The 144,179-nt window shown below is 49.6% G+C and overlaps 4 protein-coding genes across 10 annotated transcripts; 3 read left to right on the forward strand and 1 right to left on the reverse strand.

Annotated features, from left to right (window-relative positions):
* Positions 1–22,843: 22,843 nt before the first annotated feature.
* On the forward strand, positions 22,844–39,655 carry LOC144936743 (uncharacterized). The gene is made up of 12 exons (XM_078863903.1): positions 22,844–22,910; positions 24,506–24,641; positions 25,325–25,933; positions 26,248–26,292; positions 26,868–26,934; positions 27,377–27,447; positions 28,424–28,469; positions 28,899–28,944; positions 32,477–32,689; positions 33,908–34,061; positions 34,695–34,816; positions 37,562–39,655. Exons 2-12 carry the CDS (start codon positions 24,531–24,533, stop codon positions 39,021–39,023), a joined length of 2,946 nt encoding a protein of 981 aa, XP_078720029.1. The 5' UTR covers positions 22,844–22,910; positions 24,506–24,530; the 3' UTR covers positions 39,024–39,655.
* Positions 39,656–44,557: 4,902 nt separating this feature from the next.
* FASTKD2 (FAST kinase domains 2) lies at positions 44,558–63,563 on the reverse strand. Of its 7 annotated transcripts, none has more exons than XM_078858712.1 (11): positions 63,511–63,563; positions 53,748–54,759; positions 52,850–53,062; positions 52,603–52,732; positions 52,090–52,229; positions 50,661–50,869; positions 50,240–50,409; positions 49,035–49,265; positions 46,324–46,504; positions 45,858–45,972; positions 44,558–44,840 (listed from the first exon to the last, which is right to left on the reverse strand). In XM_078858712.1, exons 2-11 carry the CDS (start codon positions 54,639–54,641, stop codon positions 44,736–44,738), a joined length of 2,388 nt encoding a protein of 795 aa, XP_078714838.1. In that variant the 5' UTR covers positions 54,642–54,759; positions 63,511–63,563; the 3' UTR covers positions 44,558–44,735. The 7 variants fall into 7 exon arrangements, with proteins under 7 accessions (XP_078714838.1, XP_078714820.1, XP_078714856.1 ...); XM_078858694.1 differs by lacking the exon at positions 63,511–63,563 and adding an exon at positions 55,437–55,474; XM_078858730.1 differs by lacking the exon at positions 63,511–63,563 and adding an exon at positions 55,383–55,456 and having other exon boundaries at positions 52,850–52,993.
* MDH1B (malate dehydrogenase 1B) lies at positions 55,884–69,527 on the forward strand. Its single transcript, XM_078858749.1, has 10 exons — positions 55,884–55,917; positions 61,265–61,377; positions 61,894–62,028; positions 62,894–63,036; positions 63,563–64,056; positions 64,330–64,468; positions 65,946–66,121; positions 68,390–68,529; positions 68,728–68,796; positions 69,355–69,527. The coding sequence occupies exons 1-10, from the start codon at positions 55,896–55,898 to the stop codon at positions 69,439–69,441; spliced, it is 1,518 nt and encodes a 505-aa protein (XP_078714875.1). The 5' UTR covers positions 55,884–55,895; the 3' UTR covers positions 69,442–69,527.
* A 35,755-nt stretch (positions 69,528–105,282) lies between these two features.
* LOC144936568 (STEAP family member 1B-like) lies at positions 105,283–117,464 on the forward strand. The gene is made up of 5 exons (XM_078863778.1): positions 105,283–105,408; positions 106,155–106,654; positions 107,656–107,821; positions 108,073–108,237; positions 117,375–117,464. The coding sequence occupies exons 1-5, from the start codon at positions 105,283–105,285 to the stop codon at positions 117,462–117,464; spliced, it is 1,047 nt and encodes a 348-aa protein (XP_078719904.1).
* The last annotated feature ends 26,715 nt before the right edge of the window (positions 117,465–144,179 follow it).

Raw genomic sequence — 144,179 nt, forward strand, 5'->3', positions numbered from 1 at the left:
ACTTCGGGGAGGTCGGCGAGGAACAACGGGCCGGGGCCTTGCCATCGCCATCAGCCCTCTCGACTACGCGGCACGAAGACGCCATCTTGGGCGTGGCCGAGGAAGAACGGCGGGAAGCCGCCATCTTGCGCCCTCCGCCGCGGGAAGCCGCCATCTTGCACACGTTGCGGAGCGATACCATCTTGTCGCTGCCATGCGTGTCACCATCAGAGGAGGACGGAGGAGCAAGAACCCGCAGCCGTCATTTAACAACGGTCAAAGAATTCTCAATCGGCGGCGATTGGAGCGCATTCGCCTGCCGTTTTCAAGCAGCCGTACGCTCCGCCAAATGGACGGACGCGGAGGCCCTGGAAGTCTTACCAACACTTCTCGACGACGAGTCCGTCCGGTTCTTCCGCTCCATCAAGGCCGACAAGAAGAAGACGCTGCAGGGTGTCTTCGAGGAGATGGCGGATGCGTACGAGCCTCCGGACGACGCCCATCGGAGATTTGTTCAGCGCCAACGGGTGCCTGATGAATCGCCGGTGGCCTTCAGAGGCGCAGTTCTGGAACTGGCGATGGCGGCATACCCCAAGACGGAGCCCGATTTGTTGGAGCCCCTCGTGTTGGGCAAAATGCTCGAATTATCTAGAGACCTGGGGATCCCCATGCTGGTGTGCAGCCATTATAAATTGACGTCCCGTGCTGTGGCTAAGTGCTTGGATGCTCAATTTAATCTCCGACGCTGGAAGCAGGTGTCAGCTTGGACGGGGGGGCCCGTCGTTGAAGGCGGTGCTACGGGGTGGGATCCTACGAAGGCGATCTACGTTCCTGACGACAAGGGTCCGCAGGAGTTGACGGCCGCCTCCGCCCAGTGGCCTGCTCGGGGGGGGACGGGGCCGAGGTCCGGGCCGCCGGCACGGGAGCATCGGGACAGGGGGGGTGCCGCGCGTCGGAATGACGTGGAGTGTTTCCGCTGCGGCCGTAAGGGCCACTTCGCCAGGGACTGTGGGGCTCGCATCCCGGGGCCGCCCCAGCAGGAGGCCTCGACCACGGACGTCGCGCGAAAAGACCCACCAGGACAGACGAACCAGCCGTGACGCAGGCGGATGTGGCGAATCCTGCTCTGGGTGGGCCTACCACGGTGACGGAGCCACTTGGCCCCGCTGCCCTTCCAACCCCACCACAGACACGGTTGCCAGAGACCCCGGACTTGGGTCTCCCTGGGGAACGGGACCTTGGCATTGACAGGCCTCCAACAGCGGCGGGCGGTTCTACTCCCGTCGATCTTAAGACCCCGTCGCGTTCTCGGTCCGTGGGGGGACCGCCGCCCGTTCGGGACGGGCCGGCGACCCGCACGCGTTCCAAATTCCTTTCCTTTCGTTGATTGTTATTGTTCTTGTTGTTCTTGTTATCGTTCTTATATTCTCCGTTGTCCAGTGATGCCAGATGGTTCCAATATTGCTCGCATTATTTTCTTGTAATTATTGCAGCCGAGGACGGCTGGGTTTTCATTAGGGGGGGGGGGGGTCGTGTAATGCGAGCAAGGATTGAGGGGGGGCGGAGTCTGGGTCACGTGGGGAGTGGGTGGAGTTAGGGTCACGTGGGGGAGAGGATTTAGGGAGAGAACGGGAAGGGGAAGGGGGAGTTGAGACGGAGTGAAACACGAGGAGGCCACGCTGGGCAAGACGGAGAGAGTGGCGCGGTCGCCATGCGGTGGGAGACGTCGACACCGACAGCCATCGGTGTCAGACGAAGAGAGCTAACGGGGCAGTGAGAGGCTAGCTGTGTAAGGGGCAGCAGTGACGCTAGACAGCGGGGCAGCGGTGTGGCTGCAAGGATTGCCTGACGGAGCAGCAGGGAGACTGCATATTGGAGCAGCAGGGAGACTGCATAACGGAGCAGCCGAGGGCTGTGGAGAGGTCATCGAGCGGGACGCGGGCCTGAGCGAGACGCCGTGGTATCGAGATTCTACGAACCCAATAAAGGACAACGGAGATCGACATCTGAGAGAGAGTCCTTTATTACACAAGTGTTGTGTGCTAAATGACGACGTTGAGACAGGTCTTCATGTAAGGGCTTGAGCCGGTTTATTAACAAGGGTTGGTGACAACTGTCACCAGTTAGGTGCCCTACACTTGGTCCTTCACGTGGACCCTCGGCTTTGTCTGTCCCTAGCTCGGCTAGTTCTTGGGCTCTCTCTCTCTCGAGTCAGATCGGGGGTTCAGCCAACACCGACCGACCGAGGAGAGCAGCACCTTCCACAACTACCGCTGGCTTCTCTCCAGACTCCCTGAGCTCTACTCCTGACTGTCTCTTCAACTGCTGTCCATCCCGGGCTCCCACAACGACCCCGCTTTCGTCACGGGGCCCCCCTTAAGTACCCCGAGGTGACATGACGTCATCGCACCGCACAGCGCGTATGACGTCACGTCCCCAAACTACTCCTCTACACAAGCACTTACGCAGAGCAATCGTCACTCACACAGGGCACTCATTCGTCCAGGTCACTCACACAGGGTGTTGACGCTGTAGTTGTTGGGGTAGTTGGGAGACGAGAACGTCGTGTTGGGTTCCCAGAGCTCAACAGAGCCACAGGACTCTGCAAATCAAATACAAAAATTGTTACGTTCGGTGTTCTCCATGTTCGTGCTGTGGCACAAGGCTGTCACTCGGGCGTGATGCTTCACAGACGAGTACTGATTGTCTGCAGTACTTGCACAGTCGAGGAGGATATTGATATGTGGATGTACCCATTTAGGTGGTTCGTTAGTCATCAAATTTGGAAAATTTGGACCCTGACACTGGCAAGCCTGGCCGACTCTTTCGAAAATGTGACGGGATCTGTATCTATATTGAACTTCTTTCCCACCGTACGTAGCCAACAGTGCTCATCGGAGGTGCGGGGACAACAACACAAGCAGACAGTGCGTAATTTTGGTTAACTTGGGCGGCTGCTGAATTAGAACAGCGAACCTCGGCAAAAATCAGCAAACGTGTTACCACTTGGCCGTGTCAACATCGTGGAGTGTAAACAACAGCTCAGGGGTGAAGACGGGGCCTCTCAGTTTCAGACTATAAACCCATGGGATTCCTACACACCCCTGGCCTCATGGCTGTCGACCATCGCTGTTCGTTTGTCCACATTTGTCAGTAATTTTCGGTAAAATTCTGATTTTTATGGATGTTTAACTTATTTCGCACCGTAAGTAACCAACCGCGCTAATTGGAAGTGCGGAGGAAGGAGAACAAGACGATTGGTAGCAATGAAATGTGGTTTGGTGTGGATACTCTTATACTGCTACTGTTCAGTGCCGGATTCTCCTAGTAGCACAAGTAGTTACATATGCTACGGGCCCCGCACTTTCAAGGGCCCCGCGCTAAATGCTTTCAAACTATAAATTCCGGTTCAGTGATTCTGCACTTGCTCTATTACTATAGTACTATACTGCCGTCAACTTTTATGAATGACTGGGTGTTTAAGGTTAGCGATTTGTCGTATTATCTGGCTGTAATAGCAAATCAAAAAATACAATTTACTATGCAAGTAAAACATTTGTGTTTAATATTTACGTGTGTTTTTTTGTTATTTAGGGCCCCTTTATACAGTGAGGGAAAAAAGTATTTGATCCCCTGCTGATTTTGTACGTTTGCCCACTGACAAAGAAATGATCAGTCTATAATTTTAATGGTAGGTTTATTTGAACAGTGAGAGACAGAATAACAACAACAAAATGCAGAAAAACGCATGTCAAAAATGTTATAAATTGATTTGCATTTTAATTAAGGAAATAAGTATTTGACCCCCTCTCAATCAGAAAGATTTCTGGCTCCCAGGTGTCTTTTATACAGGTAACGAGCTGAGATTAGGAGCACACTCTTAAAGGGAGTGCTCCTAATCTCAGCTTGTTACATGTGTAGTAAGTTGCAGGAAGCTTGGACGACGGGGTCGGAGGCACACTTATTTATTAATACCAACTTGTGTACAGTAACGGGTACACACAGCACTTGAAGGGGTATCGTCCCCTTCACTCGTCTAACAGGGAGACACAACGTCTAACCCCGCTAACCTACGCCCGAGTCCTCCACTACGGAGCTAGGGGAGGCTACCTATCCCAGCCCTGGTCAAGCTGGGATCCCGGCACCCTGAGTCTCCAGACCGGCTCTTATAAGAACGTCAGTCTGGGCTCTCGGGGCCACGCCACCGGCTTGCCCTGGTCGGCCCTGACAAGGACAGCGAGCCAGGGGAGCTCTGGGGCCTATTCTAGCTGGTCTTCACTCTTCGCTGGTTAAAGCTAACACTCGACCTCGAGCCCTCCGGCTAACCACCTTTTATAGCACTCGGCCCCCGGGAGGGGCCCGTGGGGGATGCAGGTGCGGACGTCGGTGTGAGCACCTCCTCTGTGTACGGCCCTAACCACGCCCCTTGTGTTTGTTACCCATCCGTGCCCATACATCTACACAATTACACCTCTACACATGTATAAAAGACACCTGTTCACAGAAGTAATCAATCAATCAATCAGATTCCAAACTCTCCACCATGGCCAAGACCAAAGAGCTCTCCAAGGATGTCAGGGACAAGATTGTAGACCTACGCAAGGCTGGAATGGGCTACAAGACCATCGCCAAGCAGCTTTGTGAGAAGGTGACAACAGTTGGTGCGATTATTCGCAAATGGAAGAAACACAAAAAAACTGTCAATCTCCCTCGGCTTGGGGCTCCATGCAAGATCTCACCTCGTGGAGTTGCAATGATCATGAGAACGGTGAGGAATCAGCCCAGAACTACACGGGAGGATCTTGTCAATGATCTCAAGGCAGCTGGTACCATAGTCACCAAGAAAACAGTTGGTAACACACTACGCCGTGAAGGACTGAAGTCCTGCAGCGCCCACAAGGTCCCCCTGCTCAAGAAAGCACATATACATGCCCGTCTGAAGTTTGACAATGAACATATGAATGATTCAGAGGACAACTGGGTGAAAGTGTTGTGGTTAGATAAGACCAAAATGGAGCTCTTTGGCATCAACTCAACTCGCCGTGTTTGGAGGAGGAGGAATGCTGCCTATGACCCCAAGAACACCATCCCCACCGTCAAACATGGAGGTGGAAACATTATGCTTTGGGCGTGTTTTTCTGCTAAGGGGACAGGACAACTTCACCGCATCAAAGGGACGATGGACGGGGCCATGTACCGTCAAATCTTGGGTGAGAACCTCCTTCCCTCAGCCAGGGCATTGAAAATGGGTCGTGGATGGGTATTCCAGCATGACAATGCCCCAAAACACACGGCCAAGGCAACAAAGGAGTGGCTCAAAAAGAAGCACATTAAGGTCCTGGAGTGGCCTAGCCAGTCTCCAAGACCTTAATCCCATAGAAAATATGTGGAGGGAGCTGAAGGTTCGAGTTGCCAAACGTCAGCCTCGAAACCTTAATGACTTGGAGAAGATCTGCAAAGAGGAGTAGGACAAAATCCCTCCTGAGATGTGTGCAAACCTGGTGGCCAACTACAAGAAACGTCTGACCTCTGTGATTACCAACAAGGGTTCTGCCACCAAGTACTAAGTCATGTTTTGCAGAGGGATCAAATACTTATTTCCCTCATTAAAATGCAAATCAATTTATAACATTTTTGACATGCGTTTTTCTGGATTTTTGTTGTTGTTATTCTGTTTCTCACTGTTCAAATAAACCTACCATTAAAATTATAGACTGATTATTTCTTTGTCAGTGGGCAAACGTACAAAATTAGCAGGGGATCAAATACTTTTTTCCCTCACTGTAACGTATGATATAGGCCCCGCATTAGCTTAATCTGGCACTGTTACTGTTTAAATCCAAGATGACGTAGTTGAAAATGGCAGTGCCTACAACTACCTAAAATGGCAGTCGATAACCGAACAACAAGATGGTGCAGTGCATACAATATAATGCGGTCGTACCTTTTGACGTGACGGGGACCAAAGTAGACTTTAAGGTCGCTGTGCTGGCATTGTTTGAAGCTGGAGTGGGTTTGAAGGTCGGTGTGCTGGTCTTGTTTGGAGCTGGAGTGGTTTTGCAGGTCGGTGCGCTGGTATTGTTTGGAGCTGGAGTGGGTTTGAAGGTCGGTGCGCTGGTATTGTTTGAAGCTGGAGTGGGTTTGAAGGTCGGTGTGCCTGTCTTGTTTGGAGCTGGAGTGGGTTTGAAGGTCGGTACGCTGGTATTGTTTGGAGCTGGAGTGGGTTTGAAGGTCGGTGTGCTGGTATTGTTTGGAGCTGGAGTGGGTATGAAGGTCGGTGTGCTGGTGTTGTTTGGAGCTGGAGTGGGTTTGGAGGTCGGTGCGCTGGTCTTGTTTGGAGCTGGAGTGGGTTTGAAGGTTGGTGTGCTGGTGTTGTTTGGAGCTGGAGTGGGTATGAAGGTCGGTGTGCTGGTCTTGTTTGGAGCTGGAGTGGGTTTGAAGGTCGGTGCGCTGGTATTGTTTGGACCTGGAGTGGGTTTGAAGGTCGGTGCGCTGGTATTGTTTGGAGCTGGAGTGGGTTTGAAGGTCGGTGTGCTGGTATTGTTTGGAGCTGGAGTGGGTTTGAAGGTCGATGTGCTGGTGTTGTTTGGAGCTGGAGTGGGTTTGAAGGTCGGTGTGCTGGTGTTGTTTGGAGCTGGAGTGGGTTTGAAGATCGGTGTGCTGGTATTGTTTGGAGCTGGAGTGGGTTTGGAGGTTGGTGTGCTCGGCTTGTCACCTGTGTGTTTACGAAGGTTACTGTCAGATTTCTTCCTTAAGTTATCAACCAATACTTTTGTGATGGATATTACTGGGGTTCAAAAAAACAAGGTATGAATTGCGTCCAATATGTACAGTTTAAAGCTCAAATGTAATTATATCAGATATTTGATATAATTATTACAGGGGTATAGTAACTTGGCTTACTGAGTGAAAGTCTATATCAGGGAAGAAAACATGTTCAAAATAAATTGCAATTTTTATTTAAAATGAGTGCACCATTATTTTGTATCCAGGAGAGCCACACTGAGTCATATGATTTTCATTCAGGATGATTCTACATTGTTATTTTTACATTAAATTGAGATGTTTTCAGCCAATTATTGAGTCTTCATACACGTGGGAGGAAACCGGAGCACCCGGAGAAAACCCACACACACGAAGGGGCAACACTCTCCTCCCGTAAGATGGACACAGATGACGATTAGTCCTCACTCCATACTTTGCTGTACTGCCTTCTCCTGGCGAGCCAGGGTGTGAAACACCTCGACACCCATGGCAAGGGAGTTTTCACAACATTTGTGTGATCCACCAACCCCGCGACTACATGGTGCTGGGTTACAGGCGTGTACCACCACTGTCCCGATACATATGCCATCTGAAGGTGCCATAAAATTCAAAAGGAAAGACTCGAGCTTTATTAGATCATGGGGAAAGATTAGGTTTTTGTTATTGTTTGTTTTGGTAAAGGGGATGAAATTTTAGCAAGAGCAGGACACGTTAACATCTGCACAGATGGAAACTCCTCAACTACTAAGTTCACTGTATTGTTTAGTACACAAAAATACACATCCTAAATTGCTAGCCACTCTAAGCAGTGGCGTAGCTCTTGAGTGTACAGGCGGTGCAACTGCACCGGGGCTCACAGGCCTGAGGGGCCTAGGCAATAAGCCACAAAGATGGGGGAAATTGGACAGGGGCCACTTTTCGTTCATTGCACCAGGGCCAATGCCAACTCCAACTACAAGAGGTCATTGAACGGTACGACATTTACACCACAGACAGTGTGAAACCACCAAAGATATCTGCTGTAGCTCAAAATCAGAGGACCCCATCGAAGGTGACATCACAGTGGCCCAAATGGCATCTGATTTAGAAGCTGCTGCCTCTCAGCAAATGTAATTCAGCTGTCGGTAGGGCATACTGCTGAATATAAATCTGCCCGGTGATTTACATCACAGTGCGGTGGTTTTAGTGGATGGTGGCGTTTGCCTCTCAGGTGTAGTTCATCTCCTGGTAAAAATATACTGCCTCTTGCAGTGGCTGTGCTTCTGCTTTGATTACCCAGGGTCCAACGACTGTTAGTTGTGGTATCACTGTCACTTTCACAGTTTTGCTCAATGGAAGGGGGGGGGTTCCGCAATCCTAAGAGCATTCCTTGAAGACCCGGTGTTGAATTTATGACGCATATAAAGAGCCGGGTGGGCAGGTGCGGTGACATGAACCCCCTCGGTCACGATGTCAGCTCGACTTTACATTGCTCTCGCAAGCGTGGTTAGAGGTAACACATCGGAGCTTGAGGAGCTGTTTGCCGTGCGTGACATCATGCACGCGGACCCACGGCGAGCCGTCGAACACACCGTACACTTGCACGCTGGCGATGTCCACTTCGAAGGGCGGCAGGAAGCCCACGTTGGACACCGGCGTGCTGGGGCTGATGGCTGCCAGCAGGGTCCCTTGGGCGGTCCCCACGAGCCCCTCGGACGTGGCCAGCGTGAACTTGAGCCCCAGCAGTACCCACACGCTGCCCTGCCTGAACGCACGCATTCTTGCTCAATCGGCGTTGCCACCTCCGAGGTGCAATACAAAAAAAACCGGGACGCATCACGAAAATAAGAATATCTCACTGCAGTATACCACAAGAGGGGAGAACTAGGTGGAAGTACATTGTCTTGAGTGGTGTATAAGTTATGAAAATTTACAAAACAATAATCAAGATTTTTTTTTTTCCCGGAAAGGCTCAAATATTTTCCAGGAAAGCTATCTCAAATGTACGTATGTGTGTGTGTTGAACTTCTATCGCATCTTACGTAACCACCCGCGCTAATCGGAGGTGCGGAAGGGTAATCACGGGAAAAGGAGGACGGATGGCAATCACTCACTCAAACGCCACCACGTGACAGCCGGCGTAGTCGTCCTTCATGGAGCTTTCTGAATAAACTTTGTTAATCTGCAAGACACGTAGACATCGAACCTCACATGACAAAGTAACTGCACAAATAACTTATTCCTTACTGTAATCCAGTGTTCTTCACTAATTTTCAGAGGGGGGGGGGGGGGGTGGGCACTTTCGCCGATAAGACATCACAGGTGTGAGGTCTCGCCAGCTAGCACCTCAGATGTGATTGTCTTGAATGCGTCTGTGATGTGCTGTTGAATATCACTCGAACATTTAATTAAAATAATAACTTCATTATGTAAGGAATATATTTCCAATATTACAAGCACACAGTTTAACTGATGCCTATTGTAATCCTTAAGCATGTGTAATGACATGATGACACCTGCTGGCTTGGAAAGGGAAGCACGGGTACGGGCACCGCTAAGACAGCATCCAATCTGAAAGGGAGAGGTATCTGGGGCAAAGGTAATAGGCGGGGTTGGCCGAGATGGTCCGGGAACCTCCTCGATTGTTCCACGGTAGGGTGTGGCCGGAGGCGGAGCCTAGCTGCGCCTAGGGACCAGGGCTCGAGGTTCGTGTGTGGATTCTTGGACTGCGTTGCTGCTCGCCGTCATCTCTCTCCGTCGTCTGGCCACGTGGAAGATCTCCTGCGGGGCTTTCATAGCCGTCATCGTCACGCCGCCAGCCAGCGGCATAGCCGAGTGAGGGCGGTGGGACCACGCCGAGTGATCGGCCTTGTGTGTAGCCAGTAGAGACGGAAATATCTAAGTGTTGTACTCAAAGTGAGAAGGATACGTCTTCAATGATTGCAATGGTGTCAGGCACAGGTACCTTGGTGAACAGAGAGACTACATAGAAACTGACAAGCAAATCATCTGGAGATAGTGAGATGTCCTTGATTAGAGAAACCAGGTGAGCTGAGTTAAGTACAGCTGAGGTGGTCTTGCCCGTGAATGGGAGCAGAGTCTCAGACAGAAATCGGGCCAGTTTGTAGGTGAGTGAGTTAATGGTGGATACGATAGGACGGAGTGGAGTACCTTCTTTATGGATTTTTGGAAGGCCATAAAACCTGGGTGGTCTAGCAGCCGAAGGTTTTAGAGAGAGCTGCTTGGTCGAAGGACTTTATTAACCAGGTAAAGTCTTAACTGGCTGTGATGTTTCCTTCCGATCTGCCGAGTTTTAATAGTTATTTCCAACTCTCTGAGTTGCATTGCCAGGTTGGATGTCTTTACATTGGCGTGTTGGATGTCTCACCGGCAATGCCGCCGCTGCTCCTTTCCCTCGATGTGGCGGTGACGCTCGTGTTGTGACGGACTGTGACTTGCTGTGGTGTTTCTGTGTTTGTGTCTCTCACGATCACTTGTGTTGCGGTCGGTGCAATTCTCTCGCCTCCGCGCTTTTATGCGGGTCTCTGACCCCCACCCTCTTGCCTGGTGCGGCGGCCCTCCCCCTCCCCCCTCCCGGGTCTATATAACAGCGTGTCTCGCAGTCGGTTTTATCTCTCACCTGAAGTCGGTCGCTTGCGTTGCGATAGAAACGTCGTGATCTATTATTTTGTCTACCTACGTGATTTTACCGAAAGAACCAAAGAGTATGGTTATTATTTTATTGTAAATAGCATTTTGTTTCGTTGTATTGTTTTATATGTTTCGGTACGCTTTATGACATTGATAATTTGCTGTCATTCCGTAACGTGCGGCGAGGAGGGGGTTATATGTGTGGTACAGATATAATAACATAAAGTCTGTCCAGGTCAGCGATCTGGAAAATGTTTCTACAACGGGCATAACACATTTAGGCTACCCCTGGCTAATCGCTGTGGCTACGCATCACTTACCTATTCGCCAGTCTGTCACCGACCAGGAAAATATTCAGTGAGAATCTGAGCCCCAAGAAGACATTAATTATATTATTATAGCCAACAGCGTTGGCTGCACCTCGCGCTGATGTAACATTCCTCGCAACCCGACTGAAATCAAAGTACAACTTGAGCCCACAATGACGTTTGAGATAAACCAGTGTGAGATTTTCCACAGAACTTGCGTTAGTCAAACACAAATTGATTACAATATAAATGATGAAAAAAAATAGAGGTCAAAATGCAACTGTCGTTTCGTCTTATTAAATATACTCAAACTATATTATTACAAGATATTTTTCTTTTGTAGAATGTCTAAAAATGCATTTGTCTATATTTCTTAAACTGCACTCGGAGGATAAACTTTCAAGACGATTTCCATGATGGCGGAATCAGATATTTATTTATACTGGAGGAATCCGATGAGCTGTAAAGCTATTTGTCATAGATGTCCAGTAGGGGCGGGTAAGAATGTCCCAACAACAAACAGTGCAAAAACATGACAGGAGTGCAAAGTACAAGAAAGGTAAACAAATCACCCAAACGCATACAAATACAACTAAACCATCCACATCCTACCAGTCAAAGCCTACTGAGGTATTAACTTATTTTTCAAAAGCGACCTGGCCATAAATTATAGCTCAACAAAATGGCCCATCATTTGGACATTTATATCACCAAAATAATCTGAATAATTTCAATGCATGTTTCTACATGTGCATTAAGTGGGTCAGACCAGCAAAAGATAAAGGAATGATGGACTTGTTTATGCAGCATGTTATCAGTGAGTCAATTTGTCATTGTGTCAGTTGGTCCATTTGGCACACAATAACAATGGTGAACGGGGACTGGGAATATCTGGACCCTTCCTTACTGTCAATCCGTTGCTGCTTTAAACTTTGTGGGAAATAATTGGTAAAAGTTCATATGGTTGGATGGCTAAGAGGTCAGAGCACTAACCAACTCTGTTCAAATGAAGGTTTTGGCCACCGATGATTACGTATGCATGTATGTTGAACTTGTTTCGTACCGTACGAAGTCAACCGTGCTAATCAGAGGTGCGGGGGAAGGACAACAAACTAAACAAGAAAATTAAATGAGGTTCTTGAGTGTAATGAGTTCAAGGGTTTCAGTCTGGTCAACCATGACTGGAAAAAATGGCAAATCTGGTGTTTCACTTAATTTGGCAAATATTCTAGACCTGAGAATAATATAATTGACTTTCATTCGATTATTATGCTTTATCTCTGACGTTGTACACATGGAAAAGTGCGCTTCCCCCTGATGTCAATAAGAGTTCACTTGAAGTGATCTCAGATCTGTGATATCTGCTTCAGTGGACCATTCGCGAACATGTGGTGATGTACTGCTCTGTGAGAATTCCGAATGGACACTTTATCTCATGACATGATCGAACTAGAAAAATTTAACACATAGTAAAATATATTTGATAAAGATATTCCTACTGGTTAAGCTACACATCACGTAGGGACCATACATTCTGGTGTAGGAGACGTTGAACGTTGATCTTACCCTATGTTCAACATCAAAAGCCAGGATTTTGAATTCTGTCGAGGTCGGGTCATGCAACAGTGGGCTGTACGAGGCTCCTCCCACGATCTTCATCTTTCCGGAAATTTCATTTGTTTCTAAGTTGACCAAGACACAATTCTCATAAGCACCAAACTTGAGCAGTCGAGCATAATGTTACAAGTGCTGCCTGATCTTTATTTGGGTCACGTATAAATTATTACAATTTAGCCTGGATGAAAACACCTGGCGGGTGTGATACAACACTGCGAACAACATCACACCCCCAAACAGTGTCATGCCTTCAAGGAAATATTTACACAACGTTACTTTATTGCACTGCATGCGACTTGTTACCAAGAAGGCTGGCTATTATTAACATGGAATTAAATATAACCATAACACAATCAATGTACATACAAGCACAGCACAATGTTGAGAAACTGCTGATGGTTTATTGCATAATGATTGGAGACTGAGTGCTTTTTACATGTGTATGTGCGTAGTTTGATACCTATGATTTTCCTTCCTGCATTATTTTCCTGTTATGATGGGATTTTCTTGTCATTTACAGATTTGACAATGTATGTATGTATGTTGAATTCCTTTCGCACCATGCATAGCTAACCGTGCTAATCGGAGGTGCGCGCGGGAAGGACAACAAACTAAGCATAAAAAGCAGTTCTAAAGAAATTACATTTCAATCTAGATCTAAAAGTGCACAGCTCATATCGGAAGAGCGTTCCAGACGGCCGCAGAAGCGCATCCGATGTACAGCTTAGGTTAAGCTTAGGTCTGCCAAATAACATGAGGGCTCACTGGTCTCGGATGCCACACATACATTTACTTACTCGTACAACTCTGCGAACAGTATAATATTTACTTGATGGTATTTTATTTTCAAAGAAAATGGTTGCAGACCGACAACATTTACAACATTTACTCTACAACATTTACTTTAAAATGATGAGTGGCCGGCCTTCGTCAAAGTTAAGTGGCAAAATGTGATGGCAATGGTGGAGGCAAAGGAGAGAACGCGCCCGAGAGTAAAACTACCACCAGCGTGGTGGAGCGATGAGATTAGCTCACGTGCAGGAGACAGATCGACTGTGGTGTCGTGAGACCACGAGGGATTGCAACTAACGTGGGAAGAGAAGACCTTGATCCAAACAGTGGCTAGATCGTGGCTGGTGGCAGTGCATCACAGAGAACATGACTTCTGCAACGGGCTGTGGATTTTTAATGTTTACCTAAACACGTCGTTGGACTGAGGGGGAAATCACACACGTTTAAGTTGTGGTCAGGAACATATTTACGATAAAGTGTAAAATGTAAATGGATTATCGTTCGGAACCATACACTGGTTATTAAACTGCCGTGTAGGGAGTCTAGAAGATACAACTACAGTAACATCAGTATGTCTTTAAAATATTAGGACACTCAATACGTTTTACAGGCAAAACGTAATGTATATTCTTACATCAACTATTCACACTTTCCCCTATTTACAATTTGTTCCACTGTACAAACATATTAACAAAATGACAGATGTTAAAATGTAAACAAAAGTAGCGAGTTATGTATCCTATTGTATTTGCAAATGATATAGCATTGTTTGGTAGAACATGTGAAAGAAAAGGAACTATGGTTGTCTTGTGCTGGGCTTAATCAGTTACAGCCCCGATCTGCCAGACTACTTCCTTGTGTGTAAATGAGCTTTCCATCGTTGCACCATAAATCATTTAATAGTGTAATTTTCTTTGTTTCTTAACAGACATAATGATTCCTCTTTATGCAGTGTCATTGAGGAGCGAGTTGAGTATTTATTTGTGCACCACTGACCAACGCAGTGTCTAAATTGAACACGATATTCACAAAGAGGGGTAACTTTATTTACATCCACGAAGCACGTGTAGGGAAACAATCGAATATCTTGGCGAACGATCCGTACAGACCCGGAAAACACATCGTGAAAATAGCTTTTCCCCAAACCCTGTTTTCGTACCAAATCCTTTCAACTCACCGTCCTTGGCAGACAGCTGGGAGTTGTCATCGATGGCCAGCCAGGCCACTGCGATGAGACCGGCGCACACCACCGTGCCCAGGGCACAGAAGACTATCAGCGTGACCTCGAGGCTGGTCCACCTCGACGATCGCTTCCCCTTCACCTCCTCCATGCCCTCTCCGTTGCGCATTATGCTTTTAATGAGATAGCTACAGCTGAAGTGTGGCCCCAATGTGGCACAGCACCTCTAACTGTGCGTTGCACAGGCGTACTGGGGGTGGGGGGGGGGTTCACCGCTCTAAAATAGTTATACTTTGCATATTGCGCATTTGGAGACTTTGGCCGTGATTAATTTGTTTGTGGAACTACGCGTTATCTTTATTGCTTAGTCAATCTGAAATGGGCGATTTTGCAAGCGATCCAATACTTGCCCGGTGCAAGTTGAATTTTCACCGCACTTCACCACCCACGCCTCACATATCTGCTGACATCATCACCCATTATCTTCGTACTTAAAGCTGAAGGAGACGACTAACCTCGACAATAAAAGACGAACCACATGAGGATTATTTTAGTGTTCATGACGTTTCACATTTTAGTATTTTGCATTTGTTGTTGAGGTTTTATATTTGTTTTACTTTCATGAACTAAGTCTTCCTTGAATAATAGACTTTTACACTTGTTAGGCTCTTAACTGGTCATGACTATAGATGCAGTCTTTCTACAAAAATCCTGGATTATAGCCAAGTACAGTAGGTAGATCAGTAGGCTTCGAATTCGTCAATCTGAGGATTAACTCAGCCCCATTATCTTAATCTTTGGGGGAGTAAAATAGGTACCACTTAGCAGGAAGTCATCAATTGTTGGAGTATAAATAGACTGGTCCATGTCATAGACACATGGAATTTCCAATAATCTGTCAAGACCACCGAAGAAGACCAGCATCAATACGGGGACAATTTCACTTTTTACTGCAGGAAAATGGAGGGATTTTTTTGTGACAGTGTATTATATTGTTCGGGGGCTGCGTGGGAATAGGAAGACTCATAGTAAGAACTTGATACTTTAGAACTTGATACTTTAAGGGGAGGGTGGGGCTGGGTGGGGGGTGGGAGGGTTAGGCCTGGGTGGAGAGGGGCTGGTCACCCCGTGGTGCCCTTATAATACTCGACGGCTTGTGCCCGCTCTCACAGTCGGGCATATTTGCGGAATACACCACGCCGCCGTTGACCCTGGCCATTGACCGAGCAACCCAACGTTCCTACCAGCTCCCTCCGCAGGAATGTGTTTGTCTTTGTATGTTTAACTTGTTTCGCACCGTGCTAATCGGAGTCACCAGATTTCGCGACGCAACATTTGAAACAAGAGGGAGCTTTAATCTTAATTTTGGAGCTTTCGTGACTGCAGGAATTATTCTTTGGTTCTTTTGGTAAAGTCACGTATAAAAATAAAATAATAAATTAAATAATAGCATACGACGTTTCGATTGCAACACAAGCAATCATCATCAGGTATAAATGAAATAGCAACAAAAAATCTAACCAGAAAACTATAGACAGACATATAAGCAGACAGATATCACCAAGATACATAGAGAGAGTAACACAGGTACAGAGAGGGGGATCGTCTCTGTGGGGTGGCCTTAAATAGACAGAGGGGGGGCGGAGGCAGAGAGGGGGAGGGGTTAGAGGAAAAAATTACATGTCAATGAGTACGAAGAGACGCGTAGTAAAGTAAGAGAGAGGGAGAAAGAACACACTAAATTAAATAACCTAGAAAAATATCGAAATGTTATGTAATACAACACAGAGAGTCGGTCAACACACAATTAACGCATAACCTGGTCGATTATGTATTTCAAAGATTGCTAAGTTAGAATTTAAGTGTGAAAATTCTAAAGAAAGAAAACAACATAAAAACAAGAGGAACGGAGACACACAGACAGAGCAGAACATAAGAACGACAAAAAACGAGTGTAGACAGAAAAAGGTACACTAAATATACATGCAGAGAGAGAGAGAACAAAACCCAGAGAGAGAGAAAAAAAGGTAAACTTGGAACTTCCCCGTAGAAGTGGTTCAATCTTAATTTTGGAGCTTTCGTGACTGCAGGAATTATTCTTTGGTTTTTTCGGTAAAGTCACGTCTAAAGATAAAATAATAAATTAAATAATAGCATACGACGTTTCGATTGCAACACAAGCAATCATCATCAGGTATAAATGAAATAGCAACAAAAAATCAAACCAGAAAACTATAGACAGACATATAAGCAGACAGATATCACCAAGATACATAGAGAGAGTAACACAAGTACAGAGAGGGGGATCGTCTCTGTGGGGTGGCCTTAAATAGACAGAGGGGTTGGCGGAGGCAGAGAGGGGGAGGGGTTAGAGAAAAAATTTACATGTCAATGAGTACGAAGAGACGCGTAGTAAAGTAAGAAAGAGGGAGAAAGAACACACTAAATTAAATAACCTAGAAAAATATCGAAATGTTATGTAATACAACACAGAGAGTCGGTCAACACACAATTAACGCATAGCCTGGTCGATTACGTATTTCAAAGATTGCTAAGTTAGAATTTAAGTGTGAAAATTCTAAAGAAAGACAAAACATAAAAACAAGAGGAACGGAGACACACAGACAGAGCAGAACATAAGAACGACAAAGATCGAGTGTAGACAGAAAAAAGTACACTAAATATACATGCAGAGAGAGAGAGAACAAAACCCAGAGAGAGAGAAAAAAGTGGTAAACTTGGATCTTCCCCGTAGAAGTGGTTCAATCTTAATTTTGGAGCTTTCGTGACTGCAGGAATTATTCTTTGTTTTTTTCGGTAAAGGCAAGTCTAAAGATAAAATAATAAATTAAATAATAGCATACGACGTTTCGATTGCAACACAATCAATCATCATCAGGTATAAATGAAATAGCAACAAAAAATCTAACCAGAAAACTATAGACAGACATATAAGCAGACAGATATTACCAAGATACATAGAGAGAGTAACACAGGTACAGAGAGGGGGATCGTCTCTGTGGGATGGCCTTAAATAGACAGAGGGGCGGCGGAGGCAGAGAGGGGGAGGGGTTAGAGAAAAAAATTACATGTCAATGAGTACAAAGAGACGCAATCTTTGAAATACGTAATCGACCAGGCTATGCGTTAATTGTGTGTTGACCGACTCTCTGTGTTGTATTACGTAACATTTCGATATTTTGCTAGGTTATTTAATTTAGTGTGTTCTTTCTCCCTCTATCTTACTTTACTACGCATCTCTTCGTACTCATTGACATGTACATTTAATAATTAAGTCGTGCCATCTCCACAGTACAACGATACATTATTTTGTTTAAAGACACGTTCATCAATTCACCCTCCACCCCACCCTACTTGCCTTAGCTATGCAATTCATGTTTTTGACGTGCCGTGTGTGTGGAATGTGGCCCTTTTGCTCATAGCAATCACTACCAGCAGCGGTTATTCGAAATCGGAGTGAGTCAAAATCACGGAACTTGCCCAACATTGAACTCGCACTGGCGTAAATGTTGTGGATTTGCTCTCCAACACACCGGTGTGCTGTACTAGTGTAGTGAAACAGCGCTGACTAGTAAAGCAGCTGCAACTGTAGGTGGGCACTTAGCGCACACACTGCTGAGCATGTACGCGGGTGTGCCGGCAGGGCAGAGGAACTGGGGCAAGGGTCACGGTAGACCTCGTGGGGAAGCCCCTGGAACCGTCTGGTGGGTTCCAGAGGCGCGGCTAGGGCAGAGCCGACCGCGCCGAGGGGAATAAAAGCAGGGGAGAGCGAGAGCTCCAGGCTACCGGTTTTGGGATTGGACTCGTCTCGTCGTTACTGTCGTCTTCGTCCGATCATTGCACGGCCGGACAGTAGTTGGCTGTCCTGGTCGACACTGTCAGTGCAATGCGGACAGGGTTGTGTCTGGGACGGGTCATACAGTAGCGTGGTCGTAAGAGAGAGGGGGCCTGAGGGGTGGCGTGAACTCAACAACAATAAAAAGGGAGGATGGTGCCTCCTGCGACCAACTAGTCTCCGACTGAGTGTGTGTGCGACGAATGCCACCTGCATGCACACACAAGCCTGAAGCAAGAAAACGAAGAGACACATGACACTATATTTGGTGTCAGAAGTGGGGTATTAAAAACCCACCTGTAGTATCATCAGGACGAGGACGGCGAGACGGTCGTCCCTCCGACAGCCCCGGGACCCGGGAACCCAGTTCCGAAGCCCGTGGCTGCTGGGCAGCGGAGGAGCCGCCGCGGATTGGTGGGACAGCTGCTACGCATAATTTGCGGGGTGAGCAGCTACGCATCCGCCGAGGAGAGAGTGGCTGGGCGTCGACGGCGGGAGCGACTATGTGTCAACAAGGCGTCGATGGAGAGAGAAGCTACGTGTCGATGGAGAGAGAGTGGCTGGGTGTTGACGGCGGGAGCGGCTACGCGTCAACAGATAGAGAGAGAGCTGCCGGGCATCGATGGAGAGAAGCTGCACATCGATGAAGAAAGAGCGGCCGAGCTTCGACGGCAAGAGTAGCTACGCCAAGTGGCGGGAGTGGATGAGCGTCGATGGAGAGAGAGTCTGCATGTCGAGGGAGAGAGAGCGGTTGCATTTCGACGGAGAGACAGCGACTGCACGTCAACGGAGAGAGAGTGGGAGCTGCACGTCGACGGGGAGAGCAGCCAAGATTTTCCCGTGGTCAAGCGTCGACCAAGCAGCATCGCGGAAGACCTCCATGTAGAGAGGGGCGCGGGCCGGCACGAGGCGCGGACCCTAGGGGACGGTGCGGAGGAGAGCAGAAAAACAGAGAGGGAGCTTCCGTCTGAGCAGGAGCAGGGGGCTCCGGACGGGGGACCATGCACATGGTGGGCGCCATTTTGTCACCAGAGGACCTTCCGTGGCCAAGGGGCGCCATTTTGAGGCGAGGGTGGGAGTGCGCGGAGGAGGCTCGGCGAGTAACGGAGCTGCAGGAGGTCGCTCTTGATCTGGCATAGGAGGCTCGCACAAAATTCCTCCAGAGGGAGCCGATGGAGGACGAAAGGCCCTATGCCCTCCGGGCAGCACTGCTGGCACTGGGACGTGAGGCATACCCACTCATGGGTGAGGGGGCGCTTGACCTTCGAGTGGCGGATAGGCTGCGGGGGCTGGTGAGAAGATTGAGGGTTGGTCTGCCCTCTGCGGTCGGCACAGAGATTTCATCCTCAATGGTGGCCAGAACCATGCAGGTATTCGAGGAGCAACAGCAGCAGGCAAGGTGGGAAGCCGCACCATGGAGCCTACATCATATTGTGGCGGCGGTGGAAGGCAGGGGGGCTCAAGAATCAACAATCCCGTAGGAGTACTCGCGGCGGGGACAGCTCCCTCTGCCTTGGAGACCCGCGCCCAAGTGTTTCATGTGTGGTCGGTCGGGCCACACTGCTGCAGAATGTCGGGGTGACGAGTAGACATCGGTAGAGTCACCTGTGCTTGTTGGGCCACCGGCACAGTCAACTCAAGCTCCGTCGGACCGGGTTTCTGAGGCTTACTGAGACCGCCAAGTGCAAGGTCTTAGGGACCGGATCTGAGCGGGCGATGCCGAGTGGTGAGAGGCCATGCCCTTTTTTCTGGAAACAAAACAGGTGTTAAGATGTTAAAACACCAAACTGAAACCTTTTACAAGAAAACATGTCTGCATTAACCACAATACTTGTGGTCAGAATGCAAAACATATTCTGATAATATATGCATTGTCTATGAAACTGATTGGCCCACACCAGAGACAGCTTTCTTTTGAGCCTAGTCTCAAATGGTGTTAGACCAGACGCTCTTGGCCTTCTCAGTTCCGGAGGTGCAGGACCCTGCTGGGACGGGGGTGGCCAGCGCCATTGACCGGATCACGTGAGCTATGTCCCCGAATGGGGGGACTCTCCCTTGCACTGAGAGGGGATCCGGGGGTGAAGGGGGGTTGGGGTTAAGGGCCTGGGTTAAAGGGAGATGGAGGTGATGTGTCGATTCAAAGGCTCGGGGGCGCCGCATTGTGTGTGGGGGGGTCGACGATTCGCGGATGGGGGGCTGTGAGAGAGTTACCGATTCATGAGTTCGGGGACGTCGTAAAGGGAGTGTTGGTTTATTATTGGGGGGTACCGGGTAGCAGTGGAATGTGTTGTTGATTGCGGAGGATGTCGCGATTGTAGTGGGATTCTGAGGAATTTTTTTCTTTTCTCGTTTCTGTTCAAGTTAAGGAGTTTGCCCTGCCTGCCTGCCAGTTGCTGTTGCTGTATTAACAGCCGGGACGGCTGTTTCTTTTTTTACAGGGGAGGTAGTTACATATTGCTGTTGTACAGCAGCTGCAATTGCAGGTGGACACTTAGCGCACATGCCGCTGAGCATATACGCAGGGGCGGTTTCTTCATTAGGGCGATTGGGCGACGCACCACCAATGTCATTCAACCACAGAGTCACGCTAGCCGTCACTGTGCCTCTGGATATAGTCCAATCAGCGTCATGTCATGTTCTGTGGAGTACCGCCTCTTTTTGGGCGATTTCACTCCGGCTGAGAATAGCCCAGAGTGGTCCCATAGACTTACATTCAAAGATGTTTTTTTTCGAACGGGGGGCGCTGCAATGCATTCTCTATGGCTTCCGGGAGGGCTCGCACTAACGTGCTTACGTCATCATACGTAAGCACGTTTCATCCAACAATATTATTTGTCGCCACCTAGTGGAATCTTTAATAAAAGAAACTTGAGTGGATTGTATTAATAGTGAGTATAGAAACAAACAAGATGTATTGTAAAAGTCACTTTATTTTTCATTAATATTAAAGAAGTGAAGTTGCCTTTACATGCTTAAGCTGTTAATTTATCCTTTGCATGGGTGAAACTTATCCTTATAAATCATCCAGACATTTGCGCCCCCTGAGAGATTTTGCAGGAGCCGCCACTGCATATACGCGGGTTTGCCGGCAGGGCAGAGGAACTGGGGCAAGGGTCACGGTAGATCTCGTGGGGAAGCCCCTGGAACTCTGTGGTGGGTTCCAGAAGGGAGGCATGCCTAGGACGAAGCCGAGCCGCGCCGAGGAGAATAAAAGCAGCGGAGAGCGAGAGCTCCAGGCTGCCGGTTCTGGGAGTGGACTCGTCTCATCGTCGCTGTCGTCGTCACCGCCCTCATCACTGCCGCCTTCGCTCGATCATTGCGCGGCTGGACAGTAGTTGGCTGTCCCGGTCGACGCCATCGGTGCAACACGGACAGGGTCGTGTCTGGGACAGGTCGTGCGGCAGTGTGGTCGTGAGAGAGAGGGGGCCTGAGTGGTGGCGTGAACTCAACAACAATAAAAGGGGAGGACGGTGCCTCCTGTGACCATCTCGTGTCCTTCTGAGTGTGTGCGACGCATGCCACCCGCACGCACACACACAAGCCTCGAGCAAAATAACGAAGAGACGCACTACACTAGTAACGAATTGGCACGTTCTATTTACGTGACAAACCTTACTAATTGGGGTGTTGGCGGGTTTGACACTTTTATATTTAACCCTAAAACCCCCTGTATTATGTATATTGGGCGCGAAAACTGACGCTTCTCAGTCGATATATCTCGCAACTTTTTTTTAGTTTTTTATCCTACCAACAATAATGTTTTGTCAAAGCGACATTCCGGGAAATAGGCCAAAAGCATGTTTTTGTCTATTTGTTTGTGTTTCACCCTTGCGATGGGACCTTGTAGGATGAACGTTCAGATTTATAAGGGCACGGGGTGACAAATAAGGTCCTGAATTGGTCTGAAATAAGGTGGCGCAATTGATTAGGGGTTGACAGGTCTGTTGGTTTCCAAACCTTCCTGGACCTGCGGATCACTGGTCAACCATCAACAACGCAATAACACTGGTCAACTAAAAAAACCCATTTTTTTCTGGCCTGGACTTTTGCAGCTGTTTTAGACTAATTTCAGGGTGTTGATTCCAAATCTGATCTCAGAATTGCTCTATCACATCTCATTTTTATGCTATCGGCATACCCCATTTTCATTGATTTTACCCGAAATTAACTCTGTCACTTATGATTGCAAGTTGTTGCGAGTCAGTGACTGCTTTAGTGTTAAAATATGGTGCTGTATTTTTAGGATAGTGTGTTTATAATATCATTTTATGTAGATATCCACATTTATTTAATATTTTTCTTCTGCAGTTTTTTTTATTGAAAATGCAATATTGGATATCTCAAAAACCTGATGTGATAGACAAAGACTGATGCCAGATTTGGAATCAGCACCCCAAAATTACCTTAAACCCGTTGAAATACCTTATGCCAGAAAAAGTGTGTTGATCAGTGTAATCCTACCACCATGCTGTAACATACTGTACAAGAGGCCACTTGAGCTATACACTTTTAAATCTAAACTGAAAGCCCGTGACTTTAGAACTGTTTTGTGCGTGTGTTTAATTTGTTGTCCTTTCCCCGCACCTCCCATTACCGAGGTCGGCCACGTACGGTGCGAAAGAAGTTCACACCCGCGTGCAGCACGAATCGAATACAAAGCACAATAGCGAATCGCGTTTCGTCGTCTCGGCACCCGTAGCTGCGCGGTGTATGCTGGGACCACCTGAGCTTTGGCGGGAAAATGGAGGCGGGCGTCGAGCTGCGGTGAAGGCGGCGAGTCTCAGTGAGTCTGAGTCAGTCCCTTGAGTCTCTGTGAGTCTGAGTGAGTGAGTCAGTCCCTTGAGTCTCAGTGAGTCTGAGTGAGTGAGTCAGTCCCTTGAGTCTCAGTGAGTGAGTGAGTCCCTTGAGTCTCTGTGAGTCTGAGTGAGTCTCTGTGAGTGAGTCTGAGTGAGTGAGTCTGAGTCAGTCCCTTGAGTCTCCAAGTGAGTCTCGGTGAGTCTCAGTGAGTCTCAGTGAGTGAGTCTGTCTGAGTCTCAGTGAGTGAGTCTCTGAGTGAGTGAGTCTCTGAGTGAGTGAGTCTCTGAGTGAGTGAGTCTCTGAGTGAGTGAGTCTCTGAGTGAGTGAGTCTCTGAGTGAGTGAGTCTCAGTGAGTGAGTCTCAGTGAGTGAGTCTCTGTGAGTGAGTCTCAGTGAGTGAGTCTCAGTGAGTGAGTCTTAGTGAGTGAGTCTCAGTGAGTGAGTCTGAGTGAGTGAGTCTCAGTGAGTGAGTCTCAGTGAGTGAGTCTCTGTGAGTGAGTCTGAGTGAGTGAGTCTGAGTGAGTCTCTGTGGAGTGAGTCTCAGTGAGTGAGTCTCAGTGAGTGAGTCTCAGTGAGTGAGTCTGAGTGAGTGAGTCTCAGTGAGTGAGTCTCAGTGAGTGAGTCTCTGTGAGTGAGTCTGAGTGAGTGAGTCTCAGTGAGTGAGTCTCAGTGAGTGAGTCTCAGTGAGTGAGTCTTAGTGAGTGAGTCTCAGTGAGTGAGTCTCAGTGAGTGAGTCCCGGTGAGTCTCGGTGAGTCTCAGTGAGTGAGTCTGAGTGAGTTCCACCGAGTCCCCCGAGTGTCCCCTACGAGTCTCTCTGAGATCGCGAGCCTCCCCCTCCTCACGAATCCCAGTGTCCCCGAGTCCCCAAGCGCCCTCACGAATAGCGTGAAGTGTCCCTTTGAATAACATGCCAGAGTCCATGAGTCCATCGATGTCTCTCCGAGCACCGCGAGTTTGTCCGTGAATCTCTTCCCCCGAATTCAATGCCAGTTCACTTGTGTCTCCCCTGAGTAGCACGGGCGTCCTTAAGTCACCGTGAGTTTCCCGATTCTCTTTCTTCCTGGGTAACGCAAAGTCCCCATGCGAATCGCCCCGACTCTACCTCACCCTTTGTACCCAAAGACTTCAGAACCCGTGTCTCTTCCCCGAGCACTTAACACGCCGGTCAGTTAGAGCGGGGAACATTGACGTGGGAATTTTGAAGGACAGTACAACACGCGGCAAATTGCTGGACTGTTCATTATTGCCCACAACGTAGAAGCACAGCTCTGTAAGATGCCTGTGACAACCTTGCGTGCATGGCGGTCACCCATCCAAAAACACCAGCCAGGTTAAAACCGTACTTATATTCTGAGATCTGATAAGAGCGAGCTGATAATCTTCATTCACCACAATGTGAAAACAAAAGAAAACCATTTATTTTCGAATCACGATCTGCAATCGCATCTTGGTCAGAGGGGGGAGCACATTGTTGCACGTCTAGTGATTGAGCATCCAGGACGCTGGTTGATAACCGTGTTGTGTTTGTTGCTTTACTTGTAATGGGTGTGATCGCATCGCCGGCGTGTCCGTGCGCTGTAGATGCTTGTGCACCGGAAGAAGCGGCATGGCGAAGCCGAAGAGGTACGCTCCCCTGCAGGGCAAGCGGTTTTACCTGGACGTGCAGAACCAGCGGCAGGCGACTCAGTTGGAAAGAGAACTGCAGCAGCTCGGAGGGGTAAGGATACACGCTCAGTATGTATGTGTGTTGAACGTCTTTCGCACCGTGCGTAGCCAAGCGTGCTAATCGGAGGTGCGGGGGAAAGACAACATACTAAACGCAAAAAGCAGTTCTAAAGTATGTAGGCGAAGCGAAGGCTTTGTTCGGTATCACCCAGTTGAATGTATGGATGTTTATTATCCGTCCCCGCACCTCCGATCACCACGGTTAGCTACGTACAGTGCGAAAGAAGTTCAACATACACATGTTCATCCAGGTAATGTCCCATGGAAACTCGAAGCATCTTTTGCAAGGTGAACGTGGCTAAACTGTGCAGTTTATTGAGTTATATTTAATAATTTGGTTTTGCATTAAATCTTGATAGGTGTTCATGTAGCCAAGGTGAGAACAGATGATAGTTTGCTCTGTAGAGATGTTTCACTTTATTTGTCCCCCACATCATGTGATGGACAAACTGCTGAAGCTGCAAACCCAATGGTTTAAAAAATGTGCAGTTTTGTGATATGACTCCGTAGGATAAACAAGTATGAGAATGCATGTTAATGTGACACCTTGAAATGTAGACATTTCGATGATTTATAAATCCAAATTGTTCTGCCCTCGCTGATGGTTGCCTGAGGTCACAGATGACCGTGACTGAATAGAGTGCCTGTGTCTCATGACACTTATAACTTCTGCAGACTCTGGAGAGGTTTCTGAGTCGGGACGTCAACTACTTGATCACCAGCCGCAGGGAGGTTGCGACAGACAGCAGTGGTCGGCCTGCTGCTGTTGCTGCTGTTACTGCTGCTGCGCCGCTCGGAGGGCCACTGACTCCCTCCAGCACAAGCTCCACGCTTGGCCTGGGAAAGACCGGCAGTGCTGCCGCGAGCTTGGGAGTCACTGTGACAACGCCGGTCACATCTGGTGGCCCGACAGCTATAATCGGGGCGCTCAATGACGAGAGGCCTACCTCCAGCTCCACGATGCAGAGGACTCAAACGGCGCAGGCTCGGACCACTAAACATTGCGCTTTCATCGAGCGGCCCACAAAGGAAGCGCCTGAAACCGGCGCCACTGCGGGAAGCAAGCAGCGGCAGTGCGCCGGAGTGCTGAATCGCTTTGTCGCAGCCGTGAAGTTTGGTGGGAGGTCTCAGCCTGCACCACAGCTCAGGAACGGGTGTCGGGCAGGCATCGAGGGCAGTGATGCGAAACCATCAGTCACAGCCTCACAGCAGCAGCAGCAGCAACAACACAAACAGCAGCTGGTGCTGCAACAGCAGAAAAAGCTTCATCTACCGTCACTGCTCGTGAGTGCAGTGCACATCCACAAGTACATAATTAGTGAGGACGGTGAATGGTTCAGATGGGTCTCTGGGAGGGTTTAATTGGTTGTCAAAAATAGCACAAAATTCCTTAGCACATCAACTGCAATAAAAAAAGTTAACTTTTAAGACAATAAATGCATCACCTATTAATATATATTTTTGTCTGGCGTTTATATGTTTGTTATAAGAAAATTACCAATAGAGATGTTGGTTTTGGTTAAACAGCTGGATATCTCCAACTACATGGACAATTTGAAAAATGTATGTATTTGAAGTATCCTGCTTGTCCCTTGCAGGTGAGCCGTGGAAAGAAGTTGGTACAGAAAGCCATGAAGAGACAGGTTTGTGCTGCCTCGTGAATGCACAAATTTGATTGTAATGAATCCCCCTGTGCTTGCATCTCATTCGTGGGTACGTGAAATTAAGCATCACTAAATAGTTATTTTTCATTTCCTAAGAAAGTGTCAATGATTAAAATACATATTTAATTTATTGGGCTATGTGTCTTAATGCTTGAAGATATACATTGTTTAAGCATCACAGCATTGAATTGGTTTTGCCTCAACCTAGTTTACTTGGCAAGGTATTACCTCATTAGCCAGTGCCTCTGGGTATTCTGATATTATGGCAGAAGTAGCTACCCATGTACAGTCTGGTCCCAGTAATTGAGGTTTCAGAGTAAATGTTCTTTCTTGCTGCTTAAGAAATGTGTTGTAAGAATAATACATAGTATTAAATAAACCTCTAATTAAAACTTGATGAACTTTCTGAATCAGCAAAACGAGATTTTGTTTTATAACACTTACACGTAGTTGTAAGCCATGACCGTGGTGGCTCCTAAGCCTTTGTGATTGCTATGGCGATGCGCTTTCCCCTGCATGTCTGTGTGGCACGCTCTGTTTGTGCGCATGCTCAGGAAAATGTAGGTGCTGACCTCCTTGCCAATGCTCGCTCCTGGGGCGTGAAAATTATACACATGGATGGTATCCGTTTTGCTGCCCTGTGCCATTGAAAAACTAAACCAACCACAATATCAGGTGAATTACCAGCATCTTGGGGAAAGTGTTCAAGAGAATTGTGATGGGTCAAATTTTGAAATAGATTTTCCAAAAAATTACACCGTTTTGCCAAGAGTGTAATATTTGTAAGTAAAAAAATATCAATGTAACATAATTGGCAATAATCACGAATAATGTTTATTTAATTTTGTTTGACATAGAAAGTTTTAACATCAAATGTTCAACAAAAAGCATCAAAGAAACGATGAACAGAAATGTAAAAAAAAATCCAACTTGATGCAAAAGCAGGCCAACTTTTCTTGCTGGGGTAAGATAATGGGGTTTCATCCCTAGTGTCGGTGTACACGTGGTGTCCACGTGGTGTCCACTTTGTGACACTTGTGAGTCCTTAATGCATCGCACCCAGCTGCCTTAAAGTATCTGGAGAAGAAGAGATGCGAGGCTGGGAACCCCCCACCTCCAGGGCCCCATGTCCAGGTGAGCTGTTTCTCCGGCATGTAAAACATCACCATGTCTACAAATACGGTTTCTCTATTTCCATTTAGGACAGAGGTGGGGTACCGTTTCTTTATTGAGTGCCGAATAAGACTTAAAAATACCTTTGGGGGGGGCATACGTTGACATACCTCTGTCACTGCTGTCACTGAACGGAGCCCTTGCAGTGACAGAAGTGACTTGTGACTCATCGTACTAAAATGAGAAAGGGTTGCCAAGTCAAAAATATTCCCCCCCAATGCCAATGAATTTCGGTACAATGCTTGCAGGGAGGGACAGATATTGTTTGCGAGCAGTTTCAAAGTACTAGGTCCTCCCAGCTGCGGGCTTATAGGTTCATAATCCTGGATGTAGGTGTTTGCCTGCAGGGTTTCTCTATCTCCGTATAGGGTGTCTGAAGTCTTTAAGGCACAGAGGTAACCCTGTAAATAGACTTCTGTTAACAGGCATGGGCCACCCACTTGTGAGATCAAGTCATTTTTTCCATTCTCCAAAATGTGTACATTTCTTCAGCTTGATGTTTTTGGAATATTTTATTGGACAAATGTATCCGGATGTTGAGACAGATGTGGAGACAGACGTATGAAGGGGAAAAATCGTCTCCTTCATATGTCTGGCTCTTCAGGTGTGCAATTTTTAGGAAATAAAATCATTTGAAATAGATGAGCCCTGCCATGGACAGAAATTAAATGTACCTATTTAGTACATGACATGTAACCATGATTACCACTAGTCATTTAACACAATAGTTTAAACTACAGTTGGTACATGTTCTCATAAAAGTAGAGTTATTTTATAATTCATAATTTAAAACATTGATATTTATATATATAAAAAAAACTTAGGTCGTTGTAATATTTTTATCCTAAAATATTTAATTCTCCAGTTCTAACATCAATAATTCTTTCACTTATGCAGTCGCCTATCTTAACTCTGTCCGTATATTGTTTTTACACAGCCTGCACCTCAGCCTGGCAGTGCCACCACACACAAGCACATTAGCAGTGAGTGGAACCCACCCATATCGCACGCATGCAGTGAAACCACTCGCATGCCCTCATGTCTCCCGCATAACCATATCGGTGTGCTTCACATAGCCGTTGCTGACTTGTGCACTCTACTTAGCCATGGTGTTTACCACAATCCTTGTGATCAGTGATGCCTGCCAGCACGCTTTGAAAGAGTTCCACCTGACCTGGTGGGTATACTTTTAACAAAATATAACCTGACTCAGGCAAAGTGAATATGGAAGTAATTTAGTTGGCTCTTCAGTCAGAGAATAAAATACGAGCTGGTCACTACCAACACAATCTGTCTGCTACTACCTACCCATTCATGTACAGCTGCAGCAGTTATTCTTACGTTTCCCTGTTGTGTGTTCGTCTATGTGTTTATTGAGCTTCATTCGAGGTTTGTGTGTGTGTGCCAAACAGGTATTAAACTGCAAAAGCAATTCATCAAGGTGGAAGACTGTAGTCAGTGAGTTGTTCACTTTGGGGCATTGCATTAATTTATTCACACTTTTAGAAAGAACATCTTGAATTGCATTTATTCCAAAAATGTTGGTGAAACAGTGTCACAATGCTTGGTGCACTGTGCTTTTAGTCTGACGACTCGAGCTAAATTGTTGGTCATGGATAACATTATTAGCAAGTGAAAACTGAACCGGTCCTGGGTACCCCCTTTACTCAGTTTGACAGCAGTGTCTATTGAAATTCTGAAAATCATCCTCGGTAAAAAGCATCCAGATTATTTCACGTACAATCTTAATTTTAGAACTTTCGTGACTGCAGGAATTATTATTTGGTTCTTTCGGTTAAGTCACGTCTAAAGATAAAATAATAAATTAAATTAAATAATAGAATACGACGTTTCGATTGCAACACAAGCAATCATCATCAGGTATAATGAAATAGCGACATAAAATCTAACCAGAAAACTATAGACAGACATATTAGCAGACAGATATCACCAAGATACATAGCGGGAGCAACACAGGTAACAGAGAGGGGTGATCGTCTCTGTGGGGTGGCCTTAAATAGACAGAGGGGGGGGCGGAGGCAGAGAGAGGAAGGGGGGTTAGAGAAAAAATTAGCATATCAATGAGTGGTCAACAGACGTGGTGCTGCACGGCAAGTAAGCCTGAAAATCAGGAGGACACACTAAAATTAAATAACCTAGTAAAATATCGAAATGTAATGTAATACAACACAGAGGGTCAGTCAACACACAATTAACGCATAGCCTGGTTGATTACGTATTTCAAAGATTGCTAAGTTAGAATGTAAGTGTGAACATTCTAAAGAGGACACAGGCAGAGAAAACAAGTCGCCAGAGAGAGAGAAAAAAGATAAGCTTAAAACTTCCCCGTAGAAGTGGTTCAATCTTAATTTTAGAACTTTCGTGACTGCAGGAATTATTATTTGGTTCTTTCGGTTAAGTCACGTCTAAAGATAAAATAATAAATTAAATTAAATAATAGAATACGACGTTTCGATTGCAACACAAGCAATCATCAGGTATAATGAAATAGCGACATGAAATCTAACCAGAAAACTATAGACAGACATATTAGCAGACAGATATCACCAAGATACATAGCGGGAGCAACACAGGTAACAGAGAGGGGTGATCGTCTCTGTGGGGTGGCCTTAAATAGACAGAGGGGGGGGCGGAGGCAGAGAGAGGAAGGGGGGTTAGTGAAAAAATTAGCATATCAATGAGTGGTCAACAGACGTGGTGCTGCACGGCAAGTAAGCCTGAAAATCAGGAGGACACACTAAAATTTAATAACCTAGTAAAATATCGAAATGTAATGTAATACAACTCAGAGGGTCGGTCAACACACAATTAACGCATAGCCTGGTTGACTACGTATTTCAAAGATTGCTAAGTTAGAATTTAAGTGTGAACATTCTAAAGAGGACACAGGCAGAGAAAACAAGTCGCCAGAGAGAGAGAAAAAAGATAAGCTTAAAACTTCCCCGTAGAAGTGGTTCAATCTTAATTTTAGAACTTTCGTGACTGCAGGAATTATTATTTGGTTCTTTCGGTTAAGTCACGTCTAAAGATAAAATAATAAATTAAATTAAATAATAGAATGCGACGTTTCGATTGCAACACAAGCAATCATCATCAGGTATAATGAAATAGCGACATAAAATCTAACCAGAAAACTATAGACAGACATATTAGCAGACTGATATCACCAAGATACATAGCGGGAGCAACACAGGTAACAGAGAGGGGTGATCGTCTCTGTGGGGTGGCCTTAAATAGACAGGGGGGGGCGGAGGCAGAGAAAGGAAGGGGGGTTAGATAAAAAATTAGCATATCAATGAGTGGTCAACAGACGTGGTGCTGCACGGCAAGTAAGTCTGAAAATCAGGAGGACACACTAAAATTAAATAACCTAGTAAAATATCGAAATGTAATGTAATACAACACAGAGGGTCGGTCAACACACAATTAACGCATAGCCTGGTTGATTACGTATTTCAAAGATTGTTAAGTTAGAATTTAAGTGTGAACATTCTAAAGAGGACACAGGCAGAGAAAACAAGTCGCCAGAGAGAGAGAAAAAAGATAAGCTTAAAACTTCCTTGTAGAAGTGGTTCAATCTTAATTTTAGAACTTTCGTGACTGCAGGAATTATTATTTGGTTCTTTCGGTTAAGTCACGTCTAAAGATAAAATAATAAATTAAATTAAATAATAGAATGCGACGTTTCGATTGCAACACAAGCAATCATCATCAGGTATAATGAAATAGCGACATAAAATCTAACCAGAAAACTATAGACAGACATATTAGCAGACAGATATCACCAAGATACATAGCGGGAGTAACACAGGTAACAGAGAGGGGTGATCGTCTCTGTGGGGTGGCCTTAAATAGACAGAGGGGGGGCGGAGGCAGAGAGGAAGGGGGGTTAGAGAAAAAATTAGCATATCAATGAGTGGTCAACAGACGTGGTGCTGCACGGCAAGTAAGCCTGAAAATCAGGAGGACACACTAAAATTAAATAACCTAGTAAAATATCGAAATGTAATGTAATACAACACAGAGGGTCGGTCAACACACAATTAACGCATAGCCTGGTTGATTACGTATTTCAAAGATTGCTAAGTTAGAATTTAAGTGTGAACATTCTAACTTAGCAATCTTTGAAATACGTAATCAACCAGGCTATGCGTTAATTGTGTGTTGACCGACCCTCTGTGTTGTATTACATTACATTTAGATATTTTACTAGGTTATTTAATTTTAGTGTGTCCTCCTGATTTTCAGGCTTACTTGCCGTGCAGCACCACGTCTGTTGACCACTCATTGATATGCTAATTTTTTCTCTAACCCCCCTTCCTCTCTCTGCCTCCGCCCCCCCCTCTGTCTATTTAAGGCCACCCCACAGAGACGATCACCCCTCTCTGTTACCTGTGTTGCTCCCGCTATGTATCTTGGTGATATCTGTCTGCTAATATGTCTGTCTATAGTTTTCTGGTTAGATTTTATGTCGCTATTTCATTATACCTGATGATGATTGCTTGTGTTGCAATCGAAACGTCGTATTCTATTATTTAATTTAATTTATTATTTTATCTTTAGACGTGACTTAACCGAAAGAACCAAATAATATTTCACGTACGTTTAAATATGCCAGGGGGTAGAGAACTTGTACCCTACCGAGGACCTAATAGAACTTGAATTTACCTTTGGCGGGCCACACAATAACATACATCTGGGTCACTTATGTCACTGATAGTTAATCTAAATTATAACATTGTTGCCAGGACCAAAATATTAAACTCTAGTTCCCGATTAGTGCCGCTAAGATGCAGTGATGGAAAAAGATTGTTTTCAGGCCATTGCAAAGTGGTAAGCCACATGTGGTTGCGGGTAACGTGAAATGAAGTGGGCCTATGGGCTGCTGGTTCTCTCCACGCCTGCTCTACAACTTTGAGCACACAGGTAGCCGCGGTGAGCTGACAGTGACGTGCGTGTGCGTGACCAGGCACTATCGCCCAATGTTCGTGCAGCTGGGCTGCTTCCCGTGGATAAACACGGCATCGCCGCGTGGCAACTGCCCCTTCGAGCTTGAGATCCTCCCAGCTGGGCCCTCCCAGCAGCAACTGCAGGAGCAGAAACAGCAGCAGGAACTGAAAATTAAGCAGCAGAAGCAGCCACAGCAGGACCAACAGCAGCTGCTTGTCATGGGAAACAAAAGGTAATAGTTGTCCATATTTGGCACAATTTAGTAGGGCTGCAAAAATTTCCCTGCTTCAATAATTTGTTGAATTAGCATGAATTGAGGTAATTTTTTAAATTACGGATAGAAAAAATATATTTTCCTCTTGAGATTTGATTGTAAAGTTTTATTGTTGTTAAAGACAATGGATATTTAAAAAACTAATTTTTTATTTATTTAAAGAGTTTCAAGTGGCGATAGGAAGACATTTATTCATTGGTTCACTTTGTGGAGAAATGAGTCTACATCATATGGGTAAATCAAAATGGACTGATTTTGTGGTTTTCAGACAGGCATCAGAAGCATCCATAATTAACTATTACCTATAGTCTCTACCCATGGGCACCAGTTGTGATTGATTGAAAGTTTTCTTTTTTAAATTAAATGCAATGGCCACACTTTAATATGTCCAGTCAAAATATCTTCCAAAATAAGTGACCTGTCAGCAGTGCTCAATTCTGTTGACAGCGTTTAGCCGATTGTATAAATGAGACATTCCTGTGACAGGCGCCCTTTTGTACATGTACAGTGGTACCAAGGTATACGTCGTTAATTCGTTCCAGAATGTAGGACTTATACCGAAAATGATGTAGACACCAAACGAATTTTTCCCATAAGAAATAAAGGGAAAGGAAATAATCTGTTTCAGAGTATAAGAAATTATATTTTATATGGCATATTATACATTAATGGGGCTGTATAAATAATTTAGACACTACGTATTACTAAAATCCATACAAAATTAAAATAAATGCACAAATAAATTAAAATCAATAAAAATAAAAATAAAATAACATCACTTTACCTTGCTGAGAGGAGTTGATAGCCTACGAGGATAGTGGTGAGGAAGGGGAGGAGGAGGAGATGCAATTTTTTTAAAGGAGAGTCCCCTTCCATTAAAACTACTGTACAGGCAGACTGAGGGGCGGCGCTTTGTTTGAGTCGTGAAAGGGGTACGCGGTGACTCATCCCGACCCATACACGTTCTAGCAAGCGCGTCGTATGCCAAGCAAGACGTCGTATCCCAAGACATTTTTTCTCGTCAAAACACAACGTATACCAAATTCGACGTATTCCAAAACAGTCGTGTACCGAGGTATGACTACATGATTACGACTGAAGTGGGCATGTGAAACACATGAGGTGTCCAGGTCAGTGCCAACTCGCACTCATTTGTGTTGCGACTTGACCCTGCAGAGCCGAGACTAATGCTAACACGAAGGCGGCAGCCAAGCCGAGTGCATATGACGGAGGCTGCAAGAGAACGGGAGGCCCCGCTCAGTTTCCGCCCTGCCGGCCCAAGCATGGCTACTGCGAGTGCTGCTGCCTCACCTTCCAGCACATGCAGTCGGTGAGGACTCTCCACTCACCCACCCGCTCACCTTTTGGCCAGATAGCCGCTTGCCGACCTGCCCGCTGGCTTACCTGCATGCTCACCTGGTTGGCTGTTGCCCTACACATCGGTCATCTTACTGTCCTGCTCGAGCATTGCCTGTACACTTCAGAATCAGAATATTTATTTATGCTGGAGCTATGAAGCTCTTTTTCACAGATGTCTCTGCTGTCCAGCGACAGCAGATACATCTATCCAGAGGCAGCAGAGAAATGAAAACAGCAAAACTTATGACACCTTCAGGGTATACAAGGGGTAATTGAAAGGTTTGAGAAGAAAGATTTTTGCATCACATTGGGATTATCGTAAAGTTTTGTTCTTATATAAGAATCTTATAAAAAAATAAATGCATTTACGTTAAGGGTGACTGTAACATTCCTCAACTGACCTACAACTTATATATGCTCCCATCTGAACTTAACAATTAATATTATGAGTCACAATTATTTTATTTCCTCTATCAAGGCCTAGGGAATAAAGTTATCCGGTCTGCATTTGCAAACTGCATATTTTGTCAGTCCACGAGGCATGTGGAGAACAAACACAATGTGACTCACATCAGGTGCTTTTTGTCTTCCGTGTCCACCGTAGCATATGCAAAACGAAGGCCATCGGTCCTTTGCCTTGGACGATACAAACTATGTGGAGCTCGACGCTATAATCTGCCAGCTGGAGATGAGGAGCTCTGCCAGCCCCACAGCAACGCTCGGCAGGTGATAAAAAAAAATCAATCTCACGTCCAACTGCGATTCTGGCATGACGGCTGTGATGCAGCTGTTCTAATTAAAACCGACTGATAAATTGTTGCAGAATAAACTATAATCCAAACTCAACTTAACCCTAGTGTAACCCAAAACTAACCTAGATCTAATCTTAACACTAACCCGAGGCTTAACTTAATTCTAACCTAAACCTAACTTAATTCTAAACATTACCTAGTTTAGTTTTAACTCCATCATAACGAAACTCTAAACTCATCCTGAATCCTAACTTAACCGTAACTTTAATAGAACCCGTTATCCCTTAATCTCTCATCCAAGCTTTAGGCCAACTTATTAACCATTATCCTATCATTAACGTTAAATGTAACCTAACCCGAACACAAGTCTGAGATGTAACTCTAAATTAATAAACACTCACCTTAACCCCGACCAAAGTCTTAGCCTTAACTGTAGCTGTAACCTTAACCTAACCTAGTACTAATATTAACCATAACCTTTCCATACCACTAACTCAATACCAAATACTAACCTACCTCAACATCACGTAACCTTGAACCCACATTTATCCATAAACCCATGCTCTGCCTAAGTCCAATTTTAATCCTTAACATCGACACTTCACTGAAATAACTTCGTATTACGCTACATTTGTGAATGAATAGTATAACGTTTTTGTACGTTTGCACATACTCATTACAGATTCCATTCGATGATTCCATTTGTGAATCATTTTGATGTTTGTATGAGATTAACTTTGGACCACATTGTCTTCAATTCCCTTCACGTGACAGCCGTTCATCTCCACACAAGTTGATTATTCTAAATATAACTTTTCATTATTGTACCAGTACAGAAAGGGCAATTTTGGAAGTGTTTATCTCTGATGCTTCCCTTTTGTGCAAGTTGAAATGGGTTCAAACTTGATTTGAAGCTTTCGTGACTGCAGGAATTACTCTCTGGTTCTTTCGATAAAGTCCCGTAGAAAGGAAATAATTAAATAATGGAATACGACGTTTCGATTGCAACACAAGCAACCATCATCAGGTAGAACTACATTCAAGAGAGAGACAAAACACTCACAGACAGACACAAGCAGAAAGAGACACAAAGAGAGACACAAAACATAGACACACAGAGACCCAATGCCTCTGTGTCGAGGCCTTAAATAGAGAGAGGGGGGGGGGGCAGAGAGAGAGGTGGGTCTGCTGGAGCAGAGAAATTATCATGTCAATGAAAGACCCAACAATACTGGTAGATTTTTGAGAGAGTTGTGTGGAAATCCACCCTTAAGCGACTGAGGGAGAGAAAGAGCGATTTGACCTATGAGAGCCTGGTAAATTTTAGAGAGAGATATAGGCAGTTTGAGAAAACAAAATTTAGCAATTTTTTTGGGAATTGTAATGCAATGCAACACAGAGATTCGGCTAACACACAGTTAACGCATAGCCTGGTTGATTACAATCTCCAATGATTGCTAAAATTTGAAGTTAAGTGTGAAATTTTACAAACAGAGGCACAGAGAGAGAGAAAATAAACTTACATCCTCAGACACAGAGAGAAAACGAACTTATATCCTTCCCGTAGAGGTGGTTGAAAATTGAGTTGAAGCTTTCGTGACTGCAGGAATTACTCTTTGGTTCTTTCGGTAAAGTCGCGTAGAAAGAAAATAAATTAAATAATAGAATACGACGTTTTGATTGCAACACAAGCAATCGTCATCAGGTAGAACTAAATTTGAGAGAGAGACAAAACACAGACACGGAGACACAGAGAGAGACACAGACACCCAACATAGACACACAGAGACCCAATGCCTCTGTGTCGAGGCCTTAAAGAGAGAGAGAGGGGGGGGGCAGAGAGAGAGATGGGTCTGCTGGAGGAGAGAAATTATCATGTCAATGAAAGATCCAACAAGACTGGTAGATTTTTGAGAGTTGTGTGGAAATCCACCCCGAAGCGACTGAGGGAGAAAAAGAGCGAATTGACCGATGAGAGCCTGGTAAATTTTAGAGAGAGAAATAGACAGTTTGAGAAAACAACTTAACTTCTAATTATAGCAATCTTTGAAGATCGTAATCAACCAGGATATGCGTTAACTGTGTTAGCCGACTCTCTGTGTTGCATTGCATTACATTACACAAAAAATTGCTAAATGTTGTTTTCTCAAACTGCCTATTTCTTTCTCTAAAATTTACCAGGCTCTCATCGGTCCATTCGCTCTTTCTCTCCCTCGGTCGTTTCGGGGTGGATTTCCACACAACTCTCTCTAAAATGTACCAGTCTTGTTGGGTCTTTCATTGACATGCCAATTTCTCTGCTCGAGCAGCTGCTCCAGCAGACCCACCTCTCTCTGCCCCACCCCCCCCTCTCTCTCTGTTTAAGGCCTCGACACAGAGGCATTGGGTCTCTGTGTGTCTATGTTGTGTGTCTCTCTGTGTGTGTCTGTGTCTCTCTCTGCTTATGTGTCTGTCTCTGTTTTGTCTCTCTCTCAAATTTAGTTCTACCTGATGACGGTTGCTTATGTTGCAATCGAAACGTCATATTCTATTATTTAATTTATTTTCTTTCTACGTGACTTTACCGAAAGAACCAAAGAGTTGAAATGGATTGTAGAGTAATTTATCAAGTGGGAATGCAGCTGTGGGATTATAAAAAAAAATCCCTCATGCTATGGGACAGACCTTGGTGCACTGATACTGACGTATGCGTCACCTTCCTGCTTCTGTCCTCTGCCAGCATTACTCCCGAGTTTTCAAGGCCAATGCAGGTGTGTCAGCAGGAAAGAAGTCGACCTTCCTATCGTGCAGACACTGGGGCGGCCCTGATGGCCACCTTGCATGGCAGTGGTGGTGGTGGAAGTAAAGGTAATAGAGCTGCTGGCATCGGAAGCAGTGGAAGAAAAGGTGATATAGGTGGTAGAGGTGAAGGTGGCATCAGTGGAGATGGAAGCAAATGTGGTGGTGATTCTGGCCTCTCCCAAACGCGACCTTGTGCTACCAGCATAGAGGCCATTGACACTGCCTGTGTGGGAAGGACCGGGAGTTTCAGCCGTGCCTCCTTTTCCACGAAGCTGCCAAACGATGTCATGCCTTTGTTGTCCCCATGCACTGTGGCAGAGAGCTTCTCTATGCTGTCCCATAATAATCTGGAACCACTTCGGCTCCGAGCAGAGAGGGTTTCAGCTATAGCCAATGCGGCCACGTCACGCCAGTCACCGGTGGCCAACTGTTTGTCAAAATCCAAGAAGCGCAAAGCGAAATTAACCGCGGAACTACCGCCATCCAAAGTGGCCAGGCTTGATCACTCTGAGAGCGGGGAAGGAGGGATTGTTATGTCGACCTGGAACTCCGGAGCCGGCGACATGGGATGCACGGCAGCGGATGCAGACTACTCACACGGGATCAGGGGCTGTGCAGGTGGTGGGGAAACGCTTGGCCACTCCATGCCCACCGCAGATGCTGCTCCCATATGTCAGGCAGACGATGTTAATGTTTTGCAAGTCACTGATGGAACAGTCGATCGAACTTGGCTCAACGGCACCGAGGTACAAGCGGAAGCCCCCTGGTGGGAGAGGAATTCGGCATTGGAGGCAACAAATGAGGGCGGAATACCACTATACCTCCAGCTGCTCCAGATCTTCCGGACGAGTGAGGTGGACTCCTTTGAGGGATTCCATTTGGATGGTGACGGGGTACAGGAGCAGCAGGAGGAGCAGGTTGCGGAGAGCGCAGGCTCCCACGAGGACAAGCAAGGAGGACCGACGCTGCACATCGCCCGGGACAGCAGGGATGAGCAAGACAGTACTCGCTACATGGGCAGTGGCCTCCCAGGAGATGCAGCTGAACACAACAGCGCAGCTGATAGCACAGCAAGGACGAGCACACGAAACAGAACTCCGACGGAAGCCAGCAGCAAAACTGCTGGGTTGCCCGGGCAACCCAGCAGTGGCCAATCCGGTTCCAGATGTTCAGCAACCTCAGTACAGATGACTTCAGGTGGAGATGTCAAGCAACTCCAGGAAATCGCAGTCTCTTCGAAGAGCAGCTCTGAATGGGACCCGCTGTTCCCTTCACGAGGGAAGCAGCGAAAGGTGAACGGCGCGTATGATAACCTGCGCGACGTGTGCGTGGACGTGACCGACATGGGCTATCAGGCACACCTGGATGCCGTGCTCGGGGCCAACCTCAACCCCAAGTGACGTCTGCACCCGCATCTCGCGCAACCGTGGCCAGAGAGGCTCACCATTCTCTACAGTGCTGCCTGGGTGCTGTAGAGCAGGGGGGTGGGTAACCTGAGTACCGAATAGGACGTTTTAGATATGTTTGGCGGGACACATATTAACACACCTCAGTCACTTCTCTCACTGAAAGAGGCACTTGTAGTTACAGAATTAACTTGAGTGCATTAAAATAACCAGTGGTGAAATCTTTTTTTAATCTAGTAGCCTATTAATTTGGCTGTTATGGCAGCGATGGATAAAATATCGTCCGTGGCCAGTTTCAAAGTAGTAGGCTTCAACGCGGCCGTGTTGTATGAAATAAAGTTGCGAGCCGTATGCGACCCACGGGTCGTAGATTCCTCACCCTTTTGCCCCCTTAAATTCACTGTCACTTTGCAATGGAGGGGTGGTTTGTGACAGGGGAACCTCAGAGCAGCGGTCTTATGCCTTAAAGAATGAAACCCATATAATGAATAGCCATTGGTAGATGCCCTTGGGCAGTTTCCCACGCCGTCTGACATTGTTGTCGTTGATTAAATAAAAAATATAAATTACAGGTGTGCTCTAGAGGCACACTTTGGCATTGCTTTTGTTGTAGCATAATTATTTTTCCTAACAAAGTTTAAAAACTCGTGTTGGACAGTCCAGGAAACAACACAGGAATGTATCTACAAGGGATGTTTATTTTGGCTTGTCTTTCATGAGCGATGGCACAAACCGGCATTACATTCTAGCGACGTTTATGCAGTCAGAAACAGTACCTCAGCGGTCTGATGTTGCCAATTGTGTGATGTGAAGCGTGCAGAATTTGCTGTTACATTTTCCGCAGACGGTGGAAATGTCGGTGCTATTTGTTTATGCTTCTCATCCTGAATGATGAGTGCCTTTACCTTCTGCTGATTGGTTTAAATTATATACGCGTGATGTTGGGCGATGGACATATTCCTGTGGACCTGTGTCCACCAGAGCCAAACTGTGTTTACTTTAATGAAGTGTGGTGTAGTTTAGCAGCTGCCAAGCACAGCTGCTTTTGGCAACATGCATCAATGTATTTGGTAAACAGATGTAACAGACACATACTTCAATTGTTATCTAAAAGTACACAATGGGACTTTCGGGAGGAATTTATTTTAATGAGGTGACAACTCATTGGCATTTTATTCTCACAAGTACCTCCTGATGGCAGACTTTGCCCATTCATATCACCATGTAGGTTTTTAGCAGTGAATTAAAACACGTTTAACTTACATGTTATGTTTGAGTTAGCATGCATACCATCGCAGATCACCAGTGTCCTATCATCGTCATTGGACATCCTTTTTAGTTTTAACAGCTCATGGGTCAATGCCAGAAGGCAGTGGCTTTCTGCCAAGGCTTTACCCCATTGCTGCAATGTGACGAAATAATAAAGAGCATCTCCGCAGGAATGGGGGGGTTCATCTCAACGTGTAGCGTCCACAAATGCCTCGTTGTGCGAGAGTTGTGCCGAATTATATCAACGTCCGCGCTGGAGGCACTCGAGTTGTGCTCGTTTATTCACCCAGACCTGCCGCTCACTCGGCAATAACATTACTGTCGCAAAAAAATAGCCATATTTCAATATTAATGACATTCTCAAAACTTTGGCGGCTTGGATAAATCGCAACATTCGTCAAAATGTGAATGTCCGTCATTTATCGTAATGAAAAGCACTTAACCCATACATGTCACGTCACAGTGCCTGGAGTTGATATATATATGACTTGGGATTATTTGCATTTTGGTGTTCGTGATTATTAAGCGCCTAAACTCACGAGATTGTGTCGTCCTGTGAATCTCGGGTAATATATTAACTACAAAATCTCACTACCTCTGTTGGCTACCACAACCAACATTCATGAAACCAGTGTTGATGTGCAGTTTACATTCGGGTTTGGTAGTTACACTTGTCAGGCTTGCTGCAGTTCCTCCAGTTTTGAGCCCACAACCGAATAAAATCTTTATTTTGTAAGGTACATACAGCAAGGGTTGTATCCCAGGCTGTCTTACACACATTTGAAGCATCTTTCATGGGAGACAGGATGTGAGATTAGGATTAAGAAAGTGTGTAAAATACTGATTGTCAATATATTTTCAAGACTTTACAGTAATGGTCAGGGAACGTTATTTTGATACCAATCAGTTGTCACCATCACATACGGTCCTCTAGTGATGTCACTAGAGCGCTCCTGACTAAATCTAAATGTATTTTTCTTTCTAAGTATCAAGCCGATCCATGTTAGCAAATGGTTTTTAATTTGTGCCTTCCTTAAACTAGCATAGGTGCATTTATACCTGTGCACCCACGGCAATAATGGAATGGGATGAGGGTTAAACAAAGAACCACTAATCAGAACCATTGTCAGCCCGAGGCCAGAGCAGACACTAATAACCACCGATTTACGTGGCCAGTGAGTGAATTACTTGATAACCTACTCCGTTTCAAATGGTTATCAGAACATTTACCATTAGCCACATTCGGAAATTGGAACCACTACATTTATGCCACCCCACGTGGTACTTGGCAAGTGAAATGTCTGGTCTGGGCTCATGGACTACATGTCGCTTCATGATGAGGCTGTACCAGCACTGCTAGCAGCCTCAATTGGCAGAGCAGTGAAACAAATCTCGTTGAGGGCTAGAGGCTGCCCACAGGAAGCTCAGCTTGCTGCAACAATCACATCGGTCGATGAAAAAAAATACCAAATAAAAAGTATGTACAAGTTTAAATTGTTTGTTTATATTAAAGTTTGTATTATTTCATTGCTTTTACTATTGCGACCCAAATAATCATTGGTAGTTTTGTGGCGAATATACTGTATAACAAATTTCCTATCTGGATACCTCTGCTGTCTGCCGCTCAAGTGCGCGGTAGTCACGTCGCCTCGATCCCAGTGTCGAGGTGGGTTCGTGCGTTCTGCATGCCATCCCCCACTTTAAACTTCTGGAATTTCACCAGCTTTGGTTCCAGCTTAACTAATTATGAAGCCCGTTATGTCAAAACCAGTTGAGTTTGCTCATGTTGACCCAATGATGCTGAAATGAATTTAATCATTCCCATAAAGCAATGTGGCTGACAATGTGTAGAAACCAATGGTTATATATCCATCGATGGGAAAGAGGCACATTTTATGCTTATCCAATGTGCAAATTAAATGACATCAGAATTGGTTGCCTTTTTAAATGTAATTAGTTCAGCTCTGCCACATGTTGGTGCCTTGTGCAGCCTCAATCTTTAAATGTACAGGGACTCTATTTACGAACATTCGACTTACAAACTTTCAGAGATACGAACAAACCTGTCCATGTGTCAAGTTGCCTGTTCGGGCCAAGAGTCGTAAGTTAAACCGCCGCGAAATCGATGGTGGTGGTGGCAGCATCTACAGGAGATTATACAACTTTTAAAGCCATTCTCCGTGTTTATTGTACATGCTGTACACGTTTTTAATCGACAGGAGTAAAATTTTACTTGCGAATCCACTTACGAACAGACCTCTGGAACCTAAATTGTTCGTAAGTAGAGGGGTACCTGTAATTTTATAACTCAAAGAATTCCTGTAGTCCCTTAGTTCAGCATAGTCTCCGTTTGAGTGACAATTATTTATCCAGAAAAGCCTCACCGAGTCTGACTCTTTCAGGAGGTACCTGCGAAGTTGTAGGTTGGGGACAATAATTGCTACGTCCATTCCAATTGAGTGCAATGAGAGCCATCAACGCTGTAAAATAGCAGATGCCCGGTTTCATGTAGCAGAGGCTTTAGATCGACAGTGTCACGAGGTGGGAGGAAAACATGCGTAGACAAAACATGATCTATAGTAAGGGATAATTGGTCGCCTGTTGACCACATTGACATCAGTGTGGTTTCCCCTCGCCTTCATTCAACACTCGATCCTTATGGCAGTACCTTGGGGTACCAAATAATACAAAATGGCCAAGGCAATTAAATGTTATTTCTGGGACACTTTTTTCTAGGGGTGTTACTTACCTCCGCGACTGTGGTACCAATCAATCCGACATCAGTGCTACTCTGTGATGTCAAAACACAGCAAGGACGATTGCGCTGAAACCCTGAACGCTCGTATGCACCATCGTGCACAGCTCGTCGAGATGAGTCGATTGCCGCATCGTCGACCGTCAACCGACTAAAAATGACTGCATCACGGACATTATGCGAGAGCCGGGGTATTATGGTACCCTGGGGTACCGCCATAAGGTTCACTTGCTGCTGCCAAAGCGTGCAGCCCAAGCTGATTAATTGAAATGTTCCCTGAAAAATTGAGCTTTTTGGAGTGTCTTGTTGAATGTCTGTAAATATATTTTCTTGCCATTTCTACGTGTACAGTTGTAATTAAAGTTATTTATTTTTTGTGGATTTGTTTCAAACATTTTGTTGCTTGTCGCACGAACCCATGGTGTGAAAACCATGTGGTGCACATATAAATAAACGCCGGAGGCCTGAGTTATGAACGGCTTGTGCAATTCTATTCATTGCATAGGCGAAGATTTGTTCCATTTCTGGTTCTCTACGGGATTTACACAAGGGGAATGCGTAACTTTCCGAGAGATGGTAAGGGCGGATGAGACCAGGCTTAAGACATTCCCGTGCAAATTAACACACAATTAGGAACACGCATTCACTTGCAGAAATAAATGCACGCAACATCATACAATACTTAAAAAGAACATTCATAATGTACAACTTGTCACAGCCAAGGGCACTGAGAATCACTGTGACCATGTTGCACACGGAGTTGATGTAACAACAGCAGCCATGTTGCATCGTGAATGCTTTCCTGGCAGCTGATTGGCTGATATGATGACAATCCCTCGTGATCACGGACGCGTGTGCATGATTGCAAAATGCCTGAGACCACAGATACTCTGGGTTTTGCACTCGGAAATTTCACAGCACTCGAATCAATGCCTGGTAGGATATACGTACGTTTTTATTGGACTTGAGGCCACAAGATTTTCAAAACAAGTGCCGTCACCATAAACAATTGTTACCAAACCAATCATTCCAAAAACAACACATTTCACCATGAGAAATACCTTCTACTCGGGTATACTTAAGGAACAAATATCACTATGGGAACCTCATTTGCCAGTAAAAATATGATAATTGTTTTTTTACCCTTCTATCTGGCAACAAAACTGACACCTTTTTACAAGGAGTCATGTTTGCATAGACCACAATACCTGCAGTCATAATGCAAACAAAAAACATAACTCTGATAATGTGCACTGTCCTTGAAGTTGATTGGTCCACACCCGAGACAGCTTTCCTTAGAGCCTAGTCTCACATGGGTTGGACCAGATGACGCCAAAAGGCGCACAACTCAAATACAATGCACCATCAGAGTATGAGAGCTCGGGGCAAGCATCTACACTATGGGAACCTCATTTGCCAGTAAATCAACTTCAAGGACAGTGCACATTATCAGAGTAATGTTTTTTGTTTGCATTATGACTGCAGGTATTGTGGTCTATGCAAACATGACTCCTTGTAAAAAGGTGTCAGTTTTGTTGCCAGATAGAAGGGTAAAAAAACAATTATCGAACAAATATCAGTTTGCAACACGAGGACTGCCGTATGTCGGGATGATATTGACAAAGGGAGACACCGATGGTGCACCAGTTCCTTACGCACGGCAAACATCCACCACAGGACTTCTAGCTGCCACACTCCGCTGCCATGCCACTTGCAAGCTGCAGTTTCTGCCGCAGGAAAGGCACCCTGCTTTCGGGTTGCAGCCTCTTCCATTGGCTGCTCGACACCTGTGATGCAATCACACGGCAAACAAGTCCCTCGCATCCGTCAAATACATGTACATCCCTATTGTCGATCCACTGCTGGATGAAAGCCCCCCCACCCTCTCTCCACGCACCTTTGTTGGCCATGAGGATTATTTGACCATGCTTCAGCACCCTCATCAGTGCGGGTTGATACGGAAGCGTTTAAAGTTACACTTCAACCAGTTTGAAGTGTGTTTAACCATGTAGGCTTTTGCGACCAATATCCATAATACAGGTTTTTTTTGGGGTTAGATCGCGTAAATATAAATGTGTCGCGAAACCCACCACCAACCGACAGCCAACTAGTAAGGCTTGCAATTCAAACAGAATATGCCAATTCGTTACAAGTAAAGCACACCTGCGTGTTGTTCGCCAGTTTGAAGTGTGCACGGTGGTCACCTAACCAGGCATTATCCAGACTCAACACTGCTTGCGGTTGGGCTTGGTTGGTCGGGAATATCAAGCTTTGGCTATAAGTTGGCCAGGAAATACCAGTATAGCATTGAATGTATCTGTGCAGTGCTGAGTGTTACCTCATCACAAGCATAAGTTTTCTCCATATACTCCAGTATCCTGCCAGATATCAAATACTCGTGAATGGAACTGGGGAAAAATCATAATTCAGTGCCAATAAGACTTTCCTGGATAATTGGCATTATGTTTAGAATCTAAAATCCATTACCACGTTAAGCATGCATCATGGTGATGATTAGGTTTACAAAAATGCATCCCTCTTCGCAATTTGACTCACAATTTGAGGGTCGCGAATAACATATTTTTGTTACATTGTGGCGAATGTAGCACCTCGCGTGTGGCTGCAGAGGTCACGTGATTCAAATCGTAATGTACAAATCTAAAATCCGTCCATTCCTGGCACACACAAATTCCACAAGTGTATTTTGAACGTAATACATCGATTATAATTGATGAACCAAACGTATTGTCACACGCTTGGTGGCAATGTCGACAGCGCCGCCACCGCTGACAATGCTGACTTACCAGCGTCACGCGGTAGCCCAGAGCGTGCAGGTTCCGCACCTTCAGCGCCAGCTTTCCACACGGGTGCTGGGACCCGAGGCAGAACTCAGCGGGGTGGCACCACAGCATGGCAACCCTGCGGCAGGGCACACGGGTAAAAGGGCGATGGTGCCGGGCGTATAGCACGACCGCCACGAGCAGTGCCCACATCGCATCTGAGGCCAATTACAATTGCAGCAGCACTCTTAAATCTCGGTTGAAAACTAATTTCTTTAAGACTGCTTTTTGTGTTTAGTTGTTCTTCCCCCGCACCTGCAATTAACATGGTTGGATATGTATGGTGTGAAAGAAGTTCATACATACAAAGTTCAAATCTTAAGAAAAATTACATTGTGATTCAATTAATTACGAATGAAGTAACTGTAATTGAGCCCAGGTGTAGCCGATATCACCGGTGGTTGAGGGCATAAGAGTCCAATGGACTCACCGCAGAGGCTTTGGGAGTGGGTCCTCTCTGAGGATACAAGCACCATCTCCAGGAACGTGGAGGCAATCTCCCTGATTGTGTGGGTTGTCTCCTGGGTCGTGTGGGTGATCCGGCAGAGCAAGGCACTCATTTCCCAGGAGGAACTGAAGGACTTCTGTCCCCTGCAGGGTCACCTCGGCATCTGCACAAAGACAGGCTTCGCAGTGAAACTTTCATCAAGATGTTAGGTGTGTACGTGTGTATGTCTGTTGGAACTTCTTCGCACCATACGGAGCCAACCATGCTAATCAGAGATGCGAGGGAAGGACAACAAACTATACAAAAAATAAGTTAAAGAAATGAGTTTCAATCTAGATTAAAAGTGCATAGCTCCAGTGACTTTCCTAATATCAGAAGATAATTCAAGACGGCTGCAGAAGTGCCTCTGAAAGCGCGCGATGCAGTGACCGTCTTTGTTCGATGGTTAGCCAAAAGTTGCTGCTGTGAGGATGACCGGACATAGCGCCATTTATCTTTGCACGAAAAAAATAATACCATGACTCCCCATGAATGGATTTTGCGATGCTCGTTTTTTTACACATCACTTTTTGACACTTAAATCCGGAAGATGCAAGTCCTTGGGGGTGGGTGGGGGGAAGAGTGGGCGGTTACACTACGGGTTTTTTTGCACAAACCGGTCGAGAATTATGAAACAAACGCTGGATGCTGACACGACACTAATATTAACGGGCACATTTTTATTACAATTTTCAAGCTGTTGATTGTAATCCCAGTGGTCCCATGTGCCGCAAATGAGGTTCACGCTCGGCTTTCCTGTATGAACGACATAATTAGTGTTGTGTAAAAATACTCCAAAAATTCTCCATTAAATCTTCACTCAAACAGCCACACTCTTTCTTGATGCAGTCGCACAACCATTAGCAACATAGGATTGTGTAATCTCAATGGAGCAGCCCAATGCCAGATTCACATGCTCTTCTCAGAGGTACAGTCTGACAACCCCCTTGAGCATAGCACACGCGCAATTATCTTTCAAAAAGGTTGATTCGGTTTTCATTTAACTTTGAGATGTTAACGGAAAAGCCCCGATGACTCATCACCAGTGAGATATTGACATTGTTTCAAGAAGATATTTTACGAAGCCTTTCAGGAATAATCATTAACCACATCAACAGTCAGCTACTGATGAGATTGCAAGGATTTACTGGCTAGATGCCCACCTGTATACATGCAAGTCATCATCAAAGTGCACGATTTTTATGTAATATTCCTCACAACAGGTCAATAGGCTGCAGCACAAAACCCCGTCTTTTTAAATCCTTTATATTAAGTTCACTTGCGCGCTTGCTTGCTTGCTTACGACCGTGCAAATCTTTCGGTAGTTTTTTAATCCACTTCCCGTGATCCAATCGAGCTGACATTTTCCACACAGACTCGTTGTGCGTGACAATGAATGTTCGTGAAAATTTTTTTCCAAAATTTTACACTTTTTAGGATAAAAATATTATATTTAATTACCAATTGCTTAATGGTGCCATGCAATCATCTGACCCATAGGTGGCAGCCATCTCAAGCCAGAGGACGAGAGGACTCTAGCCGCCACGCATATATAGGATTTATAGTGAAAAACTTTGTTTTTACGGGTTAATTTTTCCAGTCTGAACTATCACGCCCCAACACTAATATAATAAACCAAGAATATGTGTGTCCCGTGCATGACGTCACTCCACATGAGCCCCCCCGCCCCCCCCCCCGTCATTAATACGCAGAAGGTGGAGCGGAAATAATTATTTTCGCAAATTCGCTTTAAATTTGACGTTTCTTTATTGAAAGTGAATCAAATAAATAATTCCACGCCGCAACAAAGTGGATTTGGTGTCTTTATTTATTTCTTCAGCACTTGAGACAAAAGGTAAGTCTAATTTATGCTTGTAAATTATGGTAAAATAGACATTTCTTGGCGATTTTCCAGATATTGTATCGATTTCCAATTTATTTCAATCCCAGCGACCGAAAGCAGGAGAGAATAAAGTATTAGAGCAGTGAATTTGAACTAATTAAAGGTCAGTTATATACAGTGCTACAGTGAAATGCAGTGAAGTGTTTCATGACATACTTTTGTGCAAGATTGCCTGCCATTGAATTTACACAAGATACAATTATACTCTGGTCAATTTTTTCGTAAACATTACAGCTTCCATCCTAGGACGGGCAAACAAGCTAGTTAGTATATAATTGAACGTTGATAACATGTGCACTTTCCTTCGTTGGTGGAGAAGACCATTTCCCAAACCAACAAAGCCATTCTTTGGTCAAACATGTCATTGAACATTAGAGATGTGAGATGGGCATCTTGTGCCGCTGCACTGTGATAAACCTGCCACAACAGCAACAGTGCTCCCAATCTTGGCATTTACAATTTGAATTGCGCCGAGTCGGCATTAATCCCTTGGCGTCAGGATGTAGCAAGGTAACAAGTGACGGTGAAAGTCACCTTGTCCAATATGACAATGGCGGTGACGACGAAGATGATGATGATCATGGTGGCGTCAACGGTCACCGATACGACGATGCTGATAATGATCGTGACGACGATGATAGTAATGATGACAGTTGAAATGACAGTGTCACTGATGTGAACGATGATGATGATAATAAAGACCATGTTCTAAATTTGGTACGACTACTTGCTTGGCTTGTGGACAGCTCACCTATACTGTAGAGCCCACCCACGGTGACCCCGACCCTGACCTGACCGCTCCCTCGGAGGGCCTCCGTCAGCACAGAGGGCAACTCGGGGCAGCGGGTCAGGGATGACGGGTTCGGGTCTGGGGAGGAGGGGGCAGCTTCCGCAGCAGGGACACCAGGGAGTTTCTTCTGCAGATGCAAGCTCAGTCTGATGGCCTGAAGCTCCAACTCATTCTGCAGGCGCTTCAGAGAGTCTGCAGCCACTCACAAGACAAAGATTCACCCTTATAGCCTTAACAGAATTTTGGGGCAAGTTCTGTTTGCTAGCACCAGTCTCAACGCAACGTAAACCGGATGTCTTTTGTCTCCCAAGTTCAGTTGATATACGGCAGTGTTTCTCAAAACTCCGGGGCTCACGACCCAACCTGCCTTTCTCCACATGCAGCTTTCCATGATGACCGATAGCAGTCATTCATATGCACGTTGAGCCACTCGCTGCATCGTGCGCTTTCAGATGCGCTTCTGTGGTTGTCTGCAACGCTCTTCCTTCCAATATGAGGAAGCCACTGGAGGCTATGCACTTTTAAATCTTAAGATTTAAATCTCATTTCTTTCAAACTCGTTTTTTGTATTTAGTTTGTTGTCCTTCCCCCGCACTTCTAGCACAGTTGGCTACGTACGTTGCAAAAGAAGATCAATGTACGTACGCACGGTGGTTTGTAATCTTAGAAAGTGGCATCGTGGGGGTGGGTCGCGTATAATAAACGTTTGAGAATCACTCAAGAAGGGGAGATTTTTTTTTCTTGAGAATTGTAACTTTTTTTTAGAACTATTTTTTCTTGAACATTTTTGAGAATCACTCAAGAAGGGGGAGAATGTTTTCCCCCACAATGGCTGCTACATAATGTAGCAAAGTCGCAGGAGTTGGTTATATAATACGAGCAAGAAAATGCATTAGCTTCCTAACTAAAATCAGTACAAATTAAGTCAGATGTTCACTTAAGGGGTTTGATGCAACTGGTCACCGCTTCTCAATGCTGCACATTCCTCACAAACATAATTGTAATAAAAAAAGAATAGCTATCATACTTACACAGGCCTCCGCTTTCGGTGAGTTGGTGATAGTCGATGTGGGTTTGCGTGGTTAACTAAAAGGACTGAAGGTGCCGAGTCCGTTATTATGTGATTAAATAAAGGACTTCAGGACTCCGGGGATCCGGCTGCTGACCTGAAACGCTCAGCAGCTCCGTGCAAGAGTGGTCTGCAAGCAGGGCGCTAGCGACGGCGCTGGGCGGGCGACGGCCCAGGATGCACAGCGCCCGCACACCCACAAACAGCTCGTGCGCAGACAACTCCGGGAGATGATGCTCCAACGCCGAGCTCAACACCCCCAGGAACCTGCGAGCGGGGAGGCCCGGGGGGGCACAGGGACGAGAGGGCGAGTACAAAGTACATGCCGGCACATGGAGACCAGCGCCTTGTGAGTCGTATGTGTACCGTCGTGCAGTATGGGGACGAGCCACTGACATGAGACGTCGTGTCATTTATATTGCCATCACAGTGGCCGACCAACCAACGCCTTGCAAAGTCATTACTTGCAATTGCAGGTCGTCGTGTACCAGTGTCATCACAGCCCATGTACGACTCACGTTTCGGCAGCCCCGTGCGGCTGGTGGTTGAGCAAGGAGTAGATGTGCAGGAGGACCATGAGGTTCTTCTTATCGAGGTGACACGGCATTGGTTGCTCCTGCTGTTGCTCCTGCTGCTGCTGCTCCTGCAGCAGGAGGAGAGCGACTGCATCCAGCAGGCCCGGGTGTCGGAACCTCAACCTGCTCAGCAGCAGCAGTAGGGTACATGCCTGGAGTGCGAGACAGACAGGTGTGCATGAAGTCACACACACAAACACACCGGGAGAGAGAGGTGTGCAGGCAGTTATACACACACATAGGGAGGACGGTGGCAGGGGTGGACACCACCTCCTATGTTGGCTGCCTACTATGTATTGATTCTGTCGGTCATACCACCAAGAATCCAGATGGCAACCTCTTTAATCAAATGGACTTGACTGAAACAGTGCATCCATCCTATTTTTAGTTATCATTTCATGAAGGTGGGTTTTTTAAGTGTTACCTGCTTGACCTTTTTTCACATGAAAAACAGATCATAAATAGATGGGCTCAGAGGCTAAGTACTGCCAACCATATCATATTCTCCATAACTGAATTATTTTAGCTAGAAGCTGTGTTCATATATATGACAAATTAATATAATAATTTACATTTGAAATGTCAAAGCTAAGCAGGGAAAAATATAGACGATAGGCTTGTAACCGTGCTCCATAGCCGATCACACGTACACACGGAAGCAAGAACAAACAGCACACCCCAGTGGCGGCCAGCACGTCCCATGATATGGTGGTGACACGGCCGAGCGGTAGCGCGTTCGCCACTTGTCGCAGAAGTGGACGGTTTGAATCCATCGGCCCCAGTTATTACTGCAGTGTGTAATAACCGCGGTGATACTACGTGCCATCTGCTCCACGGTGGATGTTAAAGATCCCCTGATGTAATTTGCATTGTGTGCCAGCATTAGGGTCTAAAATTTCACACAAATTACTCAGTTGGGATAAAATATAGCAATCATCGTCTGAGTATTGGAAGACTAATGCTCCAGGTCACTCCAGCAAATGGGACCTGCTGTGGTGGAAAGATGTTAACTCCCTCGCCTGGTATGCAGAAGGTTGTGGGTTTGATCCAGACCCTGACGCCTGTATGTCTGGACTTTGCATGTTCTCCCCGTGGTCACGTAGATTTTCTCCAGGTCCTCCGATTTTCCCTCCACATTTAGAAATATGCATATAGAGTATTTGGCTGCTATAGATTTCCACATGATAAGCCACTTTTTGAGCTATCATTTGTGGCCAGGTTGCTTCTGAAAAAGAGCTATATAGCTCAGTGGGCCTTATTTGGGAAAATAAAATAGTTTCTAACAAATAGTTTATAGACTATTTTGGCCTCTCGAGTTCTCACCTGGTTAAACAGAATAGACTAAACAAAAAAAACACACATGCACACGTGCCTCGTTCAAGCCGTAGAGTTGCAGTCTGGTGACGGCGTGTTCAGCGATGGAGGAGAAGAGCTGCGTGTTGTGGTAGCCCAGCTGGTTACACACTTTCAACAGCTGCAGCAGCTCAGATAACTTCAGCTCCTGCAGATTCCCTGGGAAGCAGCAGAGGGCGGGGCAACATAACGCTGATAAGGTGACTGGATCTGGACTTTCCAATGATTCAGGTAATAGATATGCCACTGATGATCGGTTTTGTTAATCAACTAATTGGGTAACACAAACTTAGGTGGCATCATCAACCACGTCGTGCTGGGCATGGCTTGTAGTGGGTTTCCCACCTTCAAGCGGCAGGATATCAGGGCGGATGCCATATTTAAAAGGGACTGACCACACATTGGAATCGATGGCAATATAATTTGAATTGATTAATCGTCTCGGCTCTAATTGTGACCAACGGAGGAGCGGGCAGGAGGGGCATTACATGGGGAGTTAAGCGTGGCTTCCTACGTGTGCGTGCGTTCCTACCAGTAATGATTGGGCTGGCCGCGGACAGCAGCTCGGGGGCGTTGTGTTGCATCCGGGCCAGGCTGAAGAACAACCTGAGAACGTTGGCTGTTGTGAACTGATCCAGGACGAAGAGCGCCCACGCCTGCGTCTGTACCCACGCACAAACAAACGCACGTTCAAGCGCGTGCATGTGCTGTGCCGGCGGTAACGAACCAGCGTCCGCGATGAACCAGCACAGGGGCGAGGTGCTGGCAGACACCCTTACCACGAGCTTGTCCTTGAGGGCAGTTGGCACGGTGGGTCCCAAGTGATACATTAGCATCAGTAGCACGGGCACTCTGTCCACCTCTGGCAGTGCCAGCTGCGCTCGCATCGTGAGGGCAGCTCGCAGCGCCTGTGTGTTCCTGTCCTGCAGCAGGAAGGGCAGGCAGCTTGCCACCACACCCAGGGCTTGCCCGTTAAACTCATTGATGCTCACCTATTGACCGGGAGGGAGTGAAGGGGGCAGCAAAGGGAGAACCCATGCTAAACGGTAGAGCTGCACATTTCACAGACAGTTGCATGCCTACGCCCATTGCTCACAATGGCCATGACTAACAAATCTCTCAAGGGTCAACTGTGCTACTTAGCTGTGTGATGTACTCACGTTGTTATCATTAATTTCCAATTGATTCTTATACTCAGAAAACATGGATTGATAGTGTCTGCGTAAGAGATTGTCATTTGTATGTGAAAACATTGCAACTATTATAGATTATAAAAACAGATCACCAAGTTTGGAGTGCAATGCGCTAATCACCACGCCACCAAAGATCCCCCGCATAGCCTTAACAGACTAATGGGGAACGTGCTGTTAGTGAGCACCTATGAAGGCCGGCATGGCACAGGAGGGGGTAGGTGACCAGCATCACGCCCAGCCGCCTTTGTTTCCCGAGTGGAGATATTTACACACCGCACCAGGTACTCATTTGAGGCTGAGTCGGCCTAGGGGAGGCCCAGGACCGGTTCAGATAATCGACACCGGTGTTGGCCGTGAGCGTGAATCGAACTCGAGTCGCCGGGTTCGTAGCGCAGTGTAGCGCTGACCGTTGCACCACCACGCCACCACAACCGCCCATACACGACACGGCTGTTGAGCTTTCAGCGCTCCGCGCTCGACTTGCCTGTGCGGTGCGAATCAGCATCTGGACGAGGCGGCTCCGCAGCGGGATGCCGAGCCGGGTGGCAGCGGCGAGCGTGTAGCCCAGGAGCCCAGGTGTCAGGTAGCGGCTCGTGCGCAGAACCTGCTGACACAGCCCCGGGAAGTGCGGGTGCTGTAGCATCCGACGCTGCTCGTACGCGGCACGATCCGGCGGTAGCGCCCTCAACGTCCTCCAGCAGGCAATGAGCAGGGAGCAGGGCCTTGTGTCCAGTACATCCGGCACGTGCACCGCAAAGTCGACGGCACCCATGGCCGATGGCTCGCCGGTGGTAGCAGTAACATCCAAGTTCAGCAGTTTAGGCGCAAGCCCGTCCAATGCGAGCTCCAAGACATCGCTTGGGGTTTGGCACGTGGCCAGAAGTTTGTCCATCTCAATTTTGGGTTCCAATAAGTCACCTCTCTCGGTAGCTGTTCTGACAAGTTCCGTTGCGATAGGTGGCGCCCTCCTGTGGTCTCGTCGGCTGTTCCCTTGGTTTCTATTAGAACGTACATTTCTACCATAAGCGATGACATCCGCTTGTGGGTCATCTATGGAAGTATACTGCTCGGTGTTGCTCATGCAACCAGCAGACTTGCTCAAAGAAGTGAATTTACGCTTGTCGGCGGGGACAAGCCATCTGCTCTCAGCATGGCCTGTGTCTCGTCCCCCAGCAGTTCCGGGTGTCAGCCACGTTGAAAACATCCGTTTGCATTGCTCAACGTCATGGATGCTAAAGCGGGTGATGCGTGCGCGCGCACAACGCGCGAGGGACAACGCGTCTCGTCGGGAGGACGTCTGAAAGGAGTTTAAGGATCTTGCCCATGACGGGACGGCACAACCGCCAGCGTGCAGGTGGCTGACGACACGGCCGTACATGACGATCAGCGTTGTCTGTCTGGGCCACAGCCACCGAGGTTTGTTCAGGCCCTGCGCCTGAACCGATAAGGGAGCTATATCACCTCTGAACCGCCACCAGGATGCCAAACGTTGATATCTGTGGGGCAATGCACGATACATGTGGTGAGTTAATGCTCTCAAAGTCAAAGACACCACAAGGCAGAGAATGTGACACCTGCTGCTGTAATAAGACACATAGTAAAAATGTAAATAAGCCTTTCCACGCCGTGTCGGTGATTGGGGCTGTTTGACCATACTTCACCACCCTGATCAGTGTGGGTTGGTCAAGAGAGGGCACAGTACATGCTCGGTTAGCTGTGACCGGGAATCGAACTGAAGACGAACAGGTTCGTAGAGCAGTGCCCTAACCACTGCGCCACAGTTCCATCCCTTGACGATACTGTACACGAGTTAATTTTGTATGCGGAAATGCATTTGCATGGTATAAAATCCTGCTTTGATACAATTACGCAATCCGATTAATCTAAAATAACGTCACCGAGTTCAGTCGACATCATCTTGCTCTCCTGCCAGCAAAGCAAAGTACGTACAACCGCAAGTCATTACACAGTGTAATGACTTGCCTTCGTGGTATGAACACGTCGTGTTGATAGGCCGCGATCGCGTGCCGTCAGTTACACGGCGAAGGCGGCATTATCGCAGCGAGATATGTATGTTAGCAACAAGACATGTTTGTTAGCAGCACTAACAACATCACACCATAACAGCGAGAGGCCTGACTTCAGCGGAGCGAATTCCCACCACGCGTCTCACCAAGGGGGCTGACATCTTTGCCAATGAGGCGAGCGGAGTTGTGAGGGGCACGTGATCAGACCCGAGCAATCGAGTGTCGGGGGCGAGTCAAAGGCTGCTGCACGCACGTATTATTGGTTCTTTCGGTAAAGTCACGTAGAAAGGAAATAATAAAATAATAAAAATAATAAAATATAATAAAAAATTATCACGACGTTTCGACTGCAACACAAGCAATCATCATCAGGTGTGAAATCCACAGCAAGAAAATTTTAAAAAAGTGGCGTTTTTTCCTGCTTGCACGTGTTGGGGATTGGCTCATCGATGCGATCGGTCGAACAATTGCTCGGGTCTTTTTTTGTGAGGGGGGGGGAGGTGCTGGGGGGAGGGTGACACAGAGTGGTTGCCAGGGAGTCGGCATGCCGTTGCCCTAGAGACGGCTGTGTGCCGTTGCCATAGAGACGGCTGAGGGCGCGAGACATGGCGGCGTTCGTTCTGGCGGGTGAGAGTCGGGCAACACATCACTAACCGGTTACCAACGTGACGGTTACCGGTTACCGACGCCAGAGGGTTACCGATTTAGCGGCGCGGGTTTCGTTTGTATTGAGGTTAGAGAGAAACGATGAAGACGCAACTCAATTTTGAAACCAAACGAGGCCCTCTCTCTCAACACCATCATCGCCATTGGAACCTCATTTGCCAGTAAAACATATAATAATTGTTTTTTTACCCTTCTATCTGGCAACAAAACTGACACCTTTTTTACAAGGAGTCATGTTTGCATAGACCACAATGCCTGCAGTCATAATGCAAACAAAAAACATAACTCTGATAATGTATGCACTGTCTTTGAAGTTGATGACATAACTCTGATAATGTATGCACTGTCCTTGAAGTTGATGCCAGTGCATACATTATCAGAGTGATGTTTTTTTTTGCATTATGACTGCAGGTATTGTGGTCTATGTAAACATGACTCCTTGTAAAAAAGGTGTCAGTTTTGTTGCCAGATAGAAGGGTAAAAAACAATTATCATCATCATCGCCTTGCGTGCACGTGGGGGCCGATTGGCCGACAGGAGTTTTAAACACGAAGTAGGAGGCTTTTGCGACCGATATAATCCATAATAGATGGGTTTTTTGGGTTAAATTCGCGTAAATATGAATGTGTCGTTAAACCCTCCACTACCCAATACAGCCAATTAGTAAAGGTTTGTCACGTAAACAGAAGGTGCCAATTCGTTACCAGTACAGCACACGGGCGTGTTGGAGAGCACGTGTACGAGTATGTTCACTATACAATTACGATACTCACTATTACCTTACAAATTATATTAAACATTACACTGTTAATGATAATAATTAATGAGGGGGGCTGTTCGATGTGGAGTGACGTCACCTGCTCATGATTATTAATGAGGAGGGGGGGGTCCATGTGGAGGACGTCACCTGCTCATGAATATTAATGAGGAGGGGGGGGTCCATGTGGAGGACGTCACCTGCTCATGAATATTAATGAGGAGGGGGGGTCCATGTGTAGGACGTCACCTGCTCATGAATATTAATGAGGAGGGGGGGTCCATGTGTAGGACGTCACCTGCTCATGAATATTAATAAGGAGGGGGGGTCCATGTGTAGGACGTCACCTGCTCATGAATATTAATGAGGAGGGGGGGTCCATGTGGAGGACGTCACCTGCTCATGAATATTAATGAGGAGGGGGGGGGTCCATGTGTAGGACGTCACCTGCTCATGGATATTAATGAGGAGGGGGGTCCATTTGAAGGACGTCACCTGCTCATGAATATTAATGAGGAGGGGGGGTCCATGTGGAGGACGTCACCTGCTCATGAATATTAATGAGGAGGGGGGGGTCCATGTGTAGGACGTCACCTGCTCATGAATATTAATGAGGAGGGGGGGTCCATGTGGAGGACGTCACCTGCTCATGAATATTAATGAGGAGGGGGGTCCATGTGGAGGACGTCACCTGCTCATGAATATTAATGAGGATGGGGGTCCATGTGGAGGACGTCACCTGCTCATGAATATTAATGAGGAGGGGGGTCCATGTGGAGGACGTCACCTGCTCATGAATATTAATGAGGAGGGGGTCCACGTGGAGGACGTCACCTGCTCATGAATATTAATGAGGGGGGCTGGTCAACGTGAAGTGACGTCACGAGCGTTAATGACATTCCTGGGTGATTATAGTAGGTATATTCTAAAGTAAACGTAGACAATATATAGATAACATAAAACTTCCTAGTGCACATGTATGTACTCTTAGTTATTTCGGTAAAGTCACGTAGGTAAAAAATTAAATTAATAAAAATAAAACAATAAAAATCACGACGTTTCGGAGGCAACACAAGTCTCCGTCATCAGGTGGGACCGTCACAGCCAGATTTGCTGCATCAAGTGAGGCAAGGATTCAAGATGTAATCCCTTAAATGCAAGTTGAGGGGGGAGGAGAGGGGGGGGGAGCTCATCAGAATGTGGTAGCCAATGAATGGAACGTATCGGGAGGGAGGGGGGCGGGGCTAAAAGAAGGCACGAAGTGCTACGTAGAACGTATCGGGAGGGGGAGGGGGGCGGGGCCAAAAGAATGGACGACGTGGTACACGAGAGTCGGCGACGTGGACGTGGTTGTGCGCAAGCAACTATTGTTGCACACGCCAACGTATTGGACGGAGAGGGGGAGGGGAGGCCAAAAGAGAGTGTGGGGTGCAAGTGTATGTGGACATGTGTATGTACAAGCACCTGTTGATACACATGATAGAAAAGAACGAAAATGCCCATGTTTATACTAGTGCTGGCTGAACAATAAAGAGAGTACTGTTAAACACTGGGGATGTTAACACTCGGTAAAGTTAAGTAAAATAGTGCCTGTCAGATAAGATGGTCCAAAAATGTGTAATTAAGTCTTTTTTGCATGGTTGATAACATCTTTCCAATGATTACTAAGTTTGTACCCATCATCACGGTTGAAATTATGTCTGTGTCTGTATATCTGAATGGCTTCGCGTACAAACCTTTGATGGTAGCCAGAGGGTTTGCAGAGCACCTTAGTCTCGGAAAAAACAATCTCATGAGAGCCCACCGAGTTGTAGCAATGATCGGCAACGGCGGAAGACTAAATTTTGACTTGTGCTCGCGGACACGTCTCTGATCGTGTCCGCGAGCACAAGTCAGAATTGAAACACGGCAAAATTGAGTCTTCCGCCGTTGTTGATCATTGCTACAACTCGGTGGGCTCTCATGAGATTGTTTTCTCCGAGACTAAGGTGCTCTGCAAACCCTCTGGCTACCATCAAAGGTTTGTACACGAAGCCATTCAGATATACAAACACAGACATCATTTCAACCGTGATGATGGGTACAAACTTAGTAATCATTGGAAAGATGTTATCAACCATGCAAAAAAAACTTAATTACACATTTTTGGACCATCTTATCTGACAGGCACTATTTTACTTTACTTTACCGAATGTTAACATCCCCAGTGTTTAACAGTACTCTCTTTATTGTTCAGCCAGCACTGGTATAAACATGGGCATTTTCGTTCTTTTCTATCATGTGTATCAACAGGTGCTTGTACATACACATGTCCACGTACACTTGCACCCCACACTTTCTTTTGGCCTCCCCTCCCCCTCTCCGTCCAATACGTTGGCGTGTGCAACAATAGTTGCTTGCGCACAACCACGTCCACGTCGCCGACTCTCGTGTACCACGTCGTGCATGCTTTTGGCCCCGCCCCCCTCCCGATACGTTCTACGTAGCACTTCGTGCCTTCTTTTAGCCCCGCCCCCCTCCCTCCCGATACATTCCATTCATTGGCTACCACATTCTGATGAGCTCCCCCCCCCTCTCCTCCCCCCTCAACTTGCATTTAAGGGATTACATCTTGAATCCTTGCCTCACTTGATGCAGCAAATCTGGCTGTGACGGTCCCACCTGATGACGGAGACTTGTGTTGCCTACGAAACGTCGTGATTTTTATTCATAATCAACGATTTTTGGGTTTAGATCGCGTTACTTATAAATGTGTCGTAACCCTCCACCACCCGACACGGCCAATCAGTAAAAAAAGTGTCACGTTGACAAAAGACAAATAGTTCACTGCTTTAGCCCACCGGTGTGTTGAAGCGTGAAACCACAACATTTACAATTTGAGTACGACGTTTCGCTGGTAATTATATTTATAAGTAACGCGATCTAAACCCAAAAATCGTTGATTATGAACAATATTGGTCGCGAAAGCCTAAGTGTTAAAGTGATTTTTATTGTTTTATTTTTATTAATTAAATTTTTTACCTACGTGACTTTACCGAAATAACTAAGAGTATGAATCCTTGCAGTCACGAAAGCTTCAAATCTAGCACATGTATGTGTTGAAGAGTTCCCATGACTCACTCGGAGACGGAGGTAAGGATATGGGCTTTCGCCAAAGGTTTATTAAGGGCTGTTACAATCTAACACAGGGTACACAACTCCCGGGGGCTAGGGGTCCTACACTGAGTCCTGGTCCCTGCCCGGCTAGCTCCGGTCTCTCTCTCTCGTGTCGGATCGGGGACTCTGCCAACTCCACCGACCAGAGAGAGAAGCACCTCTATCGGCTACCACCGGCTTCCTTCCAGACTCACTACTCGATCCCTCTCTACCCCTGGTTCCCTCTTCAAACTTCTCACTCTACCCGTTCCCACAGTGACCCCGCTTTCGTCACGGGGTCTCCCTTAAGGACCCCACGAGACATGACGTCATCGAGCCGGCCAGCGTGCATGACGTCACGTTCCGTGACGTAATTGCACTGGACGGCACACATGACGTCACTATTTTACTCCTCTACATATGTATATCTCGTCAAGGAGTATAAACCATCACGCGAACTCCGGTCATCATCCTCACCGAACCATCGACCAAAGACGGTCAATGTATCACGTGCTTTCAGATGCGCTTCTGCGGCCGTCTGGAACGCTCTTCCTTCCGAGGTTACGAAGCCACTACAGCTATGCACTTTTAAATCGAGATTGAAAAGTAATTTCTTTAGAACTGCTCTTTGTGTTTAGTTTGTTGTTCTTTCTCCGCACCTCCAATTAGCACGGTTGGCTATGTACACTGAGACAAAAGTTCAACATACATCATATTGTAGGACATCACACACAAAGGATAGCTCTGTATGATAACCTGATCTTTAATCCAATCATACTTCTTTGAGCCTCCACCTTTACAGTTAGTGAATGTAGGTAAGTTGCACTGGGAATGGATGCCCATATGTCAATTTCTAGAAGCATTAGACACATCACATTCATGATCACTGTGGAGTGATTGGGGTGAAGCTCACGTTAATCCGAGAGAAAGGAGTCTGCTCATTGGAAGAGACATTGTTAATTATTGCGTAGAAGCCAGGAGCGTAAGCAGGTGTTTCACACTAGATGGGCGCAGAATAGGGCGCATCGCCACATAAATCATGGATATTTTTCATTAAAATATTTGAACAGAAAAAAAGGATTACTGTACTGAACCAAAGCTGTGCATCACATGTGCATTCAAGCATTCAATTACACACTGCACAATATTTTAAATGACTGCATATCTCATCAAAAAGAGGTTCAGTTCTGAATGAACAAATGCATTCTCTGGGCAGACGTTTTTTAAAATAAATTTGCTTGGTGGCATATCTAGTAAGGTGTGTTCTACTGCTCTTGTTAATAACTTAGGGTTATCCATTGTCGCCTTCACAAAAACATGACATTTGTTGTGTATGCCACCATTTACCATGACAGCACATGATATATAATGAACCACAGACCACCCAGTGCCTTGTGACGTTTCTCTTTCCATCAGGACGTGCCGACTGCCCGTATTACGCTAAAGCAGAGCTCCTCACCGACTACTTGCAACTCAATTTGCCCAGCTTCAGAGTCCACAGGATTCCCGTGCTCCCAGAGGAGTGGGAGGTATTTTCGTTGGTCTTAGTTGTCTGGGATTTTTTAATGATACTGATACCCGTCCCCAGGTAATGCGTGGAGTCGTGCTCTAGTGAATGATGGTAAACCCACAGCCCTATCCAACTTGTGAATCGGGAACTCTTTCACACCACCACGGCATTGTCAGCCTTTGACCATTGTACATTACTGTCGCACACACAAATGAATGACCCAGTCTTGCCAATAAATCAGTTCCTTTCTATAAGCCATAGAACAATCCTTTGAGCCCTGTAAGGTCAATCTGCTACTTATAAAGGACAATGCTCAATTTACTGTCATGCAATTGCATTACTCAGCAATGCTACAGCAAAATGATAAATAATAGTGACATTGCAGTGTCCTTCAGAGTTATTTTTTTTATTCCTACATTGACAAGACTGCACTCTGAATGAAGCATATTTAGTAGGTGGTAAACTTGGTGCACATCTGCAAAGCCAGACATGTCAGATTATGTCGTTATGGAGAAAGTGTTCATGTGTTGGGCAGGCCTGGTTGAGCGCCACATGTCGGCAGCATGGCTGGCGCCACACTACATCCCCGCTGGTGTGGCGAGAACTGGTGGAGCGGGGCGGCCGGGGGGCCCTGCTGGGTGGATACAACGACTTCATGGAGTATGTGCAGGTCAGTGGCAGAGCGTGGTTTGATTGGGCCCTGGTGCAAGGCACGAAATGGGACCGCATGGCTAATTCCCCCCTCTGCGTAGCTCGGAGCCTGAGGCCCCTACGGCCCATGGGCCCCGATGCAGTTGCACCGCCTGCGCGCTCGATAGCTGCACCACTTATAAACAGGTCCTGAGGAGCCGCCAATAGGAGCACTTTACTGTTTACAAAAGTTATGCGCTTTGTGTAACAATATTTTGTGGAAAAACAAAAAAAAGCTTGAACAGTGTTCCGTGAAAAGGCAGAATGGTCCATTGTTAGAATTGTATTCAGTTTAATTTAGTGCTGTAAGACGATTACACAACAAGCTTTCTTTTGCAGATTACTATTCAGAACATAAAAGAATATAAATCTATGGATACACATACAAAAAACAAACGTTGCAGTTATGAGGTGTATGATTACTTATGTGTTCAAGGAATGCAATTTTGCATTACCTTTACGTCAATTAACCTGATTGGCTATGTGACTGTGATTTAACAAAATGATGTGTACGTGAATTCCAGTGATAAACTTAAGAAAGGATTTTGAGAGTTCTGGAAGACTTTGACATCTTTAAACATGTATTATGATAGTGAATACAATCTGAATGTTCGATAATGCAAACATATGCATCATATGTTTGCCAGAATAATGATAGACTGCTTCAGAACATTGACATATTTTCAAGGTTAGACAACACTGCAGAGCACAAGCCATACAAAGCAGTTATTGGCAAAGTGAACGTACAGATTTATAGGACCAATAAAAGCCCAAGGTGTTACCAGTATCTCTCGTGTAGTGTGAGTGTAATATGTCAATCCTGCGTGGCACGTGTTGTATTTCAGGGCTACTACGGCATGGTGTCACCCATGCTTTCAGAGCTGATGCTCACCCTCGCGCAGGAGAATCTGCACACGCAGGTGAAGCTTACAGATGAGCAGGCACAGCACAGAGAGCTCAACAGGCCCTTCCACGTCTGCATCACTGGGTAACCGCACCACACAAAGGCAACAATCTTCTATTTAGCTTGAATAAACTGTTGGAGCAAGTACAACACGTGAGCGGGAACCTGATAAGGCTGGTGCAGCGCACGAGGAGGTGATGTGGCTAAAACCATGCACTATATTCAGCAGCCTTTATATCTGCAGTACTGATATTGACTGCTCATACCAGGAACTGGGTACTCATTTCAGGTTGAGTCGACTCATGTTCCAGCTCATGCTCAGATGCCATTTACCGCAGTTGATGTGCACAACTTGTTAATTTAAACATTTGCGTGGTAACTTGTAGATTTACAGAATATATCATTTGTAACACAAATATTTGTTTAAAATGTTGAAGAAGGAAAAAGTGATATATTAAAGCATTTATCATTCACAATCAAATCAGCAAAGAGCAAACATCTATAGCAGCCCTGCCTTTCTAGCACTGCCGTATGTGACAGAAGAACTGTGCACCTTACCTGCCAATTTGTTCCACAGGACAGTCTGCTTAATTTTGTCTCTTCCATGCAGGGCAAACAGCGCGTACGTGCCTGGGCTGCTGTGGCTGCTGGGTACCGGCGAGTTGTGCGGGGGGTCAACAGGTCTGTCCGTGTGCCTGCTGGGCAAAGTTGGCGAGCAGGAGGCCCTGCGATGCGTCCGGCAGGACACCCTTGACATGGCCTGTGCCACGCTGCGTGATGTCACCATCCACTCCGACCCCGAGATAGCTTTCGACGGCGCTGGGCTGGTGATTGTCCTCGACAACGTTGCCCCCAGTTCAGGGCAGGAGTGGTCGGATGCTGGCGCGCTTCTTTGTGCCGCTTACGGCTCCGCGCTGGGTCGGCGCGCCGGGCCTGACGTGCGGGTGCTCGTGGTGGCAGCGAAGGCAGCCAACCTAAGGGCCCAGCTGCTGGCTACAGCTGCCGCTCCGCATGTTCCCAGGCGCAACTTCGTGGCCCTGTCCACTCACCTGGAAAGGCGGGCCAAGGGCCTGCTGGCAGCGAAGCTCAAAGTTAACTCTGCAGGTCAACGAGTGTGAAAAAGCACAAATACCACACACACGCGGATACGTTCATTGTTCAGAGGAGCTGTGTGAGATGGCTGGTGCTCAATGGGGTAGCGAGGTTGGCATGGGACCGGTGCAAGGAATTAAATAGAATGCCTTGTATTGTACAATTTCCCCCCTGTTCATAGCATGGCCCCACGGTCCCTGGTACATTTGCACCGACTGCACACGCGATGCCACTGCTCGTGCTGCATGTGCACGCAAGTCTCACGTAAGGTGTTGGGTTGAGTAGGTGTGGAGGATGTGGTGGTGTGGGGTGACGCTGGAGGGAGCACGTACACGCAGCTTTCTGCGGCTCGACTCCGGGGCTACGATGGCGCTGTGTGGGGTCCTGGACTCACGTACCCACTCCTGGAGGTTCTGAACGACCGGTACTGTATCACACCCCATGCTGCGGATCTGCACAAAGCTGCTCTGCCATCGCACACACCCGACACTCGCACTCCCCATTCTCTACACCCTGTGAGTCCTCTTTCTCTGTTACTGTGGGAACACGAGGCCATTATTTTACGTTTTGTGGTGCAAAACTTAGTTTCAGAAAGCTAAAGTCGCAAGTATCCTTGCTCTGCCTATAACAATCACCTGAAACTTGTTTTCCTGAAACGTACGTTTTCAGATACTAGGTGGTTCCGTGGTTCCCTTGGTACAAGTGCTTTTCGAGATGTTAACCAGTATATTTGAGCAATTATTTATTTACTCAAGAAAATATCGTTTCTCTTTTAATGATAATCCTGTTTAATACCTTTTGTCATTTTAAAAAAATATTTTTTTTTGAACGTGACTCCTCAAGTAAATTCACAGCAGACCTCATAAATACCATCGCGCTGCTCAGTTACTCACTGTGTCTCAATCTACGCTTGGAGTGCCTGTGTCCTGGCCTGACTTTCCCTATGTCGCTGATTCAGATTGGTCCTCTGTAGGGACCAATCATCTCTGCATACAACGAACTAACTTTCAAATGTACTGGAGAAACTAACCAGCAGAGGGGACGTTTAAATCATGCACATGCATAATTGTGCGATGCTTACAATATATGTTTATGACTGCAAATACAGTATATCTTATTTATATAGACATTTATTTACCTAGACATTTGTATGAGATGGGCATGAAATTGTTATTGCTTCATCATTCACTAACCAATCAGGTGAAAAATAACAATACTATAAGGAGAAACAGAACTTGATATTGTTATGAGCTGGCCTTCCTAAATTATAATTCCCCAAAAGAATGTCACGTTTTTTTAATACATTTAATTGTGTATGCTCACTACATCCAAAATGAAAATCTAAAAACCCGTCAAATAAAAATCCTAAGAAGGCAAGTAGGCTTCATTGGATCACTGCAGATTACAGCCAGCATTAGTGCGCTGTGAATGACATTTTGTGAAATGTGAGGGACTGTGGTCAGGCGTTTGAGAGCAACCACGCAACAAAAGGAAACCAGATGACCGTATAAACTCATAGCCGGGTTTAAAATATTGACATAGGTATAAAAAAAGGTGGATGTTAATTTCTCATTTCAACCATAATCGCAGGGTGAGTAGTTTTCTTACACAGCCTATGTTTAGTGTTTTGATTTAGAATTAAGGTTAGTACTTCTGTAAATGCATGTGCTAAGGCCATGCTTATAATTTTAGTTCAAAGGAGTGGAGTAGTGTGGTTGGCATGTGCCCTGGTGCAAGTCATGAAATGTATCCTCCTGTCCAATTTCTCTATTCTCGGTAATCCAGCTGTGGTTCCCTCCATCCCATGGGCTCCAGGACAGTTCCACCACCTCTACACACAGAAGCTACTCTACTGGTTTAAACATAAAGCTTGTGTTTGAATTTCACCATTTGCCTTGCAGCGAATGGCTGGAGAATGAGTTCCCGGCCGTCTTGCAAGCACGCGGCTCCCTCCAGGCAAAGGCCCAGGGCTATCCAGCTACCACAGCCCTGAACGCCGCCATTGCCTCCACCCTGCGCCTTTGGTTCCATGGCTCAGACGATCAACAGATTAACTCGCTCGCCGTCCCTTCCAATGGTAAGTCAGGCTCTGTCCACCCTAGGCTTGCCACCTGTCCTAGCCATCTGGGGGGAATATGTAAGCCTTTCCAGCACATTACAAGTCCAATTTGTGTAATAATACGCTCCTCAAGGCAGTGCATTTCCATGTACAGTAGTTCATCAGCACACCAACACGTTAGAAAGAGGGGGGGACATTCGGTCTATCTTCCTGATTGGGGCAGGATACCACAAACAAGCTGAAAGGCAGCCAAAAACGAGCACCAACAATTGCGCAAGATCTGTGGTGTGCCAGTCAGGGGGGGGGGGATATTAGATATGAATAATCCCAGGGGTAGCAGCGCTTGTACATCCAGGAGGACGATAGAGGCACAAGCTGGCTCCGTGTTAATCCTGGGCTCGAACGTTATGGATGATTAAACTGAGGTCCTATATATACTGTGAATATACAAAACCTCATAGCACACTTCAGTAAGAGCAGGAACAATAGCAGCAGCATCGCGGATTTGAATCCTAGCACAACTCAAGAAGCAGAGGTGTTGATTCAACCGCTTGTGCATCAAAACAGTTCAATTTATGCAACCGTGAGAAGCTCAAAGCACAAAGAGGTGCACCACTCCAGGGGATCAATGGATGACATTCAAAAGGCTTGCAAAGGTAAACATAGTGGAAAACAAGATAATTTGGAAACATGCAAAGGTAATGATTATCGAAGTGCATGTTTATCTTGAGGTGTTTGTCCAGGAATATAAAGAGATTATCCTTACACAGACAGGGAGAAGTTGGTGAGTGTACTGAGGGCCCTCCGACCAACTCCAAAACACCACCGCTTCAAACTAGAGGGAGTTGAGCGTAGCCACATGGACTGACATGACCCTGGCTTGATACCTTACATCACCCTGTCATAAACACAGCAAATAATGTTGTGCATGAGCATTTGATCTGAAACACACCGTGCAAAATATATTAAGCAACACTATCGCTGACAAATCCAGGTGCAGATGGACACCTGCACTCCTGCTGTGATAGATCACCTCCAGTACAACATGACCAACATCATCAGCATCACTCTTACAACCTTGCAGAATAAAACCCACCACAATCTCTACCACAAACACTTTTCCACAGCACCTTCCATCAGGACATCAAGTTTATACTGGTAGGAACCTCCTGGTTAGACCAGCCCACAGGGGATTATTGTGTCCGTCCGTCCGTCGCGCATCCAAAAATGGGAGGGGTGGGGCTGGGTGGAGAGGGGAGGGTGGGGAGGGGCTGGGTGGGGAGGGTGGGGAGGGGCTGGGGGTGGAGGGTGGGGCTGGGTGGGGGGTGGGAGGGGTGGGGAGGGGCTGGTCACCCCGTGGTGCCCTTATAAAACTCAACGTTTAACCTACTCACGCCGGCTTGTGCCTGCCCTCACAGTCGGGCATATTTGTGTTAACCAAAAGAGTGCAGTCTCAGCTTGGATCGTGCACAATCCAGGTTGAAAAGCACTACTATACAGCAGAGCCTGTTCAGGCGACTCACACAGAGGCACATTATTTATATACTAGCTTCTTTGCCCATCCTTAGATGGACGCTGTAATATTTACTAAACATTGAGCAGAGTATAATTGTATCTTGTGTAAATTTAATGGCAGTGAATCTTGCACGAAAGTATGTTATCAAACACTTTTCTGCATTTCACTGTAGCACTGTATTAATGGCAGTGAATCTGCCACGAAATGAAGTCATAAAACACTTCACTGCAGTTCACTGTAGCACTGTATTAATGACGGTGATTCTTGCACGAAACTACGTCATAAAACACCTCACTTCATGTCATTGTAGCACTGTATATAACTGACCTTCAATTTGTTCAAATTCATTGCTCTGATACTTGATTCCCTTCTGCTTTCGATCGCTGGGGTTGAAATAAATGGGAAATCGATACAATATCTGGAAAATCACTGAGAAATGTCTATTTTACCATAATGTACAAGCATAAATTTGTTGCTGCATAGAATTATTTATTAGATTCACTTTCAATAAAGAAACGTCAAACTTAAAGCGAATTTGCGATTTTTTTTTATTTCCGCTCGACCTTCTGCGTGAGTATAAAAATCCACCCGCTCATGAATATTAATGACGAGGGGGTGCGGCATGTGGAGTGACGTCACGCGCGGCACACCCAAACAGACATTCTTGGCTCATTATAATAGTAATAAACACCCATCTATAACAATCACACGTTATTATAATTGCATGACTTATGTGGTTGCTGTACTGTGTGCTGTGTGACCCGACCTAGGAGAATACGGCTTGCTGCAAGGTCTGGTATTCTCGCTTCCTGTGAGGTTCGAGGGGGGTGACTGGTCAGTGGTGAGTGACCTCTCCTTGACGGACGCGGAGCGGAGTCGGATCCACACCATTGCTGCTGAGCTGCAGGAGGTCAGAGTTCATACCCAGAGTCTATCCAAGCAGCTCGCACAGAGGCAAATAATACATGCGATTGTTTACATCTGTGGGCAGGGTGATGTTTTATCATAGTGGACTGTTCCTATAGAATGTTCTACAATAAACAAAATATACGTTCTTGATGCTGTCATTCTCAAGTTGTAATCCATGATCAAAAAACTTCCCTTACAGGAAATTGAAGCTATATTTACAAATACCAACCAAGCATCTCTTCTATCGCAGGATCCGTCTAGGCTGCAAGTAAGTGGCACTGTTGTACTCAATCCCGGATAAGTGGTGGGCTGAGTCAACCTGGGAGTTGAATTCAGAACCATTCTTCTGACAGATGGGTGCTGTGACAGTGCCACCTTGGCCGGTTGATGTCATGCACAAACTATCAGCCCTGAAGCAGTGGTGGAATGTATGCAAGCGTGCATGCACAAATACACGCACAAACCTTGTACGCCTGTGCAGCATATTGATATGTGCTTACATCATGCTGGCTCGTGAAACGTACACAAGTTGTAGTGGGGAAATCCAACGAGGAAGCAAAACAATGAATTCAAGTTCGTGAATAAAATTAGCATTGTGATGATGTTCTAGCTTCTTGGGGTGCACTCCTAACATCAACTTACTTTAGAAAATCTACTTCATTAATAAGTATTGAGTTTCACATGGGCTTTAAAAAATTTGTGGATGTCGATTGTTAATCGTTAAAGCCATTAACACAGATTTTGAAGAAGTCTGAGTAAAACAAATTATTCTGACAGTAGACCTTTGTTTTTGTTGTTGCTATTGTTGTGTTTTTGTGTGATTCAGGTGTCAGAGAAGGCCGACTCCCATGAAGGTCAATTTGGGTTCCCATCTGAGACATGTGGACCCCTGTTAGAGGTCATGACCCCATAACCCTGTTCTGCAGCATGCCAAAATGTAATCACTTTACACCGGAATTTTGCAAGTTTTTAAAACCCGCATTGAATGTTCTGGCAGGTGATGCAGCTGTGTGAGATTTTTCGTTTTCTCGTGTGTTAAGGGACCGTACGTCTTCCTTATTGTAATAAAAGACTTGACCACGATCTCTGGCTCAGTGTCCTTTATTCGGTCCGTACTGCGTTCCCACACGGCTGTCTCTCTTATTCTCTCTGTGCTGGTTCCGATGTCACTCCAGTCCACATCAGCAGCCCCGCTGCTGTTCTTGTTGCTCTTGCAGCCCCACAGCAGCTCCGCTGCTGTACTCTCACACAGCTCCCTTGGCTGTTCCTGCTGCAGCTCTGACAGCCTCGTGCTGTCTCGCCTTCCCGTCGCTCCTGCGACTCTTGGCAGCCACCCCGCTGCCCCTCACACACAGCCTTACTGCCTATCTCTATCTGCAGCTTTACACCTCCCAGTGGCTCCCTACTGTTCCCAGGGTTGGCTCCCGCTTCTGACGGTGCCCCCTCGGCTCGTACGCCCGCGTGGCCCCACACCTTTCCATTCACACCCCGACTGCCTTCTCCTTCCGGTTTACCCGCTTAAGGACCCCCTACCTTTCACCCACGTCACCTGGCTCCGCCTCCTCGTGACGTCACATCCGGAAGGTCGCTTCCGCCCGCATTACACCACCCTCCCCCATAGAAAAAACCCAGCCGACCTCGGCTGAACAACACCAAAGCGTAATGCGGTGAACCGACCTTCCCCCTTAAAGGACACTAAGCATGCAATATAACAACAAGAACAACACACAAGTAACATCGACGAACGTACGAAAGCATGCGATAAATACGACGGCAAGAACAAGAACAATAACAACATACAATCAACGAAACGTAAGCGATTTGGAACGAGTGCGGGTCGCCGGCCCGTCCCGGACGGTCGGCGGCCCACTTGTAGAACGGGGACGCGATGGAACACGAGAAATGACAGGGGGTAATTCCCCTGCTGCGATTGGAAGTCCACCGACATCTCGTGTCCCTGACGAATCAGTCTTGGTCGTATTCCGCGAATGCGCCTGCAGCGGGGTCGGAAGGGTCGCCGGGCTTGAAGGTACCGCAGCCCTGGCAGGCGCCCTCCGAACAGGCCCACTCCTCCCCCGCGGTGTCACGGTCGGCCTGTCTGGAACAGGTACGACAGGCGCTCCAGCAAGATCAATGGACGCAGGCGGGGAAGAGTCAGAGTCAGCAGCAACAGACCCCGGCAAGGCAACATTGGGAGATGACGCATCACGTAGGGGAGCAACATATGGTTTCAACCGCGACGTATGAACAAACCAACGGCGAGAACCAAACTGAACGCGCGCCGACTGTGGATTGGGAACCTCAATGAGGCGCACAGGACCATGCCAAGGTTTGTGCAATTTAGGAGAGGTCCCCGGCCGCACCTGCGGGCAATGGAGCCAGGCCAGGTCTCCCACCTTCCAGGGGCACTCCCCCTCAGACCGCCGAGCATACCGCTCGTTCCGGGCCTGGGCTTTGGCCGTAGCCACGCGGGCGTTTTCCCGCGCCTCCGTAACCCGGCGAACCGTGTCCTGAATGTATTCAGGGAGTGGTTTACGAGGTCCCTTCACCCCAGTACCCAATTGCACATCCACCGGAGGCACGTTTTCCCGACCATACATAAGGTAAAACGGCGAATACCCTGTAGCCGCATGGGGCGTCATCCTGTACGCCGAAAGCACTCCGGGAATGTGCAGATCCCAATCCGATTGCTGTTCACTCACAGTATGGCAAAGCATGGCAGACAATGTCCTGTTCAGCCGCTCAACCATACCATCCGTCTGCGGATGGTATGGAGATGTCCGTATCTTCTTAGTCCCAAGGCCTGCGCACACTTCAGCCAATAATTTAGAAGAGAAATTTCGGCCCTGGTCCGTGAGGAGTCTCTCCGGCGCCCCCTTGTCCATAATGTACCCAAACAAAAAGGCGTCGGTGATGGCCGCGGCCGACTGATCGGGCAACGGCCAGGCCATCGGCCAACGGGAGAGATACTCAACCCCTACCAGCAAATATTTATTTCCCCTCGCCGATGGTGGGAAGGGTCCCAATATGTCCAGTGCCACCAATTCATTGACTCGAGACACCTGAATCGACTGGAGAGGCGGCACGTAAGGATGTTTAGGCGGCTTACGCCGGGCGCATTCAGGGCACGCGCGCACGTGCCCTACGACATCTGTCGCCATGCCGTGCCAAAAATAATGACGTTGTAACGTCAACAAGGTCTTCTGCACCCCTAAATGCAATAGTGTGTCACAATGGAGAGTTCTAATCAACTCAAATCGCAAGGACGTTGGTACCACCACACGCCAGCTTTCCTGGAACCTTTCCTGCCACATAAGCAGACCATCTCGGAGAGCGGTTCGCGGCCCCACAGCCGAACTCGGACTCCCATTGTCCCTCATAGACCGCTTCCGCATGGACAACAACGACTCGTCCATCATCTGTTCCCGAATCCAGACAGACCGCGGCAGATTCAAAACCCCATCAGTCGGTCCCGGTTCCATCGGAGTATCCGACTTCCCGACGGCCAACGTAAGCGGCTGAGGGGGGTTCAGAATCGGCGAACACCTATGCGTCCCCGACGCACATTTACAAGGGGCGCGCCCTGGTAATCTGGAAAGTGCGTCAGCGTTCGCATGGCGCACTCCCTTCCGATGTTGAATTTGGAAGGAAAATTCCTGCAGCGTGTCCAACCAACGTGCCCACTGTCCCGATGGCTGGTCCATTTTAAGTGCATATTGCAAGGCCGCATGATCCGTACGCACAATAAAAGAACGACCGTAAAGGTACGGTCGAAATTGCCGTAGGAAAAAAACAACCGCCAAAAGTTCTCTACGAGTGACACAGTAGCGTGTTTCCGCAGGCGACAAGACTCGGCTACCATACGCCACGACACGCTCTACGCCCCCTTTAGACTGTGATAATACCGCCCCAATACCTGTGTCACTCGCGTCCGTATCAAGAATGAAAGGGCGATCAAAATCGGGATAATCCAATGTCGGGGCCGTAGCCAATAGATCACGCAGACTCCGAAAGGCCGCCTCTTCCGGCTCTCCCCAAACAAATTTCCATCCTTTACCCGTAAGGAGATGCAAGGGCCTCGCAATCGTCGCAAACCCCGGCACAAATCTTCGGTAATACGAGGCAAATCCCAAAAACCGCCGAACATCCCCTACAGAGGCCGGAGTCGGCCAATCCCGGACACACGCCGTCTTTTCCGGGTCCGTGGACACCCCCTCTGCACTCACAATGTGCCCCAAATAACGGACGGACCGTTGCAGTAGGTGGCATTTCTTTGGTTTGAATTTCAAATTGGCAGAGCGCATCCTCGTGAACACTGTCTCCAGCCGCGTTAAATGTTCCTCAAATGTGCGGCTGAACACAATAATATCGTCCAAATATATAAGACACGTCTCCCACTGCAACCCCGTCAAAACGAGCTCCATCAATCTTTGAAATGTAGCAGGGGCCGCATTCAATCCCATCGGGAGGCAGTTGAATTGAAATAACCCCTGCGGCGTACGGAATGCGGTTTTCTCCCGTGAGGACTCGTCAAGGGGAAGCTGCCAAAATCCCGAAGAGAGGTCCAGTGTGGAAAAGAACTTAGCCCCCGACAATGCGTCAAGGGAGTCGTCCATACGCGGCAGGGGGTACGCATCTGCCACCGATATCTTATTCAATTTCCGGAAATCGACACAAAATCGCAAGTTGCCATCCTTTTTCTTAACCAAGACCACAGGAGCGCCCCATGGGCTGTTAGATGGCGATATAATGTCCGCAGCCAACATGTCTTCCACCGCCCCCCGAACGTGTTCTCGCTCCGCTGGACTCATCCGATGCGAATTTAACCGAATAGGGGCAGCGTCGCCCGTCTCAATGTGATGGGAAAGCAACGATGTGCGTCCCAAATCCAAATCGTCGGAGCTGAACACATCCGAATACATCAGCAACAATTTACGCAGCGCATCACGTTGGCCCACGGACAGGGAAGAATTTTCGTCACATAAGGTAGCGATCCAACGATTAACCGAACCCCTTGGCTCGGAAACACCAGCGACCACTCCCCGGCGATGCGGACAATCGTGCGTCGCAAACGCCGTAGTGGCATGTGCCACAACCGTACCGGCCGGAACACGGATGTTTTCCACCCCCGCATTAAGCACCTGTAAAACCGGTAATTGATCCGGCCGGACGATGGTCTGTGCCCCAACTAACGCCAATCCCGTTGTTATCGTGGCGGATGGTGACAACAAGACCCCTTGTGCTCCCAGCCGATTGGGCAGGGGCTTCCGATACCGCAAGGGTATAAGCATCTGTGAACCAGGTGGGATGTCCACAGATGCGACGGACAGCGCCTGCACCTGTACGGCCGAAGCAGGTCGCCCCCAGGGCGACGGCAGAAACGAGATTCGACGGCCCCCCGGCAATTCAATACAATTCTCATTGATTTTAATCAAAATGGGCATCTTAGCCAAAAAATCCGTGCCTAGTAAGCAAGGAACCGCCAAAGATCTCGATATTAACACAACGCCCGAAGCCGACACATCCCCTATAGATATCTTAGCATCCACCTGGCCCACGATACCCATACTACCCCCGTTCGCAGCGACGCAAGACCCATAAACCGGACGCACAGCCCCCGGCGGAATGCCCAACAGATGGAAAATGACATCCGATATAATAGTCGCAGACGCTCCCGAGTCGACCAAAATGCGCACGTCCACACCTTGTATGGACCCCGGTACAGTGGACGAACCCGTAGCGGCCGCGACAACTCTCCGTGCCAATTTGCGCCACTGCGTAACTGAATGACAAGGCCCCGTCGATGGCCTTTCTTTAACAACAACAATAGGATCGCGCAACAAAGGTGGTGGGTGAGGTGTAAAGCCTTGCCGAGTGTCTGGTGCGTGCCGACATGCCTGTTTCGGAGGCTCCTTGGTCGGCTTGTCCGGTGTTGTGGGCTCCTGCTGCGGCGGACCCGGGAAGCGGGCCCAGCAATCTTTGGCGTAATGGCCCCTACGGCCGCAGCGGAAGCAATCGGCCTCGTTGCGCCGAAGCGCAGGTCTTGCATCCCGGCGGCCCCGTCCCGATGGCGTAGCGCGCGGCCCCGGCCTTCCGCGTCCCGACCATGGAGAGGAGGCAGCCGTCAGCTCCTGTGGACCCCGCTCATCCGGCACATAGATCGCCCTTGTGGGGTCCCACCCCATCGCGCCTCCTTCCTTGACGGGCCCACCCGTCCATGCCGCCACTTGCTTCTAGCGACGGAGATTAAACTGCGCATCCAGACACTTTGCTGCCGCCCGGGACGTGAGCTTCTCATGCCCACACACAGGCATGGGGATCCCCAGATCCCGAGACAGCTCCAGCATTTTTCCCAATATGAGAGGCTCGAGCAGATCCTGTGGCGTGTCAGGATATGCTGCCATGGCCAGCTCCAACACCGCACCCCTGAACGCCACGGGCGATTCTTCGGGTGCTCGTTGTCGTTGAGCGAATCGCCGATGCGCGTCGTCAGGTGGCTCATAGGCGTCGGCCATTTCCTCAAAAACTCCACATAAAGTCTTCTTCTTATCGGCCGTTATGGAACGGAAAAATCGAACAGATTCGTCGTCCAGTAGAGTCGGCAACACTTCCAAGGCCTCCGCATCGGTCCATCTTGCTGAACGAACCGCCGCCAAAAATCGGCAGGCGAAAGCGCTCCAATCGCCCCCGATAGAGAATTCCTTAACTGTAGTAAGGTGGCGACTCCGACTCCTCTTTACGCCGTCTTCCAATGATGGTTGTTCTGGAGGCAAATTCAAAATGGCGTCGGCCCGCGGCGTGGCCAAGATGGCGGTTTGGCGCCGCGGAGCGCGCAAGATGGCGTCTTCTTGCCGCGTGGCCAATGGCGGCGGCAGGGCAGGCAACGTGGCGGCCCGTGGAGCACCTTCCCGTTCCATCGTCGTCCTTGGCGTAACGAGGTGACATAGATGCGCCAGGACGTCCTTGAGTGTCTCCAGTTGTTCTGCCACCTGTTGCCATCTTTGGTCAGCGTCCGATGTTGTTGACAGACCCGCCATCGCGCCGACATCTTCCACGCCCGTCCCCGTGCTCGCCTCAGCAGGGCTCTCCTCCACCACCCCAGCAGAATCCGTGGTCGGAGGGAATTCGTCGTCGTCGGACGAAGAAGCCGATGCTGGCGCCGGGGGAATTTTCTTCCTCACTTGCTTAGACATGCCGTTTCACTTCTGACCCCAGTGTAATAAAAGACTTGACCACGATCTCTGGCTCAGTGTCCTTTATTCGGTCCGTACTGCGTTCCCACACGGCTGTCTCTCTTATTCTCTCTGTGCTGGTTCCGATGTCACTCCAGTCCACATCAGCAGCCCCGCTGCTGTTCTTGTTGCTCTTGCAGCCCCACAGCAGCTCCGCTGCTGTGGGGCTGCAAGAGCACTCTCACACAGCTCCCTTGGCTGTTCCTGCTGCAGCTCTGACAGCCTCGTGCTGTCTCGCCTTCCCGTCGCTCCTGCGACTCTTGGCAGCCACCCCGCTGCCCCTCACACACAGCCTTACTGCCTATCTCTATCTGCAGCTTTACACCTCCCAGTGGCTCCCTACTGTTCCCAGGGTTGGCTCCCGCTTCTGACGGTGCCCCCTCGGCTCGTACGCCCGCGTGGCCCCACACCTTTCCATTCACACCCCGACTGCCTTCTCCTTCCGGTTTACCCGCTTAAGGACCCCCTACCTTTCACCCACGTCACCTGGCTCCGCCTCCTCGTGACGTCACATCCGGAAGGTCGCTTCCGCCCGCATTACATTATGATGCCAGCTACGCATCTTGAATTCGCCTGCTAATTATGTTTGTTGTCACTTTATTACTGTTGCATTGCTGCTGCTATAATTCTGTTGGAACACTTCATTTTTGTTGATTCTAACTTTTTATGTGTGTGGTAATAAAACTATTGACTAAAATTATGTTGATCTTAAGTGGCATTAATGTTATGTTTTATGTACTAGGATGCTGCATTATGACCCTAACAACACACTACCATAAACTCACAGCAATACACTCATACAGTGAAGGAAAAAAAGTATTTGATCCCCTGCTGATTTTGTACGTTTGCCCACTGACAAAGAAATGACCAGTCTATAATTTTAATGGTAGGTTTATTTGAACAGTGAGAGACAGAATAACAAAAAAATCCAGAAAAGCGCATGTCAAAAATGTTATAAATTGATTTGTATTTTAATGAGGGAAATAAGTATTTGACCCCCTTTCAATCAGAAAGATTTCTGGCTCCCAGGTGTCTTTTATACAGGAAACGAGCTGAGATTAGGAGCACTCCCTTTAAGAGTGTGCTCCTAACTTGTTACCTGTATAAAAGACACCTGTTCACAGAAGCAATCAATCAATCAGATTCCAAACTCTCCACCAAAGAGCTCTCCAAGGATGTCAGGGACAAGATTGTAGACCTACACAAGGCTGGAATGGGCTACAAGACCATCGCCAAGCAGCTTGGTGAGAAGGTGACAACAGTTGGTGCGATTATTCGCAAATGGAAGAAACACAAAAGAACTGTCAATCTCCCTCGGCATGGGGCTCCATGCAAGATCTCACCTCGTGGAGTTGTAATGATCATGATAACGGTGAGGAATCAGCCCAGAACTACACGGGAGGATCTTGTCAATGATCTCAAGGCAGCTGGGACTATAGTCACCAAGAAAACAGTTGGTAACACTACGCCGTGAAGGACTGAAATCCTGCAGCGCCCACAGGGTCCCCCTGCTCAAGAAAGCACATATACATGCCCGTCTGAAGTTTGCCAATGAACATCTGAATGATTCAGAGGACAACTGGGTGAAAGTGTTGTGGTCAGATGAGACCAAAATGGAGCTCTTTGGCATCAACTCAACTCGCCGTGTTTGGAGGAGGAGGAATGCTGCCTATGATCCCAAGAACACCATCCCCACTGTCAAACATGGAGGTGGAAACATTATGCTTTGGGGCTGTTTTTCTGCTAAGGGGACAGGATAACTTCACCGCATCAAAGGGACGATGGACGGGGCCATGTACCGTCAAATCTTGGGTGAGAACCTCCTTCCCTCAGCCAGGGCATTGAAAATGGGTCATGGATGGGTATTCCAGCATGACAATGACCCAAAACACACGGCCAAGGCAACAAAGGAGTGGCTCAAGAAGAAGCACATTAAGGTCCTGGAGTGGCCTAGCCAGTCTCCAGACCTTAATCCCATGGAAAATCTGTGAAGGGAGCTGAAGGTTCGAGTTGCCAAACGTCAGCCTCGAAACCTTAATGACTTGGAGAAGATCTGTAAAGAGGAGTGGGACAAAATCCCTCCTGAGATGTGTGCAAACCTGGTGGCCAACTACAAGAAACGTCTGACCTCTGTGATTGCCAACAAGGGTTTTGCCACCAAGTACTAAGTCATGTTTTTCAGAGGGGTCAAATACTTATTTCCCTCATTAAAATGCAAATCAATTTATAACATTTTTGACATGCGTTTTTCTGGATGTTTTTGTTGTTATTCTGTCTTTCACTGTTCAAATAAACCTACCATTAAAATGATAGACGGATAATTTATTTGTCAGTGGGCAAACGCACAAAATCAGCAGGGGATCAAATACTTTTTTCCCTCACTGTACATAAACACTGGAAGAATTACAACAGGACTAATACATGCAGTTATGCATTGGGCCCATTTGATTGTAAAAATGTGTCCAAGTCTGCTTGCTTCGCTAGAAAATAGAAATAATGAAACGATGCTGACAATATACATTTAATAAAAATTAATTCATAGTGAAACATGGTTCTAATGCTGGTGGTGAAAAGAGCCACTGTCTCAGCATTATTATTTTCACGTAGTTTTCTATCAATGAAGGTCCTACCAACTCCAAATAAATTATCAAGAGAGCCTTGCTTTGGGATGTTTGGCAAATTCCTTTTTGAGATTTAGTTTCGTACTGGAAGAAAGCAGGGTGCTAGGACAAAACCCATGAATACGATGGAATAAATATTACATACTTGCACTACTGCGTCCTATATGTATATTTAATTTATTTTGCACCTTATACGTAGCCAACCGTGCAAATCAGAGGTGCGGACCTAATTACATTGCTGGCTAATGTCACAAGGAGGCTTCTCTCTGCATGATTCACCAATCCTTCCAACAAGCTGTTAGATTAACAGGAATACATTGGCCACCACCCAAATTTGAATATTCAATGTGAAGTGAGTCCAACTGAGTTGCAGACGTTGTCTTGGGAGCAACGCTATATTTTTTAAAAGTCAATTGTCTGTTTGTGGCTTTGTGTGTGTTCGCGCGCTTGCGAAGGATCTGGCTCTCCAACGGTGGGGGTCCACGTTCAAATTAAATTCACCAAATTCCATAAGCCCCGCCGTGAGCAAGCGCTATAACTTTTTCACATCCGTCAACTTTAAATTACTTTATTTAGCGATTTAATGCGATTTTTGTGTGCTATCTCTTTATTTGTTTATTTATGACGCATGCACGACCATACCAACTCACGCGCCTTTGGTGGGGGTGACGGCCCATTCCAAGTCGCACGCCTTCGGTGGGAGGGGGACATTTCTTTCGCGTAAAAAATGGTATAAAATACACTAAACGCTGAGCTTAAATCTTCACTGTGATGTCCCCCCCACCCCGATACGTGCAGTTACTACTATTTACAGTCGCTAGATGCTACCACTATAGGCTGTAGATATTACTGCAGAGCGGCCGAGTAGATCATGGCTGGGGGGGTGGGGGGTCAGGGGTAGCAGCCCAGCCCCAGCATGCCAAGGTGCCACCTCGGCCAGCTGGACAATCTAGGCGAGGCCGGAGGCTCTGCACGGGATTCGGTCTTACCACGCCACTCTGTCAGGTGAGTACTTTGTGCAATAGAGTCGATAAATACTGCTATAGAGTCAGCATGTACTACTGTAGTGATAGCAGGTATCACCACAGTTGGTATGCACTGCTGTAATCATAACAGGTACCACCACAGTCAGTACGCACTGCTGTTAGATTTTCAAGAGTAGTTTTGAAAAAAATGATTGGCCCGGGCAATGCCGGGTATATAAGCTAGTTTATTCAATAAATCAACGTAACATAACACAACCTACACTTGGGTATTGAATGCTCATTTAGCCACGCTGCTGCCGAACTAGACACGGTTCGCTATCCCGGACCACAAGCTGGGTCCCGGACTGCGTGGCTAGAGGCTTCTTCTACCCGACGTGGATCTTCATCACCAGCAACACGAAGAACCCCGAGCCCCTCACGGGGCCCCCGTTATATCGGCCTGGGCTGGGGCTAGCTCCGCCCCTCACCCCGCCCACCTTCTAGAACTCTCAAGCTCTTTCCCGAATGCTCCCCAAGAGCTCTTTTATACCACGTGACCGCCCAGCGTCCCCCGTCCACCGGTGGCCCCCCTCCAATATCATCCGGTCACGTGACAGCAGGTCAACCAGCGTATCATGCCCCAACGTAACTCTGGCTGGCTGACACTCCTTCTCGCTCCCTCACCGGGAGCCCGCACTGCACACTGTATGTGGTGCCTCCGCGCTGACCAGCGCTCACCCAAGCCCCACTAGGGTTGGTACTACACCCCGTAACCCGGGCTGCCCATAATGACAACACATTACCGGCGGTGGCTTCGCAAGCCCCGGCACCATACAGTGACAAGCACAGTCACTACACATATAATCCAGCACTTTGAAGACTAGGGATGGTCAATCGCATACATTTGTGAAGGTGACGGTAGTCCAGGTAATGGCTTGTGAACCCGTCAGTGCGGCTGTTTGGGTTTTTCCTGGGCAAACCGGTTTGCTCCCACACACAACGCTATTCATTAAGGAAATCGGCCAAAATATCTGATGGAATCAGTCAAACATCTCATCTTCCTGACAATTCTTGAGAGTCAGTGATACATAACATTACTGCTAGAGCCCAGGGAACAAAGAATATCTTTGCAAGCTGCCGCGTTGCGCTTTAAACTGTTAACGATTTGTATTGTTGTTCTTCGTGCCAACAACACGTCGATCTTGCACGTTTAAGAAATTTGCGACAGCACCGAGTTTTAACTCGCGCTTCCCTTGATGCCTGGCAGCACAGCAGAGTGACTTCCACGAGGACCCGGAGTGCCTGGAGCGCCCCACGTTGCACCTCTCCGCTGCCACCGGCTGCTCATGCTGGCAAAGATTCCCATAGCCTGTGGGAGTGCCATGGCTCAGTGAGGCTTCTCTGAGTCGATAAATACATCTGTTATATTTTATTAGTGATACTGTATTATCCGGATTATAAGATGCACTCTCCCCCTTCGCCTCCTCATGTTCTAAAATCTAAAGGAACATTTAAGGGGTGCGTCTTACAGTCCGGTGTGCGTGCTACCATATTTGTATAATTGCATGTGCTTCTCGCTTTTCAAAGGGTCTTATTATCTGTAAAATACGGTACTTTTAAAAATTGTTTTGTTTCTAATGATTGCTATGTTTGCATTTCAGAATCAATTACTTTTTTTCAGCTTCGTTCGTGCAGTTATGCTCGCTGAGCATACAATTAGCATGTATCGTGAGTGTTTGATTAACTAAACAGAATTTCAAAAAGGGTACCGCGCACATTATTGAATAATTATAATTGGACGCAAGTTTGCACCGCATGCTGGAATGTCGAGATAATTGCGTGAGACCGAGTACACGCCTGAACACCCTACTGTACTCTAAGAGTTAACTTTAAGCAGCGTGTGCATTTCATCGCCGTGTCGATGCATCTTTTAGAAGAGCCCCCATAATTGTCGTGGAAGTGTTTAGGAATCACACGTCGTAGCGTCTCACAACCTCTGCGTCTCGTCGATGAATGGACGTTTAAGTCCCATGCTCCCTTCTCCCTGCGGAATGATTTTAAGCCCTCCGCCGATGCATTGATTTGCCGCAATTCATTTGGAGAACAGATTAGTATTTGTTGTTGTTGTCGCAGTTGTTGTCGCCTTTTAGCGCCTCGTCTTTCAACCTGCTCGTGACACCCGCGTATGACCTGCTGTCATTTTTTGCACACGTTTAAAAATGTGTAATGCGGGCGTAAACGACCTCCCGGAAGTGACGTCATGGGGGGAGGAGTTACGTCACGTGGGGGAGAGGGTTCAGGTCTATAAGGGGGGAAACCGGAAGCAGTGGGGAGTGATCGGAGACTGGGAAAGTGTGAGGCCACGCAGGGCGAAAGGTGAGAGAGAGAGTGGCGAGATCGCCACACACCCGGCCCACGAGGATCGGCACCGTCGGCCAACGGTGACCAACCCGGGGCAGCAGGAGCAGCGAGGAGGCTGCAGAGAGCAGCGGGTCTGCAAGGGAGGAGTTGGGCAGCGGGGGTCTGCGCGACGAGACAGCAGCGGGTCTGCTAGGAGGGAGTTGGGCTACGTGAGCGACAGCAGCCTGGGGCTGCAGAGCAGAGAGTATATAGGGGAGTGCCGTGAGGGAAAAGAGATCGAACCCAAATAAAGGACACAGGACAGAGAAAAGCGTCCGAGTCTTTTATTACAGTGGTGTCAAAAGTGTAACGGCATGGCTAAACAACTGTCTCCGGCATCGGCTTCATCTTCCGACGACGATGACCTTCCTCCTGCGGTGGACCCGACTCCGGCAGAGGAGGAGATCCGTGCTGGGACGAGTGCGGGTCCGGGGGTCCAAGATGTCGCCGCGTCGGCGGACCCGTCTGCACCAAAGGACGCGGATTTAAGATGGAGTCAGATGGCGGAGCAACTTGAAACTCTCAAGAACGTACTTGCACAGTTGTGTGAGCTCGTCACGCCGAGGGCAGCGTCGGAAGGAGATGTTGGTGGTCCGCAGGAGCCCGGGTTGTCTTCGCTAGCGACGCCATCAGCCACGCGGCACGAAGACGCCATCTTGGGCGTGGCACACGACGAAAGGCGGGAAGCCGCCATTTTGGGACATCCGCGACGGAAGGCCGCCATCTTGTCGACACCACGCTGCGACGCCATGTTGAACATGCCACCGGATGAGTCAGCGGCTGGAGGGAGCGCGCCAAGGAGTCGCAGTCGTCACCTAACGACTGTCAAGGAATTCTCCATCGGGGGCGATTGGAGTGTGTTCGCCTGCAGATTTTTGGCAGCGGTACGCTCGGCGAGGTGGACTGACGCCGAGGCATTAGAAGTTCTTCCGACTCTTCTCGATGACGAGTCCGTTAGATTCGTTCGCTCTATAAATGCCGCGAAGAAGAAAACATTGCGTGGTGTGTTCGACGAAATGGCAGACGCTTACGAGCCGCCGGATGATGCTCATCGCCGGTTTGTGCAATGACAACGCGCACCCGAGGAGTCTCCGGTGGCGTATAGGGGCGCGGTACTGGAGCTGGCTATGGCCGCATACCCGGAGACGGAGCCTGACCTGCTGGAACCTCTCATCCTGGGGAAGATGCTGGCGTTGTCCCGGGATCTCGGCATTCCTATGCCGGTGTGCGGTCATGAGAAGCTCACATCCCGGGCTGCGGCTAAATGTCTGGACGCCCAGTTCAACCTGCGCCGGTGGAAGCAAGTTACGGCGTGGACGGGGGGGCCCATCGTTGAAGGGGGAGCCTTGGGTTGGGACCCCAAGAAGGCAGTTTATGTGCCGGACGACAGGAGCCCGCAGGAGCTGTCGGCTGCCGCTGCTCCGTGGCCGGGCCGCGGTGGGCCGGGGCCGCAGGCTGCGCCACCGACACGGCCGCGTCGGGACGGGGCGCCCGCAGCAAGGCGCAACGACATCGACTGCTTCCGCTGCGGGCGTAAGGGCCATTATGCCAGGGACTGCTGGGCCCGCGTCCCAGGTCCGCACCAGCAGGAGGCCTCGACAGCGGCCGCTCCAAGAAAGGATTCGCCAGCACAGGCAAGTCGGTGCGCACCAGACACCCGGCAAGGCTTGACACCTCACTCATCACCGTTGTCATGCGATCCGGGTGTTGTTAATAACGGGAGGCCATTGACTGCACCTTGTCGTTCGGTAACGCAGTGGCGTAAGTTGGCTCGGTGGGTCGTCGCGGCCGCTACCGGTTCGTCCACCATACCTGGGTCGATACAAGGGGTGGACGTACGGATTTTGGTAGATTCCGGAGCGTCCGCGACCATTATTTCGGATGTAATATTCCATCTCTTGAACATCCCACCAGAGGCCGTGAGTCCGGCTTACGCTTCCTGCGTCGCCGCGAACGGGGGTAGCATGGGCATTGTGGGCCAGGTGGACGCTAACATCGCTATCGGGGGAGTGTCGGTCTCGGGAATTGTGTTAATTTCGAGGTCTCTTGCGGTTCCTTGTTTATTAGGGACCGATTTTCTGGCAAAAATGCCCATTCTGATTAGAATTAATGAGAACTGCATTGAATTACCGGAAGGCCGTAAAATTGCGTTTTTGCCGTCGCCCTGGGGGCGACCTGCTCCTGTCGCCCAGGTGCAGGCGTTGTCCGAAGTGTCTGTTGATATTCCACCTGGCTCACAGATTCTCATTCCTTTGCGTTATCGGAAGCCTGTACCCGGTCGTCAAGGAGCGATTGGGGTTTTGTTGTCGCCGTCCGCCACCATCACGGGTGGATCGGCGCTGGTTGGGGCACAAACTATTGTCCGGCCAGACCAGCAGCCGTTTTTGCAGGTGCTTAACACGAGTGCCGAAAGCGTGTGTGTGCCGGCGGGTATCGTTGTGGCACATGCCACTACTGCGTTTACAGCTCATGATGATCTGTCCGGCCGGGGGTTTGTTGGAGGTGTTTTGGGCCCCGGAGCTGCAGATGATCGCTGGATTGCTGAATTGTGTGGGGAGAATTCAGCTCTTTCCGGGGAACAACGTTGTGCGATTCGTAAATTATTATTTGGACTTAGGACGTACCTCTTTGCTTTACCATCATATTGACACAGGGGACGCTGCCCCTATTCGGTTGAACTCGCATCGGATGAGTCCGGATGAGCGAGAGCATGTTCGAGGGGCAGTGGATGACATGTTGGCTGCGGACATAATATCTCCGTCTAACAGCCCATGGGGCGCACCTGTTGTTTTGGTCAAGAAGAAAGATGGCAAATTGCGATTTTGTGTAGACTTTCGTAAATGAAATAAAGTGTCGGTGGCAGATGCGTATCCCCTGCTGCGTATGGACGACTCTCTCGATGCCTTGTCGGGGGCGAGGTTCTTTTCAACGCTAGATCTCTCTTCGGGCTTCTGGCAGCTTCCCCTTGACGAATCCTCGCGAGAAAAGACTGCTTTCCGTACACCGCAGGGGTTATTCCAATTTAACTGTCTTCCGATGGGGCTGAATGCGGCCCCTGCCACTTTTCAGAGGTTGATGGAGTTGGTATTAACGGGGTTGCAGTGGGAGACATGTCATATATTTAGACGATATTATCGTCTTCAGCCGCACATTTGACGAGCATTTATCGCGGTTGGAGGCTGTGTTCATCAGGATGCGTTCTGCTAATTAGAAATTTAAGCCTAAGAAATGTCACCTACTGCAACACTCCGTGCGTTATTTGGGGCACATCGTCAGTGCGGACGGGGTGGCCACAGATCCGGACAAAACTGCGTGCGTCCGTGACTGGCCAACCCCTGCCACGGTGGGGGATGTGCGTCGGTTTTTGGGGTTCGCCTCATATTATCGGAGGTTTGTTCCAAATTTTGCTACGATCGCGAGGCCTTTGCATCTCCTTATGGGTAAAGGACACAAATTTGCTTGGGGACCGCCAGAGGAGGCGGCGTTTCGAGGCCTACGCGATCTATTGGCTACGGCACCGACGTTGGATTATTCGGATTTTGCACATCCCTTCATTCTGGATACGGACGCGAGTGACACGGGCATTGGGGCGGTGTTGTTTCAGTCCAAAGGTGGTGTGGAACGCGTGGTGGCGTATGGTAGCCGGGTTTTGTCTCCCGCTGAAACCCGCTACTGCGTCACTCGCAGGGAACTTTTGGCTATTGTTTTTTTTCTCCGCCAATTTCGACCGTATCTGTACGGTCGTTCGTTTATTGTTCGCACGGATCATGCGGCCTTGCAGTATGCTCTTAAAATGGACCAACCATCCGGCCAGCTGGCGCGGTGGTTGGACACGCTGCAAGAATTTTCCTTCCAAATTCACCATCGGAAGGGAGTGCGTCACGCTAATGCGGACGCACTTTCTAGGCTGCCGCAGCGATCCCCTTGCGCGTGTGCGTCGGGGACGCATAGGTGTGGCCCGATTCAGCACCCCCCTCAGCCTGTCGCGCTGGCAGTCGAAGTGCCTGAAGCTCCGCTTGAGCCGGGGCCGGCTGATGGGGGACCGGCTGATGGCATTCTACATCTCCCGAGGTCTGTGTGGATTCGGGAACAAATGTTGGATGATTCTTTGGTAACGTTACGTAAGCGGCCTGTGAAGGGGAGTGGGAGACTCTGTGCGGGAGGCGTGCCGGAAACCGCTCTCCGTGATGGCTTGCTGATGTGGAGGGAAGGGATGCAGGAACGCTGGTGTCTTGTTGTACCGGCATCATTGCGGTACGAATTGATTAAGACTCTGCATTGTGACACGCTTTTACATCTTGGGGTGCAGAAGACGCTATTGACGCTGCAGCAAGACTACTATTGGCACGGCATGACGACGGATGTCGTCAGGCACGTTCGCGCGTGTCCCAATTGTGCCCGCCGTAAGCCACCTAAACATCCATATGTGCCGCCGATACAATCTATTCAGGTGTCTCGAGTTAATTAGTTGGTGGCGTTAGATATTTTGGGACCCTTTCCGCCATCCGCTAGGGGAAATAAATATTTGCTGGTAGGGGTGGAGTACCTCTCCTGCTGGCCGATGGCCTGGCCTTTGCCTGACCAGTCAGCGGCGTCTATCACAGACGTCTTTCTATTTGGGTATGTTATGGACAAAGGGGCGCCGGAGAGGCTCCTTACAGACCAAGGCCGGAATTTTTCCTCTAAATTGTTGGGGGAGGTGTGTGCGGCTCTGGGAACAAAAAAAATACGGACATCTCCCTACCACCCACAAACGGATGGTATGGTGGAACGGCTTAATCGGACCCTGTCCGCCATGTTGTGCCACACGGTTAGTGAAAAACAATCGGATTGGGATTTGCATATCCCTGGGGTGCTTTCAGCATTCCGGATGACGCCGCATGCGGCTACAGGATATTCGCCGTTTTTTCTAATGTACGGTCGTGAAAACGTACCGCCGATTAATGAACAGTTGGGAACCGGAGCGAGGGGACCTGCTAAGTCTCTTCCTGATTATATTCAGGACACCGTTCGCCGAGTCACTGAGGCGCGGGTAGGGGCCCGCATGGCTACGGCCAAAGCCCAGGCTCGGAACGAGCGGTGTGCGCGACGTTCAAAAGGGGAATGCCCCTGGAAAACGGGGGACCTGGCCTGGCTCCATTGTCCATAGGTGCGGCCAGGTACCTCTCCTAAGTTACATAAACCATGGCAAGGGCCGGTTCGCCTCATCGAGGTTCCCAACCCACAGTCGGCGCGTGTTGGGTTTGGTTCTCGGCGTTGGTTCGTCCACACATCTCGGTTGAAACCATACGTGGCCCCTCGACCGGATGCGTCATCTCCTGAGGTTGCCTTGCCGGGGTCTGTTGCTGCCGACTCGCCCTTGCCTGTGCCTGCTGACCTTGCTAGAGCGCCTGTCGTGCCTTTCACAGACGAGCCGGCCGTGACGCGGCAGGGGAAAGAAGTCTCAGCTCGGGGCGCACCTACCACGGCTGCGGAACCTTTGAGGCCCGCAGCCCTTCCAACCCCGCCGCGGACGCGATTGCGGGACGCCTCTGATGCTGCGCCTTCGAGAATAGGGGACCGGGACGTTGCCAGGCCTCCAATAGCGACTGACGAACTTCAGCCTGTCGCTCTTAAAACCCTGCCACGTTCCCGCTCGGCGGGAGGGCCACCGACCGTCCGGGACGGCCCGGCGACCCGCACCCGCTCGAAATCCCTCACATTTCGTTAATTATTGTGTTGTGTTCTTGTTCTTTCGGTATATTATTGTGTGTTCTGTATCCTTTTTCGTATTCGGTCGTGTTCGCTCGCATTGCTTATTGGAGTTGTGTTCAGCCGAGGTCGGCTGGATTTTCTCTACAGGGGAGGGTGGTGTAATGCGGGCGTAAACGACCTCCCGGAAGTGACGTCATGGGGGGAGGAGTTACGTCACATGGGGGAGAGGGTTCAGGTCTATAAGGGGGGAAACCGGAAGCAGTGGGGAGTGATCGAAGACTGGGAAAGTGTGAGGCCACGCAGGGCGAAGGGTGAGAAAGAGAGTGGCGAGATCGCCACACACCCGGCCCACGAGGATCGGCACCGTCGGCCAACGGTGACCGACCCCGGGGCAGCAGGAGCAGCGAGGAGGCTGCAGAGAGCAGCGGGTCTGCAAGGGAGGAGTTGGGCAGCGGGGGTCTGCGCGACGAGACAGCAGCGGGTCTGCTAGGAGGGAGTTGGGCTACGTGAGCGACAGCAGCCTGGGGCTGCAGAGCAGAGAGTATATAGGGGAGTGCCGTGAGGGAAAATAGATCGAACCCAAATAAAGGACACAGGACAGAGAGAAGCGTCCGAGTCTTTTATTACAAATGTATCTCGAACACGCCGGATGTGATGCGTGTACCGTAGACTTTACGAAACGATTCTACTCTAGGGAGAGATGAATTGTTACACCGCTCGTGTTTCGATGTTTGTCAATCTTACGCACCGCCAGGAGGCACCGTGTGTGCGTCTGTGATGTGGGGGGCGGCATCAACCGACTGCGTTACGTACCCGGCGACCTGGGATTGGATAACATCAATGACAAGTGATATCAGAAACTGCCAATAGCTCCCCTAGTTTGACTCAGCTTTTAAAATAAATTACGTTAGCCTCGCGTGCGTCGTTCTCCTTCCCCTCTGCCCCCCCCCCCCACACCTCCGATTAGCACAATTGGCTACGTATGGTGCTAAAGAAGTTCAACACACACACATACACACATTCTGGCCTTTATATGTGTTCCCCAACAGGACTTGCCCCAGCAGTCTGCCATGCACGGCTACAAAGTACAGAAAAGATTTATCTTTTTGTAATAACAGCTATAGTGGGTTCACGTGGGGGATTGGCTTGCCGGTCCTGCTTGTAGCCAATAAGGGTCGAGATAGGGAGCGTGGGGCCGGCGTGATCACGGCATGTCATCAGGGGTGATTGGCCCAGCCATTGGGGCCCCAGCTAATGGGGATCCGGATAAGAGGCGTGGTCCCGGGAGTGACAAGGAACCATCGAGAACGGTCGAGATTGCCCATGGAGGATTGGCTGGGGGGACCACGTGACGAAGGGATTAAGAGGGAGGAGAGAGGGATGATCGAGAGGAGACGGGGAACTGAACGGGGTGAGAGCCACGCGCGAATGGGGCTCCGGGTGCCACGTGCGCGGTGGGAGTTGTGGGAGTCTGCCGCTCTCCGTTGTCTGCCAGCAACGGAGCGTGTGGGAACAAGTGTACCGTGAAGTGAAAATAAAGAAGACCGATTCCGAATCCGTCTCCGGAGAATTATTACATTGGTGTCAGAAGTACTTCTGCGACTGTTTGGACGATCGTCAAGATGTCCAAGCACCCCAGAAAAAAGAACCTACCTGTGCCTCTATCGGAGGAGGAGGTCGAGACGGATGAAGATGAGCTGTTGGGAGCTACAGCCCCTATGCCGCCTGCTGAAAATGTACTTCTCGCCGTCTCTCAGCGTCGACCGACGGAAGATGCGACCGCTGCAGGAACAAAAGGCGAGTGGCGGCTGATGGCGGAGCAGATCGAGTCATTACGCGCCATTCTGCTTAGTCTGGCGACCGCGGTGGCATCCTCACCAGCCGCGGGCCGCCAGATTGCCGATCAACTGGACGCCGCGGGAAGGAGTCCGGTGAAAGAACCTGCGTCCGCCATTCCTTCTGCTACGCGGGAGGACGCCGTCATTCTGGGTGGAGCGGCTGTGCCAGAGCCGTCGGCCGCCATTTTGGGCGCGCCTACCGCCACGCGGCCGCCGGCCGCCATTTTGCCTGATACGGGTGGAGAGCGGGAACGTCAGTCGGAGACGCCCGCGGCGCGCGCTTGCCACCGCGGGCATCGCCTTCCACAAATCAAAGAATTCATCGCCGGGGGTGATTGGAGTGCTTTCACATGGCGCTTTGAATCGGCTTTTAGATCCGTCAATTGGACGGAGGATGAAGCGCTGGGAGCGCTACCTACACTGCTCGACGATGTTTCTCTGGGGGTCTTCCGTTCCATCCTGGCGGCCAAGAAGAAGACACTGCGGGACGCGTTCGCGGAGATGGCGGAATTCTATGACCCACCGACGTCGGCCACCAGAAAATTTATGTTACGTCGCCGAGCATCGGAGGAATCGCCGTTGGCCTATCGTGGGGCGTTGATGGCGCTGGCCATGGCTGCCTACCCCGACGCGACGGCCGACCATTTGGATCCTCTCATCCTCTCCCGTATGCTGGAGTTGGCTCAGGAACTCAAGATTTCGCTGCCAGTTTGCGGCCACGAACCACTTACATCGCGATGGGTGGCGCGCTGCCTGGACGCAAAATTTAATATCAGGCGTTGGGGCCAGATGGCGGCGTGGACGGGGAAACCAGAGATCGACGGGCCACCTTTGGGGTGGTCTCCACGACTGGTGGTCCACTGCTCCGACGACTCGGGCGACGACGACATGCTGGCTGCTGCTGTTTCGCACGGGATTCCGGGACGGCGGCTGCGCGACCAGCGTGGCAACTACATGGGCCGTCCGCGTGCAAGGGCCGGATCGTCCGACCGCCGGCCGACGTCGGCGGCGTGCTTCAAGTGCGGCAGACGGGGCCATTTCGCCCGTGACTGCCGCTGTCGACCTCTACTGTCGCCTCCTCCCACGAGGGGACCTCCATCTCCTCCACCTACTGCGGAACCGCAACAACCTCGGGCGAGTCGGCACACATCGGACACCCGGCAGGTCCTGTCACATCACCCATCCATTCGCACTCATTCTCACACTCCTCAGGAAAAATTTACTTCCCCCGCTACAGTTACGCGCTCTGCTATGCAGTGGAAAAAATTGGCTCGCAGGGTTGTAGCTGCGGCGTCGGGCTCGTCGACGGTACGCGGTACCATCGACGGCGTTGATGTGCGCATCTTGGTGGACACGGGCGCGTCGGCCACCATCATTTCTGATGTTATTTTTCATTTGTTGTCCATCCCTGCGTCGCAGATACGTAAGGTTAATGATGCGTGTGTCGCCGCGAATGGAGGAAGCATGGGTATCTGTGGCCAGGCAGATGTGAGCATCACTATCGGGAATATTACCGCCGCAGGACCTGTATTGATCTCTCGCTCGCTAGCTGTTCCATGCTTACTCGGTACTGATTTCCTGCGTCGGATGCCGCTGAAAATACGAGTCGACCAGGACTGTTTGGAAATGCCGGGGGGTCGTCGAATGGCGTTCCTGCCTTCCTTGCTGGCCAGCGCGCCTGCAAGTAACGCAGTTACTGCCGTTGTTGCTGCTACGGTAGAAGTACCACCGGGAGCACAGATGCTAATACCGTTGCGTTATCGTAAACCCCTTCGAATGGGGAAGGGTGCAGAAGGCGTGCTGCTATCCCCATCGAATTCGGCATCTAAATCCTTTTCTTTAGCGGCGGCACAAACGATCGTGCGACCGGGTCAAGCACCTTTTATACAGGTGTTAAATGGGGGACCTGACCGCGTTATTGTTCCGGAGGGGTCGGTGTTGGCTCACGCCACTACCGACTTCGCCTCTTGCAACGCAGCGCCGCGCGCACGAATGCCCGCTGGTTGGCCCCCACACGATCGCTCTCAAGAACGTTGGATCGCTGATTTGTGCGGAGAAAATTCTTCCTTGTCGAACGAACAAAGGAACGCCCTGCGTTCATTATTGATACAGTACACTGATGTTTTCAGTAAAAATGATTTGGACCTCGGCCGCACGTCGCTTTTGTCGCACCATATTGACACCGGTGCGACGCCTCCCATCTGTATGCACCCTCATCGCATGAGCCCGGCGGAAAGGGATCACGTGCGCGGAGCGGTAAATGAATTGTTGGCGGCGGACATCATTTCGCCGTCCAACAGCCCTTGGGCCGCGCCCGTCGTTCTGGTAAGTAAGAAAGATGGTGGTACAAGATTTTGTGTTGATTTCCGCCGGTTAAACAAAGTTTCGGTGGCAGATGCATACCCCTTACCGAGGATGGATGATTCGTTGGACGCTTTATCGGGTGCTAAGTTTTTTTCCACCCTTGACCTGTCCTCGGGGTTCTGGCAGCTTCCCCTCGACGATGAGTCGAAGGCGAAAACGGCGTTCCGCACGCCGCAAGGTCTCTTTGAATTTAATCGGTTGCCTATGGGCTTGAATGCGGCACCGGCGACGTTTCAGCGGCTCATGGAATTGGTGTTGACGGGACTGCAGTGGGAAATGTGCCTCATATATCTTGACGACATAATTGTTGTCAGCCGCACGTTCGAAGAACACCTCCAACGTCTAGAGGCGGTTTTTCAAAGAATGCGTACGGCTGACCTTAAATTTAAACCTAAAAAATGCCACCTTCTGCAACACTCTGTCCGTTACTTGGGTCATATTGTCAGTTCGGACGGCGTATCCACTGACCCTCTGAAAACGAAATGTGTACGAGAGTGGCCCACACCCACTTCGGTGTGAGATGTTCGGCGGTTTATTGGGTTCGCTTCCTATTATCGCCGCTTCGTTAAACATTTTGCGACGTTGGCAAAGCCATTACACGTTCTGACTGGCAAAAATCAAAGGTTTAAATGGGGAGCGGAAGAGGAAAAATCTTTTATGGCACTTCGGGACCACCTCGCCACGGCGCCAACGCTGGATTACCCAGATTTCTCACAGCCGTTCATCCTCGATACGGATGCTAGTGATATCAGCATTGGGGCCGTTTTGTCGCAACGTAAGGACGGGGTAGAGCGAGTAGTGGCGTACGGCAGCCGGGTTTTGTCCCCTGCGGAAACACGCTATTGTGTGACAAGACGGGAACTTTTGCAAATTGTTCACTTTGTCCGATTGTACCGGCCGTACCTGTATGGACGGAAATTCCTAGTTCGCTCAGATCATGCGGCTTTACAATACTCCTTGAAATTAGATCAACCGTCAGGCCAATTGGCTAGGTGGTTGGAATCGCTGCAGGAATTTTCCTTTGATATTACATACAGGAAGGGGACCCGTCACACGAACGCTGACGCGCTCTCGCGGCTGCCGCCCCTTCCTCAATGCACTTGCCTGACGGGCACGCACCGCTGTGCGGCACCAGCCACCTCGCCTTGTCCGGTTATGGGGGCGATAGCGGATGAGGATGCAGGGGCGAAAGCGAAGGAGGACGACCAGCAAGGGTCGGTGGACACGGATGATATCTTACGGCTACCACACGCGGTCTGGCTACGTGAGCAGGAGGCTGATGCCTCGCTGTCTCCGCTACGGAAATTGATAGGGAAACAAAAATCTCAATTGGCGGGTTGGAAATGGCAGATGTTCCGAGCCAAGTCGGGATTGTTAATGTGTACTGACGGGTTGTCTGACCGACCACGCTTGGTGGTGCCTACTTCGCTTCGCTACGACCTGCTTCGTGCTCTGCACGCTGATAAGTTGATGCACCTCGGTGTCCAAAAGACTTTGGCCGCGCTGCAGAAGGATTTCTTTTGGGCCGGTATGACGGCAGACGTCAAGGACTTTATTCGCTCATGCCAGGACTGTGCAAAGAGGAAGCCGCCTCGGAACCCCTATGTACCACCGTTACGTTCCATTGAGGTGTCCCGCATTAACGAATTGGTTGCTCTCAATATTTTGGGCCCGTTTCCCCCGTCGGCGAGGGGCAATAAATACCTTCTCGTCGGGGTGGAATATTTTTCTCGATGGCCGATGGCCTGGCCTCTGCCCGACCAGATGGCAGCATCCATTACCGACGCTTTCTTGAATGGGTATGTCATGGACAAGGGGGCACCTGAGAGGCTGCTCACAGATCAAGGGCGGAATTTCTCTTCCAAATTGCTTAAGGAAGTTTGTGACGCGTTGGGTACGAAGAAAATTCGCACTTCTCCTTACCACCCACAAACAGATGGTATGGTGGAACGATTCAACCGCACCCTCTCGGCTATGCTTTGTCACACGGTCAGTGAAAAGCAAACCGATTGGGACCTGCACATACCAGGCGTCTTAGCGGCTTACCGCATGGTTCCACACACGTCCACGGGATACTCACCATTCTTTTTGATGTATGGCTGTGAAAATGTTCCACCCATCGATGTGCAATTGGGTGAGCCGAGTAAGCGACCGTCCCGTTCCTTGCCTGACCACGTGCGTGACTCGCTTGAACGAGTGACGGAGGCGCGAGAGGCTGCCCGGTGTGCGACGGCCCGTGCTCAGGCAAGGAACGAACGTTATGCGCGTCAATCGCATACTCACATGTCTTGGTCAGTGGGGGACCGGGCGTGGCTCCACTGCCCCCAGGTACCGGCGGGCATATCCCCCAAGCTGCACAGGCCGTGGCGAGGGCCTGTGACACTAGTGGATGTTCGGAACTTGCAGAGTATCCGTGTTCAGTACGAAAATCGGCGGTGGTATGTCCACTCCTCACGGCTTAAACTCTATGTTGACGCGCGTGTCGGCCCTTCATCCCCACTAGTTGACCTGCCGGGTTCCGTCGAGCCGACCACGCCGATTGTCACATCCATTGATCCAAAGGGGGACTGTGTTGTGCCTCCTACAGATGAACAGGTTCTGAGGGCTGAGGGGGCCCCAGCCGCCCCCCCTCCAATGAGACCTGCCCTGGACGTGACCGAGCATCAACAACCTACTTCTTCTTCGAGCCTACCACCTCCTGTCCATCCGGAAGCAAGGGGATCATGCGCTGGAAGCGGAGGGGGTCCCGCGTCGCGTACGCGGTCGAAATCTCTTCCGTTTCGTTAACGTTTGATCGTTCGTTTATTTCCCTGTTTTTACTGCGCTGCAGGGGCGCCCTAATGTATGTGGTGATTCTTGTTGTATGGGTGACTTTTTTAAATGTTGTTGGGCGCAGGGACGCCGGTTCACCCTCGTATCGTTAAATGCACCTTGGTGCCCTAATAATGTGTTCGGAATTGGTTTATCACCCTTTCCCAGCCGAGACGGCTATTTTTTTTCACCGGGGGGGGGGGGTGATGTAATAACAGCTATAGTGGGTTCACGTGGGGGATTGGCTTGCCGGTCCTGCTTGTAGCCAATAAGGGTCGAGATAGGGAGCGTGGGGCCGGCGTGATCACGGCATGTCATCAGGGGTGATTGGCCCAGCCATTGGGGCCCCAGCTAATGGGGATCCGGATAAGAGGCGTGGTCCCGGGAGTGACAGGGAACCATCGAGAACGGTCGAGATTGCCCATGGAGGATTGGCTGGGGGGACCACGTGACGAAGGGATTAAGAGGGAGGAGAGAGGGATGATCGAGAGGAGACGGGGAACTGAACGGGGTGAGAGCCACGCGCGAACGGGGCTCCGGGTGCCACGTGCGCGGTGGGAGTTGTGGGAGTCTGCCGCTCTCCGTTGTCTGCCAGCAACGGAGCGTGTGGGAACAAGTGTACCGTGAAGTGAAAATAAAGAAGACCGATTCCGAATCCGTCTCCGGAGAATTATTACATTTTCATAAAAAGGTGTTCTATACAGCAAAAGAAGAATGACCATAACACGTAGGCTTTCGCGACCAATATCATCCATAATAGAGGTTTTGTTCGGGGTTAGATCGCGTAAATATATAAATGTGTCGTTAAAACCGTCACCACCCGACACAGCCAACTAGTAAGGTTTGTCACGTAAACAAAACGTGGCCAATTCGACACTAGTACAGCACACCGGTGTGTTTGAGAGCCAAGCCACAACATTTACAATCTGAGTACGACGTTTCGCCAGTAATTACAACTAGCTTCATCAGGCGACAGCCAGATTTGTGGAGAAGTCCATCTGTTTCGTTTTTTATATAAAGGCGTAGATGTGGTGACCACACTTCTGTGCTCTTGCGCAAAGGGGGGGTGGGTGGGGGGATTAATGACATTTATATATTTACACGACCTAACCCCCCAAAAACCTCTATTATGGATAATATTGGTCACGAAAACCCACGTGTTAAACTGACTATCCTCTACGGGGAGGATACCTATCTTCAGACCAGAAAATTCGAGAAACTCCCAATTAAGCGGACGAAGCTGTTGTCTTCACTGACGTTTCTCAAAAGATGCAGCGATTCAAAGGTAATACCACACACAGTTAAAGTAACGCATCACATTAAGTCACTTAAAGTTAATCAAATACTACATAAAGCTAGTGACTGCAGGAATCCATACTCTTTGGTTCTTTCGGTAAAGTCACGTAGGTATAAAATAAAAATAAATCACAACGTTTCGGGCGCAACACAAGCGTCCGTCATCAGGTGGAAAAGCATGGTCTGCTGCTGAGGTAAACTGTTTTAAAAGGTTTGAAATTGGTGTAGCTCAAGGGTCATAAAGAAGTGGCCAGGGCTATTGATGTTAATGTGAGAAATTAGCATGTAACTGTAAGCTAGGAGAGCGGCCTCCTAAACGAGGGCACGGAAGTGGCTATGTTAATGTGAGAGATTAGCATGATGTTAATGTGAGAAATTAGAGGGCACGGAAGTGGCTATGTTAATGTGAGAAATCAGCATGGAACTGTCGAAAATAAAAAGAAGAGTGGCCTCCTCGACGAGGGAGTGCAACCCAAGGGGTGTAATCCAAAGGGCCTGTGAGCATGAGCGTGCAATCCAAAGGCATGAGAGTGCAATGCAACGGACATGTGAGCATGAGAGATCTAAGAGAGAGGCATAGAGAGAGAGAGACACACACAAAGAGTCTAAATAACAGCTGACATAGGCAGGTTGGATGGAACATCAGTCAGTTAAGACTTTACCTGGTTAATAACGTCCTTCCAATGATTGTTCAATTTGTAGTTCATTATGGAATGGGCTAATTGTCACAAAACCAATCAACACGTGCACAGATTTTACATACCACGTCTGGATCTCAAATATCTCTGGGTTCCCGAAGTGAGAAACAAGGGGAGGGGAGGGGGAAAACACCCCCCCTCTCAACAAACTGCAAGAGGAGCAGCACGGGAAGAATGCAAGCGTCGTGTGCTCCGTGGCACCTGGGTGCCAGCTGGCGTTCCTCCTCGGGGTCTGATCGGTGGCGGTATGTGTCGGTCAACATCGGGGGCCGAGGCCGGTTATAGGGCAGGCGGATGGAAGGCAGCGGAGGGGGTGGTGGGATATGCGTTGAAGATGAATTTGTGTGACTGTGGCGCGCGCCTTGATGTTTGATTTTTCGTTCTCGTAGGGTGAAATAAATTCGCGTGCTATTAATGAACTCTCTCCTGAAATGAGACAGATTATGGTGGTAGTGATTATGATGATGCTGTTGCGTTGGCGGTGGTGGCCCAGGAAACACCCCGCCACCCCCCCCCCAAAAAACACATTTGTCACTCAATACATATTCGTCAATTGTACAAGACAGCGTTATTGACAAATGTGGTGACATTTTTACATCTCCTATTCATGTGTAACCGCAGGTCATGTGTGGGGGAGTTTATTCAACCGTTTGGTTTTACAAGATTCGCATCGGGCTTATACCAGGCCTCCTAAAACTGTGCATATCTACAAACTATACAGACTAGCTTAGTTTTTAGACACCGCCAGGATTAGTTTGTAGAATAAATGTAGATCATCTATAGAGCCCCATTGTTTCATTGATTTACGCTCGCTAACGAAGCAACGACACCAGGAGGCGACGCTGCTTTGTCTGGAAGATGCCCTCAAGGGACAGATGCATCATAGAACTGCGGAACTCGTCGAGTTCCCACTTGAGTATCGAGAAGTCCGACTCGACCGCCGTCGTGTTGGCGAGCACCGATGCCAACCCGCCGCTGAAAGCGCGGAGGTTGTCGAAACCACTCGGCAGCACATCCCACGCGTCGTTGAATGTCGTCGTGTTGGTGTGCTTGTTGATGGCGTCGTGAATGATCGTGTCCTCCTTGTAGAGCTTGACCAGTTGGCGATGCTCCTCCTCGACCATGTCGACCTTCACAACTGACCAGAATTTCGTAACATGCACGCGACGCACTGCCAGCACGTCGTTCACGAACACACCAGGACGCATCTTCACGAGCTGAGCGGGCATCACGGGCGCCGCATCCTGGTCGAGAGCTCGATTGGCGTCGTTACACTCTGCTTTGATGTCGTTGAGACCCGCGATCAGCGTCATCGCATATATCGAGATCTCCTTGACGATCCTTGTCTTGTTGACCTCATTGAGACCCTCGTAGCTCTCCTGCGCAAACGATCCCTGGTCCTCAATGTGGGCAATGATCGCGGCAGACGCGATGCGCATCGACTGATCATGATACGACACGTACGCCTCATAATGATTGTTGACGCCATCAACAATCTCAACACTGAACAAAACGGTGAGCGACCCGATAAGCGACTGAATATGCTCCTCCTGCTGCGCGATGAGCAGTGACTGGCTCTGGAGCTGGACGATAGTGACGTTGATGGCGTCGATGGCGGGCGCGAGCGCGTAGGTAAGAACCCACCAATCGGCGGTGGGCAGCTTCGCGGGGTTGTTCTCAGTAGTGTACTCGATCAATGCTCGGCGGTACTGCTTGTAGAACTTGAGCACGTTCCCGAGATTGGCCCATCGGTTAGCCTTCCTGGGGCACTTGACCTTCATCTTGATGATCAGGTTGTTTTGGGCGCGGAGGTACACCGAAAAGTCGTACACGATCTTCACCCAGCTGCCATCGAAGACGCACTCGGCGGATTTCTTGACCACAATATCGATCTGATGAGGCGGACACCAGATTCGAATGACGTCGTTCTCGGCCTCCTTCACAATGAGCGTCACCAGCCCCCCATGACGCCCAGTCATCGTATTCTCGCCGTTCGATGAAAAGCCGATCAGCTTGGCGCGCCAGTTGGGGTACAGCGCGTCGAGGAACTTGACGAGCATGCGGAAGATGTTCTGAGCAGTGTGACGCTCGAACATAGGGATCGCGACCAGGTGCAGATTGACGAGGAAGCCGCGGTAACAAACGCGGGTGCGCAGGTCGAAGAACGACTGGCCACGGTGAGTACTGCCCTCGCCAGCCAGAGAGAAGGCCCACACCGATGGATCGTCGATTATCCTGGCGATCATCTGCAGCCCGACGGCCACCAGAACACGGACTGACTGTGCGACGATGAGGTCGTTCATGCCCTGCAGCTTCGGCGTGTTGGTGCGGATCCTGGCATGATCGATGGCAGCAGCCGTTTGACGGAACGACATGCCGACACCGACGTGGTCCATGGCGAGCTCGAAGCACATCTCGTTCTTGATTGTTGCCGTGTACGTATACGTCCCCGTCTCGATGTTCACTTTCTTGACGAACAGCTTCATCGCGTTGACCTTCTCCTTGGCCTTCTTGGCGGCCTTCTTGGCGATGGCTGCGGCTGCGTCCTCGTCGTCGTTGTCGTCGCCGCTGTCCCCGTCGTCATTGCGAAAGAACAAGTCCCCGATAATTGTCTCAATGATGCTGTTCTGGATCACGTAGTCGATCGACGCGGTCGACAGGTCCATGTAGTTGTGGAGCCTGTTGGTGCGCTTGGCCATGCCGTTGAAGTAGCTCTTCTTCTCATCGGGCGACAGCGTCTGGTAGAGCATCCACGATTCCTTGTGCTGCCCTTCAAGATGGTGGCGGTACTGATGCGGCAGGAACGGCTTCGTGAAGTACTTGATGTCGGTGCGGTTCTTGCGCTTGCGGCCCGAGTCGCCCGTCACCTCGACCACATCACGGCCTTGGTGAACACAGAACAAGCAGCGACAGGACTGCGCGCCATTGGCCTCCGTCGTGATGAGCTCCATCCCATACTGAAGGGTGTGTGAGGATTGGAACGGCGTCGCCACTTTCTTCCCTCCCATGTTGCTGCAGCTGCAATGCTCGGTATAGCGATGCGGTACGTCTTGCCGCGGATTACGCAACTGCGCACTCCGCGCACTCACTAGTTTGTAGACGCAGCCAGGCTTAGTTTGTAGATATGTGGCGCTATTTATAGCGAATCTACAGTTTTAGGAGGCCTGGCTTATACGCACGTTTAAGGTCACACTGCTCCACGAACTGATGTTAGCCAGTGACGAAGCAATATTTGAAACCGGACATTTCCAACCCCGACCACCACACTCATCAGCACTGATGAATGTGGTCAGATAACCGGCATGGCTCACACGGCGTTGTAGAGACCTTCATCCAGCAGCGGATTGACAAAGCATTGTTTCATTTATTATTAACTAGTTTTACTACCCGGCTTCGCCCGAGACTTGGATTCTTGTCTTGGATTAACACACGGCCTACGCGGAGGGTGGGGGGGCGATGCGTGACGTCGCAGGCACACTGCGAGACGCTGCCGCATGCGGGTGACATCACAGATGTGACGTCACTGCTCACTTGCCGTGCAAAATATATCCATTATTGCAACCCCCCCCCCCTCCAAAATACAAAAGTATTTTTTTTATACTTTTTGCATTGTGTAAAGTCTGGAAGCTACCCACATGCCACATTTCAAGTTTGTTGCACGTTGGGAAGTATGCTAAACATTTCGAACAGACACATTCACAAATGTCCCTTTTAGAAATATAGATAAGCTATAGCTAAGGCGTGGACAAGTTACACTGTATACACTACGCCGAGGACTCCGGAATGAATATTCTATCTCTGTATATTTAAACCTTTTTGTTAATGAATGGCTCAACCAAAACTCTCAATCTCCTAGACATTTTAATGAATGACCAAGACCTCCATGTCCTTTATTTCTAAGTATTCCCTGTTAATTAATGATCTCATCCGAACTATTCTCTCGGGACCGGACCCAACAGCATTTTACAGCGGGGGCCTTTCTCTCGGACTTAATGCAACCCTCAATCATTGCACCCCGTATTGTTCGACATGATGTCTGACGTTTCGCTCCATCATGCCGGGGAGCTACGATAACCTACTTAATGTTATTATCAGCCATCACTGCCCGCTATGATCACTCACATCATCACAATGACGATCAAACACACATACAGCGACATCAAAAAAGACTGCCCCAGTGTCATCGGCTGGAGGAGGCGGTCACAGCTGATGAAGATTTAATAACCAATACTGACCGTGCGCGCGTCAATGGTCAGAGTTGCAGGCCTGATAGATACGCAATTAATAAATGAATCAATACAGACGGAACAAAACCCTGACCTCATGACTTCTAGTCCCCTCATTTGCAAATCATTCACCGCCCTCGGCACGAGCATTCCCCCGTGTGATTATGAATTAAATAAAAGCACGGTGGGTGGGTAAACAGAAGCGGAGCGACGACACTCGGGGCGCGATGTGGAACCGCGTTTTGGGGCTGAGAATAGCTGATGCTGGTGATGATGGTGATAATTATCATACTCACACTCAGAAATTGTATTGTTACTGGAGGAATCCCCTGAGCTTTATTCATTAGGGACAGGTCGAAAAGTTACAACAAACAATACGAATACACGATAGGAGTAAAAAGTGTAGGAAAGGTAAACAAAGAACTCACAAAACTAAAACTATTTTTTTTATTATCACTGAGCTATTAGCTTCTTTTTCAGAAGCGACCTGGCCACAAATGATAGCTCACCGAAGTGGCTTACCATGTGGAAATGTATAGCGGCCAAATAATCTAAACTCTGCAGTGGCTCATTGATGTTGGCAATAATAATGGCACTTGCTGCTGCCGATGAGTTGTTAATGACGATGACATTGTCGTTATTGGTGTTACTATGATTCATTGGTGGCGATGATAATGATGATGATACTGATCTTGCTGACCCCCCACCCATACTGGACATCTGTGAAAAGAAGGGGCTTCATAGCTCATCGGATTCCTACTGCAGTCTAAATACAGCTTCTGATTCTGATCGTTGCTTCCGCTGATGACAACGATGACCTTGTTTTCAAGCAACCGCTTCTACAGTGGGCGACTGAGACCTGGTCACGTGAACAAACACATGAATCAATGGGTCAATGTGTTCCCTTCATGGCCCATTTCCAGGGCAAGTGGAGGAGGGCGAGAGGTTCGCGGCGAGGTGGTGAGGGTGGGGAGATCAGGCCACGGGGAACGCGCGCGTCCCGAGCGGCTTCACGTCCACGCACGCCCCGTGGCAGTGTGACGCGTGGCCACGCGTGGGCTCCCATTGGCTAGGTACACTCCGCCCACGCGCGGTGCCACCGCGCGCGTGACACACCAACAAGGTATACGCGACCCCGCGGTGACAACGCGGCTCCCACCGGGACTCAAGACTCCACAGGTACACGACAGCACCACGCAGCTACGCGCAAAATCGCACGCGTACACACGCGAGACCTCGTGTGTGTGTGTATAAGGACGCGCATCCGGTGTGAGTACTGCGCGTGTGTGTGCGTCGACCTCGGGTTCAATTCCCGAACAGGGATAGCATCAGCGGTACCTGGTCTGAGCCTGCCTTGAAGTCTCATCGCGGTCTACCCAGCCATGCGTGAATACACGATGATGATATGCGTGTTATGTCAACATTGTGTGTTATTTCGACAACGGCGGCCGGGCGTGCTGATAACGTAACTACGTTGTCATTTGGTCTGACCATGGCCTGAACCTCTCTTAGGTCGACTCAGCATAAAATGAGTTTAGGTTTAAGTCCATTTAGTTTAGCTAGGTGAACACTAGAGTTCAGGATAGCTCTCAATTTTCAAGAGTGGCCTGGGGCATTCAAATGCCGGTAGGGGGCGATGATTACTACCTCTGTGTGTGCATCATCCCAATTGAGACATTTGCGAACTTTTGGACCCTACACTTACGAATGACGTCACGAGATCTCTCACGTCCACATGTGAAATAGACGTCGCTTGTTTCTAAGGTAATGACGCCGGCAGTAATAGACCACGGCGGCTTGCTGATTCACACCGTGGGCGTCTTCAACGAGAGAGGTAAATGTGGCACAGCGAGACGTCGTCAGCTTGTGAGGCAGTACAGCAAGTAGCTTACTGAGAGGCTTTGCAGTTTGGCTTGAGCGTTCTCCCTTCGCGTGTGTGTGGGGTTTCATCCAGACATCCCAGTTTATTCCCCCCCCACCCCCAATAAATTACTGAATTAAATCACGAACATTAAACTCTGAAGGGAATTCTTATTTGTGCTATGCATGAATTCCCCACTGCATCTCGATAAATAATACTTTGTAATTCTTTAAGCGGATAACAGCGAGTTAAGCCGTTTCCGAAACAGCAAATAACTACAACGGTGCTATGTTGGCAAATTACAAGTGGGAATGATTGTATATTCATATTGAAATCTCCCATAAATTAAACGTGTGTTCTTAATTTCATGAAAAGGGCAGTCGGCCGAAACATAGATATCTCAGTAAATAAACCCTATTGCCGCGGTGGCGAGATGTTAACTACCTCGCTAGGTATACAGGAGGTCGTGGGTTAAATCCCGATCCTGACGCCTGCTGTATATTTCGAGTTCGCATATGTCTCTCCCCGTGGTCGTGTGGATTTTTCTCAGGGTCCTCCGGTTTTCCCTCCACATTTTTGAATCACGCGTTCGAGCATTTGCCTGCTATAACTTTACACGTGATAAGCCACTTCGTTGGGCTATCATTTGTGGCCAGGTCACTTCTGAAAAATATCTATATAGCTCAGTGGCCCTTGCCCGGCAAAATAAAATAAAAAAAATAATTTCTAAATAGTTTATGGTTAATTATCGTTTTGAATAAAGCTGGCACCGACTGTAAATTAAATCAGCCGCAACTTTATCTCTCCGATCATCAGTCTTGGACTTTGTCCAGATTTTAATTGCTTTCGCGTCATGCTTCACTGGAGGCGCATTAGTTCACTGATGATGTGGATCGTACGTGTGTTGTTTTAATTGTTTAGCACGAGGTTTTAAGCAATGTAGAACTTTAAGCTAACCAATCAACCGTTGGGCAGTCATTTTTTGGGCACCAAAATTCAGTTTTGTCGTGATTAGATTTCTTGAGTTTTTCGCTTACACTCAGCTATGTTTGTGCCAATGTCATCCTTCTCAGCTCTTCTTGAACATTATTGGAATTTACGTCAGGATTCCCAACACTCTGAGAAAACAAAGTTAATTAGCTCACGAAAGAAAATATATCCGCGCGAGCAAGGCAAATTAAAAACATTGATGTAAAATATTTTCACCACCGTCACTCATTGCTTGGGGACACAGTTCTCTCGCCTTAATTGCATCTCTCACAACTTCCTTTATTGCTGTTTGGCTTTGGAGCGGTCCCGATGGAAATTACTCATCAGCCACCACGTTTATAAACCTCGCCAGGAGCTCCGAGCTCGGCTCCTGTGAATGAAGACGTTCCGCTCTGACGTGAAGTCCTCTCTCTCGGTCCCAAAACATTGGCATCTGCTTCATGATTGGACCACCCCAACGTTCACTTTGGACTTTAACTCATGAAAACATAAATCAACATGATTTATTTTAAAAAATATATCAACATAATTTATTGCACATCCCATCTGTCCTCTCTGAGTGCGTTTTTATTTTTATCATCAGCTTTGGTTTATTACAAGCAAATCTGGACAGTTTTCAACATTCGGCGTCTGATTGTCAGTCGGGCTTGCATAGACCAATACTGGTGAACTGCCAGATGTTTATACGCAAGGACCCTCTCTGTGAGATATGGGGCCTAGTTCAACGCAAAATGCTAAAATACAGCACGCAACTTATAATCTCCCCTGAAGACGATAATAATTATTTAGATTTTTGCGAGGTTTACCAGACTCGACTATTGCTTTAGCTTCCGAAACCTGACCATATTGGGCAAATTATGGGTTATCTGGTGAGAAAACCTGTCGCGTGGAATTGTAAATGTTGTGGGTTTACTCTCCAACACACCGGTGTGCTGAACTAGTAACTAATTGGCACATTTTATTTACGTGACAAACCTTACTAATTGGCTGTGTCAAGTGGTTTGGGTTTAACGACACATTCATAATTATGCAATCTAACCCAAAAAAAACTATGATGGTTAGTAATTTATATTTGCAGTTTTCTCTCACGCCGAATTCCTCAACGTTGCAGTGAATGATTGAATGAGCATTTGATAATAAAATACAATCGCTACCCTCACCTACCACCTTCCGCACAACCACGAGATGCACGCATTTTGGCTGTGCGTTATAGCCGGCAATGTAGCAACAGCCCCGAACTTGGAGGTGTGAGTGGCAGTATTCTTTGCGTATCTGGTCCGCAGCTGATCGACAAAACGTTTATATGTCCATGGCCGTTGCTTGCGGCGAGTAGACGGCTTCAGCAGTACCCCCTGAGGAATATCCGGAATGCGAATGATCGCACCGGGGTAGTGGCGTAACCCGGACCACCTGGAAGTTTGCCACTGCAAGTTGCCACGGAAGCCCATGTTGAGTAGCCAACGGGGCCCATGCAGGAATATTTAATCGAGAGGGCACAGCGCGTAGCCTCGGCCTCCTGCAGTGGTGGAATGTTGTGGCTCAGCGCAGGCTGCCCGAGCTAGTGCCGGCGTGAAGGGAAACGAGTTTTTGTTATATATGGCTAAGGCGAGATTTAAACAAAAAATACTCAACATATTTTGTTTTGTTTTTTCCCCACCACAGTGCTTCTGCGCCGCGCGTAGTGACGCGGCTCACGCAGGTGAGATTAGCAGGTGAGAGTGCTAATGGAGGGCAGGAGACACCAACCCCGACAGGAGGATGGAGAAGAAAATCCACGAGCAGCGCAACGGCGAGAAAATCGGCACTCAACCGGGCTGGGAGGCCGAGACACACGGATGGCACCGGAAAATGAAGCTCATCCCAACCGAGCTGATCCACAGGGAGGTCTGTCAGAATGGCACGGAGACCAGCCCAGTCTCACAAAGACTCACGGAGACCAGCCCAGTCTCACAAAGACTTACGGAGACCAGCCCAGTCTCACAAAGACTCACGGAGACCAGCCCAGTCTCACAAAGACTCACGGAGACCAGCCCAGTCTCATAAAGACTCACGGAGACCAGCCCAGTTTCACAAAGACTCACGGAGACCAGCCCAGTCTCACAAAGACTCACGGAGACCAGCCCAGTCTCAAAAAGACTCACGGAAACCAGCCCAGTCTCACAAAGACTCACGGAAACCAGCCCAGTCTCACAAAGACTCACGGAGACCAGCCCAGTCTCATAAAGACTCACGGAGACCAGCCCAGTCTCACAAAGACTCACGGAAACCAGCCCAGTCTCACAAAGACTCACGGATACCAGCACAGTCTCACAAAGACTCACGGAGACCAGCCCAGTCTCACAAAGACTCACGGAGACCAGCCCAGTCTCACAAAGACGCACGGAGACCAGCCCAATCTCACAAAGACTCACGGAGACCAGCCCAGTCCCTCAAAGACTCACGGAGACCAGCCCAGTCTCACAAAGACTCACGGAGACCAGCCCAGTCTCACAAAGACTCACGGAGACCAGCCCAGACTCACAAAGACTCATGGAGACCAGCCCAGTCTCACAAAGACTCACGGAGACCAGCCCAGTCTCACAAAGACTCACGGAGACCAGCCCAGTCTCGCAAAGACTCACGGAGACCAGCCCAGACTCACAAAGACTCATGGAGACCAGCCCAGTCTCACAAAGACTCACGGAGACCAGCCCAGTCTCACAAAGACTCACGGAGACCAGCCCAGTCTCGCAAAGACTCACGGAGACCAGCCCAGTCCCACAAAGACTCACGGAGACCAGCCCAGTCTCACAAAGACTCACGGAGACCAGCTCGTCGCCGCACTGCTCGTGGAGCGACCCTGGCCGGGCGTCGACTCTAAGGGGCCCGAGTGGCCCGGGGAGCTGGGCCCCTCGCCATCCCCGTGGCAGGGCCCTCTGTGCACTGCGGCTGCCCTCTTTGCAGTGGTGCTGGCCTACTCGGTGTGCCGTGACGTGGTGCAGCCCTACGTAACTTCGGGCCGCTCGGAGGCTCACCGCCTCCCCGTACTGATTGTCAACCGCGCCCTGCCTGCCACCGCCATCTCCCTGCTGGCGTTTGCCCATCTGCCCGACGTCCTGGCCTGCCTCCTGAGGGCGCGCGACAATGACAGGTCGGTGGCTCGCACTGTCCTGAAAAACCAGGGAACCCGGAGAAAAATCCACACGACCACAGGGAGAGAGACACGCAAACTCCAAATATACAGGTGTCAGGGTTGAACCTACGAGCTCCCGCATACCAGGCGACGAAGTTAACATCTCGCCACAAAGTGCCCCCACCCCCCTTCCCCTTGTGGTATGACACCAATCCCTCTCGCCTTATGCCTCCGCGTGCCCGCGACGCTTCTCGCACTCGGTCTCCAGTGATGCAGTCCGGTGTCGCTTGAGCAGTTCACGTGGTGACACGTCCACCAATCACAGCCCACCGGCAGCAGAACCTCCGAAGTCCCAACAATCTCGATCTGCCACGGTTGGCTCCGTACGGTGCGAAAGAAGTGCAACGTACATGCATGTACGCATGTACGCTCAACTTCTTTCGCACCGTACATAGCCGGCCCCTCGGCGCTCAGGCTCACGGGCCCCGGTGCAGCAGCACCACCTAGCACTTGACAGCTGCTACGCCACTAAACGGTAGACTCGCACACAAACAAACAAACAAGCCGTGCGCAATATCCCATTGCCCCTAGGGTGCCGAATCTCCGTGTGCGTGGTTTACAAATGCTCGTTGCATTGGTTACTGGCAATACGTGAAGGGAGATGCGAGTGAAATGTGAGGCAGGGTTATTCATTGCTGTGAGAATGACGGCGACACCGCTAAATGTGAACACTCGAGGTGACATTTGTGTGAGTGACCAAATCACAATTTGTCTTCTCATCTTGAAACATGACAAATGCATTAAATCATAGTTTGTTATTTATAATTAATTATTCACCATAAACATATCCATAACCCCAACCTGCACCATTAACCCTATCCCGATGCCTGTATCGTGATAATGATAATTTAATTTTATCGATGAGTCGATGCATCACTACGTGCCTAACTATCCACCCAACGCTCGTTCCACGTGGGTCAGAGCCAGCTGTCGATTGTCTGCGGCGATGTTTGTCGCAGCAGGCACCGTGCGCCTCCGTCGCGCTGGCTGGCGCGCTGGCTGGCGGCACGCAAGCGCCTCTGGCTGCTGGGGGCCGGAGGGGCAGCGCTGCACGTGGCCTACAGCCTCTCCTACCCGGGCCGCCTCGCTCTCCGCTACAAGATGCTCGCCTGGTCGTACAAACAGGTATGCGCCGCCCTGTACCACCCCGCACCACTCTGTATCACCCTGCACCACCCCACACCACCTCATACCACCTGCCCCATCTTGCATGGCTGCATCCCGTCCTGTTTAAGCCTCCGAGACGTGCGATTTGGCCAGGGGCACTTGTGAGGAGGAGCCCCGTACATCCTAAACCCTAACGGGAGTCCAAATTCCACACCGGGTACGGGAGTCGAACCCGGCAGGAGGCTCACGTTTACGCGTGCGCCGTGCAGGTGCAGGAGGGGCGCGCGACCTCGTGGGACGAGGAGGACGTGTGGCGCATGGAGCTGTACGTGTCACTGGGCGCAATGGCGCTGGGCGCGCTCTCCCTGCTCGCCATCGCACAACTCCCCTCCGTGCGCGACTCGCTCACTGGTCGCGAGCTCGCCTACCTGCACGTGAGTCTAGCCGGGGCGGGGGGGGAATTGGTGAGAGCCTCATTGATCAATAGGGCTCAGAGTTGATGGATTGTACTATACACAGGTAGACACGAGGAGACGCACATGGAGACAAGAAGAGAGAGATAGACGCAGGGAGTCAGAGAGGGTGCCACGGTGGTGAGATGTTAACACTCTCGCCTTGTATGTGTAATGTAGTAACTCGGCGGGAGACGACTTCACGGGTAACACACTCTTTATTTTATCAAACTTGGTTACAGGTGACTAACACCTACTTTGTATCTCGGGTGACAAACACCCACTTAGCTACTTGGCGACTAACGCCCACTGAGCTACTCGGATGACCCACATCCACTTAGTACTCGGGTGACAAACACCCACTTAGCTACTTGGCGACTAACGCCCACTGAGCTACTCGGATGACCAACATCCACTTAGTACTCGGGTGACAAACACCCACTTAGCTACTTGGCGACTAACGCCCACTGAGCTACTCGGATGACCAACATCCTCTTAGCTACTTGGCGACTAACGCCACTGAGCTACTCGGATGACCAACATCCACTTAGTACTCGGGTGACAAACACCCACTTAGCTACTTGGCGACTAACGCCCACTGAGCTACTCGGATGACCAACATCCACTTAGCTACTCGGCGACTAACGCCACTGAGCTACTCGGATGACCAACATCCACTTAGCTACTCGGCGACTAACGCCACTGAGCTACTCGGCTTCACTAGGTATTCAGCTCCGTCTTCGGGTCTTCAACTGGGTAACTCTCCCCGAGTGCTCTCGCGCGTCCCCCTTTATACCCCACCTGCGGACGTCGCTGCGAGCACCCACTTATTCGACCAATCGCCGGGCGCTGGCTACGATCCTCTTTTCCCACATCTCATCGTGCCTCACCACTCACGCCGCGCCGCCCCGTCATCTGTCACTCCCGGCGCGCGCGTCCACACCACGCCCACAACGCGTGCCCAACCCCGCACCCCGCGCCGCCCCGTGATCCATCACTGTCACAGTCGGCGCACGTCAATACCACCACTACATCACCCCCTACCACATAGCTCGCAGCCGCCCCGGCTGCTACAAAAATATACAAACCCTCCCTGTGTGCCCCGTAACACAACACAACAACAAGAACAACAACTAAGCTAACAACACAACACGACGCGAACACCACCATCCGCAACCCTCAACCAATGCCGCCGCGACAATAGAACAATATATACAAACCGGCGAGTGACAATAGCAATGTGTATACAAAAAAAAATAAATGGAATTTTTTTTTTTTTCTTTCGACTCGTGCAGTGTCCCCTTTTCCCCCGAGCGTCCCTACAACGGGACATTACCCCGGCAGAGGGGAACACCGGGCGAGCTCGGTGTAGAGCACAAAAAAACCGTCCTCATGAAAATTGTTGAGACCTAGCCCGAGTCCGCCTTGCCGGTCCGTCGTACGGCACCAGACGCGGTTGAACGTCCGGTGGTGCCGGCGGTTCAGGAAGACATCGGCCAGGCATCGAGGACTCGTGCGTGTCCCGGGGTTCAGGCTCTCGAGGGTCAGCAGCCGTCAAGCCCGAGGCACCTGGGGGTGGGTCAGGTGGAGACACGTGAGGAGCAGCCTGCGACACCTCCCTCCCCGAGTCGACGGTCACATCACACGCCCGGTCGTCATGGCACAGAACGGGGTCACACGGTGCCGCATAGGGCTTCAGTCGGGAGGGGTGCACATACCAACGGCGTTTCCCCCATTTAATCTGTATACTCTGGGGTCGTGCAACCCGCACAATTTCCACCGGTCCCCTCCAAGGTCTCAACAACTTGGGGGACGTAGCCAACGGTGCATGTGGACAATGCAGCCAGGCCTTATCGCCTGGTTTCCAATCATGCGTATGCACCCTCCGCTCATGCAATTTCTCGTTTGCAATTTGCCGCGACCGCGAATTCAACCTTGCCGCCTCCCGCGCTTCAGTCAATTTGGCGATATTAAATTTGATGTGGTCTGCCAATTTAGATTTTGCACGTGGCTGGGAAATCCCCAGTTGGACGTCCATGGCCGGATCGGCCTCCCGCCCATACATAAGAAAAAATGGGGAAAACCCCGTCGCCGCATGAGGGGCCATTCGATAGGCCGCGAGTACCCCCGGCACCTGTAAGTCCCAATCAACCTGATCGTCGCAGACCTGTTGGCACAACATAGACGTAATCGTTCTGTTCAGACGCTCAACCATCCCGTCAGTCTGCGGGTGGTAGGGGGAAGTACGCACTTTCTTTGTACCCAACAGGTCGCACACCTCGCGCAACAAAATGCTCGAAAAATTCTTCCCTTGATCCGTCAGCAAGCGTTCGGGGGCGCCCTTGTCCAACACATAACCCTGGACAAAGGCGTCCGCCACCGCCGCAGCCGACTGGTTGGCGAGCGGCCATGCCATAGGCCATCGGGTGAAGTATTCCACGCCAACCAGCAGGAACCTATTTCCCCTTGGTGTAACCGGAAAGGGCCCCAAGATGTCCAATGCTACCAATTCGTTTATACGCGAAACCTGAATGGATTGCAGCGGTGGATTAGCTGCCAATGGTGGCGGTTTCCTTTTGGCGCACCCTACGCATCCCTTAAGAATATTCGCCACGTCGTTACCCATCCCCGGCCAATAATAGTCTCGCTGGATTAGGGCGAGCGTTTTGTGAAAACCCAGATGCATGAGCCGTTCATGAGCTGCCAGAACAACCCTACCCCGCATAGCAACAGGCACAACGAGCACGTGACGCCGGGACATGTTGTCCCACCTCATCAACAGGCCCTGTCTGCATACCCAGGAACCGACCCGCGCCTCCCCTTGTTCGGGAGCGCCAACTTTCCGACGCAGCGTAAGTAGGGAGCTGTCGGACATCTGGAGGCGGCCCCACTCAATGAGGGGCAACGACAACAGCGAATCCCTCCCCGTGGGGGCGTCCTCTCCCGGGGTGTCAGTGGCGGCGAGCGCAACTCCCGGGGTGCCGGCGACCGGGGGTTTGCACCGCGCTGATCCCAACAAACATGTGCAGTCCGTGCACGGCGGCAACCGCGACAAGGCGTCCGCGTTTGAGTGCCGCAACCCCTTGCGGTAAATCGTCGTGAATTGGTAGTCTTGAAGGACCTCCAACCATCGGGACAATTGGCCCGATGGGTGCGCCACGCGCATAGCGTATTGTAGAGCCGCATGGTCCGTCCGGACCGTAAAATGACGGCCGTAAAGATACGGCCTGAATTGCTGTGTAAAAAACACAATGGCTAACAATTCACGACGAGTTACGCAATAGCGTTGTTCCGCGGGGGAAAGAACCCTACTACCGTAGGCGACCACCCGTTCAACCCCCCCGACCAACTGTGAGAGCACCCCCCCGATACCCGTATTGCTGGCGTCCGTGTCAAGCAAAAACGGTTGTGTGAAATCGGGGTAACACAAGGGGGGAGCCTGCACCAAAGCGTCACGGAGGGAGCAGAACGCATCCTCCTCCTCTGCCCCCCAGTGAAACCTCACACCCTTAGCCGTCAAAGCGTGCAGGGGCTTGGCTATGGTGGCAAATTGCTTGACAAAACGACGGTAATAGGAGGCAAAACCAATGAAACTACGAACCTCCGTGACCGAGGTTGGCGTTGGCCATGAGCTGACGCAATGCGTCTTAGCAGGGTCCGTCGAGATCCCTGAATGACTCACGATATGGCCCAAATACCTGACCGATTCCCGAAGCAGAAAACATTTAGCCGGTTTAAATTTAAGCTTAGCGGAACGCATCCTGAGGAACACCGCTCTCAGTCGCTGGAGGTGCTCCTCGAAAGTCCGACTAAAGACGATAATATCGTCAAGATAAATCAAACAGGTATCCCATTGGAGGCCCGACAAAACCAATTCCATGAGTCTCTGGAACGTGGCGGGAGCGGAATGTAAGCCCATGGGCAAACGGTTGAATTCAAAAAGGCCCCCAGGTGTCCGGAAAGCAGTTTTAGGTTTAGACTCGTCATCGAGTGGCAATTGCCAAAATCCAGAAAGCAGATCGAGTGTGGAAAAAAACTGCGCTCCCGCCAAGGCATCCAGCGACTCATCCATCCTGGGGAGCGGATACGCATCCGCCATCGAGATTTTGTTTAAGCGGCGGAAATCGACACAAAACCGCAAGGACCCGTCCTGTTTCTTTACTAGGACAATAGGAGCACCCCACGGACTAGAAGAGGGCGAAATGATATCGGCCGCCAACATATCATTAACCGCCGATTGCACATGTTCCTTCTCGGCCGGGCTGAGCCGGAAGGGATTCTGACGAATAGGGGCCGCGTCCCCTGTAGCTATGTGGTGGCGCAACAGGTCAGTGCAGCCGATATCGTACTTATGTTTGCTGAACACGTCAGCAAACTCGATGAGCAAACCCCTCAATGCTCCCAATTGCACCCCGGACAAGTTAGCAGAACCCGCACACAGCGAGTCCAACCACTCAGTCCCCTCATCACTTTGAGGATGCGACTCGACAGTAAAATCTGCTTGAGCCACGAGCCGTTCCTCAACGGGCAGCGGCGCGGCGTGAGCCAGCACCGTTCCCTGCGCAATTACGGCCGGCCGCGACCCCGTATTCAGGACCATTACGAACGGCTCACTGTCCCCTCTCACCACGGTTTGAGCAACCGCTAAGTCGAGGCCCTTACTGGCTCTGTTTGACGGCCCCAACAGCACCCCCTGTGCCTCCGCACCCACCTCGAGTGGCTTCCTGAACCGAAGGGGTACTAACATTTGCGATCCCGGGGGTACCCGTACAGTGTGAGTCGCCAGCGCCTGCACCGTCGCACAAACCGTGCGCACTTTGATAGGGCTCGACAAGAAGGCAACCCGCCGACCTGACGGAAGCTCTATGCAGGCCTGATCAATAAGAATTTTGATGGGCATTTTTGACAAAAAGTCCGTACCTAGCAAACAGGGAACGGCCAGCGATGATGATACAAAAATAGGGCCCGCTAATTTAATGTCCCCAATGCAAATAGTCGCCCGAATCTGGCCGATGATCCCCAGGGATCCCCCATTCGCCGCATAAAATGGCACGTCTACTGGCAGAAGGGGTCTACTTTGGACGGGAAGAATGTTATAAATAAGGTCCGAGATGATGGTGGCCGACGCACCCGTGTCAACAAGCACCCGGACCTCAACCCCGTCAATGAACCCCATTACCACGGACGACCCGGCTGACGCAGCCACGATCCTGTGGGCCAATTCGGACCACTCGACTGCTTGCGGGCCGCGTACGGACCCCCCTCGCCGAATTGAACCCCCGGCACCCAGCCGCGAACCCCCCACCGCGAAGCGGCGACCCGAATGTGCCGTGTTTGTGGACCGAACGTGTGAGGTGCCGCGACTTGCCGGGTTTTGTTGGGATGACTTGTGGCCCTGGTCGTCGTCCCGACGTGGTCCTGCGGCGCGCGGACGCGGGGCCCGGCACCCGGCTGCGACGTGACCCCGAAGGCCGCAGTTGTAGCAGACGACGGACGTCGTAGGTTTCGGTTGCTCCAGCTTGCGGGGCGAACGTGTGGGCGAACGACCTCCCGTTCTCCACTCCCCCGGACACGATGCAGCGAAGCCCCGCTCCTGCACCGCAGCTGGCTGAGGTTCGGCGATCGTGGCGGCCAGTGCCCCATTCCCCGGCCATTTGCAGACGACCCCCGGCTTGCGTTTGAGGACCTCGTACGCGTGAATGCTCGTGGCGATCGCCAGGGAGCAGATCTCCATCTCGTCTGCCACGTTGATGGGGACCCCCAACTCGTGGGCCAACACCAGCAGCTGCTCTGTCACCATGGCGTCCTTCCCCTCCTTATCCATGCGGGGAAAAGCCGCGTCCGCCAAGGCGAGCAGTGCCGTGCGGTAGGCTAGCGTCGTTTCCCCAGCCACCTTCCGCCGATCGTAGAACTGGTGGCGGCACGTGGAGGGCGGCCCGAACACCTTCGCCATCAGGTGTAGTGCGGCCCGGAGCGTAGAGCGGGACGACCTTGCAGCAGATGTGAAGGCTGCAAGCGCGTCGTCGTCAAGCATCGCTGGCAACGCACGCAGGGCAGTGGTGTCGGACCACCCCGACATCTCCTGATGAGCGAGGAACCTTCGTTGGAAGGCTCCCCAGTCGCCCCCATCCGCCTTGAACGCCGACAGCGCGGGCAATCTTTGCTGGAGGACCCGATCGTCGTCGACGTCGGAGAGATTTTCCCGCGCTCCGCTGTAGTTGTCTAAAATGTCGGCTCGGTTGTCAGGCGCAAAATGGAGGGCTCCGGCGCGCGCTGATGACGTGGGCTGCGCTGCGCGGAGGTGTCCGGCCACGTGGCGTCCGTCTTTCCCGCCAATCAATGGCGGCCCCTCAAAACCGGCGGGAACTTCCAGACTTTTGGCGCGAAGCGCCTTTTGGCGGGATCCCGCCAGCCTCGCTCCTTCCTCCAACCCCGCAGCCGTTTTCTCGCCCGCTGGAACGGAGATCTCGGCCAAGATTGCAGCGGCGGCGAGCAGCAACTCCGCCAACCGGGAGTGTGCGTCTTGGAGGCTGGTGTCGGAGGCAAGCAGAGCGTCGGCCATCACCCCGAGGTGCTGCATCGGCGGCCACTCCTCGTCCTCTCCTCCCGAGGTTGGTGTCCCCGGTACGCCGTCGTCGTCCCGACCTCGCTCGTGGGTACGGGTAGTCTTCCTTGTGTCCATACTTCTTGAAGACAGGTTCACTTCTGACGCCAGTTGTAATGTAGTAACTCGGCGGGAGACGACTTCACGGGTAACACACTCTTTATTTTATCAAACTTGGTTACAGGTGACTAACACCTACTTTGTATCTCGGGTGACAAACACCCACTTAGCTACTTGGCGACTAACGCCCACTGAGCTACTCGGATGACCCACATCCACTTAGTACTCGGGTGACAAACACCCACTTAGCTACTTGGCGACTAACGCCCACTGAGCTACTCGGATGACCAACATCCACTTAGTACTCGGGTGACAAACACCCACTTAGCTACTTGGCGACTAACGCCCACTGAGCTACTCGGATGACCAACATCCTCTTAGCTACTTGGCGACTAACGCCACTGAGCTACTCGGATGACCAACATCCACTTAGTACTCGGGTGACAAACACCCACTTAGCTACTTGGCGACTAACGCCCACTGAGCTACTCGGATGACCAACATCCACTTAGCTACTCGGCGACTAACGCCACTGAGCTACTCGGATGACCAACATCCACTTAGCTACTCGGCGACTAACGCCACTGAGCTACTCGGCTTCACTAGGTCTTCAGCTCCGTCTTCGGGTCTTCAACTGGGTAACTCTCCCCGAGTGCTCTCGCGCGTCCCCCTTTATACCCCACCTGCGGACGTCGCTGCGAGCACCCACTTATTCGACCAATCGCCGGGCGCTGGCTACGATCCTCTTTTCCCACATCTCATCGTGCCTCACCACTCACGCCGCGCCGCCCCGTCATCTGTCACTCCCGGCGCGCGCGTCCACACCACGCCCACAACGCGTGCCCAACCCCGCACCCCGCGCCGCCCCGTGATCCATCACTGTCACAGTCGGCGCACGTCAATACCACCACTACATCTGCAGGAAGTCGTGGGTTCAATCCCCACCCTGAAGCCTGTTGTATATTTGGAGTTTTTCGTGTCTCTCATGCCGTGGTCACATGGATTTTTCTCGGTCTTTCCCTCCACATTTATAAACGTGTTTTTAGAGCATTTGGCTGCTGTAAATATCCACATGATGATAAGCCACTTCGTTGAGCTATCATTAGTGGCCAGGACGCATCTGAAAAAGAGCTATATCGCTCAGTGGGCCTTCCCTGGGAAAATAAAAAATAGCATGGGATAGAGGGTGGGAGGGGGTGCCACGGAGACCATTGGGGCGAGGGAGATCGTTAGGGTGTGAGGCTCAGAGTAGCTTTCGGTGGATTGTTGATGAGAATGGGAGTGTGCACCTGGAAGCAATTTTCCCCGCTAGTGCCCAGTAGCTGCAGGTTGGGATTGCATGACTGTGCCGGGCGATGTAGCTATGGCGCATGCGGGCGATGCAAACGCACCGGTAACACACTGGCCGGAGAGAGACCCAGGCGACAAATAACGAGAAGAGTGGAAAATTTGGACAGTGCCACCCATTGGCACCGATGCCAACCGTGCTGCGCCACCAGGAGCGCCATGCTGGTGGTCGCAGGGCGACAACAACGGAGGAAACTTCCCCGCTCGAGCTGAGAGCCGAACAACGGGAGTGGTCAATGGGGAGTGCGAGAGATCGACTCGCGGTGGTGTTGGAGACGCTCAGAAGGGGAGGGCTGAGGCATGATTGAACACGCGAGACCCGGAATGTCTGCGAAGAAAAAAACAACCCCTGTGACATTGTCACATGCAACTCTTGGCAATGGCGCACCAGACCTGTCGCCCCAAAGCCACTTTTTGTTTATTATCCCGTAAACTAATTAACGAAGCCTCTTCGCCTCGTAGCTGTGATTTCAGTTTCCCAACCGTGTTCTTTGTTGTCACCAAATCTCAATGGGGTTCCATCTACACTCCCACCTTGTTAAACCTGGTGTACGGCTCTGTACACCCGGCTATGCTTGCACAACTGGGCCCTGAGGCAATTAATGAAATCTCCCCCCTTCCCCATCCCGCCGTGTTCCATGGACGTATATATGTTGAACTTCTGTCGCACCGTACGTAGCCAACCTGTGATAACCAGAGGTGCGGGGGAGGGGCAACAACAACAAAAGCAGTTCTAAAGAAATGCATTTTCAATCTAGAAAAGGGCGGCGATGCCTAAGGACGGCACGGCCAGCGCTTGCCTCTCTTTGCCTTCCCTCCTCTCTGCAGCCCGGCGCCTGCGCCCATCCAACTCTTTGTGCCCCGGGTGCAGTTGCACAGCCTGCACTCTTAATAGCAATGCCACCGTCTGCAACCGCACGTCCTTCTTGGCACCTCCCTCTGCCCCCCCCCCTGCACCCCTCTCCCGGCAGGATCGGCTGGGACCGCTCGCCCTGCTGCTGAGCGCTGCACACACGGTCGTGTACGGCTGGCGTCGCTGGCTTGACGCGGTCTCCTACGTGTGGTGCACTCCGCCCGTCTTCCTTCTCGCCCTGCTCGCTCCCTGCAGCACCCTGCTCGGCATGGCCCTCGCCGCCGCTCCCTGCTGGCGCAGACGCCCTGCCCTCGACCGCGGAATCCGGGCAGAGGAGGAGGATGAGGAGGATGATAAGGAGGATGAGAAGAAGGACCTGGGACAGTTCCATACGGATCAAGATATAGGGATAGAGATGGTGACGGCCCTTTAATTAAAGTACAACACGTCAGAATCATAAGCTTAATCGGAATCAACATTTTTATTTAGACTGGAGGAATTCGATGAGCTATGAAGCTCTTTTTTCAAGTATGTGCAATATTTGGTCAGTTGCCTATGATGAAATCACCCGGACTGTGCCATATCTCAGAAGTTAAGCAGGCTTGAGCCTGGGTAACGCTTGGATGGGTGACCACTGTGCACAGCAGAGGGGAGTACAGCAAAACACATGGTTTCTCTGTACTGTACTTAGATGCTCCCATAGAATTACAAGTTTGGTTAGACAATCCCCACAATCCACACGGCATGCAGAGGCCCTCATCCTGCAGTAGATTAAAAACAGGGATGCACTTGTACAACAGACCCATAGACTCACATAGACACCCATAAAGTCATGCAGAGAGCCACACACACAGACTCACATAAAAACCCATGTACTGTATGTATGTATGTGTAGTGACATCGCTGGATGCCAACATGCTGGTTGCAGTGCCGGCCCTAGAGGGGCCCAGTGAGCGCTGATTGATAGCGCTAGATGGCACCACGCTTTGCGTGCAGTGCCAACCCTACAGGACAGGGTGGGTTGGTGCTGGCCGAGGGATGAGGTTACTCGAGGCCATGGCACTCTGGTTGACCAGTTAAGTCCACCTTCTAGAATCCTCAGGAAGGATCTGCGTCCCAATCATGTGACCAGTTAAGTCTACAAAGGGGCCCTACGTGGGGGCAAGGGGTGGTCACGTGATTGGGAGCCAGATCTTACCAGAATATTCTAGACGGTGGACGTGGCCATGGGCGGAGCTGGCCACGCCACAGAGAATAAAAGCCGGGTCCCGAGAGGGACCAGGGTTGTTGTACATCCTGGAAGAAACATTCGTCTACGTTCTCCGTTCAACGAGTCTCCAACACGTGGACCCAGGCTGAAGCTGTTGGTCCCAGTCCATAGTAGCAGTTACCTTGTAATTAGTGTAGTTAGCCTGGTGGTCACCACCATAGGTTGTTATTCTGTTAAGGGGAAAGGTACCCCGTGTGTTGGAACTTAATAAATGTGTTGCCTCCAAGTCTACGTCTGCGACTCAGTTGAACCCATTACATATGTAGAACTTCTTTCGCACCGTACGTAGCCAACCGTGCTAATCGGAGGTGTGGGGGAAGCTCAACAAACTAAACACAAAGTAGTTGTAAAGAAATGATTTTCAATTTATATTTAAAAGTGCATACTTCAAGTGGCTTCCTAATATTGGAAGGAAGCGCGTTCCAGATGGCCGCATAAGTGCATCTGAAAGGATTGATTGTCTTTGTTCGATGGCGAGCTAAACGCCGCTGGGAGAATGGACAGTGCCACCCATTGGCACCGATGCCAACCGTGCTGCGCCACCAGGAGCGCCATGCCGGTGGTCGCAGGGCGACAACAACGGAGGAAACTCCTCCGCTCGAGCTGAGAGCCGAACAACGGGAGTGGTCAATGGGGAGTGCGAGAGATCGACTCGCGGTGGTGTTGGAGACGCTCAGAAGGGGAGGGTTGAGGCATGAGATGAACACGCGAGACCCGGAATCTCTGCGAAGAAAAAAACCCCTGTGACATTGTCACACGCAACTCTTGGCAATGACGCATCAGACCTGTCGCCCCAAAGCCACTTTTTGTTTATTCTCCCGTGAACTAATTAACTATGCCTCTTCGCCTTGTAGCTGTGATTTCAGTTTCCTAACCGTGTTCTTTGTTATCACCAAATCTCAATGGGCTTCCATCCACACTCCCACCTTGTTAAACCTGGTGTACGGCTCTGTACACCTGGCCATGCTTACACAACTGGGCCCTGAGGCAATGAATGAAATCTCCCCCCTTCCCCATCCCACCGTGTTCCATGGACGTATGTATGTTGAACTTCTGTCGCACCGTACGTAGCCAACCTGTGATAACCAGAGGTGCGGGGGAGGGGCAACAACAACAAAAGCAGTTCTAAAGAAATGCATTTTCAATCTAGAAAAGGGCGGCGATGCCTAAGGGCGGCACGGCCAGCGCTTGCCTCTCTTTGCCTTCCCTCCTCTCTGCAGCCCGGCGCCTGCGCCCATCCAACTCTTTGTGCCCCGGGTGCAGTTGCACAGCCTGCACTCTTAATAGCAATGCCACCGTCTGCAACCGCACGTCCTTCTTGGCACCTCCCTCTGCCCCCCCCCCCTGCACCCCTCTCCCGGCAGGATCGGCTGGGACCGCTCGCCCTGCTGCTGAGCGCTGCACACACGGTCGTGTACGGCTGGCGTCGCTGGCTTGACGCGGTCTCCTACGTGTGGTGCACTCCGCCCGTCTTCCTTCTCGCCCTGCTCGCTCCCTGCAGCACCCTGCTCGGCATGGCCCTCGCCGCCGCTCCCTGCTGGCGCAGACGCCCTGCCCTCGACCGCGGAATCCGGGCAGAGGAGGAGGATGAGGAGGATGATAAGGAGGATGAGAAGAAGGACCTGGGACAGTTCCATACGGATCAAGATATAGGGATAGAGATGGTGACGGCCCTTTAATTAAAGTACAACACGTCAGAATCATAAGCTTAATCGGAATCAACATTTTTATTTAGACTGGAGGAATTCGATGAGCTATGAAGCTCTTTTTTCAAGTATGTGCAATATTTGGTCAGTTGCCTATGATGAAATCACCCGGACTGTGCCATATCTCAGAAGTTAAGCAGGCTTGAGCCTGGGTAACGCTTGGATGGGTGACCACTGTGCACAGCAGAGGGGAGTACATCAAAACACATGGTTTCTCTGTACTGTACTTAGATGCTCCCATAGAATTACAAGTTTGGTTAGACAATCCCCACAATCCACACGGCATGCAGAGGCCCTCATCCTGCAGTAGATTAAAAACAGGGATGCACTTGTACAACAGACCCATAGACTCACATAGACACCCATAAAGTCATGCAGAGAGCCACACACACAGACTCACATAAAAACCCATGTACTGTATGTATGTGTAGTGACATCGCTGGATGCCAACATGCTGGTTGCAGTGCCGGCCCTAGAGGGGCCCAGTGAGCGCTGATTGATAGCGCTAGATGGCACCACGCTTTGCGTGCAGTGCCAACCCTACAGGACAGGGTGGGTTGGTGCTGGCCGAGGGATGAGGTTACTCGAGGCCATGGCACTCTGGTTGACCAGTTAAGTCCACCTTCTAGAATCCTCAGGAAGGATCTGCGTCCCAATCATGTGACCAGTTAAGTCTACAAAGGGGCCCTGCGTGGGGGCAAGGGGTGGTCACGTGATTGGGAGCCAGATCTTACCAGAATATTCTAGACGGTGGACGTGGCCATGGGCGGAGCTGGCCACGCCACAGAGAATAAAAGCCGGGTCCCGAGAGGGACCAGGGTTGTTGTACATCCTGGAAGAAACCTTCGTCTACGTTCTCCGTTCAACGAGTCTCCAACACGTGGACCCAGGCTGAAGCTGTTGGTCCCAGTCCATAGTAGCAGTTACGTTGTAATTAGTGTAGTTAGCCTGGTGGTCACCACCATAGGTTGTTATTCTGTTAAGGGGAAAGGTACCCCGTGTGTTGGAACTTAATAAATGTGTTGCCTCCAAGTCTACGTCTGCGACTCAGTTGAACCCATTACATATGTAGAACTTCTTTCGCACCGTACGTAGCCAACCGTGCTAATCGTGGGTGTGGGGGAAGCACAACAAACTAAACACAAAATAGTTGTAAATACATGATTTTCAATTTATATTTAAAAGTGCATACCTCAAGTGGCTTCCTAATATTGGAAGGAAGCGCGTTCCAGATGGCCGCATAAGTGCATCTGAAAGGATTGATTGTCTTTGTTCGATGGCGAGCTAAACGCCGCTGCGAGAATGACTGGAGTTTGCGTGATGGTTTATGCTCCTTCAACAAGGTATTGTGGTTCATTTGTGGCAAGCACTTTGTGTGTAATGAGTGCAACCTTATGTATTCACATAGACATCCATATACAGTACTCACAAACAGACCCATAGACTTACATAGACCCATTGACCAACTGGAATGCAATGGCCACTTTGCAAGCCGACTGTCTATCAACAAAGATTCGTTCACAAAGCCATTCATATGTAATAAGCGAGCGCCATCTCCTGCATTATTGTGGGGTTACATTTACATACTGTCATGCAGTCCACGCACTATGAGTAGTAGGGATTCTATATGGGGGAAAGGTGAATGGGCGGATCTGGTATGGAAGCCTCTGGAACATTCTCGAAGGTTCCTAGAGGGGCGTGGCCAGAGGCGGAGCTTAGCCTCGGAGATGAGAATATAAGCCGGGGGTACAGCAACGTTAGGGGTCGGTGTTTGAAGATCGAAGAGGAGCTCCCCGTCGCTGCTGCCCCGCCATCTCCACTTGCCATGTGGCGGCTCGACCTCCAGCCGCTCAGCCGCTCCACAGCACGGCGCGGGGCAGCGCAGCTACGAGAGCGGGTCGGCATTCGCGAGAACGAGAGGAGTGGCTGTACCAAGACTTGAATAAATATACCGAAGTTACTTACCCTGTCGGAGCCACTTATTACACATATATACAGACACAATTTCCACCGAGACGATGGTTTTAAACTCGGCAATCATTGGAAAGATGTCATCAACCACTTTGGGTTATGACTTGATTTGCGTTTTCTTGTCAACCTCTACCATCAGCAATGTGGATGTGAGTAGCGAGGTGCAATGCCCCTCCCCCATCTCTACCCCCCCCCACTCTCTCCCCCTATCTCTAACCCCCTTCCTCCCCCCCATTGTCTACTCCGACATTAGCGCTGGCTGACTGGCTGCCCCGCCCGTGCTGTTTGCGACGCGCAGTCCCCCTCCCATCTTGTCCCCCGCCCACTCACTTTGGAAGCCCTTGTAAGCAGTTGCATTTGGAGGCTTCTCCCCTCTTTTCTCTCCGCCTGATGAATACCGCTTGTGTTGCGATCGAAATGTCGTGGGTTTTTTGCTTTTATTATTTTCAATTTATTATTTTTATTTTATTTTTATTTTCTATCTACGTGACTTTACCGAAAGAACCAAGAATACGAACCCATGAGTCACATACACACCCATAGACTCACATAGAGACACATAGTCACATACACCTCCAAAGACACGCATAGAGACACATAGATTCGCACAGAAAGCCATAGACTCAACACAGACTAAGAGACACCCACTGAGAAACTGGAATGCTCTGGCAGTGGCGTCATCATCAGCGCTTCCTCCAGCACGCGGGCGAGCTCACGCAGCTCCCCAGGAGAACTGGTCTGATGGGAATCCAGCGATGGTGGTGGTGCATCATCATCCCACGTTACCTTTGGGTTCCAATGATCATTGAATCCACCAGCACGTGGCACTTGAGGGTGGGCAAACGTGGAGTGGAGTTTGTAGCCTCAACCGTGGAGCTACGGAAAACCACGAATGATACTATCTCGGCCTCGCTGTGCGCTGCGTTGCACCGCTAGTCGAGTAGATAACCATGTGTTCAATAAACCCTCGGAGCCAGGATGACCGTCCAACTCCGATCGTCATTTATTGATTGTAACAGGTAAAACTGGTGAGAAAACACAGATACAGCATCTGTTATAATTCGGAAACACCCACACAATGAACACCACAGCATCAGAACATTGTCTCAGATAACAATAGATCCTGGAAGGACCAGGCCCCCACATTACCCCTGAACAACTAGACAAAGGCACAAGCTGGTCCATTGCATACAGGCACATAGTGTATTCATCCCACTGCACCCCAAATGTACAGCATTACACTTAACACTAAACTGTGGATGAGATACTTCGTCATCACTCTCAGGATCGCAACATAGGCACAAGTCTGACTCGACCTACTAAATCACAAGTAACATCCACAATAAGGAAAGTCACAGGCTTCGTTACTAACTAGGCCTCGTATTTACTACAACAACTTAACGGCACCATAAAGGCATTTACATTGCTATAACGGTCATTCCAACATTACAACAGCATTTCCAATATTATAGGAATATAAACAACTTACAGATAATGCTTCTTAAGCTCCCACAATGGACAAGTGCGGCTGTGGTCTCACTGAGATGCGATGCGTGCCGCCATCTTGACTTATCTGTGTAATGGCTGACGCCCGCGTGGTACAGTGGAAATCTAACATCGTCACTTCCTGGTCACGTGACCAACATTAGCATCAAAAAACAGGAACTTCCTGTGAACGTACGCTCCCCATCTGCCGTGAGGCAAGACACTCTCCGTCTGGTATCTAGGAGATACCACCATTTATTTCCTATCTCATATACAAGTGTATAACAACTTCAACGGGTCGACTTATTTGTCCATATCTTTGCGAGAGAGAAGTAGTACTATCTCGACTATGGGCCTAATGAAAGTTCTTGCGACTCCTTGCTACGCAATCATAACCTCGACCTTTCGAACTTTTCCATCGGCACTTGGAATCGACTTGAGGATACGGCCCATTGGCCACTCATTCCGTTTGGCTTGGTTGTCCTTCAGTAGGACGAGGTCGCCTTCTTGGATGTCTGGTCTATTAGACTGCCACTTGTTGCGCACTTGGAGTGTCGTAAGGTACTCGTTTTTCCAGCGACGCCAGAACGTGTTCGCGAAGCTCTGCACTTGTCTCCATTGACGTCTGTAGAGGTCTGCAGTGCTGGCCTCCTCGGTAGGTGCTGTGAGCACATCTGTCTTCTGGGTAAGAAGTGTAGCAGGAGTCAAGATGAATGGTGACTCCGGGTCGGTTGAGACGGGGATCAGGGGTCTTGAGTTAATTATGGCTGAGACCTCGGCCATGAGAGTGGTCAATACCTCGTGAGAGAGCTGTGTGGACCCGACATCACATAGCATGGAGTCGAGAATGCGTCGAGCAATCCCGATCATGCGTTCCCAGGCTCCACCCATGTGCGAAGAGTGGGGAGGATTGAAGATCCATGTGCAGCCTTGGTCACTAAGGTATTTCCTGACAGAATCATCTTCGACATTCTCCGTATTGATCTTAAGCTCTTTACATGCTCCTATGAAATTGGTTCCACAACCAGAACGGAGTTGCTTGGCTGGCCCTCTGATGGCAAAGAATCTCCGGAGTGCATTTATAAAGCTCGAAGAGTCCATGGACTTGATGACTTCGATGTGCACTGCTCGTGTACTCATGCAGGTGAACAGCACTGCCCAACGTTTGCTGTTCGCGAGCCCTCCTCTGATGCGGCGGGAGATGACTGTCCACGGTCCGAACACGTCAATCCCTACAGAGGTGAAGGGAGGTTCCACACTGAGTCGATCGGCTGGGAGGTCTGCCATTTTCTGTTCTTCCTGTTTTCCACGTAGCTTGAGACACCAGATACACTTGTGGATTGTGCTGGCGATGCACCTCTTTGCTCCAACGATCCACAGCCCTGCAGATCGGATTGCTCCTTCTGTGAAGTGCCGACCTTGGTGCTTGACCTTCTCGTGGTAGTGGCGCACGAGTAAGATTGCGATGTGGCTCTGGCTTGGAATTATGAGGGGGTTTCGTTCATTCTCATCTAATTTTGCATTCCCTAGCCGACCACCGATCCTGAGCAAGTCGTCTTTGTCCATCCCGGGGTCTAGCTTCCTGAGGGTGCTGACCCTAGGAAGGTCTTCTCCCTTGTTGATGGCCTTGATCTCACTTGCATAAGCTGCCTGTTGCACACAGCGGAAGATTGATTTCCTTGCTCTGGAAAGCTCGTCTTCAGTGCGTGGCACTGTGCAGTGATGCCATCCATTGCAGCTACCAGTGGTGCCTCTCATCGGGCGATGGAAGCAGTCTGCGATATGCGTTAAATGTGCTATCGCTCGCACGAGCGTCGTCCATTTCGAGAAATGTTCAAAATGGTGTGGACTCAGTGGACTTCTCGGTCGCACATTTGTTACGAAAGTTGTCACTAGAGGACGAATCTCCTTGTGGGACTCGGGCTCTAAGAGTCCAAAGGTCTCCTTGGTAGTACATGGGCCAACGTCACGTCGTAACAGGAACGCTGGACCCGTCAGCCAGATGGTTTGATTTAGCAGAGATGCAGGGACGGACCTAGTTGCGAGATCTGCTGGATTCTGGTCAGTTGGAACGTAATTCCATTGCTCCGGCTGCGTCGATCTCCTGATGCGCTCCACCCGGTTGCTGATGTAGGTGTAGAACCTTCTGGTTTGGTTGTTTATGTAGCCTAGTACGACCTTACTGTCCGTGTAGAACTTGACCGCGTCCAGTTTGACGTCAAATTCGTCTAAGATCAGTTCCGCCACCTCTGTAGCAAAAATGGCTCCACACAGCTCGAGCCTTGGGATGGTATGTTCCGGTTGTGGGGCCTTGCCGTGGAACTCCTTCCAGAATTCCCACTCAGACGATAGCTCCGAGTCGAGTAACGGAGAGGCCACGGTCACAGCGACCACCGCCACGACCACCAGCAGAGCGACGAGCAGCGGCTTCACCTTAGTCTTCTTCCCGTCAGTCAGGACTGGCTTGGAGAAAAGTGGAGGAACAAACTCCAACGAAGACGGTGGATGCACAAGCGAAGTCATGGTGGTTTCTTCGTAAGTCTGTACGGTACAGCCTTGACTTCTCTCGCCGAGTTCCTCTTTCAGCGTGAAGTGGTTGGGGCACGGTTTGAAGAGTGACGTGCGTCCATTCGTGAGCACACTCGTTCTGAATGTGCTAATGTGGTCTGGTTTGTGGGTCCCATCGAGACAAACGTCACCCACGATGACCCATCCTAGATCGAGTCTCTGGGCGTAGGGAGCGTCGTGAGGTCCATTGCGTTGGTTACGAACCTTGTGGACTCTCAGCATGTCCCTGCCGAGCAGAAGTAAAATCTGTGCCACGTGATCCAATGGCGGGATGAACTCTGCTATGGGTTTCAGGTGTGGGTGGTGACGTGCAACTTCGGGCGTGGGAATCTCACTCCTGTCGTCCGGTATCTCGTTGCACTCTGTCACCGTAGGAAGGGCTAGCTTCATGGTGCTATCTATGGTTTCCAACATGAGGCCGCTCGCTCTTCTTCCCGCTGTCTCCGTCAGTCCTGAGCATGTTCTGAGCGTGTATGGAAAGGAATTCCCACCTACACTTAGCTGATCAAAGAACTCTGACCTTGCCAAAGACCTGTTGCTCTGGTCGTCCATTATGGCGTACATCCTTACTGCCCTTTCAGGATGTCCTTTGGGATAGACTCGGACGAGGCATATCTTTGAGCAAGATCTTCCTTTGAAGCCTTCTCCACAGACTTCTGTGCATTTGGTTGTGATTGACGAAGTGAGTGCGGCGGTCTCGCCTTGATCCCCGCCGTGCTCTGCTTCGGGATCGGAAGCCTTAGTGCTACTGGGTTTCAAGTAAAATGTGTGCAGAGCAGTTGCGTGTTTGTCGCTGCCACATTCCTCGCACTTGATGTCTGCTTTGCAATTCCTTGCAAGGTGGTTAGTAGAAGCACAGCATTTGAAGCACACTCCAAATTCTTTCAGCATGTTCTTCCGCTCTTCGAATGGCTTCCTCCTGAACTCACGGCATTTCTGGAGGGAGTGAGGTTTATCATGCAATGGGCATTGCTTCTCTGGATCCTCTATCTTTTTCTTTGTGGTGGTTGCCTGGACGGAGTTTGCGAATGTCGCAGGAGAGACCTCAGTCTTGTGTACGGAAATTGGCCCTCTCGCTGTTCCTCGTTTCGCCGTTGTCCTTTCCATTTTTTGGAGATCTGGACTGGAAATCCCCGTGGTGCCAAACATGAAACTCGGGTCATTTCTAGTCTTAGCCAGGTTGCGGATAAACTTTGAGAAAAAAGAGAATGGGGGGAATGCAACCTGATGCTCTGACTTGTATCTTGAACCCGCTGTTCTCCATTTTTCCTGCACGTCAAATGGCAATTTCTCTACGATGGGGTTCACGCCATGGTAGGTATTCAAGAAAATGAGACCTGGTAAGTAGGGATCAGCCTGGGCTGATTCAAGCTCCATCAAAAGATATCCATGCTCCCGTAACCTTTTATTGTCTCGACCAGAGATTTTTGGAAAGTTCTGCAACTTTTTGAAGAGAGCCTTCTCAATGGTTTCTGGGCTTCCATAGCACTCCTCGAGCCTCTCCCACACCGCATGCAGGCTTGAGGCGGGGTCGTCAATGTTTGCTGACCGGATCCTCTTTGCGTACTCTGCAGATTCATTTCCTAACCATTTCACCAACAGGTCGAGTTCTTCACTTGCAGAGATGTCTGCATTTCGGATTGCATTCCTGAAGGTAGATCTCCAGGCTCGATAGTTTTCAGAGTGGTCATCACACTTAACGAGTCCTGTGTTGATTAGTTCGCGGTGAGCCAGGTACCTAGCAAAGTCTCCTAGTCCTGCTGATCCAGGGTGTGTCCATACTGGCGCTTGTGAGGCGGCATTATTGGCTGTATTGCCTAGCATGCCGTCATTTGCAATGGCGTTGGACTGTGGGCCCAAAGTGTTTCGATCACGTTGGTTGGATCCCCTTATGTGACTGTCTGGAATGTGGGTCTGACTTGGTGCATCCACGTCTGACCCCACGTGCGCGACGCTGAGTTGGCGACTAACTGCTAGAGCGGGATATGCATTTCCACCATTCCTGTAGACAGCATTCATGTTCATTCGGAGTGGAGATGGCAATGCCTGAACGTCCACCCTTTGTTCAGTATGGTTTGGTGGAGGAGCATTGATGCATTGTTCAGACCAGTCCAAAATATTTTTTCTGGTGAGTTGATCACGGTCCTTGACAGGTTTCTGAGTGCCAAACTCACTCCAATTCTCTTCCTTATCCAGATTGACTACTGCCTCGAGCACCTCTGCCTGGGCCATTGCAGCAGCTGCTTCCCTTTTGAGTTGTAGGGTGCTTAACTTAGCATCCAGTTCAATTTTCTTCCGTGTGGCAGTAGCCACTGTAGCCACTAATGTACTCTCTGCTATGCTTGCTTCTTCTTGTATGCGAGCCTTTTCAATTAACATGGCTTCCTCTTCAGCCATGTAGGCAATACGGGCGCTTGCTGCTTCTGCTGCTGCGCGTGCCTGAGCTGCTGCCATACTAGTAGATGATGTCTGTGAGTGCGCTGAGGCTTTAGATCTTGTGGTGGACCTGGATGAGACAGAGTGTCTCTCTTAAGCCCTCCACATGGTCCATTGCATCTTGTATCACTGCCTGCACATTATCATCGAGCAGTTCGAGGAAGTGCTCTTGTCTGCGCACTCCCTCAATGTCCTCATCTGTTTTCACCTTCATCAGGAGGGAGATGTATCTATTTGCCAGGAGCTTGTAGCTTGAGCTGCTCACATTCACTCGCTGGATGGCCCGCTGAATTGAGGCCACTGTGTCTGAGGCATTTGAAGCTTCAGATAAATCTGCTTCAACCCGGTTCCATGCCCGTTGTATCCTGGCATCAAGGTCCTGTTTCTCAGCTTCATAGCTTTCCAAGGCCCGTTGCGTCAACCTGACCTCCCTCTGGGGCCTTGAACTCCCTTGGTCCTCTTGAGGCAGGATGGGAGATCCTGGATTGCTTGGTTCACCTTCTTCAGCATCTCTCCCTGCTGAACTGTGGCTTTCCATGCTGCGATGCTTGCAGCACGATTTTAATGTAGACTCGTTGCAGAGCTCCTTGCTTGTTGCAGGCTGACTGCAGGGCTGGCTGCAGAGCTGGCTGCAGAGCTGACTGCAGGGCTGGCTGCAGGGCTGGCTGCAGAGCTGGCTGCAGGGCTGGCTGCAGAGCTGGCTGCAGGGCTGGCTGCAGAGCTGACTGCAGAGCTGGCTGCAGAGCTGGTTGCAGGGCTGACTGCAGAGCTGGCTGCAGGGCTGGCTGCAGAGCTGGTTGCAGGGCTGGCTGCAGAGCTGGCTGCAGGGCTGGCTGCAGAGCTGACTGCAGAGCTGACTGCAGAGCTGGCTGCAGAGCTGGCTGCAGGGCTGGCTGCAGAGCTGGCTGCAGAGCTGGCTGCAGAGCTGGCTTCAGAGCTGGCTGCAGAGCTGACTGCAGAGCTGGCTGCAGAGCTGGCTGCAGGGCTGGCTGCAGCGCTGGCTGCAGAGCTGGCTGCAGAGCTGGCTTCAGAGCTGGCAGCAGAGCTGACTGCAGAGCTGGCTGCAGAGCTGACTGCAGAGCTGGCTGCAGGACTTCTTGGGAGCTTTAAGAAGAGTATATTTTTACTGCTGCAGGGCTGGCTGCAGCGCTGGTTGGGAGCTTCAAGAATAATATATTTTTACTATCTCGGCCTCGCTGTGGGCTGCGTTGCACCGCTAGTCGAGTAGATAACCATGTGTTCAATAAACCCTTGGAGCCAGGATGACCGTCCAACTCCGATCGTCATTTATTGATTGTAACAGGTAAAACTGGTGAGAAAACACAGATACAGCATCTGTTATAATTCGGAAACACCCACACAATGAACACCATAGCATCAGAACATTGTCTCAGATAACAATAGATCCTGGAAGGACCAGGCCCCCACATTACCCCTGAACAACTAGACAAAGGCACAAGCTGGTGCGTTGCATACAGGCACATAGTGTATTCATCCCACTGCACCCCAAATGTACAGCATTACACTTAACACTAAACTGTGGATGAGATACTTCGTCATCACTCTCAGGATCGCAACATAGGCACAAGTCTGACTCGACCTACTAAATCACAAGTAACATCCACAATAAGGAAAGTCACAGGCTTCGTTACTAACTAGGCCTCGTATTTACTACAACAACTTAACGGCACCATAAAGGCATTTACATTGCTATAACGGTCATTCCAACATTACAACAGCATTTCCAATATTGTAGGAATATAAACAACTTACAGATAATGCTTCTTAAGCTCCCACAATGGACAAGTGCTTCTGTGGTCTCACTGAGATGCGATGCGTGCCGCCATCTTGACTTATCTGTGTAATGGCTGACGCCCGCGTGGTACAGTGGAAATCTAACATCGTCACTTCCTGGTCACGTGACCAACATTAGCATAAAAAAACAGGAACTTCCTGTGAACGTACGCTCCCCATCTGCCGTGAGGCAAGACAGATACAACGATGTGTATTGTTGCCAGGGCGATGTTAAATATCGATGAGACGCGGGATGCTGCTACCTCCGGCGAGTGCTGTTGGATGCCACGCGTGTATCCCGTCCGCCTTGTGCACTAAAGTTTTTGCGGCGCAGGAACGTCAATATATTACAAGGACGGGCGAGGCGGCTGCATCAGCAGTAGCATGTGCCATGTGTTCTAATGTAATAACACTATGGACCACATTTTTTTTTTCCTGGGTAGTAAGTGTTATTTCGTAATTGCTCATGCCTAAAAAAGTATAGAAAATGGCTATTATTCCCCACAAACATTGCTTTTGTGACCAGGACAGTGATATTTTGAAATTTACCTATTTTCAATGAAAAAACGGGCAAATTTGTGTATTTTCGTTCACATTAAATAAAATAAAACATGAATCAAAATGAACATGTATTTATACTAAAGTAGTACAAAAATACGACAAAGGATTAAGAAGTGAGTAGTTTTTCGAGATTTACGATTATACTGTAAATCACTTTCACGAATCAGCCCCGAAATGTAGTCTCCATCATGTTCTCGTTATACTGTCCTTGGTAGCGGCATTCAGAGTCCAGTATATCCTGGTGAAAGCGCTCGCCTTGCTCCTCCGAGTACGCTCCCATGTTCTTCTTGAATTTATCAAGATAAGCATCAAGGATATGGATTTTGAGGGACATCCTACAGCCCATTGTACCGTAGTTTTTCACCAGTGTCTCAACCAGCTCCACATAGTTTTCGACCTTGTGATTGCTCAGGAAGCCACGAACCACTGTGATCAAGCTGTTCTGGAAATAAAACAAGTGTTAAGATGTTCAAACACTAAACAGAAATATTGATTTGAAGCTTTCGTGACTGCAGTAATCCGTACTCTTTGGTTCTTTCAGTGAAGTCACGTAGTTGGAAATGAAACAAAACAAATCACGACGTTTCGATTGCAACACAAGCTGTCGTCATAAGGCAAAGGAGTCGGCCTCTAAAGGCAAACTGTTTATAAAGGTTTGGGGATGGGCGTAGCCCAAATGTATCTACAGCACCAGGAGCATGGGCGGTGCACGAGTGCCAATGCAGCAACAATGCCAATGCAGCAACAATGCCAATGCAGTGGGCGAGAGAGCTGCCGTGGCAAGAGGTTATATAGGTGTAGGGCTTGAGTATAGCACGCCACGCATCCCCCGCCTCTGTTGCTATGCAAGCAAGCACAGTACAGTGGGGTGATGTGAGGTTATGGCTGTTGTTGTGGCTTTAGGCGAAGTGGGTCGTTAAGGGTTGAAACAGGTGTCAGGGTAGCCGGGAGGACACAGGCCAGTGATTGGCTGGAAAGGTAATTGGGCATTAGCTGGCGTCGCTCCGGCGGCGAAAACAAGGCCATGTGACACGGGGGGGCCAGGGGGCGAGGGATAAGCGGGGGGTAGAGATAATTAGGTAGATTGATTGGTGTGGGGATATAAGCCAGAGTGCAACGGAGAGAAGGGAGTCCTGTACGAGTTGGTGTCGTGGATGGAGCTGCAGCAACGGTGCCCGGGGAGTCGCAGAGCAAGTGATAGTAGAGTAAAGCGTTGAGAGACAGTGTTAGTAGAGTAAAGCACGGAGAGACAGTGGTAGCGAGAACGCAGTGAGCAACCAGGGTAGCCATGCATCGGAAGGATGCAGAGTAGGAAAAACCGTGGAGACGACAAGCATAGCGAGAGTGAGGTAGAGAGGCGCGGAGCGACGCGGAGTGGAGTGAGGGCACGGAGAGACGCGGAGCGGTGGCGCAGCAGAGAGACGCGGAGCGGAGCGAGGCCGCGCCGAGACGCGGAGCGGTGGCGTGGCGAAGGTGGACTCTAAGAGGAAAATAAAGAGGAGAGAAAGACAACCCTTGTACGAGTCCTACATAGGTAAGAAAGGGGGGGAAGAGCAAGGGGGGGGGGAGAGAGAACGGTACTTTCTACAAACAAAATCAAGGTACCCCCATGGGTTCCCCCTTATCACCAGTGATAGCGAATGTGTTCATGGATAAATTTGAAACAGATGCCATCCAGACATCCACCCTATACGTCCTTTCTTGTGGAAAAGATATATAGATGACACTTTCGTCATTTGGCCACATGGCCTGCCAGCATTGAACAAATTTCTCAACCACATCAATTACATACACTCATCCATCAAATTCACCATGGAAGTGGAGAAGGATGGTAAGCTACCATTCCTGGATGTTTTGTTTGAGAAGAGACCTGACGGCTCGTTGGGACACTGTCTACAGGAAAGCCACCCACACAGATTCCTATCTGAAACCTGATTCCCACCACCATCCGGCACAGAATAATTCCCTCATCAAAACACTACACCATAGGGCCCACTGCATTTCCGACCAATACCACCTAGCCAGTGAACTGGAACACGTACACCAGGCCTTCAAGATGAATGGGTACTCGGACCACATTATTTGCCAAGCTGTTTCTCCAACCATGGAGAAACAATGCCCTGAGAAGCCGATCAAAACCATCATGTTACCATACATAGCAGGTGTTACCAAAAATATTTCCAAAACCTTAAACAAACACAAGATCCAGGTCCGATCCAATACAGTACACAAATCCGTGATCTAATCTCATCTGTGAAGGATGTCATTCCTGACATGCAATAACTGAGTTGTACCTGCGGTAGCAGTTACATTGGGGAAACGAAACGACATGTCTCGGACCGTGTTCGCGAACACAAGGCAGATCTGAATCACAGCAGAACCAATACCTCTGCCATGGCTGACCATTGTTATAATGCTGTGGGCTCGCATGATATTGTTTTTTTTCCGAGACCAAGGTACTCTGCAAACCTTCGGGCTACTATCAAAGGTTTGTTCATGAAGCCATCCAGATATATAAACATAGACATAACTTCAACCGAGAAGATGGATACAAATTGAGCAATCATTGGAAGGATGTAATTAACCAGGTGAAACCTGAACTGTTTATGGTTGTTCCATCATATCTGCCGGGTACTAGTCTATTTTTCCGAGTTAATTTCCCCCCGCATCCCCAGCATTCCCAGCCTCCCACTTCCAGCCCTGCCTACTTCCTCCCCCAGCTTCACGTCCTCTCTCCCCCTAGCGCTCACGCAGCGCCCCCCATCCCTCTACCCCCCCCCCCCCCGTCTCTCTCCCCCCTTGCTCCTCACCCCCCTTTCTTACCTATTTAACCTCTTGCCACAGCAGTTCTCTCACCCACTGCATTGGCATTGTTGCTGCATTGGCATTGCTGCTACATTGGCATTGTTGCTGCATTGGCATTGTTGCTGCATTGGCATTGTTGCTGCATTGGCATTGTCGCTGTATTGGCACTCGTGCACCGCCCATGCTCCTGGTGCTGTTGATACACTTGGGCTACGCCCATCCCCATACCTTTATAAACAGTTTGCCTTAAGAGGCCCACTCCTTTGCCTGATGACGACCGCTTGTGTTACGATCGAAACGTCGTGATTTGTTTTATTTAATTTTATTTCTAACTACGTGACTTTACCGAAAGAACCAAAGAGTACCAAACAGAAATTTTTGCAAGGATTCATGTCTGCATTAACCACAAATACTTGCGGTGAACATGTAAACAAAAACATGCTCTGGTAATATATGCATTGTGTTTGAAACTGATTAGTCTACACCAGAGACAGCAGTCTTCTTTAGGGCCTAGTCTCAATCAGTGTTAGACGAGAGAACGCCAAAAGGCGAACAGCACAAAGACAATGCCACTATCAGGGCATTTATATCTCGGGGTGAGCAGCTGCAACATGGAACATTTCTTACCAGTGTAGTGCGCGAATTAGATGCAGACTTGTACTTGGAGGCAACACTTTTATTTAACACAACGGGTAACTCTAACAGGATAATAACATACAGTGGTGACCACCACGGTTAACTACACTAATACTCGCAGACTATTTTATTACCGGACCCGGACAGCCAACGGGCTGCCTGGTCCGCACGTGGAGACCGAGGACTGAGGATCGAGGACAGTGACTTAATTCCCAGGGCTCAACCCCGGTCCCTCTCGGGACCCCGATTATATCTCCTCTGGCCTGGCCTCCCTTCCAGAACCCTCATGGGGACTCTGGATCCCCATCACGTGACCCTCTCACCCCTGACTGGGGCCCCCCTGCCCCCTCTCGTACGGTCACGTGTCCCCCCGGGTCCACCTCGTGGTCACGTCCTGGAGCGATCCCCTCCACAGCGACACCCTTGCTCCACCCTTACAGTACCACCCCACACACCGCACTGTCACTGCACCATGGTGGCCCCCTTGAGGCCACCACACCAGTATCAAAGTATAAGAATAGGTTTGACCCCTTCTGGCCATAAAACAGGTGTTAAGCTGTTCAATGGCCATACATAAACCGTTTGCAAGGAATCATATCTGCATTAACAACACGTACTTGTGGTAAACATATGTCGTGGGTATTGTGAGCGTTACACGCGGTTACCACTACTTACCTGGTGTAGCATCAGCCATGAGTCAACAGCAAGTAGGGCCTGTATTAAGTAACGCCGTTAGGCCAGGGAACCCAGAGGGGGGTTGGGAACCGGAGGCATACACCCCAGGCCCCCAGTGGGGGCTGGGGGATTACACAATAGTTCAGGTCTCTCCAGAAGGTTCCAGAGAGTAGGCGTGGCCAGGGGTGGAGTGACCCTGGGAGCTGTATATAAGGCGGACCCCTCAACGGGTTTGCCAGTCATCATTGAGCTGAAGACTGAAGAGCCAGCTTAGACTAGGACCCTGGGAACCCCTGGACCCGAAGTCCTTCTAAGGGCGGGACTGAGTGTGCCAGTGGCCGGGACCCGAGGACCTTGGCTGGGTCGGGTCAGCTAGCCTCCCCTAGGTCCTCCTAGCCGGAGCGTTGATATATAGAGGAAGTGGTCCCAGTGATTAGGACACACGAGCCGAGAGGCTATACCTCCCCAGGGTATCGGGTGGAAGGGGCCGATACCCCTTTGTGTCAGGGACCTTGTGTTACCATTATAGTTGTTACTAACTTTACTACCCGGCTTCGCCCGGGACTTGGATTCACCATGCCCGGCCGCCTTTGTCTCCCCAGTGGCGATGTTCACACACCACACCAGTTAATTGTTTGAGGCCGAGTCGACCTAGGGGAGGCCCAGGACCAGTTCAAATAATCGTCACCGGTGGTGGCCATGACCGGGAATCGAACTCGGGTCACCGGGTTCGTAGCGCAGCGCGTTAACTACTACACTACCGCTCCCCCCCACACACAAACACACGCGCGTCCATAGGTACACATTCACGCGCTTGCTGCAGACACACAACTTTCAGGGTGCGTACGGCAGTAAACGACTGAAATAATAAAGCAATGCTGCGCGAAGAACGCCTTGGACCTGCAACACATGTGTATGGCACTTTACTCGCGGAAGGTTGGGGGGAATGCGTGACATGAGCAGGCACACTGCGTAACGCTTCCGCATGCGCGGGTGACATGACAGATGTGACGTCACAGCTCACTTGCCGTGCAAAATATATCCATTATTGCGCCCCCCCCCCCCCAAATAAAATACAAACGTCTATTTTTAGAATTTTAGCATGGTGTAGTCTGGAAAGTACCCACATGGCAAATTGCAAGTTTGTTGCATGTCAAGAAGTAAGCTAAATATTTTAACAGACACACATTCACAAATTTCCCTTTTATATATATAGATTAAATAAATAAACGTGTTGTCTCCAGAGGCAACACTACACATACAAACGAAAACATGCTCTTTTAACACGTTCCTTCGGAGTGGGCAGGTAGGAACTTGGTTGGACAGCGCATTCGTCCACAACAGAAAGCTCGCGGTCACGTGACACACTTCAACCAATCCGGGAGCGTACATGTTTGGGAGGGGCTATGCACGACAGACAAATAATCCCTGGTGGGCAGTGTGGAACTGTTGTTCCTACCTGTAATAGACACATTGTTTACACCAAAGGGTTCTGTTTGGGGTTTGAACATCTTAACACATGTTTTATTGCAGAAAGGGTCTCTGTGGGACAAGGCGCATCATGACTGTCCCCGCAGGACAAGGCGCATCGTGACTGTCTCCGTGAGACAAGGCGCATCATGACTGTCTCTGTGGGACACGGCGCACTGTGCAGCGGGTGGTGCGCGCCGGTGCGCAACTGGGACACATCTTTTTCCTGAATCGCGATCGTAATATTACCACACGAAGGTACTTTGTTCGAATCAGGCTGTGGGTTACATGCACATGTAGGTATCATGTTTTATTTTTGTTGTCGTCACAGAATGGAGCAACGGCTCCTTTTTTTGCCACCGAAAGACGCCAACGGACTTGTATGCGACAAATTAACTTTGACCTATGCCAAAGGTTTTGTCAATCCCACACCTCCGATGAGCACGGTTGGCTACGTACGGTGCGAAAGAAGTTCGACATACATACGTAAACCCTTTCCGGCTGTGCTCTGGAGATGGATGGGCAGGGTGCATGAAGACGAGCTGTGTTCACGGTTAAAGAGCGCTCCATTCGTGGCTGCACGCTGCGCGCCACAATTCTAACTCGTTTCTTTAAAACTACTTGTTGTTGTATTTACATAAGTTCAACATACATACATCCCGAGATCGCCGATTCTGATGGCACCAATGTTCTTTTTTCCGCAGCTCATAACATTGACCACCACAGCGAGTTAGCGGACTGCAATGCGAACACGGCCACCTGAGTTTGAGTCCCAGCCACGGCTACCGTCAACGGCGAGGGATAATATTTGAACCGATCCTGTATGGACCATCCCAGCCTTCACCAACCTGCACTGACCAGTGTGAATTATGGTCAAACCACGGCCGACAAGGTGTGGAGAAGCCATCATCCATCGTGAACGAGCCGTATGATATGAACCACCCCCCCCATCCCCTCCTTCCCGTCCCTTCGAATCCCTTATTTTAGTTCCTCTTTCCTTATCTTCTCCTCCTCCTTTAAAACTAAAATCCATGCTCCTGTCCGCCGCCCTCACATAGGTGGGGCTGCGAGTCCAAATATTTCCTCTCAGTGTCCGTGGAGTTTCTGTGCTCCCTCCTTTGTTTGCGATCTGTGCTCTGTACTGGACTCATGAGGAACTATTAACAAAAACCTCACCACAGCTGCAACCCACGTGGCAATGGCTGGTCTGGCAGGAACTATCACCAAGAGTCGAACCCAGGTTCTTTGAGATGACCAGACACTGCATAAAGTCCAACACCCACTGTTTTCTCCGGATCTTGCACTCCCCCTCAAAACAAAGCCAACCCCCCCGTGGAAGTAGCCAAACACCACCTTCTGAAAAACAGTCTTGAGACTCAATGAGGGTCTTCTGAGTTAGTAAAGGCCTAAAGGGCATTACTTTTCTCGATTTAAAACTAATTTCTTTGAAATAGATTTTTGTGTTTAGTTTGTTGTCCTTCACCCGCACCTCCGATTCGCACAGTTGGCTATATATCGTGCGAAAAAAGTTCAACATACGTACATACATTACTCTTAAATACGTATGAGGGAATTAAATATATCTTTTTAAAGACAAATGCACCGTGAGACTCTTTATCAGGAAGGATACTGCAAAGGGTTTTTTTTTTATTCTAAGATGTTTTCAGCGAGTTAATGACGAGTTGTTTATTATACAAGTGGGAGAAGACTGGAGCACCCAGAGGAAACCCACGCACGCGAGGGGGAAACTCTCTATCCCCGTATGGATGGAAAGAGATGGCGATAGTTCACCGCCTTCTCATGGCGAGCCAGGTCGTGGCACCTCCTCGACGTCCACAGGAAGGGAGTTTCACAGCCCATCTGTGCGGTGATCCACAAACCCTTACTCTGCTGCCTCCGCAGTGGCTGGATTGCAGACAGCAACGTGCAGCGTAGCCACCACCGTCCCACAGCGATGTTCTCTCGGCTTTCCTGCAAAAATAATTGCCATTCTTTTATATAATAGTCATGATCATGTAATAATTTGTATCATCGTGTTATATTTAGCATTGTCATATCAATAGAAGTAGAATAAAATTGAATACAATTGGCACGATGAATATGGGGGATATGATTACGTAACTGGCATTTCTAAATTACGTTATAATGTGAATTCTTATTGGCATACCAATCTCACTTATTTGGCTTATACAGAAAAACTATATATAATAGCCGATGTTTTGTGAAATGGCCCTTATTTATTAGCACATTTCTATGTATAGTGTACTAATTCAGAGACACTAGTAGGAGGCAATCTCTCTTGTTTATTCCGGACTTCACAGCCATAGGGGATAACTATAAACCGGGTCAGGACAGCCAACACGCTTCCAGACCCACAGCTTGAAGAGGCGAAGACCACGATGACGGCAGCACGACGAGTTCCACTCCAGATGGCAGCAGCCCCGACTGTGAGTCGGAGCTCGCCTTTTATCTTCCCCAGCATGGCCAGGCTGCCTCACCCGCGGGTCCAACTGGTAGAACAGGCTGCTACCCCCAAACCCATTGTCTACCAATCTCCCAGCGCCACGCGCTACAGTGACTCATTCAATGTCACTACACATGTGTTAGACGCCACAGTGCTGTCATTTACACCGCGTTGAGTAACTTTTGTTATTGTTAATTCTACTTTGTGCATCACGGCCAAAGCAGCAGCTGCATCGCCAAAGAATCTATTCGCCTGTTCTGCGACGCGTGCTCGAGACGCGTGCGCGCACACGCACACAAAAAGAATCCATGCAATGCGCGCTCCAGTGTTGAATAATACAACAATAATATCGTCATATATAGACCGCATGAAGTTTATCTGCGACACAGGCAGTATATCAGTCAGTAGTGACCTTGCTTGCGCGAGATTTGAAATAATGCCTGCAAGACTCCTTTTGCCCTTCTCCATTCAGACACGTATAAAAACCACGCTCGCGCGCATGTACACACACGCACAACGATACAGATCGCCCGTGTAGCCTACGCAGACTGTTGGGACCAACGCGCCTTGCGTTAGTGAGCGCCAATGAATCTGGGAAGGTCGGCACAGCGCACGAGGCGTTGATGAGGCCAGAAACATGCCCGATGTTAACATACCCCCACCATGTACTCATTTATGAGCTGAGTAGACATAGGAGAGGACCAGGGCCGGTTCAGATAATCGTCACTGGTTTTGGTCATGAGCAGAAATAGAACTCGGTTCGCCGGGTTCGTAGCGCAGCGCGCTAACCGCTACACTGTCGCTCCAAAGACAAAGATCCCCCGTATAACCTTAACAGACCTATGACTGCCGGCACGGCACACGAGGGAGTGGGGTGGCCAACACACACACGCTCTCAGCCATACACATGTTCACGCTCTCACACACAAAACCCATCTCCCTCCGGTCCGGCGGCGCGAGCGTGGCTGCCCGCCCGGAATGCACCGCAGCCGCTCCAATTTGTCACAGGGCGAGAGAGAGCGGCCAATTAATTTTGAAGACGCGCTAAGGAGGAGTGAGAGGGAAGGAGAGCGATATTTTGGGGGGGGGGGGGGTGGCACGTGTGTAGTAGCAGCAGGGGGAGGTTGTGATAGTAAGATCCTTTCAGAGACAGCTGGGAGGAGACACTGAACTTTACGATGCTATATAAGCAAAGAGCTCAGTGCTGGATACGCGTGTCGCGCGAACGAGCTGCCTCCTGACTTATTCACCGCAGCGAACGGGCGAGACAATCGCCCCCGGAGAAAGGTAGAATTAGAGACTAGGGAAGGAGCAGGAGGAGTGGGTGGGGTGGAGTGGTGGTGAGGTGGTTCGGGGACGGCACGAGGAGACAGGGAGGGACCCCTATACACCCACCCGAGCTCCCGGGTAGCTGCCGGGGTTCGTGACCTCGGCCACGTGTGACGCTGGTCCGGAGGAAGCAGCTCAAGGACAATGGGCGCGTGGAGTCAACGTCTCTGGGGTTTCAGCGTGCTGCCCTTTCTGCTGCCCTTCTTTATACTGCTGCTGCTGTCCGTGAGTGGCCGAAAGGCGCTGACCCCTTGTGATAGACCACGAACTACACCCCATCCCTAACCGTCGCTCGCGATCATAATGCGTGAGGGAGCGAACACCCAACGCCGATGCCCGAGAGAGTTCGGTGCGTGCGAGTTTCATAACGAGAGCCAAGGAAAAAGCCGAGGCTGCACAGCCCCCCTCCTCTAAAGCCCCCCTCTACGTGAATCTGGCTCTGGGTGAGTCGAGATGAAGAGGGTGGGTCAGGCGCTGCTAGAAGGTGCCATCCTCGGGGTGATGGATGGGAGTGCAGGTCAGGGTCTACGCGAATCATCTCTGGGTTTTTTTGGGGTGGTCCCGCGGCACGAAGTGCGGCGAGTGGCGAGGCCGGACACGCAGAGAGCGTGGCACCTCGCGTTCACTTCGATTCGCGTTAACGCGCGATGTTACCCAAAGCGCTTGGTGCCCCCCTCCCCCTCGCGAAATTAGAGATTGCTGGTCTTAATGGTATCTCAGCTCGTTAAGCAGGTCTTCTCTATCGTTCTATATCTATAATATATACGCAATGTCACGCAGGGACATGCATGGGGCACCGCGGTGGCGAGATGTTAACTACCTCGTCTGGTATACAAGAGGTCGTGGGCTCCTTCCCAGTCCTGACGCCTGCTGCTCTATATTTGGAGTTTGCATGTTCTCCCCGTGGATTTTTCTCCGGCTCCTCCGGGTTTTCCCTCCACATTTAGAAACACGCGTTTCGAGTATTTTGCTGCTATGAATGTCCACGTAATAATAAGCCACTTCATTGAGCTATCATTCGTGGCCAGGTCGCTTCTGAAAAAGAGCTACATCGCTCAGTGGGCCTTATGTGATCAAATAAAAATTGCATATAGCATAGAGGTTTCAGTTTGGTGTTTTAACATCTTAACATCTGTTTTATTGCCAGAAAGGGTCAAACTTATTCTTATAATCTTGTCATATCTAGAATTCATGATCATGTCTATTATGTTATTTGGTGATGATGAATGGTGATGAATGACTGATATTAATGAGTTGTGTCATGATGGTAATGGCGTTGCTGTATCCACACAGACAGGAATCTTCGTGAGTTGGAGTCCAGAGTCCCTGGGTTCCCGAGACCCTCCCTGGCCCCCCCAGTCCAGCGGGGACCAGCCTCTGGGTCCTGCCTTGCGAGGGGAACACGGGAACTCAAGCGGCTCCTGCGGGAGTCGGGCGCCCTTGCTACTGCCATCATCAGCAGCAGCAGCAGGAGTAACAGAATCATCATCATCGGTAACATCAGCAGCACGAACTGTAGAAGAATATGGACCATCACGACCAGTATCATCTTATGATGATTTATCATCAGCAACAACACTATCAGCAACACGAGGTGAATCAATATCGCCACCGCCACCGACATCGTTATCACGGGGTCACGAATTCTCCTCGATCGCGGAACTCTCCCCGTCGCGGCCGCGGCAGCGCCGAGCGGTGTACGCGCGCGGGCACGGCCAGGCGACCGCTTACGGGACGGGTCCGAGCCCGGGCAGGTGGCACCGCAAGCCGCTCGGCTGGGGCGACTTCAGCGCCAGCGTTCGCACGGCGCGCCTCCAGCTGCTCGTCACGGCGAAGATGGTGGACCAAGGGAACGGCTTGTTGAGCGTGCACTTTTGGCACAACGCGACGGGGCGAGAAGGCAACCTGTCCATCAGCCTCGGGCCGCACGCGACACCGCTGCGCTTCTCAACGCGAGGACCCCTCGCCAGCCAGCAGCCGCGGTTCCAGCAGCAGCAGCAGCAGCACCGACAACATCACCACCAGCAGCAGCATCGTCAACATCAGCACAGGCAGCAGCAGCAGCACCATCAGTACCAGCACCAGCAGCAGCCGCGGCACCAGCAGCAGTGGAATGAGAACTACCAGCGACATCACGAAGATGAACAGCACCCGAAACAGCAGCAGCATCAGCACGACCAGAACAATCAGCAGCAGCAGTGGAATGAGAAACAACTGCAACTGAAGCAGGATGAGCAGCACGATCAACATAAGCAGCAGGAGCAGCAGCCGCAACAGGCTGAGTCGAAGGAGTCCCAGGACACCGGAACTTTCCGTTGCCGCGTCGAGTACGAGAGAGTGGATCGAGCGCTCAAAAGAGCACCGTGCGCCGAGCCGCGCATCGCAGTCTCGCCCGCCGGTTCGAGTCCCAGCCCTGGTGGTCCAGGTCACGGTCCGCCAGGTGTGGGTTCGACCACGGGCGGATCGTGCTACCGCGAGCAGGTTCAGAGCCACGTCTGGTGGATCTGCTCCAAGCCGATCAGCGCCTTCTGCATCTTCATCGCATTCCAGGACGAGGACTACCGCCTGGCGCAGAAAGTGTGCCCGGACCTCCATGCCTCTCGTAACCCCCCCAGCGGGTGAAGGACGCGGGGCGGGTGGTGGAAACGGAGGGGGATGGTGGACGAGCACCAAGGGCGAGCACACCTCCTGGAAACAACAAGCACACTGTCAACAATCACAACCACCACCGTCAGTGGCGTCCATCATACACGCATCTCGCTGAGACCACATATAGCACTCTATAAGGATTGTCCAGATGTCCCGTGACTTTCATTTAATGCCCTAAAACAATTTTTGAAGTAAGGTCTATTTAAAATGTAAATGAATATGCTAAGGAAAAAAATGTTACGGGTCAATTAATTTGGGGTCACGAGACATCTGAACCACCACCTGATTTAAACGGGACCATCGAACACACGTAGGCAGGCACTTTTGTGGAACTCCTCCGGCATGAGATACCGCAGAACTTCTTCGGAGAGCTCTGCAAGTAACGTTTTTATTTATTATCAAACACACCAGGGACCATGCCCCGTGTACAAGTTCATGGCATGGCAGTCCAATCGATATTTCAAATTATGCGAAGCTTATATTTCAACCTGCCGTCATCGTTGTGACCGATTCTGAGACCATCAACTCGCTACGCTTGAGAAAGCACCCGTGTTCGAATCCGCGAACTTAGCCGTGACGGCTCAGTGCGTTGTTTCGTATCCATGCGTGGTGCACATTGCAAGCGCAGCATTTTACGTCTATGTAAACTCCCTCTATACCCGTCTCAGATTTACTGAGTCTCGAGACCCCCTTCTCGCGAGGGTCCTGCTTGGAATGTTGGGAGATCGGCGGCACGGCTGTTGAGTCTACAGGAGGTGCAACTGCATCAGGGGTGAGCAGCTACAATATGACAGTTTCAAAGTGTAAGAATAGGTTTTACCCTTTCTGGCAATAAAACAGGTGTTAAGATGTTCAAACACTAAACAGAAACCTTTTGTAATGAGTCATGTATGCATTAACCACAAAGACAATGCATATATATATTGCTGTTCGCCTTTTGGCGTTCTCTGGTCTAACATTGATTGAGATGAGGCCTTAAAGAAGGCTGCTCTCTCTGGTGTGAACCAATCAGTTTCAAAGACAATGCATTTATTACCAGAGCATGTTTTTGTTTGCATGTTCACAAGCAATGGCGGAGCCAGGATTTTCAGGTAGTGGGGCAACCCCTCCAGCAATGAAAAATGATAAGAGTTGTTCGTTAGTAAGGACTTGTCCCTTGCTTTTAATTCGACGCGTGTGCGGCGATGGCGCAGCCATCGATCGAGGGTCGAATTCGAGCCGTGTGTGATCGGCATTGCGCT

The sequence above is a fragment of the Lampetra fluviatilis genome, chromosome 1 (assembly GCF_964198595.1).
Source record: "Lampetra fluviatilis chromosome 1, kcLamFluv1.1, whole genome shotgun sequence".
In the NCBI taxonomy this organism is placed as follows: domain Eukaryota; kingdom Metazoa; phylum Chordata; class Hyperoartia; order Petromyzontiformes; family Petromyzontidae; genus Lampetra; species Lampetra fluviatilis.

Excerpts from the sequence above, each read along its gene's own strand:
- FASTKD2 (XM_078858712.1), bottom strand. The coding sequence starts at position 54,641 with ATGTACGGCCGTGTCGTCAGCCACCTGCACGCTGGCGGTTGTGCCGTC. Across the intron at positions 46,505-49,034 it reads GGGTGGGCTCTACAGTATAG|ATGCCGAGGTGACCCTGCAG; the intron begins GTGAGCTGTCCA and ends GTCTTTGTGCAG. Across the intron at positions 45,973-46,323 it reads CCACTCCCAAAGCCTCTGCG|GGTTGCCATGCTGTGGTGCC; the intron begins GTGAGTCCATTG and ends GCCCTGCCGCAG.
- LOC144936743 (XM_078863903.1), top strand. The coding sequence starts at position 24,531 with ATGGCGAAGCCGAAGAGGTACGCTCCCCTGCAGGGCAAGCGGTTTTAC. Across the intron at positions 26,935-27,376 it reads GAAAATTATACACATGGATG|CTGCCTTAAAGTATCTGGAG; the intron begins GTATCCGTTTTG and ends CATCGCACCCAG. Across the intron at positions 32,690-33,907 it reads CTTGTCATGGGAAACAAAAG|AGCCGAGACTAATGCTAACA; the intron begins GTAATAGTTGTC and ends TTGACCCTGCAG.
- LOC144936568 (XM_078863778.1), top strand. The coding sequence starts at position 105,283 with ATGGAGAAGAAAATCCACGAGCAGCGCAACGGCGAGAAAATCGGCACT. Across the intron at positions 107,822-108,072 it reads TCGCCTGGTCGTACAAACAG|GTGCAGGAGGGGCGCGCGAC; the intron begins GTATGCGCCGCC and ends TGCGCCGTGCAG. Across the intron at positions 108,238-117,374 it reads GCGAGCTCGCCTACCTGCAC|CACCCTGCTCGGCATGGCCC; the intron begins GTGAGTCTAGCC and ends CGCTCCCTGCAG.
- MDH1B (XM_078858749.1), top strand. The coding sequence starts at position 55,896 with ATGGCGGCGTTCGTTCTGGCGG. Across the intron at positions 62,029-62,893 it reads ACTTCATGGAGTATGTGCAG|GGCTACTACGGCATGGTGTC; the intron begins GTCAGTGGCAGA and ends GTTGTATTTCAG. Across the intron at positions 64,057-64,329 it reads GCTCAAAGTTAACTCTGCAG|GTGTGGAGGATGTGGTGGTG; the intron begins GTCAACGAGTGT and ends TGGGTTGAGTAG.